This window comes from Mobula hypostoma, chromosome 19 (genome assembly GCF_963921235.1).
Source record: "Mobula hypostoma chromosome 19, sMobHyp1.1, whole genome shotgun sequence".
Lineage (NCBI taxonomy): Eukaryota > Metazoa > Chordata > Chondrichthyes > Myliobatiformes > Myliobatidae > Mobula > Mobula hypostoma.
Genome location: NC_086115.1, coordinates 63,240,200 through 63,348,078, shown reverse-complemented (window position 1 = coordinate 63,348,078; position 107,879 = coordinate 63,240,200). Strand labels below are relative to the sequence as shown.

The window sequence follows — 107,879 nt, the reverse complement described above, 5'->3', positions numbered from 1 at the left end:
GAAACTTAGACGTAAACCTCTGCTGCCTTGCGGTTATACCCACTCATGAGAGAGACTTTGGGAGTAAACTTTGAGGGTAAGTCCCGAGCTGGAGTCCCTAAGGCAGTCCTGCATTGAGTTTAACGCTGGCTGGCAACTCCTGCGATGCCAGTGGTGCCAAACTGCAACGGTCTCTGCAGTTCCTTTGGATTCATCAGCTGCTTGGAGAGGGGGGGCCTGTTACATGGCCAACAGTTTGCTCTTCGTATTGTGCTGCCCTGCTTGTGTATCGACTTTGACTGCTAGGACACAGCAGAGGTCCGTGTAATGGAGGCCTGAACACAGGATTTTTTAAAATAATAACTAGATGATCTCTTTTGGTTTTGTTGAGATTTTGGTTCTGGGATGATTGTGGAAGGTCATTGCCACGTCCTGGAACACTTTAAAGATCTTTTACCACAGAACCCCCAGAAAGCACAGTCTCAGTTCAGATATTGGGCTCTGAATTTCATTTTCCCATGTTTTTTCTCTTTACGTTACAGTAGAACATCTTTAGAGTGACGAATGGAAAATATCTGCATATCTTTTTAAAAAATAATGTTAACCTTACACAGAAATTTGGACTGTGGTGCTTTTGAGTTTTTGCCATCAGAGGTGACTAAGGTGCAAAAGAACTGTTCTCAGAATGCATGGAGTTCAGAAATTGTGCTGTACATGGCATGGTTTAGAGAGCTGAATCTCTGAGAAGTTATTGGCTGTATTCTAGATATATTTTCCTGAATTGTACGTTTTCTCAGAACATCCCAGTGTACATTTCCTGCCCCTCCCTCTTGTCCCAGAGTTAAATTATTGTTGCTCCTCCTCCATACAATGCTTCAGAAGGCAATGCCATCCTCTCCCATTCTATTCTTTTTAACCACAGCAGCTCTGTCAAGGATCAAGGATCAACTTCATACATCACTGTAGGGGTGGAGAAAGAAAGTTGGTTTATAGAAAAATGAACTTGGGAGTTCATGGTTTAAAAAAAGGCTGAATAAAGTGTCGGATGAAGCTGAAATAGAACAGTTTACATATCTTACACATATTAGTTCTACAAGGTGGTGTAGTGGTTAGCACACTTTACAGCTCAGTTGATGGGTAGAATTCACGCCGCTGCCTGTAAGGAGTTTGTATGTTCTCCCATGACAGCATGGGTTTTCTCCAGGCGATCTGGTTTCCTCCCACAGTCCAAAGTCGTACCGGTTGGTGGGTTAATTGGGCTTTGTAAATAGGGATTAAATCAGGGAATTGCTGGGCAGAGCAGCTCGAAAGGCCGGAAGGGCCTATGCTGTGCGAATCTCAATAAATAACTAAATAAGTACTTAAATGAGGCAGAAACATAGTTTAGTAAAATACAGATGATCCCCGACATTACAGGAGAGTAGAATTGGGTTTGTAGAAAATATCGCTATTTTCCCTAAAGAGAAGTTGTGTTGTCTGTGTCAAGAAATGAGAGTTGAGAAGAAGAAAGATAATGTTTCTTTACTTTTTTTCTAAAATAAATTCCATGAGAGCAAACTTTATTCTGCATCTCAATTTTTTTGGCAGTGATCTATGATTTGTAGAGGAATCTTTCTCCGTAACCCAAACAGTTATGATACGAAGAGTTGGGGGGTGGGGTGATCACCTGTAATACTAATGTACTCATGCACCTCTTTCTCTAATATCTGTTTACAGGAACCAAGGTGACGTCATCTGTACACGTTTTGAAGCTTATCAAGCAAGCTGGCGAAAAAGTATTGGTGTATTACGAGAGACCTGTAGGTGGACATCAGAATCAACAGTGTAGCTCGATCCAGGAGAACTATAGCCATCTTGAAGACCCAGGCTTTGGTACACAGTTTGGGCAGCATGCATTTGATGACGATAGCATTTTAGACAATGTCGATGGTAAAGACATAGATTCTGAATTTGAAGAATTAATGTGTTCTGAAATCAAACCACTGCCCACAATCATAAAGGAGGATTGTGCACCTCAAAGTCCAAAGCGTTCAGTGGCTACCCTTGCCAGCAAGCCACTAGGTACTATATCTCCCATTCTCAATCGCAAATTGAATTTGGGGAATTACCCGAATCCTCTGAAGTCACAGCAAAAAGATACAGTTAAGTTTGCCCAGCCAAAGTGCTTAGATGTCCCTGATGGGACACAGCAGCTGAGCAAGCCACCAGTAGCATCCACATACAAGCCTCCAGTGCCTCCAAGGCCACAGATAAAGCTAACTTCAGCTCCTACTGAAGCCCAGAGCCCGCCTGAACCTGCAGACATAGCTACCGAGAAACCCGACAAGCTGATGGCGTCCACCAACAGCGCAGACAAAAGTGCTGAGAAAAGTGTCAGCAAAAGTATAGATCAGGTGGAAGAAGCATCTATGACCAAGTCCACAGCTAGTAAACAGGATTCCAGGGAGAAGCTCCCAGAAGCCACCTGCGGCGTTCGTGACGGAGCAGAAGGCAACCAAATCTGGGAGTCATCGGAGATACTCTACCGTAAGAGATTTGGGAAGTGGAACAAGGCAACATGCGTATTTGATGTTGAAGGATGCCACCGATACATTAACGTTGCAGTGTGGTGCAAAGAACCTTTTAAAGCAGGTGAACTTATTTGTTTAGGCCACGCGAGCATTAAACTTGAAGAGATAGCCATGGAATGCCTTTGTACGGCATCAATGGAGTTCCAAGCAACCTTCCGGCTCAATGCTCCTGAGCCAAAGGCTGCTGTTAGTAGGACTGCATTACGAAACCTGAGCACTCACAAGGGATTCAATGAGAAACTCTGCTATGGTGACATTACACTAAATTTTACCTACCTAAAAGAGGGTGATACAGAAAGCTCTAGTGTTCAAACGGAAAAGGAAAAGGAAGATAATTCACAGGAGGAAATTCCTGTTGCCAATAAGGAGAAAACTACTCGTCGGTGCATGGACAGTAAGCACAATTTCCAAGACACTCAGTTTCAGAATCCAACCTGGTGTGATTACTGTAAGAAAAAAGTGTGGACCAAAGCTGCTTCTCAGTGCATGAAATGTGCTTACATCTGCCATAAAAAGTGTCAGGATAAATGTCTGGCGGAAGCACTCTTTCCTATTACCACAGAGAGGAGGGTTGATTTGGAAACAAAGTCGTCCTTCAACAGGTCCACTGGGTTAACACGGCATATCATCAATACTAGCTCACGCCTGCTGAACCTGAGACCAGGACCAAGAGCTCGTCTGGCGGATCCTGGGGTTGACTTAGTGGAGCCATCGCCCAAGCAAACTCCGAACACATCAGACAATGAAAGCAGTGACACCGAGACATACAGTGCCAACAGTCCTTCCAAGCAGATAGTCTCTTCCACTGGTGGCAAGTTGTCAGTGAAGAAAGATGGAGGTCTCGACGATAGTGTATTGATTGCAGTAAAGGAGATTGGCCGAGACCTGTACCGAGGATTGCCAGCCGACGAACGATTTCAGAAACTGTACTTGATGTCAGAAAAGCTACAGAATGAAATTGAGCTGGAACTGGAACAGAATTATGCTCTGCAGAAAGAAGAGAAGGATTGCACAGACCCTAAAAAGAAGTGTCATCTGTCTGCTGCCATTGCAAAGTCAGTTGAACGTCTACAAGCTCTTACGCTGCTCACAATCCACTACAAAGCAGGGATGGATGATTTAGAATTCAGCGACTTTGCACCTTCTTCTGAACAGCCAGCAAAAAAGGTCACAAAGCTCACAGATGACATCTTATCCCTAACAGCAGACGAAATTGACATTGACAGTCAGACAGATGTGCAATCACTTACTGAGGAATCAAACGAGCAAACCATTAATGAAGCCGAATCTATTTCATGACTTTAATTCATTTTTCTCATAATTGTGATAAACAAATTTAATTTTTTTTTACTTTTTGCTTCTGTGCTATAATGCAATCATTACTCTATCTTGTGAATTTGACTTTTCATGTGACTATGGTGTCAGTAATCAACAGGCAGATCAGTTTAGGATTTTCCCTGCTTGATGACATACTTTTTCATGAATGAATTCTCGGTGTCATGAACTGTAGCCGAATGCTCAGTTCACTGGGGAAGTGGATATAAAATCTCTTTTAGGACCATGTCAAAAGCTCTCATCCTTTTTATGTTCTCCCTTGTTTGTTATGTAGATGTTCCTTTGCCAAACATGTATCATATAGCTAATTGTGTGGTGTGCTTTCGTATTTATTGAAAGAAAAGCGGAGTTTTTGTTTTATTTCTTTATGAATATTTGTAATTTAAAAAAATAATTGCTCTGAACCTCTGAAGTGCAAAGAAGTGCAAGAACTGCACCGACTCTCTCATCTTTAATGAAACTGTAATGTATAGTACCACGACATGACTAATTAATATTTATGTATGTGTTATATAGTGAAACATCCAGCTTGTTTTCTCTGCAGAAGAGTTGGGGGAGGGGGAGGTTAAATTTTGATAGAATGTGACATAGCTCAATTTACCCAAGTAGTAACTTTTACATAATTAAAAGCTGTTAGTGAAAACTGAGAAAATAATGCTAATTGATTTGAGGGATTTTCATTTTGATTTTGTTTAATAAGTAGATCTCGGTGCTCCCCAGTAAACCCCCACTCCTTCCCAATTCCCTATCCCATCCACCCTGCTCCTACCCCCATCTCAACCACAACCTCAGCAGAATGGAAAGTTAGGTGCCTCGAACTTTAATACTGCCCCCAATAAACATACTACTGAAAATATGTTGGGATTTTTGTAAAGTTATTTAATTGCATCTATATTTGTATCTTTTATACACTTCACCAGAAAACCCTGTATCTACAATTCCAAACGACAGCACCCAGTTAAAGATAACCATTCATTTTTTCAATGTGTAACAAAATATATTTACACCCGAGTTTGAAGAAAAGCAGTTTTTTTTTCCAAATATAACAAGCCAAAAGGAAGGGGATTTTATTTCATATTATTCACATGTTCTATATATTAGCCAACCAAAGAAACTATGAGTGCATGCCATCAGCCATCTCCACGGGTGCAGTATCCATACATTGGTTGGATGTGGCAAGTTTTTATAATACTTATTTAAGTTTTAGAATTTTTAAAATTATGTATTTAGTTTCTTGGTTTCTAAATGCTTTCATAAGTGTCTGAATATTTCTGAGTGCCTCAAATATTCTGAAGCATTCGGTGTATGAAGTTTGGCAATCCCAGCTGAGCAGCTGGGAACGGCTTAGCTAGCTGACAAGTTTAATATCTGGTTTTGAGCGAAGGGCTTTCTGCCTGGCTGCTCACTTGTACCATGGTCAACTCTTTGTCAGGGCAGAGACTTGCCACTAAGGAACTTTCTAGGCAGTTTCTTGAAATGGAGAAATTATCTATTTTGGAGAGGTCTGGAATGAGCCTTGATTGACTTCAAATTGTGGGTTAAATGGAAATCAATGTCCACAACATCTCCAGCCTGGATCTTTTGTTATTAATTCTATCCACCCACCTGCAGAAGGAGTTCATCCGTCATCATCTGATCTGCTGTCATCTCCCTCTGCCATGTGACGAACAACCCAGTACTATTCTTAGTGTGGGTGGATGCCCAAAAGGCATCAATGAAGTTAATGATAACACATGAGAGAGAATACAAGGCTGCAGGGAATTAAGGGAAGAGAGATGGGACTGTTGCAATGTCACTACCAGCAAATAGCATTGATCAGATGGGCCAAATGACCTCCTCCATTGTAAGAATAAGCCAGCTGGTGGTGTAGTGGCAACTGCACCAGTCTTCGAAGCAAGAGGTCGTGGGTTCAAACCTGGTCAGCTCCTTGCACATTTTCCATCCGTGCTGGGTTGAGCATCGAGCTAGCAACTCAGCCTCATAAAAAACAGACAAATAGTAAAGAAATGTCAAGGTTACTGCCCGATGCACCACAAGGTGCAGAAATGAACAACAATTGTAAGAGTAAAAGAGAAGATACTCATTAAGAGGGTAATATTCTGCAGTGAACTATAAAATAAATCCTGCCCTTTCTGTACCAATAACGTGCATCAGTTCCAATCTTAGAAGCCAGCCTGACATATTCCCTAACTTTTGGAAAGAATTGGCAAATTACGCTTAGTCTTGTGAATTAGCTTGAAACCACCTCAGATTTATGAAATAACATCTAGAACAAGCCATCACTCCCTTCCGTCTGACCTGGATTTGAACCTGGTTACTTCATTGAAAAGCCAATGCATTGCACCCACAATATCACTCCCACCGCAAAGGCAGTGATGGTCGGACAGATTTATTAACTGTTGCGTGAATGCTAGCCTTCTGAAATCTCTTCACTCTGCGTTCTGTGACGATGATGAAAAATCTTCTGTGGGACAAATCTTGCATTTATCTTGATAACGAGGTCACATAGTTAGGAGTAGAAATGCATTTGTTCAAAGAAGACCATATTTTAGTAGAATGATGTAATTTCAACAAGGAATGTTGTTGGATAAGTGACGCTGGTGGCTCATTAGGTAGCACTCCGAGCGTGAGATTGCTCAAGATCCAGAGACTTGAGCACAAAATCAAGGCTGAAATATCAGCACGGTATTCAAATTATTTTATTTTATTTAGAGATACAGCACAGACTAGGCCCTTCCTCCCCTTCAAGCTGCACACCTGACAACCCTCACCAACTCCTGATTTAACCCTAACCTAATCACAGGACAATTTACAATAACCAATTAAACTATCTGGCAACACACACAAAATGCTGGTGGAGCGCAGCAGGCCAGGCAGCATCTATAGGAAGAGGTACAGTCGACGTTCCGGGCCGAGACCCTTCGTCAGGACTAACTGAAAGAAGAGCTAGTAAGAGATTTGAAAATGGGAGGGGGAGGGGGAGATCCAAAATGATAGGAGAAGACAGGAGGGGGAGGGATGGAGCCAAGAGCTGGACAGGTGATAGGCAAAGGGGATACGAGAGGATCATGGGATGGGAGGCCCAGGGAGAAAGAAAGGGGGAGGGGAGCACCAGAGGAAGATGTAGAGCAGGCAAGGAGTTATTGTGAGAGGGACAGAGAGGGAAAAACTAACTAATAAATAAATGAATGAATGAATGATGGGGTACGAGGGGGAGGAGGGGCTTCTTACCAGAAGTTGGAGAAGTCAATGTTCATGCCATCAGGTTGGAGGCTACCCAGACGGAATATAAGGTGTTGTTCCTCCAACCTGAGTGTGGCTTCATCTTGACAATAGAGGAGGCCTTGGATAGACATATCAGAATGGGAATGGGATGTGGAATTAAAAAATGTGTGGCTGCTGGGAGACCCTGCTTTCTCTGGTGGACAGAGCGTAGGTGTTCAGCGAAACAGTCTCCCAGTCTGCGTCGGGTCTTTCCAATATATAGAAGGTCACATCGGGAGCACCTGACACAGTATATCACACTAGCAGACTTACAGGTGAAGTGTCGCCTCACCTGGAAGGACTGTCTGGGGCCCTGAATGGTGGTGAGGGAGGAAGTGTAAGGGCAGGTGTAGCACTTGTTCCGCTTACAAGGATAAGTGCTGGGAAGGAGATCGGTGGGAAGAGATGGGAGGGACGAATGGACAAGGGAGTTGCGTAGGGGGCGATCCCTGCGGAAAGCGGGTGGGGAGGGAAAGATGTGCTTAGTAGTGGGATCCTGTTGGAGATGGCGGAAGTTACAGAGAATTATATGTTGGACCCAGAGGCTGGTGGGGTGGTTGGTGAGGATAAGGGGAACCCTATCCCTAGTGGGGTGGTGAGAGCAGATGTTCCCAGCTCTTAGCTTCATCCCTCCCCCTCCCACTTTCAAATTTCTTACTAGCTCTTCTTTCAGTCAGTCCTGATGAAGGGTCTTGGTCCGAAACATTGACGGTACCTCTTCCTGTAGATGCTGCCTGGCCTGCTGTGTTCCACCAGCATTTTGTGTGTGTTGCTTGAATTTCCAGCATCTGTTGATTTCCTCATGTTTGCATTTTTAAATAACCTATCCGGGATGTATTTGTACTGGGAGGGGAAACCAGAGCTCCCAGAGAAAAGGTGATGCATTCTACAGGGAGGACATAGAGACTTCTCAGAGATGACATCAGTATTCAACTCCAGGCTCCGACTCCCCAGGCTATAATAGCATCCTGCTAACGGCTAAGGGGATGAATACTTCATCAGCCTTACAATTTTGATTTTTAATTTTTAGTAAATTGTTGACAGGTTTTGCTTTGATATTATCCCAAATATTCTGTAGATTAGCTCAAAAATTTGTTACAATATATTTTAAATTTAGAAAATGAGACAGTAAAATGTGAAAATAGTTGTGGGGACTGAATACTTTTTCAAGATACTGTATAATCAGATTATACCCATTCCTGTTCTCGTCCACATCCTCCTGTCTCTCAACTCCTAATCTCCTGCCACCTTCCTCTGGGCCCCACTGGTACACTCATTCACTTTACCAAACCTACTTCCTCATCCCTTCGATCCCCTCCCCTTTATGATTTCTCCACCAGCATCCGCACAGCTACTTCCTCTTTTTTATTTGTCGAGATAGAGCGCACAGTAGGCCCTTCCAGCCCTTCAAGCTGTGCCTCCGACGGCCCCTGAATTTAACCCTAGCCTAATCATGGTACAGTTTATAATGACCAACTTACCCACTAGATTGTATGCTTTTGGACTGTGGGGGAAAACTGGGTCACCCGGACGAAACCTGTGCATTCCACAGGGAGAACAAACAAAACCCCTTACAGAGGATGCTAGGATTGAACACCTAACTCTGATGCCCGAGCTGTAATAGCATTGCATCAACTGCTGCACTGTGGCATCTGCACCGGACTTTGAGGGGAAAGGTGACAAGTTCGTCTGGCCAGCTCCTTGTACGTTTTCCAACCATGCTGGGTTAAGCGCTGAGTTTCCAACTCGGCCTCATAAAAAACAGACAAAAATGCTCATGAAACTGCAAGGTTGCTGCCTGATGCGCCACAAAGAACCAAAGGGAACAACAACCATGCCCCATACCTGCCTCTCCACTGTAGCCTGTCCCTCCTTGGTCTCATTTCCCTCAACCTCTCCCTCTCTGTCTTCAGCTGTGGGTTCACTCGCACCACTCACCCTTTCCTCTGCTCCCTCACTCTTCAGTCAACCCCACATCTCATTCCTCCCCATCTGCAGCTTACCCCTCTCCAGCCCTGTACCCTTTCACACCCCTTTCCCTTCCTCCCAGGATACGCTGGGTTTGATCTTCCTTCACTTCTCATGTCCTCTGCTACTTCTATCACCCCTCCCTCATAACCCCCCCATTCCCATTGCACTTCGCTCTCCTATCGTCTGCATTCCTGCTTCATCCCCATCCCAGCTTCCCTCTTCAGCCACTCCAGCTGTGTATTCTCTCCCAGAAACTGCTGAGGTTTCCAGTCAAAGTCCGACATCGGAGTGGCTCAGCTGATCGTTATCAATCCTTGTGTTTCCAAAGGCTTCAAAATCTTGAAGTAGAAAGGAAACATATCATTCCCAAATCTGTCTTTGTGAGACCTACATCTGTTTAAAATATCATACTATAATGTTTTGCTGAAAAGCTGGAGAACAATTTTGGATAAGTACATCAAGCATTCATTAGTTGTCACTTTAAGTATTCATTTCAGAATCTGAGTAACCTGTGTTGCATCCTAATGCATCCTACAGAATGGATTGAATCATACAAAGAGTTCCTGGATGTGTTTAATAACAGTATGTATCAAAAGCAAAGACTTACCAAAGTCTCCCAAACTTTGCAGGTAAAATGGTAACTTAAAATACTTAATTCATTTTGAAATAAGTCTATACTTTCCATTTCACAAACCACCCCCCCTTCCCCCACCAATTAATTGGCTTCTCCCAGGAGATTAAATAATTGTAGTTGAGTGAGAGAAATGCGAATCATAAACATGAGAAAATCTGCACTAGCTGGAAATCCAACAACACACACAAAATGCTGGAGGAACTCAGCAGGTCAGGCAGCATCTATGGAAAAGAATAATAATCAACATTTCTGTACTGAAGAAGGGTCTCAGCCCAAAACATGGACTGTGTATTCATTTCCATGGACACTGCCTGACCTGCTGAGTTCCTCCAGCGTTTTGTGCGTGTTGCATTGAGAACCACGATCAGAATCTGCGTCGTGATGACATAGGACGACCTTGACATGCCTGCTGGCTTTCTTCAGCCTCGCTCAGCACCTGGTCTTTGTGTGAGAAGATGTTGTGAAGTGAGGTTTATTAAACGTTTTGCAAATATATCCCTAACAAATTTCAAGGGCTCACCTAATGCAAAATAACAGCTAAATTAAGAAGACTTTTCCATTTTACTCATGATACCTTTATTATTGATAATTATCCTAGAGGCAGGAATAGACACATCCACAGACATCCACACATATACACAGAGACACGTCTGACTGCACATTAACAAGCCATCTTATTGATCCACAGGAGATGGTCCTCTACATCTTTATATTTATATTTGCCCATCTGTTTGAGCATACATAGCAACTGACTTGTCTGTGGACAGTGATTATATTTGCATGCACAAGATATGTTATCTCTACGACAAAATTTGTGATTTGTTGGTGGAGTATCTGTCATTTATAAATGCCTACTTTTACGTATTCATGAAATGGTGTTGACAGAATTACATCATCCAGTGTAGTTTAAATCATGGAGTCTGAATACATTTGGTGTGAAAGTGCTTGCAGCGTAATTGTCACCTGGAACAGTCTGTGTAGAAAATGACCACAGTAAAGGTGTCTAACGTATCTATTGCATGAAAATATATTAAATTTAATGAAGGCACATACATGTTTGGGTTACAGACAAATGTAGTCCACTATATATACATGTTGTTACGTACCCCATAACTGGGTTGCCAAACCAGCAGAAATGGATCACTCAGTTGGAGTCTGGAGTACTAGAACTAAGAAAGTTTTATTAAAGAAACAAGCAACACAGTAATCGAAAGGATAATAAATGCAACAGTTCAGCGATGATAAACACACATGTGCACAGAATTAAGATAACAGCATCAATCAAGCTCTATCGTTGTCTAGGGGTAAATGACCAAATTTCAAAGTGACTCAAAGTTCAGTCCAGTTTAGTAGTTCAGTTCGCAGTAATCGTTGCCATGGCGATGGACAACGTGGGGGAAGAGAGAGAGGGAACAGGAACAACTGATCATTCAGACACAGCTTCACTCACAGACCGGCGAGATTGCTCACAAGCAACTTTTTGGGCGGGTCCTTGGTGATGTCACCTGAGGTCACCGACTGTGACCCCTCCTCCAGATGCAGTCGATCCTCTGCAGTGAACCCGGCACCCAGGCAAGGGCGGACACACACCGGGTTCCCGCTGATCGTACCTTTCCACCCTGGCCGTTGTCTGGTACTTCCCACCGACTCGTGAGAAGCGTACCGCTTCCAGGGTCTCGTTACCTCGGGTGGCGTGTGTGACTGCCTGAGCGAACCTGTCCCTTTTTATCCCCCTGCTGGGGCATCGCCTGTCCATCACTTCAAACAGTTCAAGGTTCAAAGGGGGGAGCCGCTCCAGACAGCTCTCTCTCCCCCGTCCCTTCATTACACATCTCCAGACGCTGCTCCATTGTTCCTTATCTCTCCTTCCCCTGAGGGCAGGTGGCAGACCACTTGCTGATGTCACTGATGCTAACCCAGGCCAGCAAACATCTTAATTTTATGTGTATTCTCGTCACAATGTTTAGTTTATAGAAAATGTGGTTGCGCTCACTTTCAAATGAATAAACAGTTTTCAACTTTTACGTTTCTCGAAGTACCCTTATCACGTTTTATTATTAAATAGTAAACTTGTTTTTTTAAGTATTGGAGAGGAAACAAAACCCATGGTAACCACTTGGCAGAAAGAATACCTTTTTGTTTAAATTCATTTATCACTTAACTGGTGAACCTTATTTTGAACATTCAAATCAAATCAAAGCAATTTTCAGGCATTATGTCACTGCTAAGTCAATCACCTCATTTTGACACAAAATGCCAAAACTGATTAATAGAACTGCAGTGGCTTTTTAGCATCCAATGTGGGGATCTATGAACATAAATTTGTTTGATTTGAAGCAAATATTTAAACCAATGAACATAGAATTGGGAAAAACTGTGCAGACAAAAGGTTATCTTCATTAATAAATGCAAGATTGTAAAATATAGTGCAATACCTAAAATTGAATGTTTCATAAAATCTATTGGTTCTGAGAGCAAATTGAAATAGATATCATGACTTGATAAGGCTGCTGGTTATCATTTTTACTTAACCACCTTTTTTTTAAATTCCCCAGCTAAAACTCTCTGTTGCATTTCTACATAGTCTAATACAAGAGAAATAGGGTCACAACTTTGGTATGCCTGAATGGTGGAATAATTAAACTATATTAAGACATTAATTTAGAAAGACTGTTCACAAAACATTATAATACACATTAAAGAAATTCAATAAAGAAAATGGCACAGATCCAATCATTCATCACTCCTACACTCTTCATCATTATCATCAATCACTGAGTCTCTCTGAAAGTGGTCTTGAGTTGTGTACATTTTGGTTTTAACTGGGCAATTTTGATTCATCAAAATAGCCTAAAATTTAAAAAGAAAATCAATTATTATTGTCTGCAAAATTTTAGCAAACTGTGGTTTAATGTAAGTTATTTATTTTTGCTTACCATCTTTTCTTCCTTGGCAGGTGGGCTTCGAAGGAAAAAGCAGAGTGGAGCATATAGAATGTCAATGATTCCAATAATTGCCATTAACCATGGAAACCCTATGGTCTTAGCAATGGCGCCGCCACTTGATGGGCCTGTACAAACCGTAAAGAAGAGAGAAAACACCCATCAGTAGAGGCAAATTAATGATCAAGTGATATTCTGGAAACTGACATCAACTTTTAAAGGAAATTCTTGGTCCTGGTCTAAAATTAACTGATAAATAAAATATATTAATTAGCTGAGAACGATATCGGAATCAGGTTTAATGTCACTGGCATACGTCATGAAATTTGTTGGTTTGAGGCAGCAGTACGTTGCAATATATAAAATATACTATAAACTACAATCAGGAATATATATATATATATTTCATTAGCAGGACTAAGCCTGCTTTGCTCCGTGTTACTATTGATGGTGAGGGCATGGATGTGGTGAGGATCTACAAGAACCTGGGGGTGCACCTGGATGACCAATTGAGTGGAAGCTGTGTACAAGAAGGGCCACTATTGCCTCTACTTCCTGAGGAATCTGAGTTCCTTTGGAGGGTGCAGGCCTCTCCTTCACACATTCTACCAGTCTGCTGGGATCAATAAAGTATCCATTTGTCTGTCAATCTATCCATCTCTATACGAGGGGTGATTGGTAGGTTTGTGGCCCAAGGTAGAAGGCGATGAGTTATACAGCTCTCGTTACATGCACGACTTTGAGTGAAAATGCAGAAAGTTTGAAGTTTCTCCTCATCTCCATCCCTGCTGTGGACCACTTCTGGAGGTCCAAGGCACCAACTTCTACAAAGGAGGGATCCGTATGCTCCACGACCACTGGACTAAGTGTGTAAATGTAGGAAAAATAAATGTTTCTAAAATTGACTCCCTCTACCTTTTGCCACGAACTTATCAATCACCCCTCGTATGTATTAAAATCATTCGTTATAGGACGTAAGCAATCAGGTCTTTCCGTGACCATGATTGTTCTTGGCAAATTTTTCTATAGAAGTGGCTTGCCATTGCCTTCTTCTGGGCAGTGTCTTTACAGGATGGGTGACCCCAGCCATTATCAATACTCTTCAGAGATTGTCTACCTGGTGTCAGTGGTCACATAACCAGGACTTGTGATATGCACCGGCTGCCTGTACAACCATCCACCACCTGCTCCCGTGGCTTCACCTGACCCTGATGATTGTGTGTGCGGGAGGGGGCTAAGCAGGTGCCACCCCACCCTGCCACCCAGAATTAAATAAATAGTGCAAAAAGAACAAAGATAGTAGTGCAACACACATCAAAGTTGCTGGTGAACGCAGCAGGCCCAGCAGCATCTCTGGGAAGAGGTACAGTCGACGTTTTGGGCCGAGACCCTTCATCAGGACTAATTGAAAGAAGAGACAGTAACAGATTTGAAAGTGGAAGGGGGAGGGGGAGATCAGAAATGATAGGAGAAGACAGGAGGGGGAGGGATGGAGCCAAGAGCTGGACGGGTGATTGGCAAAAGGGTTTGGAACACCATAAAGACATAGAAAAGTACAGTACAGGAACAGACCATTCAGCCCATCCAGTCACCATTTAACCTGCCTGTTCCCATTGACCTGTACCAGGACCATCGCCCTCCATACTCCTACCATCCGTGTCCCTATCCAAATTTCTCTTAAACACTGAAATCAAGCTTGCATGCACCACTTGCACTGGCAGCTCATTCCACACTCTCACAACCCTCTGAGTGAAGAAGTTTCCCCTCATGTTCCCCTTAAATTTTTCACCTTTCATTTCTTAACCCATGACCCCTGGTTATACCCCTCATAATTTTGTATACTTCTATCAAATCTCCGCTCAATCTTCTCCATTCCAAGGAATAAGTCCTCAACCTATTTAATCTTTCCTTATAACTCAGATCTTCTAGTCCCGGCAAAATCACAACAACAAAATACACAATATAGTGGTCTGTTTATAATAACAAATGATTTCTTGCAAATTTGTATAAATTTAATTCCAGAAAATGCTCACGACTGCAAATTAGCTGACCAATTGTCAAGCAGATATAAACAGTGAGATTTGTACATCACTCAAATAGAAGCACATTTGCTTCTTCGTGTTCACCCACCCTAACATCTATGTAAAATGCAAAACTTTGCCACAAATGTTACGATTGTTATGTGTGCAAATTATTCATTGGTTCAGCTCAACATTGTGGGCTGATGGCCTATTCCTGTGTAAGTACAATGTGAATTTTCAGTTGTAGTAACAAATAAGCGCTATGTACTAATTTTCGTCTATCATTTTCCACTAAATTACAGTGATGACATCGCAGTCAAATAGTTGTTCATCCAATGAGGGACACCGGTATCATGTATCATTTTGTGGGCAAAATTCTTCCTGATGTGATAATAGGAGTAGTGGTCTTCAACCTTTAAATCATTTTTGGGCTTTAGAAGACGACAATAATTCGACCATATCTCCTTACTTAAACAGTTTCCCAGTTTTCAAATATAGCTCCAAAGACCAGCTTGTCAAAAATTCAAGTACAATTTTGTTACTGACTTATAACGTATTGATTTCTCATTTTGCTTAGTCAGGTTACGGAACCAGTCAGGAGGGCTAAATTAGAAGCTGCCAGTCTTTCACCTCTGAAAGCTTTGTTCAAATCTTGCTGGTGTAATTGATATTAAGCAAATTGTTCCTCCTGTCAGCAACAAGCCATCTGCTGGAAGATCTCCGAAGGTCAAACAGCATCTGTAGGATGAAAGGAATCAACAACACTTCCGGACAAAACTCTGCATCAGGACTATTCCTTTCCTCTTACAGATGGAACTGGACATGAAGAATTCCAGCAAATTGTATTGCTCCGGATTCCAGCATCTGCAATCTCTTCTGTCTCCTTTCTCCATCCTTTCAGTTTGCATAAAAGAAAAGCTATGATATTTTCTGATTAAGAACCACAATGGAATCAATGCACATTGTTCCCTCGATATCTTTCAAACTAGTTCTTTTCTCTATAAACATCAAGATGCAGACTGACTTTTGTTGGCAAACAAACTCGGTGGATTACTTTCTGTAGTCACCATAGTTTTTACCTACAATAACTGTGAGTGCCAAGAGACTTCCTGTTAGCTGGAGAAGTCATTTTGTAAAAACCTGGTGGCAAAACCTTGGGATCAAACCTGAGCAGGTTTTGGCCAGAATGGTGAACTGACCTAGTTCCCTTCCTCCCATCAACCTCTCCCATGTTTGCTGCTGTTCAGGATCAGTCCAATTGGCCACCTGGCTTCCAGCAGCCTTGATAATATCAAGCTGGCTTAGCAGCCAACTGGATTAGTTGGAAGAAGGTACAGGAGCCTCAAGACCCACCACATCAGGTTCAGGAACAGTTATTAACCCTCACCCGTCAGGCTCCTGAACCAGAGGGAATAACTTCATCACCTCAACACTGAACTGCTCTCACAACCTACGGACTCACTTTCATTGACTCTTCATCTCATGTTCTCAATGTTTATTATTATTACTGTTTTCTCTCATTTTTATTTTCCCAGTCTGTTGTCCATTGCACAATGGTTATTTGCCAGTCTTGTGTGCGGTTTACTGTGTTTACCGGATTTATTGGGTATACCCACAGGAAAATGAATCTTGGGGTTGTATATGGTGACATATATGTATTTTGGTAATAGATTTATTTGGATGTGGAACATTAAAAAATTCCCATGAACTGCAAACAGTTAACATTTTAAACAACAATAATAACAAAGTGCACTCAGGACAGAGGTCCCCACAGATCCCTTCCTTAATGGAATTGGTCCGTGGCATAAAAAACGTTGGGAACCCCTGACTTAGGATAAGTTCGCCCTGCAGCTAATAAGATCTAAACAACATTGCTTGATGGTATTGAGTTTCAGAAATAGAAAAGGTATCATGTTTCTATAGAAATGGTGTTGTCTCTGCCACACTGACATCTATCGTCTTGATAAGTACAATCATTCATAATGTTCAATTAATATCAGTCCAGCATACGCAAGGTTAAGATCAAAATCCCAAAAGGTCAATTGTTCTAAAATATGCCAATTCTTGGTTCCAATATCAATAACCAAATGCCATTTGGCCGCCTCACTACAGGAAGGATGTGGAAACCATAGAAAGGGTGAGAGGAGATTTACAAGGATGTTGCCTGGATTGGGGAGCATGCCTTATGAGAATAGGCTGAGTGAACTCAGCCTTTTCTCCTTGGAGTGACGGAGGATGAGAGGTGACCTGATAGATGACCTATAAGATGATGAGAGGCATTGATCGTGTGGATAGTCAGAGGCTTTTTCCCAGAGCTGAAATGGCTGCCACAAGAGAGCACAGGTTTAAGATGCTTGGGAGTAGGTACAGAGGAGATGTCAGGGTAAGTTTTTTATGCAGAGAGTGGTGAGTGTGTGGAATGGGCTGCCAGCAACGGTGGTGGAGGCGGATACGATAGGGTCTTTTAAGAGACTTTTGGATAGGTACATGGAGCTTAGGATAATAGAGGGCGATGGGTAACCCTAGTAATTTTTAAGGTAGGGACATGTTCAGCACAACTTTGTGGGCCGAAGGGCCTGTATTGTGCTGTAGGTTTTTTATGTTTCTATGTTTCTATTTGTATCTAGGTTAAAATTCGATATTTTACCAATCATTAAAATAATGGTTGTTAAAATATCTTTTAAGGAAAGTCTGATGTAAGAAAGTACGTTGTGAAGAGGACATAAGAAAGCTATAAAGGGATTCACTGCTGATAATTGAGTGAGCAAAGGTATGGTAAATGAAGCAGGAAGTGTGAAAATCAGAAGCTTTCGGATGTACAGTAGAGAGCATCGTAACAAGCTACGTTGGCAGACAGGGGGGCTCTATAACAGGTAGTCAAAACTGCCCAACACAACACTGGCACCAGCCTACCTGCCATCAAGGCCATATATACAGAAAGGTGCCAGAATTGGGTAGGATCCCACCTACCCTGCTCACGGACTCTTTGTCCCACTCCCAACAAGGAGGAGGCTATGTAACGTCCACACCAGGACCACCAGACTCAAAAACAGTTACTTTCCCAAGCAGTAAGGCTGATCAACACCTCCACCCACCAACCACTCCGTCCACCAGCACTACCTTATCATTCGCTGTGTTCAGTCACTTCTGTGCCCAGCATCACTTTATGGACATACAATCAAGCTATCTTATGTATTAACGTATATTTATCGTGTTTTGTTTTTATTGTGTTGTTTATCTTTCTTTGTGCTGCATCAAATGCAGAGTAACAACTTTTCATTCTCCTTTACACTTCTGTACAGAAAAATGACATTAAACAATCATAAAACTTGAAGAATATGATCTAAAAGATGTGATTCCAGAACTCTGAGCTGCAGCATGATCTAGAGCATGGGGTCACAAAAGGGTCGTGTCCAGTATAGTAACGAATAAAGGGAACAGAATGCTACAGTTCTTTGCTTGGGAAATACAGATTTATTGCTTCTGCTATACAGGACATTTGTGACTCGCAGGTATTGGTCTATTTAAGGAAGGATGGTAATAGTTTATAAGCAATTTAAGGAAGGTTTACTAGATTGGTGTCTGAAAAATCACTGCTTGGAGATAGAACGATGTGGAAAGTCATGTTTTTATGACTATTTTGTAGCATGAAGACTTACATCAATGTCAGAAGCTGTCATTTTTTAGCTATAGCTGGTTCACTTCTGCTCCATTCCTTTCCAGTTCTGATCAAGGGCCTCGGCCTGAAATGTTGACTATTTATAACCCCTCTGTAGATGCTCCTTGACTTTCTGACTTCCTCCAGCATTTTTGTGTATGCTGCTCAAGAGCTGTAGCATCTGCAGAATCACTTGAGTCAGTCATGCTCTGCTATTTATCCTACAAGCCTGATTACACTTTCCTTTCTCGAGGGTTGTAGTCCCGTTTTCAGAGTCTTAAATCACACGAATAAAATCAGCAGCTCACATTGTGCAGACAGTTGGTAATCATGAAAAACATAACTCTTGAAATTTCCTCTGTCATTTTCAATTTCTCTAATAGAGCTCATTTACTGAGAATGAGAGAGTTACGAAAGGCAGTGTTCTGTCACGATTCTCTTATTTCCAGCACTCAAGAAGCAGCAGATACTTTCTCCGTAATTATGACCATTGGCTTCCTGTCAAACAGTCAACCCCATTTGATCCTTCTGGTCTCAACACTGCAGCCAGGATTAATGACCATTTGTCTGTTCTATAATCTGCATTTTTACACATGAATGTTTGTCTGTTTTTGTTTACAATAAACTGCTGTATGATCTTAAATATTATTGAGGGAAGAATTCCTGATGTTCCATTATTAACTGATTGTAGTCTATTAAAGGTCAAAGTTCAAAGTAAATAAATGTGTTATCAAAGTACATATACAACCCTGACAATCATTTTCTTGCAGGCATACTCAGTATAACTATCGTAGAATAATAGTCATAATAGAATCAATGAAAGACCGCACTGACTTGGAAATTCAACCAGAGTGCAAAAGACACAATCTATGCAAATACAAAATGAAAGAAATAATAACAACACATAAATAAGCAATAAATATCGAGAACATGAGAAGAGTCCTTGGAAGTGAGTCCATAGGTTGTGGACAGTGGCAGGCAAGTAAATTTCAGTGAAGTTATCCCCTTTGGTTCAAGAGCCAGATTGTTGAGGGGAGATATCTGTTCCTGAGCCTGGTGGTGTGAGTCTTGAGGCTCCTGTACCATTTTCCTGATGGCAGCAGCGAGAAGAGAGCGTGTCCTATATGGTGGGGCGGGGCGAGGTCCCTGACAGTGGATGCTGCTTTCCTGCGACAACATTTCATGTCAATGTGCTCAGTGGTGGGGGTGGGCGTGGGGGGGGCGGGTTCAGTTACTGATTTGAAGTAGATATTGACTTTTTAAGAGCGTTCTTGCTGTCTTGTTGTAAAATAATGGACCTGCACGTGGAAAAAGGAGAGTCACAATTGTACAGGCCATTTGTCAAACTGTAACCTTATGCTAACTGCATTGTGAAACCTGACAATTTTTTCTCTTAATATACTTCAAAGTTGCTGGTGAATGCAGCAGGCCAGGCAGCATCTCTAGGAAGAGGTACAGTCGACGTTTCAGGCCGAGACCCTTCGTCAGGACTAACTGAAAGAAGAGCTAGTAAGAGATTTGAAAGTGGGAGGGGGGGAGGAGATCCGAAATGATAGGAGAAGACAGGAGGGCGAGGGATGGAGCCAAGAGCTGGACAGGTGATTGGCAAAAGGGATATGAGAGGATCATGGGACAGGAGGCCCAAGGATAAAGAAAGGGGGAGGGGGAAGCCCAGAGGATGGGCAAGGAGTATAGTGAGAAGGACAGAAGGAGAAAAAGAAGAGAGAAAAAAAAGAAATAATAATAAATAAATAACGGTTGGGGTACAAGGGGGAGGTGGGGCATTAACGGAAGTTTGAGAAGTCAATGTTCATGCCATCAGGTTGGAGGCTACCCTGACGGAATATAAGGTGTTGTTCCTCCATCCTGAGTGTGGCTTCATCTTGACAGTAGAGGAGGCCGTGGATAGACATGTCAGAATGGGAATGGGACGTGGAATTAAAATGTGTGGCCACTGGGAGATCCTGCTTTCTCTGGCAGACAGAGTGTAGGTGTTCAGCAAAACGATCTCCCAATCTGTGTTGGGTCTCGCCAATATATAGAAGGCCGCATCAGGAGTACCGGACGCAGTATATCACCCCAGCCGACTCACAGGTGAAGTGTTGCCTCACCTGGAAGGACTGTTGGGGGCCCTGAATGGTGGTAAGGGAGGAAGTGTAAGGGCATGTGTAGCACTTGTTTAAGCAGAACACTGTTGTTCACACTGAGCTCTTCTCATCTCTGCCCTACCTCTGAAATAACACCTTCCATTTTCAAAAGCTACCCCTCACAAGTTCCCAAACAATGGATATTTTGTGTAGAAATCTCTCTACCGTGACTGTTAATTTGGCAGAGTAGTCCTCCAACAGCATTTGGCAGCTTTGACAGAGATTTTTTAATGGCACTGAAGATAAAATTGTGTGAAATGTGAGAGTTTTTTCCTTAGGAAGTATGAATAAGACTTGGAATATGTTATTTTAATGACCAAAGTAAAGTTAGGCGTGTCAATGGGATTACTTTGATAACAATTTGAATTGTTGCTTAGTTCAATTCCAACGTCATCTGTAAAGAGTCGGTACGTTCTCTCTATAGAATACATGGCTTTTCTCCGGGTGCTCCGGTTTCCTCCCATGGTTGAAAGACGTACCGGTTAGTAGGTTAATTGGTCATTGTAAATTGTACCGTGACTAGGCTTGGGCTAAGTCAGGGGTTGCTGGGTAGTGCAGCTCGAAGGGCTGGGAGGGCCTGTTCTGTGCTGTATCTCCAAATAAATAGATAGATAGAAACCCACTCTTCTCAGTTTGACAGAAACCACCTGTATGGCAGTTGTATGTTATCTATAGCATTGTAATGTACAGTTTTATTCTGAGAAGACACTTCATGTCCTAAACAGAGTGCACACTATACTCCTTCAATTATGAACCTGATTTATTTGCAATGTTTTGGAAGTGAGTCATCACTTTAAAAAATTGTTCTAACAAATGTAAGTGTGCTCGATGCTGCACTTTGCAAAATAAAAGCAAAGATGAAAGGCAGAAAATTACACCACTTGCAGGTAAAATGGAGGCCTAGTTCTGTCACCTGCTGATAGTTATGTCTGAGACGTTCACAAGTGGTTTTAAATCTGCCTGGCTGCTGTCACTGCAGTCTCCTGGGGCAAGTAATTTGTGTGATCGAATGTATCTGGACACACTGGTGGAACAGGAGGAAAATGGAGCATTAAGCAACTTCAAGCAATAGCAGGAGCTGAGGTGACTGACAAGGTTGCAGTGTCTTTCCGACCATCAGCCCTGACTTCGCTCCACACTGTTTATGTCCACATCACCACTTATTTACTTATCTGAAGATACAACATGAAACAGGCCATTCCAGCCCTTTGATCCTCACCGCCAGCAACCCCCGACTTAACCCGAACCTAATCATGGGTTAGGTTATATTGACTAATTAACCAACTACCCAGTATGCCTTTGGACTGTGGAAGGAAACTGGAGAACCCGAAGAAAACACGTATTCCATGGGGAGGACGCACAAGCTCCTTACAGAGGATACTGAGATTGAACTCTGACCTTCGATGCCCCAAGCTGTAACAGCGTCGCACTAACCGCTAAGTTCAATTAGTACTCAGAATTAACTCCACTTTCCACCCTTGTTCTTTTCCTTTTCTGCTTGAATGGACTGGAACTTTATTACCATTGCTCAAGACAACGAGATTCTGGTGCTACTCCAGTCGATGCAAAACATATATTTACAATGCACATGGTAGAGCTTAATTTAAAACAAAATTCCCATATTTACACATAACAAATGACTTTGATAATCCATAACACTCAAAGGCTACTGGTAAACCGGAATGCAGTATTATTCAGCTGCACAACAGCCCTCGGGAAAGCTAAAGGCTCAGGCTTATGTTTCCCACTGGAACAAGTAATCGATCAATCCAATCAGCCTCACTGGACATCTTCGTGTTGTTTCTAAAGCTGTGACCCTTTTCTTGAGCATCCATGAGGAGGATACAATGCAATACTCAGGTACTTAACTCAGAGCCAATAATAGACCTAGATTTCTATTTGACTGATATTATAACTTTTTGTTTTGCCAGCTACTCTTTGAACTGACTGAACATTTAGTGTTGAATCTATTATCAACTAGGACATTTAATATCTGAAAATATTGGAGGTTACTTGCTTTCATCAGAAGCCTTTGGTATTCAATTAATGTTGGCCAGAATTTGTAGAGATAGTTCCTTTGATCATTTTGATGTAAATATAAGAAATAGGAGCAGGAGTCGGCCATCTGGCCCATGAAGCCTGCTCCGCCATTCAATAAGATCATGGCTGATCTGGCCATGGACTCATCTCCACCTACCTGCCTTTTCCTCATAACCCTTAATTCCCCCTACTATGCAAAAATCTATCCAACCTTGTCTTAAATATATTTACTGAGGTAGCTTCCACTGCTTCATTGGGCAGAGAATTACACAGGTTACCAGATCCTCTGGGAAAAGCAGTTCCTACTCATCTGAACTAAATCTACACCCCTGAATCCTGAGCTTTGTCCCCTAGTTCTAGTCTCACCACTAGTGGAAACAACATTCCTGGTCGACCTTATCTAAAATTGACAGCAGTTTCAGCACTGATACAGAGAAACCTAATGAGTCCTATCATTGCCATCAATTCCATGATATGTGAACTTTTTATCCACCACAATAAATATGGACGACATGAGACCGCAGATTCCGAGTCCGGACAAGAAGGCTGCCGGAAGAACTCAAGGGGTCAAGCAGCATCTGTGGGGAGGGGAGAAGGAATTGTCGATGGTTCAGGTCAACACTATTAAGCATTTATTTGACCAAGATTAACCAAATCATTAACAATTCACTGAGCTTCAGGTTTTGCTAGCATCCCCTCAAACGCTGCTTATCGTGACACTATTCCAGCTTGGGGCAACAGAGCTTGGAGTTCATTTCTGACATCATCTGTAAGGAGTCAAAACATCCTCCCCATTAAATGCATGGGATTCCTCCGGGTGCTCTGGTTTCCACCCAGAGTTCAAAAATGGACCGGTAGGTAGGTTAATTGGTCATTGTAAATTGTCCCGTGATTAGGCTGGGGTTAAATCGGGGGATTACTGGGAGGTGTGGTTTGAAGGGCAGGAAAGGTCTATTCCACACTTCATCTCAATAAATAAATAAGCGCCCTGCAAAGTGAACTTCATAGGAGAATAAACTTAAGAATGGTTTTTAAACATTGTTAGCAGTTTTATCCCAATGCTTTCTTTAATATGACTAATGCTAATTAAAATTCATGTTTTATACTTTGTGCTCAGCCTTCTGCAAGATTGCTTTCATTTTAAAGGTTGATCAGCTAACTAGTTTCCTCCTTTGACGATACAAAAATTCATCACAGATACAATGAAATCCTAATGAGATGAAATCAATACCCTAAAGATGCTAAATTGTTCTGGGTACGTTATTTGATGCAACTACAAAAACATAAATTTGGGGCCAATGCATATTCACTGACGATGTGAAACATTTGCAAGCTTTCTTCCTAGTGGAGTCTCCAATCCAAGAATCTGAAGATGCTGGAATCTGGAGCAACAAATTATCTTCTGGGCATTCCCATTCCCCACTCCCATTCCAACATGTTGGTCCATAGCCTCCTTTTGTGTCAAGTTGTGGCCACTCTCAGGGTGGAGGAGCAACACCTTGTATTCCATCTGCCTAGCCTCCGACCTGATGGCATGAATATTGATTTCTCCTTCCAGTAATTTTTTTTCTTTACCCCTCTCTCTTCCCTGTTCTTCTATTCCCCACTTCTTACCTCTTCTCCTCACCTGCCTATCACTTCCCCCTGGTGTCCTCCTCCTTCTCTTTCTCCCATGGTCCACTCTCCTCTCCTGTCAGATTCCTTCCTCTCCAGCCCTTGACCTTTCCCACCCACCTGGCTTCACCTATCACCTTCTAGCTTCTCCTCCTTCCCCTCTCTACAGCTTTTTAATCGGGTACCTTCCCCCTATCTTTCCAGTCCTGAAGAAGTGTCTTGGCTCAACACATTGACTCTTTATTGATTTCCAAAGGTGCTTCCTGATCAGCTGATTTTTCCAGCATTTTGTGTGTGTGTGTGTTGCAACACACTCTTGGCAATATCTGTGGGAGGAAAAGAATGTCACCATTTTGGTTTGAAACCCTGCATCAAAACCAAATTATTTCCATTGATGCTGTTTGGCCAGGTTCCTTTTCCACACATTTTAACACATACAATCTTCTGATATGTTGCAGTGTGCTGTAAACGTACCTAATGCAAATCCCATGCAAAATGCAATATCTGCAATTGCATAAACACTTCCGTATACAGAGACATGACGCAGGTCCACTAAGTAACCCATAATTGGCATCATTGAGGAATCCACCATTCCTAAAAAGAATTAAAACATTGATTTAGGGATGACAATTCAGGAAGAGCAAGCTACCCTTTAATACCCAATGTATGATTCAATATTGTTCCTCGTTATGTACCATGTTGTATGACCTATGACCATAATTGTTCTTGGCAAATTTTTCTGCAGAAATGGTTTGCCATTGCCTTCTTCTGGGCAGTGTCCTTACAAGACGGGTGACCCCAGCCATTATCAATACTCTTCAGAGATGGTCTGCCTGGCATCAGTGGTTGCATAACCAGGGCGTGATATGCACCAGCTGCTTGTACAACCATCCACCACCTGCTCCCATGGCTTCACATGACTCTGCTCAGGGGTTAAGTAAGTGCTACACCTTGCCAAAATGTATCTCCACTCGTCAGCCTATTAATTGATAGACAAATTTCTTGGTGTTCACCTGGCGGAGAATCTCTCCTGGTTCCTCAACACCAGCTCCATAGCCAAGAAAGCCCAGCAGCGTCTCTGCTTTCTGCGAAGGCTGAGAAAAGTCCATCCCCCACGCCCCATCCTCACCACATTCTACAGAGGTTGTATTGAGAGCATCCTGAGCTGCTGCATCACTGCCTGGTTCAGGAATTGCACCGTCTCGGATCGCAAGACCCTTCCCCCAAGCGATCAGACTCCTCAGTACTCAGGGCCTAGACTGACATCTACATCATTTATTATCATATTGTAATTTGTCCTCTACTGTGCCTATTCTCTTGTTTATTAATTATTGTACTGTCCTGCACTGTTTTGTGCACTTTATGTAGTCCTGTGTAGGTCTGTAGTCTAGTGTAGTTTTTGTGTTATCTTACATAGTCTAGTGTAGCCTTGTGCTGTCTTACATAGTCTAGTGTAGTTTTGTGTTGTTTCATGTAGCACCAGGGTCCTGGAGGAACGTTGTTTTGTTTTTACTGCGTACTGTACCAGCAGTTATGGTTGAAATGACAATAAACTTGACTTGACTTGACTTATTTAAAAGGGCAGAGGAATTTGAAATATTGCACCATTAACATAGATGTACAAAAACATTAAAAAGCATTTGGAGCTGTATTTAGATGAGAAAGGCATAGAGGGGTATTGGCCTGTGGGCAAATCTGATTAATACCCATAGCATCGTGGTTTGCATGGGTCAGGGGTACAAAGAGGGGTATAGATAGGATAGAACAAATGGGCTTTTTACACTGAGGTTGAGTGAGACTACATCTAGACTTCATGGATTAAGGGTGAAAGGCAAAATATTTAAGGGGGACAGGAGGACGAACTTCTTCACAGAGGGTGGTGAGAATGTGGAATGAGTTGCCAGCACAAGCAGTGGAGGCAGGTTCAATTTCAACATTTAAAGGACGTTTTGATAAGTACATGGATGATAGGCATAGGGAAGGCTATGGTCATGGTGCAGGTCGAGGTGAGTAGGTGATAAATAGTTTGGCACGGACTAGATAGGTCAAATTTTCCTTTTTTTGTGCTGTAGTGTTCTATGACTCAACGATTCTAGGTGGGACAAAAGGGCCCATTTCTGTGCTCAGTGATTCTATGATGGAACCGTTTTTCCTTCTTGAATCGTTATTTGATCATCTGGATATTCCAAGCATTTGCTAATTTAGGTTAGAAGTTACTTTGGTTTACCAAAATCATTTATCTTTGAAAATTGTAAGTGTCACTCCACTCTTCAAGAAGGGACAAAGGCAGAAGAAAGGAAGTTATAGGCTACTTAGTCTCACCCTAGTGGTTGGGAAGATGTTGGAGTCGATTGTTAAAGAAGTGGTTACAGGGTACTTGGTACAGGGTACAGGGTACAAATGACGTGAGACTCACCGGTCTATAGTTCCCAGGATTTTCCCTTGTTCCATTCTTAAATAGGGATACAACATTAGCCACTCACCGGTCCTCAGGACCTTGCCTGTGGCTAGAGAGGACACAAAGAGCCCAGCAGTCACATCTTTTGCCTCCTTCAACAACCTGAGGTAAATCCTATCAAGCCCTGGGGACATATCTACCTTAATATTCATTAGGAGGCCCAACACTTCCTCCTCCTTGACCTTTAAATACCCTAACATATTTATACACTCAGCACCGATCTCCTGGTCCTCCATATCCTTTTCCTTGGTAAATACTGTGGCAAAGTACTCAATAAGTACCCCACTCACAATCTCTGCATCCAAGCAAATGTTCCCCCCTTTATCACATGGTGCCACCCTCAGTTACCCTTTTGTTCTTCACATATGCATAGAATTCCCTGGGATTCAGCTGAATCCTACTAACTAAAGGTGGAGGGGAAGGTAGGTTTAAGGAATTAGAGAGGCTACAGAAGGACTTAGACAGATTAGGAGAATGGGCAAAGAAGTGACAGATGAAATACAGTGTCGGGAAGTGTACGGTCATCCACTTTGATAGAAGAAACAAAAGGGTTGACTATTTTGTAAATGGAGAGAAAATACAAAAAAACTGAGATGCAAAGGAACTTGGGAGTCCTTGCACAGGATTCCCTCAAGGTTAATTTGCAGATTGAGTTGGTGGTGAGAAAGGCAAATGTGATGTTTGGATTCATTTTAAGAGGATTGGAATGTAAAAGCAAAGATGCAATGTGAACCTTCGAACCCTCTCCAGTTCAGTATATCCTTTCTAAGATAAAGGGCTCACAATAAAGGGCCCAAAACTGCTCACAATACTCCAAGTGAGGCCTCACCAGTGCTTTATAAACTTCCAACATTACATCCTTGTCCTCTTAAAATGAATGTTAAGAACATTAGCCACTCTGTCTTCCTCAGCACAGACTCAACTTGAAAATTAATCTTTAGGGACTCCTACACAAGGACTCCAAAGTCCCTTTGCACCTCAGTTTTTTTTGTAAATAGTCAACCCTTTCATTGCTTCTACCAAAGTGCATAGACATTGTATTCCATCTGTCATTTCTTTGCCCATTCTCCTAATCTGTCTAAATTCTTCTGTAGCCTCTCTACATCCTCAAAACTAATTGCCCCTCCACTGATCTTCATATCATCAAACTTTGCAACAAAGATATCAATTCCATCATCCAAATCATGACGTATAACATAAAAAGAACCAGCCCTAACACAGACCCCTGTGGAACACCACTAGTCACCAGCAGCCAACCAGGAAAGGCTCCCTTTATTCCCACTCTTTGCCTCCTGCTGATCAGCCACTGCTTTATCCATGCTAGTATCTTTCCTGAAATACCATGGGCTCATAGTTTGTTAAGCCGCGTCATGTGTGGCACCTTGTCAAAGGCCTTCTAAAAATCCAGGTGCACAATATCAAACAATTCTCCTTTGTCTATCCTGCTTGTTATTTCTTCAAAGAATTCCGACAGATTTGTCAAGCAAGATTTTCCCTTGGGGAAACCATTCTGACTACAGCTTGTTTTATCATGTGCCTCCAAATACGCTGAGACCTCGTCCTTAATAATTGACTCCAACACCTTGCAAATTACTGTGATCAGACTAACTGGCATGTAATTTCCTATCTTCTGCTCCTCTCTCCTCTTCAAGAGTGACTCTTCCAGTACCATTCCAGAATCTAATGATTCTTGAAAGGCAGAGGTTGATAGGATCTTGATTTGTCAGGGCATGAAGGGATATAGAGAGATAGTATGCAAATGAGGCTGAGAGGGAAAGTGAATCAGCCATGGTGAAATGGCAGAGCAGAGTCAGCTGACCAAATGGCCTCATTCTGCCCCTAATTCTTATAGTCTCATGGTCTTCAATGTGGCTAATATTCAAGTGCATAAAATGAATAAGTTAAAATAACAATTAATCTTCTAGAATATTAGTAAATGATTGAAGCTATTTTTAATTGTCCAGACAGTAAAATCTATGTGTTTTAACACAATTCATAATGATCTGAGCACAATTCTCCAAATTTTGTTATTTGACTATTTCACTGACCTAGGGAAGAACTAGACTGGACACTAAATCTGCTGAAACAGGGACAAGGTAAGGCAACGTTTTAAATGGCATTCTCAGCCTGGAGGCTCACGGACCCCGTGCTGAACTTTAGCAGTCCATGAGAACTCCTGAATGAGATGGAGAATCAATGTTTCTTGTTTTCCTGCATAAAAAGTGCTTGTCTTTCTTAATGTTTCATGTCCCTATCACAGTACTATATTCTAAAATGTTAATATGATATTATATGTTAACTATTTTTGTGAATGGGAAAAAAGCTATAACCTAATTTGTGAATTCTGTTTCATAGATAAACCATATTTTCTAGTTCCTTAAATATCACAGGTCAGATATAATGGTAAAGTTTTTATCTCTTTGTTTGATGTGGATTCTGGACAACAACCCAACGTGTACATTTCAGTATATCTGAACCTCAGGATAACATACAAGAATTATTTAATTTATGCTGACTTAATCATAATTGAGGTTGAACTTAACATAGACAATATCCTGTCTCATAAGATAGAGTTTCAAGCATTTCAGTTAAATCCTCAGTTAAGAAAAGAATGTCTTGCAAAGAACCTACTCCTCACCTATGGCAAAACCAACTCCAAAGTTTGGTATAATAAGTCCATAAATATTTTTGGCAAACGGCACCTGTTAATGAAACAGAGGTATTATTTATCTTGAAAACAAAACATTTTCTCTTAGTTCCTAATTTCTTCTGAAACTGCTTCTGTTCAGTTTCAGTAACAATTTCAGAATTGTAAACATCCATTCTTTGATTTATCAATGGAAGATAGGTATGTATTTCTTGCTAGTTTTAGGTCCTTACTGCAATACGAACATTTTAATAACAGTGAGAATCAATTCTGTGTACAACGTCAACAACTATTAATATTTTGCTTTTCCAACTTTTGATGGGAAAACATTGAACACTTAAAATGCTCGGAATAACTTGCCAATTTTAGCAGGTGGCTGACTTTGCTCAGCAATGGGTTAAATGTTTTGAGATTATGGGCAAATAAAGACTGTCAAATGTCAGATTTTTGTTCATTAATGAGGGCAATAGCTATTTTGGAATTGAAAATGTTTATGAATCTCCTAAAAAATAATTGTTGCCCAGACATAATACACGTGGTTATAGAATGGATTCCAGTCAAATTATATTGAAAATATTTTCTTTCCAAGCGAATGCGACAGTGGTTCAGTGGGTAACGCTGTGTTTCATCGCTCCATTGATCCTGGTTTGATCTCAAGCTCTAATCTGTCTATGTGGGTACTGAGTGCTAAATTCTAAAGCGATTGGACAGGCTAGATGCAGGAAGATTGTTCCCGATGTTGGGAAGTCCAGAACGAGGGGTCATAGTTTGAGGATAAAGGGGAAGCCTTTTAGGACCGAGATTAGGAAAAACTTCTTCACACAGAGAGTGGTGAATCTGTGGAATTCTCTGCCACAGGAAACAGTTGAGGCCAGTTCATTGGCTATATTTAAGAGGGAGTTAGATATGGCCCTTGTGGCTAAAGGGATCGGGGGTATGGAGAGAAGGCAGGTACAGGGTTCTGAGTTGAATGATCAGCCATGATCATACTGAATGGCAGTGCAGGCTCGAAGGGCCAAATGGCCTACTCCTGCACCTATTTTCTATGTTTCCATGTTTCTTCCTGTGACTGAAGGCTTTCCTCCCATATCCCAAAGGTTGCTGGGTAACAGGATGGAGCTGATGAGCAGGAGAGAGACTCATTATAAAGAAATCATTGAGAGAATGGTGTAGACAGGGTTGGCCCATTGACTGAAGCAAATAATGGAGGGAATGGTGTAGACGGGGTTAGCCCATTGATTGAGTGAAATATTTGAGGGAATAATTAAGGGAATGGTGTAGACAGGGTTAGCCCATTGATTGAGGGAAATAATCGAGGGAATGGTATATTGAGCCCATCAAGTCTATGGTGGCTGTCAGAGAAAATATCCTCTTTCTCTGTTCCATAAATTATGATAAGTCAGGGTATATGGGTTAAAGAGCCAACACTTATTACTGTTAAAACAAAGAAATTATGCCTTAGCTGCCAAAGTTTTAAATCATAAACCACTTCCACAAATAAATACTTAACATATCTGTAAACGGACTGGAGACAGTTAGCTTAATTTGAAAGCATTAATGTATTTCAGGAAATAAACACGTCACATTTCATTACAGGACATCTAAAATAAATCTTAAATGAGACTACTTAGTCTCAGGTATTTGGTGATCCTGTTACTGTTGCTAAACTTACACAAACAATGCTTATTCCGACGATTATCATTCCCAGCAGAGAACACAGCCACCTGGGGAAGGAATGGGATCTGGTCAGTACAGGATTTACAGACAATGCTCATCACTTCATTTCGAGGAGCTTGCACATCCTTAATATGGCAAGTGGCGGAGAAATGCTTTTGTCTGGTTGCTAAACCTATACATTTACTTTCATCAAATAAGCCCATATGAGTTCATTTCCTCAGCAAGTAGACATCCAGCTTAGTTGAAGATTTGAATCTCTGGATATCTATCAATCTGTTGCTTTCTTAAACTCATCAGACTCCGTTGCATAGATTTTGAGAGCCGTGTTTGATAAGCGGTTCACAGGATAATTTCCTACCTGCCCATTCTGTGCGCAAGGACACCAAAGACGTTAGTTCCAATTATATACGAGACACTTGCTGGAACAAAAGCGACGCCTGCAAATAAAACATAGCTTATCAGTATTAACGTCACTCAAACGTAATGAAATCGCTGACTGCTATTGATAACTGGAAGGGCAATAAAACGCTGCCATATGAATGAACAGTTCTCATTTCCTGTTAGGGGTTGAACTGGAATAACAGCCATTCAAAGATAATATCGGTAGTATTGTGTGAATTTTGAAACTAGTCTTTACTTTTAAACAGTTGCTTTTATTTGGTAATGCCTTCTGGAAGTGTATTGTTTACTGAACACAATTCATACTAATATTTACTAAGTATTTGTTATGGTTAACTAATAAATATCTAAAATTTGGTCATTATATATTGGTATTTTTCTTTTTGTGGGCCAGTAGTATTATCAGCTCGACCATTCCCTTTCTCTTCTACTTTCTGGGAGAAGGTACAGGAGCTTGAAAGCACATGATGTCCAGACTTAAGAAGAGTTTCTTCCCCACTGCAACCTGACTCCAAAGCCACAAGCACAAGCTGACTTCTTGCCCTTTCCTTTCCAGTCCTGATGAAGGGTCTCAGCCCAAAACATCGACTTTTGATTTCTTTCCACGGATGTTGCTTGACCTGCTGAGTTCCCCCATCAGGTTATGTGTGTGACTGCTTCTTTCACATGCCCTCAACCACATGCTGCTATGCTCTCCTCTCAGTTAGTCAGCTATTGTCACTTCAGTATTTTGTGCACTGCAATCATTGTACTTTGTGCCCATTATTGTACTTACTGTTGCAACTGGTGCTGCTTCCTGCAACTACACTCAATGGCCCCTTTATTAGGTACACCAGAACACAGCTCATAAATGTAAATATCTGATCAGCCCATCGTGTGGCTGCAATTCAGTTCATAAAAGCAGGCAGACATGGTTCAGAGGTTCAGTTGTTGTTCAGACCAAATAGCAGAATGGGGAAGAAATGTGACCTAAGTGACTTTGACCGTGGAAAGACTGTTGGTGCCGGACGGGGTGGTTTGAGTATCTCAGAACCTGCTGGTCTCCTGGGATTTTCACACACAACAGTTTTTTGACTTTACAGAGAATGGTGCAAAAAAAAACACCCAGTGAGTGGCAGTTCTGTGGACAAAAATGCCTTGTAAATAAGAGAATTCAGAGGAGAATGGCCAGACTGGTTCAAGCTGAGAGTAAGGCAACAGTAACTCAAATAACCACACGTTACAACAGTAGTGTGCAGAAGAGCATTTCTGAATGCACAACACATTGAACCTATATTTTATTAGAAGTTTGAGGAGATTTGGCTTGTCAACTAAAACACTTGAAAACTTCTGCATCGTGGAGAGCATTCAGGGCCCCAAACAGTCCTTCCAGGTGAGGCGACACTTCACCTGTGCGTCTGTTGGGATCATCTGCTGTATCCGGTGCTCCCAGTGGGGCCTCCTGTATATTAGTGAGACCCAACGTAGATTGGGAGACTGTTTCGCTGAGCACCTACGCTCCGTCGGCCAGAAGAAGGGAGACCTCCCAGAGACCACCCATTTTAATTTTACTTCCCATTCCCATTCCAATATGTCCATCCATGGCCTCCTCCACAGTAGTGATGAGGTCACATTCAAGTTGGAGAAACCACACCTTATATTCTGTCTGAGTAGCCTCCAACCTGACGGCATGAACATCGATTTCTCGAACTTCTAGTGATGACTCCCACCCGCCCTTGTGTCTTCTCCTAGCAGGTTCTGCCTACTCCACCCTTCATCTCTTTCACCAGTCAACTTCCCAGCTCTCTACTTCATCCCTCTCTCTCCCGGTTTCACCTACCACCTTGTGTTTCTGTCTGCCCTCCCCTACCCTTTAAACCTACCCCTCATCTTTTTTTCTTCAGTCCTGCCGAAGGGTCTCAGCTCGAAACGTTGACTGTACTTTTTTCCATAGATGCTGCCTGACCTGCTGAGTTCCTCCAGCATTTTGTGTGTGTCGCTTGGAGATCATTCTGACTGGCTGCATCTGTATGACCATCTGGTATGGGGGTGGGTCTACAGCACAAGATTGAAGTTGGTTCCAGAACTTGTAAAATTAGTAGGCTCCATCATGGTACTAGCCTCCACAGTATCCAAAACATATTCAAGGAGAGGTGCCGCAGTAATTCCTTCATTAAGGATTCCCACCACCAAGGACATGCCCTCTTCTCATTATTACCATTGGGAAGGAGGTACAGAAGCCTGAAGGCATGCACTCTATAATTCAGGAACAGCTTCTTCCCCTCTGTCATCCGATTTCTAAATGGACATTCAACCTACGAACACTACCTCACTATTTTCTACTTCTGTTTTTATTGCACTACTGATTTTAACTTAATTTAATACACACATATATACTTAATGTAATTCATTTTTTTCTCTATTTATCGTGTACTTCATTGTACTGCTGCTGTAAAGTTAACAAATTTCTCAGCATTTGTTGATGATACTAAACCTGATTCTTGGATGGGCTGCAGAACCAGAGAGCATTCCTGTACCTAATAAAGTGGCCAGTGAGTGTATCAAACAATAAACTAATCTAATCACTTGAAAGGTCAGTGTACCTCAGACATAACAAGTATTCAACTCCTTTAGAGGCAACTCATATTCTAATTTAACAGTAAAAAGTGCAACAGGCAAACCGTGTTGTAGATTTGAGTTTGGAACTAATGGAGAATTAGAAAAAGATTGCCCATGATGTTTGATGTGATGGTGCAGAAGGTACATCAAGAAGCCTTTCTCTTCTGGGTAAGTGAGACCAGAACCAACTCCTTCAGTAGATTCATAAGATCTTCGTAGTCAGTCATGGGGAAGCAATCACAATGTCTTCATTTATGATGTCTAGAGGAATTCTTTGATGGTCTTCCCTGATGGTTAAGAAGGATTTCAAACAAGAAGTGGTACAAGTTTATATTTACCCAGTTGCCATTTCGCTGAACACATGGTCTCCATCATCCAGATAGGCAAGGCTGGTTCCAACATGGCAATGCCCATGTTTGCAAAGCATATGGCTCCTTAGTAACAGAAACAAGTGGTTAATAATGCACACCAGTTATTCATTCTCGTACATTGCCAAGAGAAGGTAATAAAATGAATTGAATTCAGAAGGACTCTTGAGAGAAATATATACTTTATCTTAAGTCATTCTAAGAAAGAAGAGACAAAATAAAATCTAGCTATGTGAGTAATCATACAAACTATTTCTATTTTTTTCACATTTTAATATTTAGTATTAAAAGGTTAAACCACATGTAAACAAGTCTGTTCAATTTTCAACAGGTTTAATCAAAAATGGAACACATCAATATTTGCATCACTGTTTGCCAAGATGTAATCTATTATTGCATCAAGCCAGATGATAGACTAACCTTTGAGGCACACGTAAAACCATTCAAAAATTATTACTCTTGTAAGATGTGAGAATATGTTATCATGAAAACGTCTCATCTTAGTCTCACATGAATACCACATCCAATCTACAGAAATATTGGCTGCATTTATATACTACTGTCCTGAGATTCATAGTTATCAAGTGACAAGACTACCTTAAATGTACAGTAGAGTTAATGTCAAGAGTGTGATATTTATACAGCAAGCCTACTGGGCCCATGTTAATTAGATTTTGTATCAAGGCAATATTCATATCTTTACGTCACAAAATACACAGCAATTGAACTTTGGAAAGTGAAGTAATGAGAAACAAATTGCAAGAAATTCAAGCGGATCAGGAAGTAACAATAGAGAGGGAGATAGTGAATCTTTCAGGTCAATGACTGGAGGATTTTCATCATTAAGGACTCTCACCACACCGGACATTCTCTTCCTCATTACTACCATCAGGGAGGAGGCACAGGAGCCTAAAGACCCACACTCAACATTTGAGGAACTGCACCCTCTTCTCTACCATCGGAATTGTGAATGATTCATGAATCTATGACAACTCTTTTACTGTTCCTCTTTCGCACTCTTTATTTACATATTTATTTTACGTACAATAATGTTTCTGCTTTGCACTGAACTTCAGCAACAAAACAAATTTCATGACATACGGTATGCCAGTGAAAATAAACCTGATTCTGATTTTCTGCAGAACTTAGAAATTCCATGATCAACTAGTTTATTTTTTTTAACCAATATGCATTTTATTCATGGAGCAGACCAACAAGCAGCAAATATTATTATAGAACAATGCACAGCAGTTTAAATGGAATAACATTTTATTGGAAAAGAGACATGAAAGACGACAAAAGTGGATCCTTCCTAACTTAGGGAGATATTTTTGGTCTGTAAATTCCAGTGTCCATCCTCTCCAGGTTACTATTGGGATTGAAGTCCTCTGGAACACTGCTGACCATCTCACCCCAGTTAGACCAAGTCTGTCATTCGTAATGTCTGTCACAATACAATAGCAGACTTCCTGTTTTAAGAGTCCACCAGTCAAAAGTTTGAGTGTGTATGGGGTGGACAGGGTTAGGGGTAGCACCTGTGGTGAATGGGCTTATTGTGTCCATTCTGGGGCAGAATGTCCTTTGACCCCCACTGGACACTCTGCTCTCACCTGTGGCTCCAATAGCTGCCACACCCAGTACACCACTTCAACAGGCAGGCTAAACCAGGTGAGGGTAGCCAGTGGCCTCATACCTCAGTGAGATAGGGACGTGTTTGTCCCAGCATGCTAAGTCAACTCTGGCAGACTGGGTGAAATCTGCAGTGGGATCCAACAGCTGGGAAGGCAGTTCTGCAACACCATGTGGAGAGCACAGAGGAAGTCACGGTCATCCACTGCAATTGAGGAAGACCCTTGTTTGTGACACATGTTTGTACCACTAGATCTGGACGTCTGAGGACAAGAGAGTGGAACTGGCCTGGTGAAACTCCTTTTCTTTAGTAGAAAACTCTTCTGCACAGGTTTCCAGTTCTCATCAGATATGATGGACATCCACTTGTCATAAGTTCAAAGATGTCTGCCACAAAATAAATCTGGTTGTTCATCCCCAAATTTGCACTGAATATTTAAGACTTACCACTAACCCTTAACTATCCAGAAAAAACTTCTTGTTCTATTGACCTATGATTAATCTGAGGCATAAAAATAACCCTGACATTCAGGGTCAGAATTTCAATGGGAAACGGGATTTTTGTCCATCCATATTTGGGCTAATGGCAATTTCCCACTGGATGCAGGCCAACCTGAAAGAAAAGGAAGGGGTGGATCCAGAGAGGAACTTCCCCACTTCTTTGCGAGTGTTCCAGTGATGGGAAGAAGGAGGGTTAAAAAGTCATATTATACGTACTGTAGATAAGCCCACCACGTTGTTGCAAGCACCTATCCATTTTAGTCCCATTTACCAACACCTTAGCAATTGAAACGTTCACTCACACACGAGGAAATCTGCAGATGCTGGAATTTCAAGAAACACACATAAAAGTTGCCGGTGAACACAGCAGGCCAGGCAGCATCTCTAGGAAGAGGTACAGTTGACGTTTCGGGCCGAGACCCTTTGTCAGGACTAACTGAAAGAAGAGCTAGTAAGAGATTTGAAAGTGGGAGGGGGAGGAGGAGATCAAAAATGATAGGAGAAGACAGGAGGGGGAGGGATGGAGCCAAGAGCTGGACAGGTGATTGGCAAAAGGGGATACGAGAGGATCATGGGACAGGAGGCCCAGGGAGAACAAAAAGGGAGGTGGGGCAAGGGGTATAGTCAGAGGGACAGAGGGAGAAAAAGGAGAGAGAGAGAAAGAATGTGTGTATATAAATAAATAACGGATGGGGTACAAGGGGGAGGTGGGGCATTAGTGGAAGTTTGAGAAGTCGATGTTCATGCCATCAGGTTGGAGGCTACCCAGACGGAATATAAGGTGTTGTTCCTCCAACCTGGGTGTGACTTCATCTTGACAGTAGAGGAGGCCGTGGATAGACATGTCAGAATGGGAATGGGATGTGGAATTAAAATGTGTGACCACTGGGAGATCCTGCTTTCTCTGGCGGACAGAGCGTAGATGTTCAGTAAAGCGGTCTCCCAGTCTGCGTTGGGTCTCGCCAATATATAGAAGGCCACATCGGGAGCACCGGACGCAGTATATCACCCCAGCCAACTCACAGGTGAGGTGACTACAAGTGCTACACATGCCCTTACACTTCCTCCCTCACCACCATTCAGGGCCCCAGACAGTCCTTCCAGGTGAGGCGACACTTCACTTGTGAGTCGGCTGGGGTGATATACTGTGTCCAGTGCTCCTGATGTGGCCGTCTATGTATTGGCGAGACCCAACGCAGACTGGGAGATCGTTTCGCTGAACACCTACGCTCTATAATTATAATGCTAATTATAACCATGAACATACTAGATTGTTATAAGAGTTTGAGCAGTTCACTAGAGAAGACAGTCAACACGTTTATCTTGTCTGGCCTATATGTAACTCAGACCCAGAGCAAAATGGCTGAATCCCAATATGGCTGTCCCCTGAAATTGCCTGTCAAGTCACCCAATTCAGGTGCAATAAATTCTGGCTTTGCAGTGACATGCCAATTACATGAATATCTAAAAAAAATGGAATTAAAGAAAACAGAGTAAAACTTATTTTGAAATAAAATTGTATATATGATAAGCTGCCAAAGAAAGTATTTGAGGCAAGTATAATAGTATCAGGTAAGAAGCTGTTGAATAGGTACCTGGTGGGACAGGACTTAGAGAGACCCTGGCTGGACACAGGGTATTGGGATTAACAGGATAGTCGCTATTGTTTGCATGGGTCAGTGGGCTGAAGGGCCTGAATTCATGGTGTATTGCTCAATGACTCTAAACCCCTTTCTGTCCAAAGCAACTATAGTTTTCAGCTAACTTTCTAACTTTTCCCCTAAAATACTTTGTTCCACTTGGAGTTGGTTGTTTTTGACCACCTCTGAGGAATAGATTTATTTATTTACAGCTGCCATGTGGAACAGGCCCTTCCAGCCCTTCGAGCTGCACCACCCAGCAACCCCCAATCTAACACGAGCCTAATCACAGGACAACTCACAGTGACCAGTTAACCTACTGACTGGTATGTCTTTGGACTGTGGGAGGAAACTGGAGTACCGGGGGAAACCTGCACATTCCATGGGGAGGACGTACAGACTCTTTACAGATGATGTCGGAGTTGAACTCTGAACTCCCACGCCTTGAGCTGTAATAGCGTTGCACTAACCGCTACACTACCACAGTGCCCAAAAAATTACTTCCAAGGTGCAACATGCAAATTGATGGACTTTGGGATAAGAAAATAACATTCAAGATTTGTGATTCTTTATTGCTGTTCTTCAGTACACGACTGTAAAGGAGACAAAATGATTGTAACTCTGGATCAAAAAACACAATAAATATAAATATAAAATGTATAATATTAGCTTATATACTTATACTGATTTGAAGACACACACTCAATGTATGAACACTACTTCAGCATATTTTTCCCTTTCTGCACTACATATCTAATTAAAATATATTTTATACACTTTTTATTGTAATTTCTAACTTTTTAATCATTTTTCATTGCATTGTACTGTTGCCATAACACAACTATTTTCACGACATATGCCAGCTTAACAGGATTCTGATTGATTCTGAGATTTACTTGTACGTAAATGTACTTGTTCCTGAAATACCTGCAGCAATCAATATGTAAGGGTCACGTAAAAGTGTAATCAATGAGCTCCCCTGCTGACTCTGGAACAGAACAGATGACAAGTTTAAAAAAAATTATGGTTGCATTAAGGAGCAAAATTCTTTACTGTTGATAAAGCGTATGCTCAATTTGAAATAGTTCACGTTCAAGTTCAACTCTCATTCAACCATACATGAATATCAATAAATACGGCCAAACGAGACAGTGTTACTTCAGCCTCCTCCTCTCAAGTTCAAGTTCAATTGCCATTCAACCATACATGAGTACCCATGAATACAACCATGAAAGAGTGTTCCTACAGGGCCAAGGTGCAACATACAGCGTCACCAGTTACACACCGCACGAGGCACGTCTAGCTCGTATAAGACCGCAAGCACAGAAACATGGAAATGCTTACTTCTGGTTGTGGTTTGGAGGGCTGGAGGATGAAGAGCTGCAAGGCTGAAAAAGATGACAAGAATGACACGTCTGCAGCCACCCATTTGAAACAGCTGAATACCCTCCATCACCGTTTCTTCCACTCACCTCCATCCAGCAGTACGAGCGCCGCCAGGAAAAGGAACGGGGCCGTTTTCCCCACAAATTCAAACATCACACTGCCAAAGGGTGGGCCCACTGCAAAGGAGAAAATTGCACTGGATGTTTCAGTGTTAAAATGACAAATGTACATTACAGCTATGACAGCTCGAGACATCGGAGTTCAGAGTTCTGATGTCTTCTGTAAGGAGTTTGTACGTCCTCCCCATGGAATATGTGGGTTTTCTCAGGGTCCTCTGGTTTCCTCCCTGAGTCCAAAGACATACAGGTAGGTTAACTGGTCATTGTAACAGACATACAGGTATGTTAACTGGTCATTGTAACAGACATACAGGTAGGTTAACTCGTCATTGTCCCATGATTAGTCTAGGGTTAAACCAGGGGTCGCTGGTTGGTGCGACTCAAAGTGACTACCCATGCTGTATCTCAATAAATAAATAGATAGGCAGATAGATATTGCTCCTTCATTAGGGAGAAGATACAGAAGCTTTAAAGCATATGCCACCGGGCCAAAGGACTGCTTCTGTCCTCTAGAACAGACCTCTTGCATAATAAAGTTGTCCTCTTGATCTCTCGGTCTACCTCGCCATGGCCCTCGTTCCTTTTTGTCTGCCTGCACTGCCCTTTCTCTGTAACCGTAACACTCTATTCTGCTTTCTGTTATTGCCATTCCTTCTGTACGAACTCAGTGTATTCATGTTCAGGATTATCTCTCTGGATTGTGTACTAAACAATGTATATTCCATCTGCACTTCTTTACCCATTCTCCAAATCTGACTCAGTCCTTCTGCAGCTTCCCTTCTTCCTCAACACTAGCTGCCCCTCCACCAATCTTCATATCTGGTGCAAACTTGGCCACAAAGCCATCATTTCCGTCGTCAAAACCACTGACATACTGTAACATGAAAAGAAGTGGTCCCGCACCAACATTTGAAGAAAACCACAGTCACTGACAGCCAACCAGAATAGGCTCCTTTTGTTCCCACTTTCTGCCTCTGTGCATGCTAGTACCTTTCTTGTAATACCATGGGCTCTTATATTGTGGATCCTTGTCAAAGGCCTTCTGAGATGATGTTAGAATTACCAGCCAGACAAGGTATAGGAGGGACTCAGTAGATTCGAGAGACGGCAGTAATGATTTGCCTTGGCCTCTGGTGGCTTTGCCCCCAGCTCCATAACTCTGTATGAAAAGCAAATGCAGCAATATTACTGTATCTACCTGAGATTAGCTAACATAGTAGAGATCATCTTCTATTCTACTAAAAATGGCTTTTATTACATTCAGAATCATGCATTTCTTCACAGAAGTTCTACTTCAAAGTAACAGAGAGATATAAAAGATATAATTTTTAATGAGGAATATTGTATGAAGAGGAGAAATCAGTGGCTTACCTGGCAATTTATTTATTCATTCATTCATTCACTTACCTACTGTATCTATTTAAATGTTAATTAATTTATTTATTTAGTGATACAGCACAGTAAAAGGCTGTTCCAACCCAACAAGTCAGTGCTGTCCAAGTGACCAATTAACATGCTAACCCGTACACCTTTGGACGATGGGAGGGAACTGGAGCACCCGGAGGAAACCCACGCGGTCACGGAGAACGTACAAACTTCTTACAGACAGCGGCGGGAATTGAACCTGGGTCACTGGCATTGTAAAACGTGATGCTAACTGGTACACTACCGTGTCACCCAACTTGAAAAAACTGAATAGAAAATGACATCTTATGTAATCTTGTGGCAATGAATCTTAAAATTTGGCATTTTGCATCTGCCTCTGTACTGCCTGGGCTGGAAATGAAAATGCTGAAAATGGGTCAAAGTACATCATTTTAAATTTGTAATATTCCTTCCCTTGGAATTCACCACATTTCAGATAGAATGCATTCTGTGTTGGGTGCTTCATTTACTAATAAAATGGAAAATTTGTGAAGTATTTATGAAACTGAAAGGCATAATTAAAATTCATTAAGTATTAATTGTGCTCACAACATGTAATTTTCCCCTTTGCATTTGAGATACTGGATTCACCCACTCTTTTGAGTTAATACATTTTGAAATCAGCATTTCTCCAAAAATTTAAATTGGCTGCAAATCAAATCAAGTTTAATTATCATTCAAACCATATATACAGTGCTTATAAAAAGTATTCACACCTCTTGGAAGTTTTCACGTTTTGTTGTTTTACAGCATTGAATCACAGAGATTTAATTTGGCTTTTTTGACACTGATCAACAGAAAAGGCTCTTTTGTGTCAAAGTGAAAACAAATTTCTACAAATTGGTATAAATGTATTACAATTATTAAACACAAAATAATTGATTGCATAATACTCACCCCCTTTAAGTCAGTATTTAATTGCTGCACCTTTGGCAGCAATTATAGCCTTGAGTCTGTGTAGATAGGTCTCTATCAGCTTTGCACATCTGGACACTGTAATTTTTCCCTATTCTCCTTTACAAAACTGCTCAAGCTCTGTCAGATTGCTTGGGGATCGTGAATGAACAGCCCTTTTCAAGTCAAGCCAGCAATTCTCAATTGGATTGAGGTCGGACTCCGACTTCGTCACTCCAGGACATTGACTTTGTTGGTTTTAAGCCATCTTGTGTTGCTTTGGCTTTATGCTTGGGATCATTGCCTTGCTGGAAAACAATTCTTTCCCAAGTTGCAGTTCTCCTGCAGTCTGCGTCAGGTTTTCCTCCAAGATTTCCCTGTACTTTTCTGCATTCATTTTACCCTCTACCTTCACAAGCCTTCCAGGGCCTGCTGTAATGAAGCATCCCCACAGCATGACACAGCCACCACTATGCTTCATGGTAGGGGTGGTGTGTTTTTGATGATGTGCGGTGTTTGCCTTATGCCAAACTTTGCACTTACTCTGATGGCCAAAAAGCTCAATTTTGGTTTCACCAGACCATAGAACCTTCTTCCAGCTGACTTCAGAGTCTCCCACATGCCTATGGGCAAACTCTAGTCGAGATTTCATGGAAATTTCTTTCAACAGTGGTTTTCTCTTTGCCACTCTCCCACAAAGCTGCGACTGGTGAGGCACTCGGGCAACAGTTGTTGTATGCGCAGTCTCTCCCATCTCATCCACTGAAGCTTTTAACTCCTCCAGAGTTGTCATCGGTCTCTTTGTGGCCTCCCTCACTTGTCCACTTCTTGCACAGTCACTCAGTTTTTGAGGACGGCCTGCACTAGGCAGATTTACAGCTCTGTCATATTCATTCCATTTCTCGATGATTGACTTAACTGTACTCCAAGGGATATTCAGTAACTTGAAAATCTGCTGACTTGTGCTTTTCAAAGTCACAATCTTTTCAGATAGTTGCTTGGAGTGTTCTTTTGTCTTCATGGTGAAGTTTTTGCCAAGATACTGACTCACCAGCAGTTGGACCTTCCAGATACAGATGTGTTTTTACTATAATCAATTGAAACACCTTGACTGCACACAGGTCTCCAAAACCAGATCTCTATTTAGCTAACTATGTGATGTCTAAAACCATTTGACCGGACCAGTGATAATTTGGTGTGTCATATTAAAAGGGGGGGGGTGAATACTTATGCAATCAATTATTTTGTGTTTTAAATTTGTGATGAATTTAGGTTACTTTGTAGAAATCTATTTTCACTTTGACATGAGTCTTTTTCTGTTGATCAGTGTTGCAAAATATTCAAAATAGCAAGCAAACATTCAAAAATAGTGAGTAACATAATTCAAATATCGAACAAAGAAACATATTCACTTGAAAAAGACCATATATTGGCAAAGACCTTGAGTGACAATGTCCAGCAATCAGTTGTTCAATCTCCTTGCAGTGTACAGACGCTCGAACATGGGAGGGCGGCACCTATGGACAAGGCCAGGCCCCAGCCGAGCTCAAGCACGCTGTTGTGCTTCCATGTGTGTCACCTGGTCTGCAGCAGCAGGCAAGCCTGAAGCTTGAGGCCTAGTTCTCACTACAACTGAGGCTACTCAGCTCCCAAGTCGACTGTCCCTCCACCAGACAAGAGTAGCAGCCCTGCAGCATTTATATTATCACTGTCCAACAGTCTCGCAATCGCAAGTGAAATGTTCGAGACATCTTACAAAATTAGTTTGTCCAACACTCCCCAACCAATGGTGATGAGAGTAATTGATAAAAAAGCAGTATAGTGACAAGGGAAGTTACAAAATAGTACCAGTTATAACCAATCAATCTTTGACTTACTTTATTTCTAAATGTTTGTACTCATTGCTGCATATAATATCAGACATCCCACCTCCCCCGGAAGTTCCGGGAGTCTCCCGCATATTAATAGTGGCTCCCTGATGCCCGCAAATTATATACGATGTCCCAGAAATTGATTTTTTTTGAGAGCGAGCTTGAGAGAATGCGCGAGAAAGAGCGAGAGAGCGAGCACAAGAGCAAGAAAGCAAGCGCGAGACAGGAAGTGCAAGTGAGAGAGCGCGAGAGCGAGAGAGAGAGAGAGAGAGAGAGAAAGCAAGAAAGCAAGCACGAGTGAGAGCCACCATGAGAGAGAGAGAGCGCGCGAGAGAGCGAGAGCAAGAAAGCAAGCGCGAGAGTGACCATGAGTGAGAGAGCGCGCGATAGAGAGAGGGCGAGAGCAAGAGCGCGAGAGTTCCAAAAAAGTCAGAGTGGCAGAGTGTTCCAAAAAAAGAAAAAATGAAGCATACGTCACCCCAGACTACACTAAAGTGTACCCCTGCCTAATAGGGGTCAAAAATAATGACAGTGTTGCTCGCTGCACTGTTTGCAACAGTGACTTTTCTGTTGCCCATGGTGGGTTAAATGACTGTAAAAGACAATGTTGAGGTGAGTTTAACAGGTGTCATTCGTTCATCAGCATAGCTAACGTTATTTAAACTAGCTGGCCAGCTGCTAAGGAGCTACTCTATTGCAGACGTCCCACCTCTCCCGCAAGTTCCAGGAGTCTCCCGCAAATTGATGGTGCTACCTCCCTGAAATGAGTTTTTGCCGGGTGGGATGTCTGTAATATAAATAGAAATATATTGAACTTTGATATTTTTTTATTCTTGGCCCATAGTAGAAATATTATTTCAGTCTTTCCGACCATAACAGTGCTGCACTGACATGCCTAATCAGTTTTCGGACACTACAGACCGCAGACTAACATTTCTTTCTTTCCTTACCTGCCTCCTGATTTCGTGAGCCCTGTTTCTAAGATCCGGCATTCAAGACATGCTCTCTTCTTGCTGCTGCCATCAAGAAGAAGGTATAGGAGCCTCAAGGCTCACACCATCAGGTTCAAGAAGTTATTAACCCTCAACTATCAGCGTCCTCAACGAGAGGGGATAATTTCACTCATCTCAACGCAAAACTGGCTCCACCACCTATGGCAGACATGAGGAAATCAGCAGATACTGGAAATTCAAGCAACACACACAAAAATTGCTGGTGAACACAGCAGGCCAGGCAGCATCTATAGGAAGAGGTACAGTCGACGTTTCGGGCCAGGACGGAGATCCTGACGAAGGGTCTCGGCCCGAAAAGCCGGCTGTACCTCTTCTTATAGATGCTGCCTGGCCTGCTGCGTTCACCAGCATTTTGTGTGCGTTGTCCACCACCTACGGACCCACTTTTAAAGGCTGATTTATACTTGTGTGTACTAGCTTACGCCGCAGCCTACGCAAGTGGGCTACGCCGTTGTGAGCATTTATACTTGTGTGTTGGTGTGTCAGCGTCGCTCTGCAATTCACCACCAAAACGCTAGTTGGCGATGGGGTTTCCATGCCACTGTATTGAGTTTCTTCATGTTGAAACTCAACATGAAGAAACTCAAACTTCAAATAATGGCGACTGAAACTGAAGGAGGGTGAATTTTCTGTGCTTGTCCGGCCACTGAGAGACATGGACAAGGAAATGCATTTCAAATATTTTTGGATGTCGGCAGGTAGTTTTGACGATTTGGTTCATCGTCTCCAACCATTTATTTCGCACCAGTGTACGCACAGTATACTGAGAGACCGGCAATCACCATTCGAATTTTAGCTTCAGGAGGAAGTCAACAGGCTGTAGCAGCTAGCTACAAACTGGCGTCAAGCACAGGGTCCTCCATAATTTCAGAGGTCGGTAAAGCTTTATGGAAAGCATTGCAGCCAGAGTTCCTTCCCTGCCCTTCAGTCACCCAATGGGAAGCTATTACAGCGATGCTACCAAGTGGACTACTCACAGTTGTTGCGGTCTGCGTCGCCGTGACGCGTAGTTACATTTTTGGGGAGGTGCGCGTCAGGGTTAGGGTACGTTAGGGTACAGCATAGGGTACGGTGTAGGGTACGTGGCTACGCCGTATCTAAGGCATCGATTTGACGCACAAGTGTAAATTGGCCTTTGGGACTCTTCCACTCATGTTATTAATATCATTTATTATTATCATTTTTTGTTATTTTGTATTGCACGGTTTCTTTTTCACACATTGGTTGTTTAAAAGTCTTTGTGTGTAGTTTTTCACTGACTCCATCGTACTTATTTATATCTACTTTGAATGCCTGCAAGAAAATGAATCTCAGTGTAGTAAATGGTGCTATATACATACATTGATAATCAACTTACTTCGAACTTTGAACTATTTAAAGATTTTTGAATCTGCCTGGGCAAATTAATTGCGCAGCCACATTCTAAGTCCTGCAAAAGTCCAAAGTTCAAAGTAAATTTATTATCAAAGCATGCATAGGTCACCATATACAACCCTGAGATTTTCTTGCTGGCATAAACAATAAATCCAAGAAACACAATAGAATCAAGAAAGACCACACCCAACAGGACAGACAAACTGTGCAAATACAAAAAGAAAGAAAAAATTAATGATAATAATAATAAATAAGCATTAAATATCCAGAACATGAGATGAAGAGTCTTTGAAAGGGAGTCGATAGGTTGTGGTAGTTCAGTAAAGTAACAGCAAGTAAAGTTGAGTGAAGTTATCCCCTTTGGTTCAAGTGCCTGATGGCTGAGGGGTAATAACTGTTCCTGAACCTGGTGGGGTGGGTCCTGAGGGTCCTGCACTTTTTTCCTGATGGGCGCAACGATAAGAGAGCAGATTTCAAAACTGGCATTAAGTTGCTGCAATTCTCACTAAACTTTTTCAACAATGTACTCAAAAAAGCATTGGGATATATGTTATTTCAGTTTAACTACATGAGTTTTGCTCTTACTAATAATTTTCTGATCTGAGACGATGAAGCCCACTAACAATAAAATTCTTCAAGCCATAAAAAGCAGCTGCCAAAACCATAAAGTTCAACCATTTCAATCTTGTGCTAGACTCAGTCAGAGCAATTCTGTGTGCATTGTCATCATTCAGTCATCTTGAAATATAAATGGTGAAATTCAAAAGCATGAAAAAATCCAAAGCAACACACACAAAATGCTGGAGGAGCTCAGCGGCTCAATTTGAATTGAATAATTTTGAGCCAAGATCCTTCAGCAGAATTATCCTTCTTCAGGCCTGAAGGGTCTTGACCTGAAATGTCGACTATTTATTCAGTTCCATAGATACTGCCAGACCTGCAGAGTTAGAAACATAGAAACATAGAAAATAGGTGCAGGAGTAGGCCATTCGGCCCTTCGAGCCTGCACCGCCATTTATTATGATCATGGCTGATCATCCAACTCAGAACCCAGCCTTCCCTCCATACCCCCTGACCCCTGTAGCCACAAGGGCCATATCTAACTTCCTTTTAAACATAGCTAATGAACTGGCCTCAACAGTTTGCTGTGGCAGAGAATTCCACAGATTCACCACTCTCTGTGTGAAGAAGTTTTTCCTAACCTCGGTCCTAAAAGGCTTCCCCTCTATCCTCAAACTGTGACCCCTCGTTCTAGACCTCCCCAACATCGGGAACAATCTTCCCGCATCTAGCCTGTCCAATCCCTTTAGGATCTTATACGTTTCAATCAGATCCCCCCTCAATCTTCTAAATTCCAACGAGTACAAGCCCAGTTCATCCAGTCTTTCTTCATATGAAAGACCTGCCATCCCAGGAATCAATCTGGTGAACCTTCTTTGTACTCCCTCTATGGCAAAGATGTCTTTCCTCAGATTAGGGGACCAAAACTGCACACAATACTCCAGGTGTGGTCTCACCAAGGCCTTGTACAACTGCAGTAGTACCTCCCTGCTCCTGTACTCGAATCCTCTCGCTATAAATGCCAGCATACCGTTCGCCTTTTTCACCGCCTACTGTACCTGCATGCCCACTTTCAATGACTGGTGTATAATGACACCCAGGTCTCGTTGCACCTCCCCTTTTCCTAATCGGCCACCATTCAGATAATAATCTGTTTTCCTATTTTTGCCACCAAAGTGGATAACTTCACATTTATCCACATTAAATTGCATCTGCCATGAGTTTGCCCACTCACCCAACCTATCCAAGTCACCCTGCATCCTCTTAGCATCCTCCTCACTGCTAACACTGCCACCCAGCTTTGTGTCATCTGCAAACTTGGAGATGCTGCATTTAATTCCCTCATCCAAGTCATTAATATATATTGTAAACAACTGGGGTCCCAGCACTGAGCCTTGCGGTACCCCACTAGTCACCGCCTGCCATTCTGAAAAGGTCCCGTTTATTCCCACTCTTTGCTTCCTGTCTGCTAACCAATTCTCCACCCACACCAATACCTTACCCCCAATACCGTGTGCTTTAAGTTTGCACACTAATCTCCTGTGTGGGACCTTGTCAAAAGCCTTTTGAAAATCCAAATATACCACATCCACTGGTTCTCCCCTATCCACTCTACTAGTTACATCCTCAAAAAATTCTATGAGATTCGTCAGACATGATTTTCCTTTCACAAATCCATGCTGACTTTGTCCGATCATTTCACCGCTTTCCAAATGTGCTGTTATCACATCCTTGATAACTGACTCCAGCAGTTTCCCCACCACCGACGTTAGGCTAACCGGCCTATAATTCCCCGGTTTCTCTCTCCCTCCTTTTTTAAAAAGTGGGGTTACATTAGCCACCCTCCAATCCTCAGGAACTAGTCCAGAATCTAACGAGTTTTGAAAAATTATCACTAATGCATCCACTATTTCTTGGGCCACTTCCTTAAGCACTCTGGGATGCAGACCATCTGGCCCTGGGGATTTATCTGCCTTCAATCCCTTCAATTTACCTAACACCACTTCCCTACTAACATGTATTTCGCTCAGTTCCTCCATCTCACTGGACCCTCTGTCCCTTACTATTTCTGGAAGATTATTTATGTCCTCCTTAGTGAAGACAGAACCAAAGTAATTATTCAATTGGTCTGCCATGTCCTTGCTCCCCATAATCAATTCACCTGTTTCTGTTTGCAGGGGACCTACATTTGTCTTTATCAGTCTTTTCCTTTTTACATATCTATAAAAGCTTTTACAGTCCGTTTTTATGTTCTCTGCCAGTTTTCTCTCATAATCTTTTTTCCCCTTCCTAATTAAGCCCTTTGTCCTCCTCTGCTGAACTCTGAATTTCTCCCAGTCCTCAGGTGAGCCACTTTCTCTGGCTAATTTGTATGCTACTTCTTTGGAATTGATACTATCCCTAATTTCTCTTGTCAGCCACAGGTGCACTACCTTCCTTGATTTATTCTTTTGCCAAACTGGGATGAACAATTGTTGTAGTTCATCCATGCAACCTTTAAATGCCTGCCATTGCATATCCACCGTCAATCCTTGAAGTGTCATTTGCCAGTCTATCTTAGCTAATTCACGTCTCATACCTTCAAAGTTACCCCTCTTTAAGTTCAGAACCTTTGTTTCTGAATTAACTACGTCACTCTCCATGTTAATGAAGAATTCCACCATATTATGGTCACTTTTACCCAAGGGGCCTCTCACAACAAGATCGCTAATTAACCCTTCCTCATTGCTCAAAACCCAGTCCAGAATAGCCTGCTCTCTAGTCGGTTCCTCGACATGTTGGTTCAAAAAACCATCCCGCATACATTCCAAGAAATCCTCTTCCTCAGCACCTTTACCAATTTGGTTCACCCAGTCTACATGTAGATTGAAGTCACCCATTATAACTGCTGTTCCTTTATTGCACACATTTCTAATTTCCTGTTTAATACCATCTCCGACCTCACTACTACTGTTAGGTGGCCTGTACACAACTCCCACCAGCGTCTTCTGCCCCTTAGTGTTACGCAGCTCTACCCATATCGATTCCACATCTTCCCGGCTTATGTCCTTCCTTTCTATTGCGTTAATCTCTTTTTTAACCAGCAACGCCACCCCACCTCCCCTTCCTTCATGTCTATCCCTCCTGAATATTGAATATCCCTGAACGTTGAGCTCCCATCCCTGGTCACCCTGGAGCCATGTCTCTGTGATCCCAACTATATCATAATCATTAATAACAATCTGCACTTTCAATTCATCCACCTTATTACGAATGCTCCTTGCATTGACACATAAAGCCTTCAGGCGCTCTTTTACAACTCTCTTAGCCCTTTTTAATGCTTGCCCTGGATTTGTCGGCCTGCCACTTTTACTTTTCCCCTTTGTACTTTTTGCTTCTACGCTCACTTTACACCCCTCTGTCTCTCTGCACTGGTTCCCATCCCTCTGTTGTGAACTAACCTCCTCACACCTAGCCGCTTTAATTTGATTCCCACCCCCCAACAGTTCCTCCAGCATTTTGTGTATGTTGTTTTGGTAAAGTTTATGCTTTTTTAAAAAAAATTAAGAAACATGATTGACAAGAAGAATTTTTTCAAGTTGATAAAGTAATAGCTTAGTGAAACCAGATTGAATTTCCCAAACTCGGAGGAAGATGGAGCCCAGGAGAAAGAAGGAAATGTCACAATTCCTAAATCCTGAAAAGGACAAACAAGATAAAGGAAATGATAATCATGATGTCACCCTTGCGATGCTATCCGGATGTGTGAACAATCAAGACATTCACCACCACCTTCTAAAAAGGAATTTAAGCTGGGCAAAGATTGCTGGCTTCCCACAATACAATAAATCAGATGGTTTAAATAGGGCAGAATACGCATAATAAAAAAAATCACAAATGCTCCAAAGTAAACTCAGAATTCATCCTAATACAAAAAAACTGTAGGTTTAATTCTGTTTCTTTCTCCACAGATTCTGACTGACCTGTGGAGTATTTCTACCATTTTCTGCTAACACTCTGAATTACTAAAGATAATTTGTCCCGGTTTTCATTATCGATTAGTGATCAACATAGGTATTTCAACATAAAATCACCATAATTTTTAGAATGCTTTCTAGAATTGCTTTCATGGTGAAAAGGGAATTCTGTAATCGAGCCATCAACCTATGTTATGCTTACCCAGGTGCCATTGACTGCGAATGGAACTCTTATTTATTTATTTACTGTATTTTGCGATGTAGCACAGACTCTTCCCACCCACCGAGCTACACCACCCCAGCAACCCCACAACACCAATTAACTACAAATCACGGGAAAATTCACAATGACCAGTTAACCTACCTAATATTTCTTTGGAGTGTGGAAGGTAACCGGGGAACCTGGAGAGAACCCACACATTCCATGGGGAAGACATACAGAGATGCCTTACAGAATGCCGCTGGAACTGAGCTCCGAACTCCAGGATGTCCCACCACCCCCACCAAGCTATTATAGTCACGCTACCGCGGCGCCCTTTAATTCTGAAAACAAGTGAGCACTTTATAAAGGGTACTGACCCAAAACCCCCATAGCCAGGCCTCCTAATGCAATGCCCATTGCATTACCCCTCTCTTCATCATTAGTGTAAACGCTGGCCAGCATTCCCATACCTATAAGAAAAAAGGAAGTTTCACATCATGCTGAACTTGAATGTGTAAACAGACATAAACTACAATAGGACTTTGAGGGATATAAAATATGTCCTTATTTTAGCAGTACAAGTTTACTCAATATTAAAATACTTCAGTTTTAGAACAAAAATGCAACTTCAAGAGGAAAACAATGTTACTTCCTTACCCTGCCAAGCACTGCACATGTCAATAGAAAATTATTTGTGCTGGATTGCACCATTTAATGTTCAATTACAGGTAGTTTCCAGGTGAAGATCACTGAGAAAACATCACTTTTGCTTGCCTTCATGTTATTTTACTGGCACTCTTGCAATTGGCCTTACCTGCCACGGAGGAGCATGAAGAGCCTATCCCCTGCAGGGACCGGGCTAAGAACAGCAGCATGTAGCTCTTTGAGAAGGCAAACACTGTGGACAAAAAAGGAGGTTAGGATGTTATCAAATTATGTGAATATCACATTCCAAAGATGCACAGGCCCAGTTCAATAAGTTGTGAACATGTTATATTAGCACTGGATGTGTAGCAACACCTGCACAGCGCAATCCTCACTGATTTGATGTGACACGAAACAAACCATTTTACTGTATGCTTCGATATTTCAATGTACACATGACAAATAAAGCTAATGTTAATCGTGAGATCTTAATCATCAATCGTGGGATTGAGTTTAGGAGCTGAGAGGTAATGTTGCAGCTATATAGGACCCTGGTCAGACCCCACTTGGAGTATTGTGCTCGATTCTGGTTGCCTCACTACAGGAAGGATGTGGAAACCATAGAAAGGGTGCAGAGGAGACTTACAAGGATGTTGCCTGGATTGGGGAGCATGCCTTATGAGAATAGGTTGAGTGATCTTGGCCTTTTTTCCTTGGAGTGTCAGAGGATGAGAGGTGATCTGATAGAGTTATATAAGATGATGAGAGGTATTGATTGTGTGGATAGTCAGAGGCTTTTTCCCAGGGCTGAAATGGCTAGCACGAGAGGGCATAGCTTTAAGGTGCTTGGAAGCTGATACAGAGAAGTCCGGGGTAAGTTTTTTATTCAGAGAGTGCTGAGTGTGTGGAATGGGCTGCCAGCGACGGTGGTGGAGACGGATACGATAGGGTCTTTTAAGAGACTCCTGAATAGGTACATGGAGCTTAGAAAAATAGAGGACTCAGGGTAACCCCAGGTAATTTCTAAAGTAAGGACATGTTCGGCACAGCATTCTGGGCCGAAGGGCCTGTATTGTGTTGTAGGTTTTCTATGTTTCTATGTTTCAAGTATTTTCATAAACTAGATGCAAATCAATTGAGCTATTTTAGAAGGGTTCCATCAAGTTTCAGGTGTCATCAAGTTCAATTACCATTCACGATACATGAATATAGCCAAATGGAAAAGTGTTCCTCTGGGGCCAAGGTGCACAGCACAGTACCAACAGCACACTGCGCATAGCAGAAATAGCACATAAGGTTACAATTTCAGAAAAACATAGTCCCAAACAGAAAAATATATATATATATAGACCATGGCTCTAAGTTGTCCTGGTCCAGTTTATTCTTTCGCCAGATAAAGAGTGGAGGGCAGCACAGAGTGAAGACCGGCAGCAGCACTGAGCAACAACCCCCCCATCCCTACAACAAAATGTAAAACGGACAATTATCCTAAACATGTTAACCATTATACAGTAGTTAAGAAAACTTCAGATACTTACTAACGGTTGAAATAAACATGATGATAAACCCTGCAAACATAGGGAGCTGATATCCTATCCTGCAAATAGAATAAGGTAGTCACTTTAAACAATTCTTCAACAGCACACAGGATGATTTCCAAAATGACACAGAGAAGTAGGAGTCACAGCTGTCCGTTTTATGTGACTTGATGTTACGTGTTCATGCTGAACAGTGTAGCTTGTTTGTGTTACTGACCCTATTGCAAAATACTCTGCTGGTATTTTAGTCGTAAGATTCAGGTATCGTATGCTAGTGGAAAATCTAATATGTAAATTGTGATTTAGGATCAGTGGTTTAGGAAGGGTCACTAAGTTATTTTTCAAATGCATGTCACACTTTCCCATAGAAAATCAGTTTTTGATACACACATCTAGACCTACATGCACACTGAGGGAAATACATTCCCTCAACCATGTGTACTAAGTGACATATTTTTGTGCTATTGAACATTTTTCTTTTTAATAATACTGCACATATATATTTGTTATGATCATATTACTGTACTGCCCCAGTTATATTTGCACACACTGTATGTCACGTGTTTATTCTCTACTGATGTCACACTCCTCTTGATAATTACTGTATACTACACATACACTCCTCCACCATCATACTTATAGTTCTTTCTGTCACAGGTGCAATATTCTTTATTCTTGATATTTACTCACTACTGAAGTCACTCAATGTAAGCATGAACATTGTCTCACTTCCCTCCATTCACTCAGTGCCCTGCATTGAGCACGGACACCCATGCACACATGCCATCTGACCTATCACTTCCATACATACTGGTAGATACACTTATTCACACAACAACGAAATCCACACAGGTTAACATTAAATAATGAATATCCAAAAACAAAAATACAAATGGTGGAAATCTGAAATGAAAACAGAAAATGGTGCAGACTGACGGCAGCTCAGGCAGCATCTGTGAAAGAAAATGTAATTGCTGCTTGAGCTATGAAACTCTTCAGAATCAGCATCTGGATCAGGTTTAATATCGCTGGCATATGTCATGAAGTTTTTATTTATTTATCTATTTATTTATTGAGATGCAACTCAGAACAGGCCCTTCCGACCCTTCGAGCCACGGTGCCCAGCAACCCCCGATTTAACCCTAGCCTAATTACGGGACGGTTTACAGTGGCCAGTTAACTTACCAACTAGTAGGCCTCTGGACTGTGGGAGGAAACCGGAGCATCCGAAGGAAACCCATGCAGTCACGTGGAGGACGTAGAAACTCCTTACAAGCAATGGCGCGACATTTGTTGTTGGAGTACCAGAGCTCAGAGTTTAATCCCAGCATCCTCTGTAAGGCATCTACGCCCTCCCTGTGAACGTGTGGGTTTTCTCCGGGTGCTCTGGTTTCCTCCCACGGGCCAAAGACGTACCGGTTAGAAGGTTAAGTGTTCATTATAAATTGTCCCGTGATGAGGCTTGGGTTAAACCATGGGTTGTTGTGGGTTGCTGGGCAGTGCGCTCATTGGACCCGAACGGCCTGCTCCACAGGGTATCTCTAAATAAATAAATGAATGGATTGTTTAGAAGGGAAATTACCAGTGCTGTAGTGTTGAATGGCATTTTAAAACTCCTACATGCTTCTATCTAAACTAATCAATGACAAAAATTCTTACAATTTATTTATTTATTTCAAGACATAGTGTGAAACAGGCCCTTCTAGCCCAATGACCCTCACCACCCGGAAACCCACCTACTTATCCCTCGCCTAATCACGGGACAGTTTACAATGACTAATTAACCTTCTAATTGGTACATCTCTGGACCATGGAAGGAAACAGGAGCTCCCAGAGGAAACCTACACACGCTCACAGGAAGGATGAACAATTCTCCTACAGACAGTGCTGGAACTGAATCACGAACTTTAATACCACCGTTCCGTTAGGAGTCTCTGCACGACCTCCTCAGAGAATGCGTGAGTATTCTCCAGGTGCTCTGGTTTCCTCCCACGGTTCAAAGACATACTGGGCAGGTTAATTGGTCATTGTACGTTGTCCCGTGGTTAGGTTAGGGTTAATTGGAGTTGTAGGGTTGCTGGGGCAGCGTGGTTCGAAGGGAAGGCCTGTTCTGTGCTGTATCACTAAATGAAATAATAAAGTCTCTTGGCCTATTGGCTCACCTATTTGTCAATGGTCCAATGAAGGGATTGGTTACAAGCTGCACGGTGGCCTTGGAAGCAAACAATAAGCCAACTTCAACATTCTCATTCAGCAGGTCTTGGTTATTTTTCAAACAGCTTGTGTTGGCAGGCAGTTGAGTTGTTGTATTGATGACTGCAGGCTGCGTTGTGTTGAGTCCAGTCTCTCCATCGCTTCCCATTTCCACCGTCAAGTTGTCATAATAGGAAAATATTTTTTGAAATCTTGTTGCTGAAATAGCTTCAGGGCTTTGTGTTGGACTTTTTGTTGGTGGCTGATGTTGAAGATTGTACAAGTAACTGGGAATGATAGGCACTGCAAGACACACAAAATTCAATTCTCAACATAATTTCTCTGGTACTGAAATTCAGTCAGGAACACAAAATCCAGATACACAACCGTGCTCCTGAGATCTTCCATTCCATTTCCATTTGGTATTATCTTTACCACCCTAAGAAAAGGCAATGAGTCTGCAGCTATTTCCACTGGGAACCACGGCAACAGTTACAGACACAGATAGTTAACGGCTAACCTTCCAATACTTATGTTGGTCCTTTCAGCAGAGGATATTTACACAAATAAGCCCATCCTCTGGGCTTCCCCCCCTCCCCTTTACTTTCTCCCTGGGCCTCCTGTCCCATGATCCTGTCGTATCCCTTTTGCCAATCACCGTCCAGCTCTTGGCTCCATCCCCCCGCTTCCTGTCTTCTCCTATCACTTTGGATCTCCCCCTCCCCCTCCCACTTTCAAATCTCTTACTCACTCTTCCTTCAGTTAGTCCTGACGAAGGGTCTCGGCCTGAAACGTCGACTGTACCTCCTCCTAGAGATGCTGCCTGGCCTGCTGCGTTCACCAGCAACTTTGATGTGTGTTGCTTGATTCTGATTCTATTAGTTCTCCTGGCATTTTATCTTTACTAGTATTAATTACTTCAGGCCCTGCATTCTCACTTGGCCTTTCGTTACTCAATATTTCCTGTATACTTCTGTGACTTTTATAATGAAAATACAGCTTGTTTAATGCCAAGGCCTTTTCCTTAGTTTTCATTTGAAGACCTCTGTTCCAACCTTTGAAATTAATATTTACTTTCACTAATTTTGTTTTAAACATACATAGAAGCACTTGCACTAATTTTCATTCTTCATATTTTTTTCATTTTCTCTTAAGACTGTTCAGCCCTTTGGGTCCCTGACAGATCAATCCCCATTCCCCTATTTCTCTCACATGTCCCCACCCTGACTTTATCTGCATTCGCTGTCCAATTAATCCATTAATCAGTCCATCTTTAGTATTTACGAGCCAACTAGACCATTCAGTGGAAACACTTGACAGTAAATTCAAAGTTCAAAGTTCAAAATACATTTATTGTTAAAGTATGTAGTCATTAAATAACCTTGAGATTTGTCTCCTTACAGGCAGTCACAAAACAATGAGACCCAGTAGAACCCATTAAAACAAAAGTCACGAAGCCAGGCATCACTGCAACAGGTGCAGGCCACAGGCTCAGTTCAGCACAGAACTGAGTAAGTGTCGCAGAGCAGCACCAGAAGCCAGGCTCAGACCTAGGTTGCCAGAGTTATGAAGCAATTTCTTATTCATTTATTGCATATTTTCTATTTTCTCCAAATTACCAAAGTATTATATCAGTATTTTATAAGACCATAAGACTACCACTCCATCATGGCTGATTTATTTTCCCTCTCAAATCCATTCTCCTACCTTCTCCCTGTAACCTTTGACACTCTGACTAATCAAGAATCTATCAATACCTGCTTTAAATATACCCACTGAAATGGGTTCCAAAGCCTCTTGGCTGTCATTTGTTATCAGCTTCTGGTTTCTAAAACTCTCCGAGTTCCCCAAGCATACTATTACCCTACAACAGCCTGTGTTTAATGATATTGAAGTAAAAGGCTAAACTTCATTAGTTAGTTAGTTAGCAACATAAGTATGTACTATGTGCTCCTTGTATATACTGAGGAATAAAAATATGAAGAATTATTAAATAAATTCAAATAATTACTATAGAATCAGATTATTCACCATCAATACATTTAATCTAATTTCCCCAATTTAACCAACAGCCCCTTTTCCCTTATCTACGTATCTGGGAGTATTTATAAGAATCTAATTTTGTGTAAGACCAAAGCACTGTAAAATTAACATAAACATTTCACTGCAACAACTTGTTAATTTGGTGAACTTATCTGGAGAAGATGCACACAACGTTCCCACAGTTGACATCTTCTGGATAGACAACAAAACTATTTATTTCACTTCTTATGTCTTTTTCACCTGTTTCTCACTGGAATGTGTTTCTGGAACTGTTGCAGCCTGTGGGTTTTGCAGTTTGGAGCTCAATCGGGTGATCCAGCATTTTGCTGTCTCCGAGAGGATTCTGGGAGGCAGTGAGCGCGAGCCTGAAGTCAAGGAGACTACAGAGGCTGCGAGGCAATGTTCCACTCTATTTAGCTAATTAAGGCTTCCATTGTTTGCTGATTAAAGCAACAAGGGAGATTGAAATATCAAGACAAATGCGGAAGGTGGGTGGCGACTCACCTTCTGATCACTGGCAGGTTCGCTCTGATGCCGGAGAGGGGAGCCTGTGTAACCTGCCGCTGTGGCTGAAGGATGTCACCAAGGTTTTACCATGTTTATGAACATGGATATCGATCTAGGCTATTTTCAGTCTCTTTTTTACAGTCTTATAGTTTTTATATTGTGTTTTTCACCCATTCTTTCTCGTTTTTTGTGAGGGGAGGAGGAATTGGAGGCCAATGTTCTTGTCACGTTTTTATTCTTTTTTTTGTGTGGAGGGAGGAGTATTTGGGGTCTGATGTTCTTGTTGTGATCTGTGTAGGGGAGAGGGGTTTGGAAGTTGATGATCGTGTTGTCATTCTATTTTTTTCCTTGGTTTCCTGGCTGTCTGGAGAAGAAGAATCTCAGAGTCGTATAGTTTGATAATGAATGAACTTTTGAAATCCTTGAAATCATTTGTTAATAATATAGATAAGCTTTGGGCAGTGGAGTGGAGGTACGTCTCTGCCAAGGGAGGTGTAAGGCGCTTCTTCCCTCCTCTAGCCTGCAGCTCACCCTTGGGCAAGGCGTAGCACCTGTTTAGCCCCCAGTCAGTGTCACATCAAGCTGTGGGGGCAGGTGCTGAATGGTCGTATGAGCAGCTGGTGCATATCACAAGTCAGGTTTTGTGGCCACTGACACCAAGCAGACAATAACTGAAGAGTATTGTTCATGGCTAGGGCCACCCATCTCAAAATCATAAGAACATAAAATACAGGAGCAGAATTAGGCTATTTGGCCCATTGAGTCTGCTCTGCCATTTCATCATGGCTGATCCATTTTCCCTGTCAGTCCTAGTCTCCTGCCTTCTCCCTGTATCCCTTCATGCCCTGACTAATCAAGAAACCATCAACCCCTGCCTTAAATACCTTAAATATCTCCATTGAATTGGCTTCTACAGCCACCTGTGGCAACAACTTCCACAGATTTTATCACCCTTTGAACAAAGAAATTTCTTCTCATCTCCATTCTAAAATGACACCCCTCTACCCCTGTATTCTGAAGCTGTATCCTCTGGTCTTAGATGCATCACCCCCGCCCCCCGTCGGAAACATGCTCTCTACATCCACTCCGTTGAGGTTTCAATGTGATCCACCCTCATTCTTCTGAATTCCAGTAAGTATAAACCCAGAGTCATCAATCAGTAACTCTTTCATTCCTGGAATCCTTCTTGTGAACCTCCTCTGAATGCTCTCCATTGTCACCTTTCTAAGATCAGGGGCCCAAACCTGCTCACAATACTCCAAATGAGGCCTCGCCAGTGCTTTATAAAGCCTCAACACTGCCAAGAAGAAGGCGATGGCAAACGACTTCTGTAGAAAAATTTGCCAAGACAATCATGGTCATGGAAAGTCCATGATCGTCCACATCAAATGACATGGCACATAATGATGTTGATGATGAAAATTAATAAACATTAACTATTTCTCTCCAAGAATTACCTGAAACAGTTTCTATGAGCTTTTCTTTTTTACTTATCAAAAATAAGATAACTACAAGTCAGAGAGAAAGTGACCTCCCATTTCAATTCACAGACTACCATGGAGTACAGCAACAGAGCACTGACATGTTGAACTAAAGGTTTAAGGGACTCAGCCAGGGCTAGTCACTTTCAATCAAATACAACGCCAATCAGTTCAATGATTTATATATATTAATAATAACATTTTAATAATGTCTATAAATATATTCCAAAACTTTAAATTACATTTTAATAGCTCACAAACTGATTTTAAGAATCTCAGGCCTATTTAACTGTTTAAATGTTAACGCTCATCAGAAACATTTAAAAATTGCTCTCAAGCCTTTGATGATATGAATTACCGAAAGCTTATCGGGGAGTTTAATGGTGGAGTCTCAGGAAATGCTGTCTGACGCTACCTTCAAATAACTCTCAGATCAACCCTGTTCACCTTGATTGGATTGGAGTGGATAGGTGGGTTGTTCAGGAATGGGTTGAGCTGGCAGATCAAATTCAGCATGATCCCACCCACTGTCCTTGTGCTCTCATTTATTTTCAGGTTATGCATCACTTGTCTTCTACATACTTCAATTAATTTCTTTAAACCTCAAATGCTCTGAATTATTCAACTGATACCTTATGCTCTACCGAGCACAACTCTACAATGACTTACCCGAGGGATTCCCACCTTGGGGTCTACGAACCCTTTTCTTCATGATGTTGGTCCATGGTATAAAACGAGGTTGGGAACCCCTGACTTAGATCAAACCCATTTATCAACATACAGTATACTTTATGCATGTTATTTCATTAGTTTCTTATTACAAGTGTTTCTAATTTAATTATAACTTTTATCATTTTCCTTGATTGAACATTAATTGATGATTAAACAAAAGTTTAGCTTTACTTATCACATGTACATCAAAGTGTAATGTGTCATTTACATCAATAACCGACAGTCCGAGGACGTGCCGGGGGCAGCCAGCAAGGATCACTGCACTACCGGTGTCAATATAGTGTCTTGTATACGGTTCATACGGATCCATACGTTACAACAGTAGTTCACTGTTCATACAGATCCATACGTTACAACAGTAGTTCACTGTTCATACAGATCCATGCGTTACAACAGTAGTTCACTGTTCATACAGATCCATACATTACAACAGTAGTTCACTGTTCATACAGATCTATACATTACAACAGCAGTTCATGGTAGCACAAGTTAACCCAAAATAAAGTGTTATAGATCAGATGCAAATCACAGGGTAGGTACGCCAGTGTCTTTACTTTCTCAGAAAGCTGAGGGTCAGCATGTCACAGAATAACAAATACCTACAGATTTACAGTAGAAAGCATCATGACTTGTGCGTCATGGTCTAGTATGGCAATTCATGTGAACACACCTCACTATTTTCCCCCTCTTTTTACACTACTTGTTTAATTTAATTTTTATAAATATATACGTCTTATTATAATGAATAGTTTTGTTAGTATGTATTGCACAGTACTGCTGCTGCAAAACAACACATTTCATGACTGGAGAAGTACCAGAGGACTGGAGGATAGCCAATGTTGCTTCCTTGTTTAACAAAGGCTCTAAACATGAACCAGGAAATTATAGGTGAGTGAGTCTTGTGGGAAAGTTATTGGAAGGTATTCTAAGGGACCGGATATACAAGTGTTTGGATAGACATGGACTGATTAAGGATAGTCAGCACGTCTTCATGTGCAGTAGGTTATGTGTAACTAATCTTATAGAGTTTTTCGAGGAAGTTACCAGGAAAGTGGATGAAGGCAAAGCAGTGGATCTTGTCTACACTGAATTTGACAAGATACTTGACAAGGTCCCACATGGGAGGTTGGACAAGAAGGTTCAGTCACTTGGCATTCAGAATGAGGTAGTAAATTGGATTGGACATTGGCTTTGTGGGAGAACCCAGAGAGAGGTAGTAGAAGGTTGCCTCTCTGACCAATGGTGTGCCGCAGGGAGCAATGCTGGATCCTTTGGTGTTTGTCATCTATATCAATGATCTGGATGGTAACGTAGTTAACTAGATTAGCAGATTTGCGGATGACACCAAGATTGGGGACGTAGTGGACAGCGAGGAAGGTTATCATGGCTTGCAGAGGGATCTGCATCGGCTGGAAAAATGGGCTACAAAATGGCAGATGGAGTTTAATGCAGACAAGTGCGAGGTTTTGCACATCGGTAGGACCAGCCTGGGTGGGTCTTACACAGTGAACGGTAGGACACTGAGGAGTGTGGTAGAACAAAGGGTCGTAAAGAAAGCTTTTAGCATATTGGCCTTCATAAATTAATGTACTGAGTACATGAGATGGGATGTTATGTTAAATTTGTATAAGGTATTGGTGAAGTCTAATTTGGAGTATTGTGTGAAGTTTTGCTCAAGAAAGATGTAAATAAGTTTGAAAGAGTACAGAGAAAATTTACAAGAATGTTGCTGGGTCTGGAGGATCAGAGTTATAAGGAAAGATTGAATAGGTTAGGACTGTATTCCTTAGAATGTAGAAGATTGAGGGAGATTTGATAGAGGTATACAAAATTATGAGGGGTATAGAGATGGTAAACGCAATCAGGTTTTGTCCACTGAGGTTGGGTGGGACTACAATCAGAGGCCATGGGTTAAGGATCAAAGGTGAAAAATTTAAGGGGAACATGAGCGGAAACTTCTTCGCTCAGAGGGTTATGAGAGTGTGGAATAAACTGTCAGCACAAGTGGTGCATGCAAGCTCGACTTCAACCTTTAAGAGAAGTTTGGTACATGGATAGTAGGGGTATGGAGGGCTATGTTCTCAGTGCAGGTCGATAGGAGTAGACAGTTTAATTGGTTTCAGCATTAACAAGATGGGCCAAAGGGTCTGATTCTCTGCTGTAAACTCTATATGCCAGTGACGTTAAACCTGATTCTGATGTGCAGGAATATGAGAAACTGAAGAGGGAGTAGTGGACTCAACCCAGTATATCCCCCTCCCCACCACTGGTTGCATCTACAAGAAGCACTGTCACAAGAAGGCTAGATCCACCCACAAAAGATCGCCAACATCCAGGACATGTCACCTTCTCGCAGCTGCCTTTGGGCGGGAGGTACTGAAACCTGAAGCCCCACACCACCAGGTTTAAGGACAACTACTTCTCTTCAACCATTGAGATCTTAAACCAACCTGTATGATCCCAATCCCCCACAATATGACCACTTTCCACTACAATGGACTGTTTCATTCCAGTTGTGTCCTTTATTGTATTTTTCTCGTGTATAATGCTTTATATCTTGCTGTCGCTAGTATTACAAGTTCAAGTTGAAGTTTTATCATCATCTGACTACATATATTCAACCAAGTGAAGTGAATCATGGTGCATCCACAATATAGATATACCACACACAACACATCTTACTAAATATTACTACAAATAAGTAAACAAAATATAATTCAAAGTGCATGTAGCGCATAGCACAGATAATCAGTGAACAGTAAACAGCTCGCTGTCCTAGTGACGAGATCTCACCCATTCTGACCGTCCTAGTCCTGTTGTTCCTGTACCGCTTTCCTTAGTAAAAATTTCATTGCCCTTGTGTACACAAGTACTTACGCATATAACAATAAACTCAGCTTTCTAATTTGCTCCTACAGATCACCAGAACAACTCATCTTTTTATTGTTCTTGTCTCTGCTTCTTCTGTGCCTCTGGAATGGTAATATGCAATTTGCTGATCATTGTATTTATCTGGAGATGCAGAATGGAACAGGCCCTTCCAGCCCACTGAGCCACATCACCCAGCAACCCCGATTTAACCCCAGCCTAATCACAGGACAATTTAAAATGAGCAGTTAACCTACTGACCGGTACAACTTTGGACTGTGGAAACTGGAGCAGCTACAGGAAACCCACGTGGACACCTGGAGAACGCACAAAGATTCTACAGACAGTGGCAGAATTGAACTCTGAACTCCGGGCCTTGATGTTTATTAAAACTCTGATTTCGTGAGGAATAGACAATGATATCAAACTGAAATGAAATTTACAAACAAACGTCTGCCCAACTCTGGCAAATTCTATTACATTACCGTTCTTGTTCAGTCCACAATATTTATTTTTACATTCTTCTGTTTAGTTTTAAGCTGATAATGTGCATTTCATGCTCTATTTTTAATGCCTTCAAAGCTTAACAATAACATTACTTGACATTATTCAAATCAAGATAATTTAAAAGAATTAAGTATTCAAATCAATATGAAAACTACAGATCAGATTTTTATCATTTTAAACAACACAAAATACATAACCAGCCTCCCAGATCACAGATGGCAATGAAGAGGTTTACAGGAGTTAGAAAGTTTTGTAGGTTGAGTGGTGTCACAACAACAATGTCACAAGACATAGCGGCAGAATTAGGCCATTCAGCCCATCGAGTCTGGTCTGTCATTCCATCATGGCTGATTTATTATCCCTCTCATCCCCATTCTACTGTCTTCTTGTAACCTTTGACACCCTGACTAATCAAGAATCCATTAACCTCCACTTCAAATATACCCAATGATTTGATCTGAGCAGCCGTTCGTGGCAATAAGTTCCACAGGTTCATCAGTCTCTGGCTAAAGACATTTTTCCATATCTCTGTTCTAAATGGATGTCCCTCTATTCTGAGATTCTGTCCTCTGGTTATAAACTCCCCCACTATAGGAAATGTCCTCTCCACATCCATGCTATCCAGAGTTTTCAATAAAGACCAAGGAATTGATTGTGGACTTCAGGAAGGGGAAGTCAGGAGAACACTCTTCGGTCCCCATTGAGGGATGAGGAGTGGAAAAGATGGAGCAGCCTTAAGTTCCTGGGTGTCACCATCTCAGAAGATCTGCCCTGGGCCCAACACGTTCATGTAATCATATTTAATATCCACTTCACTATCACATTTCCGAATGGCCCATGAACGCATAAACACTATCCTATTATTCCTTTTTTTTGCCCTGTTTGGTATTTTCTTGTCCTTAACTGTACTGCTGCTGCAAAACAAAATAAATTCAAGATCTCACATTAGTGATAATGAACCAGATTCTGATTCAGATGTATCAGATTCACATGCACCTCCTCCAACCCTATTTACTACATTTGGCGTGGCCTACCATCATGCTGGCAAAACCAAGCACAGGCAAGAAGACCGTTGTGCAGTGTACCCACTCTCCATCTACAATGATGATCTCAAGAGCACAAATGAAGGCCATTTCAATTGCCCTTCCCATTCCCACACTGACCTGTCTGTTCTCTGCCTCCTTCACTGGCACATGAGGCCCAACACATGACAGAGGAACAGATAGACTGCAACTCAATGGCATAAACGTTGTGTACTCCAAGTTCAGGTTCAAAGTTCAAAATTCAAAATACATTTATTATCGAAGTATATATGCTGTAGATAACCTTGAATTTCACTTTCTTGCAGGTAGACACAAAACAAAGAAATATAATAGAAGCCATTAAAAAGAAGCCACACAACAAAGACTCACAGAGGACACCACGATTGAACTCTGACGTCTCAAGCTGTAATAGCATCATGCTAACTGCTACGCTAGTGTGATGCCCCAACTTATCCCAGTCTGAGCACAGAACAGGCCCTTCCCACCCTTCAAGCTGTGTCACCCAGCAACCTACCATTTTAACTCTAGCCTAATCACGGAACAATTTACAACCACCAACGAACCCACTGAAAACCAGAGCACTTGGAGGAAACCCACACGCACATGGGAAAGGCATACAAACTCTCTTACAGAGGATACTGGAACTGAACACTGAACTCTGATCCCCAAGCTGTAATAGTGTCACACTAGCTGTTGGGCTCCCGTGGAGCCTGTAATATTTAATGTAGTATTCATTGGGAGGATATTTCTGCAGCATGTAAGTGAGGTACAGGTTCTTCAAGAAGCTCAAAGTTCAAAGTAAAGTTATTTATCAGACTGCATACACATCACCACATACAACCGAGATTTTTTTCTTGCAGGCATACTCAGCAAATCTATAGAACAGTAACTGTAAACAGGATAACAAAAGAGAAAATGCATAGAAGACAATAAACTGTTGAAATGAAACTATAAATAAATAGCAATAAATAACAAGAGCATGAAATAACAAGATAAAGATTTCCTAAATTTGGTTGTGAGAACACTTCAATACATGAGTGCAGTTATCCTCTTTTGTTCAAGAGCCTGATGGTTGAAGGGTAGTAACTGTTCCTGAATCTGATGGTGTGGATCCTGAGACACCTGTACCTTCTGCCTGATGGCAACAGCAAAAAAAGAGCATGGCCTGGGTGGTGAGGGCCTTTGATAATTGATGCTGCTTTTCTATGACAGCATTTCATGTAGATGTGCTCAATGGTTGGGAGGCCTTTACCCGTTACATGGATGACATGATAAACATCCAAGTCATTAATAAACACATTGGGCAACTAATGCCACCCCACAAATATTAAGATACAGTTAATCACGGATGGTAATTCAATACTTTTTCTTCGTATTCTATTACTTTGTCCACTTAATCATTTAACTGGAATAAATAATTTATGCCAAGTTCCAGGCCCTTCAAATTTAACTCAAGGATCCCTTTAAGGACCAGGTCTAATGTCTTCTAGAAGTCCACATATAAAGTTCAAAGTAAATTTATAATCAAAAAGTACATACATGTCATCTTAGATCATCCTGAGATCTATTTTCTTGTGGGCATTCTCAGTAAATTCATAATAGAATAATAACCATAATAGAAACTATGAAAGACTGCACCAACTGGGCATTCAAAAGACAACAGGCTATGCAAATACTAAAAGAAAGAAATAATAATAGATAAATAAGCAATAAATATTGAGAACATGAGATGACAGGAGATGAGATAGCAGGAAAGATTCTAGCATGGATAAAGCAGCAGCTGATTGTCAGGAGACAATGAATGGGAATAAAGGCAGCATTTTCTGGCAGGCTGCAGGTTGCCCATGACTAGTGGAGTTCCACAGTGGTCCATGTAGGGACAACTTACTTTTTATGTTATATACCAATGACTTGATGATGTAATTAATGGCTATGTTGCAAAGTTTGCAGATAATACGAAGATAGGTGGAGGGGCAGATAGTTTTGAGGAATTAGAGAGGCTACAGAATAGTCATAGTCATAGTCATAGTCATACTTTATTGATCCCGGGGGAAATTGGTTTTCATTACAGTTGCACCATAAATTATAAATAGTAATAGAACCATAAATAGTTAAATAGTAATATGTAAATTATGACAGGAAATTATGAAATAAGTCCAGGACCAGCCTATCGGCTCAGGGTGCTCCAAGGGAGGAGTTGTAAAGTTTGATGGCCACAGGCAGGAATGACTTCCTATGACGCTCTGTGCTGCATCTCGGTGGAATGAGTCTCTGGCTGAATGTACTCCTGTGCCCAACCAGTCCATTATGTAGTGGATGGGAGATGGCATGCAACTGAGACAGCACCCTCTTTTCAGACACCACCGTCAGAGAGTCCAGTTCCATCCCCACAACATCACTGGCCTTATGAATGAGTTTGTTGATTCTGTTAGTGTCTGCTACTCTCAGCCTGCTGCCCCAGCACACAACAGCAAACATGATAGCACTGGCCACCACAGACTTGTAGAACATCTTCAGCATCGTCCCACAGATGTTAAAGGACCTCAGTCTCCTCAGGAAATAGAGACGGCTCTGACCCTTCTAGTAGACAGCCTCAGTGTTCTTTGACCAGTCCAGCTTATTGTCAATTCGTATCCCCAGGTATTTGTAATCCTCCACCATGTCCACACTGACCCCCGGATGGAAACAGGGGTCACCAGTACCTTAGCTCTCCTCAGGTCTACCACCAGCTCCTTAGTCTTTTTCACATTAAGCTGCAGATAATTCTGCTCACACCATGTGACAAAGTTTCCTACCATAGCCCTGTACTCAGCCTCATCTCCCTTGCTGATGCATCCAACTATGGCAGAGTCATCCGAAAACTTCTGAAGATGACAAAACTGTGCAGTAGTTGAAGTCCGAGGTGTAAATGGTGAAGAGAAAGGGAGACAAGACAGTCCCCTGTGGAGCCCCAGTGCTGCTGATCACTCTGTCGGACACACAGTATTGCAAGCACACGTACTGTGGTCTGCCAGTCAGGTAATCATTAATCCGTGACACCAGGAAAGCATCCACCTGCATTGCTGTCAGCTTCTCCCCCAGCAGAGCAGGGCGGATGGTGTTGAACACACTGGAGAAGTCAAAAAACATGACCCTCACAGTGCTCGCTGGCTTGTCCAGGACTTAAGCAGATTAGGAGAATGGGCAAAAAATGGCAGAATACAGAGTCAGGAAGTGTATGGTCATGCACTTTGGTAGGAGAAATAAAAGGGCTAACCATTTTCTAAATGGAGAAAATATTTAAAAATCTGAGGCACAAAGGGACTGGGGAATCCTTGTACACGTAAATGTGTAGGTTGAGTCTATGATCAGGAAGGCAAATGCAATGTTGGCATTCATCTCAAGAGGACGAGAATATAAAAGCAAAGATGTAATGTTGAGACTTTATAAAGCACCAGTGAGGCCTCACTTGGAGTATTGTAAATGGGTTTGGGCTCCTTATCTTAGAAAGGATGTGCTGAAACTATGAAGGAAGGAAGTTCACAAAAAATGATTGCATGATTGAACGGCTTGTCATATGAAATTATTTAAACGCAAACAACAGCAATTCTGCAGATGCTGAAAATTCAAGCAACACACATCAAAGTTGCTGGTGAATGCAGCAGGCCAAGCAGCATCTGTAGCCTCTTCCTACAGATGCTGCTTGGCCTGCTGCATTCACCAGCAACTTTGATGTGTGTTATATGAAATTATTTGATGGCTCTGGGCCTGTATTCACCTGAATTCATAAGAACGAGGACTGAACTCATTGAAACCTATAGAATGGTGAAAGGTCTTGATAGAGTGGATGTGGAGAGGATGATTCCAATGCTGGGAGAGTCTAGGACTACAGGACATAGCCTCAGAATAGAGGGGTTTCCTTTCAGAATGGAGATGAGGAATTTCTTTAGCCAGAGAGTGGTGAATCTGTGGAATTCTTTGCCACAGGCAGCTGTGGAGGCCAAGTCACACTGTCTTCTTCAACTACCTCAGAAGAGAGAGGAGACAAACCACCTCTTTTGAACTTTAAATGTTAGAAACTTCAAAGTTTTGGCACAGAATAGAAGAGCCAAATGGCTTGTTTTCTGTGCTGTAGTGTTCTATGGTTCTATGGTTTTGTTAGTGTCACCCATGGCAAAGAGAGATCCAACCAAGATCTCAATGGTGGAGCTGGCAGAAGGTGATGACACCACAACAGCAGTGAGGGGGGAGGAAGGCTGCAGGAGATGATGACACCTCTGAATGGCAGTGAGGGGTCCCCACTCACCTCACAGTCCATGCCACCGGAGCCTGACTCCAATCTGACAAGGACCATGTGCTGGCCGCCCATGCCTCAGTCTCCCCACGTTAAACAAGGTTACGCACAGGCATTCTCCATGAAGGGAATCCACTCCAACATCTCACACCAGCCTCTGCAGCCACCCCAGGACCCACCAATAGACAATCCCTTTGGAGAACATCACACTCAATGTGAATGTTTGCACTACGATGACTGGTATATATTGATGATGATTTGCACGAGGTTGTAATTTATGTTGTCTACAATCAGCAACAATTCCTATTTCTCATTCAACCCCCAAGTACATTTCAACTCTCAGAGCAAATCCTGTTTCTAAGGGTCTGTTTCCTCACATGTCCTCACCTCCATCCAATCCTTACCACCCGCCTAGACTGGTAGCCATTACAGCAGGCAGTGACACTACCAGCCAACTCAAGTTTAGGATGTAGGAATAAAACCCAGAACCTCGGGAGACCCTCACAGTCATAGGTAAAAGGTGAAAACTTCACGCACACAGTACCCAAGGTCAGTAATAAACAATCTGCTGGAAGAACTTAGCAGGTCAAGTATCTGCAGAAGGAACTTAGCAGAATGAGGTGATGCTTCCAGTATCTACAGTGTAGGTATTTATTGATTGAGATACAGTATGGAACAGTCTCCTCCAGCCCTTCAAGCTGCACCACCTAGCAATTCCCCAATTTAATCCTAGCCTAATCACTGGACAATTTACAATGACAGATTAACCTACTAACCAGTATGTCTTTGGACTGTGCGATGAAACTGGAGCACCCAGTGAAAACACTGGATTTCACAGGAGGATATACAAACTCCTTGCAGAGGACGCCAGGATTAAACACCAAACCCTGATGCCCTGATCTGTAAAAGCGCCATGCTAACCACTACGCTACCATGTTTCTTGTACCTAAGGCCAGCATTGAAGTTGGGTCCCCTGAGGCAGCCACACCAACCAATGCACTCTTGTTACAGTTCCCACCGGAACTCCCAAATTACTTCATCTGGAGCAGCACACTAAAAATGCTGGAGGAGCTCAGCAGATCAGGTAGCATCTGTGGAAATGAACAAATAGTCAAGGCTTTGGGCCAAGACCCTTCACCAGGACAGGAAAGGAAGGGGGAGGATGCCAAAGTAAAAAAGTGGGGGGAGGGGAGCAGGATAGCTGGAAGGTGAAGCTCGGTCGGTGGGAAAAATAAAGGGCTGGAGAGGAAGGAATTGGATTGGGGAGGAAAGTGAACCCCAGGAGAAAGGGAATGAGGAGGGGACCCAGGGGAAGTGATAGGCTGGTGAGAAGGGATAAGAGGCCAGAGCTGGGAACAGAAGGGGAAAAACTTTTACCAGAATGAGAAATTGATATTCATGCCATCAGTTGCGATGCCACCCAGACAGAATATAAGGCGTTGCTCCTCAACCCTGAATTCATCGTGGTAAGAGAGGAGACCATGTACCAACATGTCGTAATGGGAATGGGAATCAGAATTAAAGTGACTTCCTCTTCCAGGATTTTGCGTATTTTGCCTTGGATTTCCAGCATCTGCAGAATTTCTTGAGTTTATCACTTCCATCCAGTGTCTGTAATCAATAAATCATGTCTGCACTTTGTAATTGCAGAAATGTTCAAATTCAGTAATTAATTGCCAATTTGTCTACTTGCTCCAATGCATATAAATCAACAAATTGGAATTATAACAGTTTTAACAATCCTTGTGTAACAGTTCATACTCATATAGTTACAAATCCTGAAGTCTCTAATATAACAAGTTACAATTGATAGTGTTTATAATCTGCAAACTGGGTTCTTAAGATACACCTCTACAAAGGAGATGTATTTCCCTCCGCTAGCCTGCAGGTCACCACTGGGCAAGTTGTAGCACCTGCTTAGCCCCCCTTCCCAATCACGGTCACATGAAGCCATGAGCGCAGGTGGTGCATGGTCGTATGTGCAGCTGGTGCATACCCACTACTGATGGCAGACAATCTCTGAAGAGTATTGATAACGCCTGGGGTCACCCATCTTGTAAAGACACTGCCCAGAAGGCGGCAATGGTAAACCACTTCTGTAGAAAAATTTGCCAAGAACAATCATGGTCATATACAAATGCCGCCCATGTTGAATGACACAGCACAAAATGATTATAATGATGAGCTTCTGTTTAGATCTCTAACAAGCAACAGTTAGAGAAAGAATGCTGAATGCAGAACCAGTTGGAAGTTGCGTACATATGAACAATGTTATAGGGTTATGGGTTATCCTGATTCAGCAGCCAATTTCTGTACCTACAGGAATCCAAAATACAGTTTACACTATATATCAGAATCAGTATCAAGTATATTGTCACTGACATTATTTGTACAATTTGCTGCTTGTGGTAACAGTAGAGTCCAGGAATCACAAATTACTACAGGTTACAGTAACAAATTAATAGCGCAAAGAAGAAAAAGTGAGGTAGTATTCAGAGGTTCACACACCGTTCAGAAATCTGATGGCAGGGGGGCAGAAGCTGTTCCTATTAAACTTGAGTGTGGGTCTTAAGCCTGTGCACCTCTTCCCTGACGATAGCAATGAGAAGAGGGCATGCCTGAAAGCAGAGGGCCCTTACTGATGGATGCCAGTTTCTTGATGCACTGTCTTTTGAAGATGTCCTCAATGGTGGGGAGGGTTGTGCTGTGATGAAGTTATATATGATCAGAAAAAAGTGATAACTGCTAAAGCATGTATTTCTCTGGAACTTAAAATTCACTTATCATTCACCGTCAGCAGTATTACACTTCCTATTGCATTGATAACAATGGACAACACAATTTTTTTTGAAAGAATTGCTTCCTCAGAATTTTTTTTGTTTATGATAGACCGCTTGAAGCTGAACAGAAATACAATTCCATACCACTTGCATCACATAGGAATTTGGAGAAACAAGAAATTAACTTGGATTGAATATAATGTGTTTGATTGCACAATGGTGCTGATAGCTTGCAATAGTTCAACTAACTAAAAATGTTTTGTTGATGATTTTCAGTTGTACTCAGTGTCTGAGGCTTCTCACTTAAGTGTCCAACAATAACCAGCCAGCATTGATGGATTCCAGTTACCCTGACACTGTTTCTCTATCACGAGGAAATCTGCAGATGCTGGAATTTCAAGCAACACACACAAAAAATGCTGGTGAACGCAGCAGGCCAGGCAGCATCTGTAGGAAGAGGTGCAGTCGACGTTTTGGGCTGAGATCCTTCGTCAGGACTAACTGAAAGAAGAGCTAGTAAGAGATTTGAGATCCCTCCCCCTCCTGTCTTCCCCTCCAATCAACTTTCCAGCTCTTAGCTTCATCCCTCCCCTCCTGTCTTCTCCTATCATTTTGGATCTCCCCCTCCCCCTCCCACTTTCAAATCTCTTACTAGCTCTTCTTTCAGTTAGTCCTGATGAAGGCTCTCGGTCTGAAACGTCAACTGTATCTCTTCCTATAGATGCTGTCTGGCCTGCTGCGTTCACCAGCAACTTTGATGTGTGTTGCACTGTTTCTCTATGACTGCAATGTCCTAGTGAAACTTTTCACCGTGCTCATCACTGACAGTGCCAGGATTTGCAGGGAAGAAGTCTAAATGAGAATGCAGATAATTAATCTTTAGTGCTGTGGTCCTCAACCACTGTGCTGTGGACTGGTACTGGGCCGCGAGGGAATTATATGATTTGGCAATATGAAACGATATGAGTCAGCTGCACCTTTCCTCATTTCCTGTTGAACTTGAAATAACCTACCAAATCATACAAAATAACACATAAAACCTAAAATAACACTAACAAATAGTAAGAGCAGGAATGATATGATAAATACACAACCTATATAAAGTAGAAATAATGTATGTACAGTGTAGTTTCACTTAACAGAATCGGGAAGACTAAGCCAAAGCCGATTTGTAGAAAAAAAATCGGCACGTACACACATGCGCACGTCATGTGTGCGCACATTATGCGTGCGCACACAGGTGCCCGCGCAAGGCTTCATGGTCATGGCAGTCTTTGCTGGGGTAAACACAAGTGTACCATATTTGACAAAGTTCATGTAATGTTGTAATCTGCATTTTAGTCACTCCAATGCCAATAACTAGCAAAAATCAACAGGTCCTGTACTGTCTATAACTGGCTAGACTTTGGTTCATCTGATGTCTACAATCTGCAATATGATACGTTCCCTGTGGTGTATAATTGCCAATAAAGTCAAGTTCAAGTTCAGTGTCAAATTTATTGTCCTCTTACTGTACCTATAAACAACCAAATGAAACAATGTTCCTGTGGACCACAATGCACCCACACATAAATCACACACAGCACATAAACCAAAATACTATTCTATAAATAAGTCAATAAAATAGAATTCAAAATTCATGTAGTAAAGTGCAGCATTGGTTAATAGAGAGTTACGATGAGCAACAAGTGACAGTTCATTTCTTCATCTTATAACCAGCAACATGTTCCATTTCCAACCGGGTCAGTAATTGTGACAAATTGCTACAGTTCTGTGCAAAAGTCTTCAGCATATACAGTATATATAGATAGGGTGCTTAAGACTTTTGCATAGTATTGTAGATTGGTTAAAATAAGAAGATGGTTGGGAAACAGAAATAACAGTACCTAGCTTTGTATTCGCTCAAAAGTATTAAGTGTTTTTTGTCACTGGAAATACATAGTATACTGTACTGTGTGAAAGTCTGAGGCACCCTCTCTATATATACTGTATGAGCTGAGCAGTACTGTGTGTTTCACATAGCCAGTAACGTTTCACTTTTTTCTGTGTATACTTATCAATGAATTACATTTCTTTTGGTTATCAAAAAATTTGGTTCATAGTGTCATAGGAGGGTGTCTATAATCATCAACAGGATACAGTTTTTGCAGGATGTCCAACTGCTAACAATCAATTCCACTATTTCATGGCATCTAAAGTTACCAAAAGTTCATAATTTGTGTGGTGACTGGTTTCTCTAAGTATTGTGAAAGAAACATTATTAACTGTGTTTCTCTTGCCCGAATGCTACAGTACTTAGCTTTAAATCCTCGTTCTAAGGTCCTCAGTATTTCACAAATGTTAGTTCATTAAAGATTTCATAAATGGCAAAAGGTGTCAATAAGTAACAGTTAAATTTGCTGATTACTGACACATAGATCTGGTGTTGTTTATAATTGGCAGTAAGTTACTGCTGCCTCCTTTTCTGTAATTGGCAAGGTAGCAGAGTCCACACACTGACTGATCAGTGTCAGGATGGAGTTTATATACTGTACTGGTATAATTTCCAACATTGTTGCAGTCTCCTAAATTGGCAACAAGTAAGCTTTTGTAAGCATCTAAAATTAGCAACAAGTTACAACTCCTACAATAAGCAAAATGTTACCAGTCCTGTATTGTTTATTATCAGAACTAATACCTGGTGTCTACAATTAACAAGTTACAGCTGCTACACTGTTTTCAGTTGCAAGCATCCGTATTTGGTATGTTCACACTTCACACGCTGCGTGCCACGGAAGTGGTGAGCACAGCTCGGGGCACTGCAGTTCAGAATTCAATTGCACGCCGTCTAAGGATATGTCCTTATGTCCTCCCCATGGAATGTGTGAGTTTTCTCTGGGTGCTCTGGTTTCCTCCCATATTCCAAAGATATATCTCTTTGTAGGTTAATTGGTCATTGTAAATTGTCCTGTGATTAGGCCAGGGTTAAGTTGGGGGCTGTGAGGCGACATGGCTTGAAGTGCCAGACAGCCTGTTGCACACTGTATCTCTAAATAAAACAAAACTATAGATATCAGAGAGGAATTAGGTCATTTGGCCCATCGAGTCTGCTCTGTCATTTCATCATGGCTGATCCATTTCTCTTCTCCCAGTCTCCTGCTTTCCATCCCCACCTCTATATCAGTTCATGCACTGACCTATCAAGAATCTGTCAACTTCTTCCTTAAATATACATAAAGACTTGGCCTCCACAGCTGCCTGTGGCAACAAATTTCATAGATTCACTACACTCTGGCTACAGAAATTTCTCTTCATTTCCATTCTAAAAGGACACTCCTCTATTCTGAGGCTGTGTCCTTTGGTATTAGACTCTCCCACCATAGGAAACATCCTCTCCACATCCACTCTATCACGAACTTTCACCATTCCATAGGTTTCAGTTAGAACTCCCCTCATTCTTCGGAATTCCAGTGAATCTTGGAATCATTTTTGTGAACTTCCCATGAACTCTTTCCAGTTCCAGCACATCCTTTCTAAGATAAGGGGCCCAAAACTGCTCACAATACTCCAAGTGAGGTCTCACCAAAGCTTTATAAGGTCTCAACAATACATCCTAGTCCTCTTGAAATTGATCCGGCTAGTGGCGTAGTGGCATCAGTGTCAGACTTCGGGATGAAAGGTCCCGGGTTCGAATCCTCACCACAGAATCAACCTGCAAATTGACCTTTAGGGAATCCTGCATGAGGACTCCCAAGTCCCTTCACACCTCCATTTTTTGTATTTTCTCTCCATTTAGAAAATAGTCAAACCTTTCATTTCGTCTACCAAAGTGCATGACCATATACTTCCCAACACTGTATTCCATCTGCCATTTCTTTGCCCATTTTCCTAATCTGTCTAAGTCCTTCTGTAGCCTCTCTACTTCCTCAAAACTACCTGTCCCTCCATCTATCTTCATATCATCTGCAAAATTTGCAACAAAGCCATCAATTCCATCATCCAAATCATTAACATATAATGTAAAAAGAATTGCTCTCAACACAGACTCCTGTGGAACACCACTAGTCACCGGCAGCCAACCAGAAAAGGCTCCCTTTATTCCCACTCTTTGCCCCCTGCCAATCAGCCACTGCTTTATCCATGCTAGGATCTCTCCTGTAATAACATAGGCTCATAGCTTGTTAAGCAGCATCATGTATGGCACCCTGTTAAAGGCCTTCTGAAAATCCAAGTACACAATATCTAACAATTCTCAATTGTCTTTACTACTTATTATTTCTTCAAAGAATTCCAACATGTTTGCTGGGCAAGATTTTCCCTTCAGGAAACTGTACTGACTATGGCCTATTTTATCATGTGCCTCCAAGTACCCGAAACACCTTGTTAACGATTGACTCTGACATCTTCCCAACCACTGAGTTCAAACTAACTGGCCTATAGTTTCCTTTCTTCTACCTCTCTCTCTTCTTGAAGAATGCAGTGACATTTGTAATTTTCCAGTCTTCTGGAACCATTTCAGAATCCAGTAATTCTCGAAAAATAAAATAAAATAAATAATCGGTGGGCAGTTACTGTTCTCTAATTGGCAGAGATTACAACGTCTCTGTAAACCAATCAGAACAGCCCCTATGCTGTACATCACTGATCCTTTCTGCTTCCTACAATGTCTTTGTAATAAATGGAGTCTCCAATAAGCAGCAGTTTTTAACACTAGTGCTTATGATTGGCGCAGTTGCTAAATTTTCAGTTATTGCCACAAAATCATTCATATTTTACCCAAAATCAGATATATCTTTCAATCCCAGCAAAGATATGGTTGCACCAGCATCAAAACTGGCAACACGTTACAATTCCTGAGTGTGTACTGTATACATGCTAACAAATTACACCGGCACGTGGAGTGCACAGTGTGTCCAGGGAGGGGTAGCACCTCTGGTGAGGGGGCTTGTCGTGAGCATTCTGCAGCGACTCACTCACCTTCCATCCTCACCGGACACCTGTGGCTCCAAGTGGCTGTTTGCACGTGACAGCAGCCATCCCCCAGTAAACCACTTAGACAGGCCAGGGTAGCCGGCCAGTGAGACATGTGCAAAGTCAGCCCCAGCAGACTGGGCGGATGAGATCGACAGTCACATCCAATGGCCGGGAAGGGAGAAGCAGAAGCCACTGTAACCAAGGAAGACCCGAGTTGTGATGATTGTTCATACACTGAAACCAGGCTTCTGGGGTCGAGACAGTGGAACTGTCCCATTGCATTGGCTTTTCCACTAAAACTCTCCTACAGACATTTCCCATCATCATTGAATATGATGGAAAACCACCACATTTCAGCAACACACACACGATTCTAGAGGAATGCAGCAGTTCGGCATCATCAGTGCAGGGAAGTAAACAGTCAATGCCTCAGCCTGAAACAGCAACTCTTTATCCCCTCCACAGGTGCTACCCGACCTTTTGGTTCCTCCAGCATTTTGTGTGTGTCACCTGGATTTCCAGCATCTGCAGAATCCCCTGTGTTTCTGAATTACATTTCACATAGTGTAAATGAAACTAAGTATTACAGCACCAAGATACAGTCCTACAACCTGCATGTACAGTCACCTTCTGCCACATGTTATCATTCCTACAGAAACTATTTATTTATTGAGATAGAGCACAGAATAGGCAGTTCTGGCCCACCCTGCCCGATTTAACCCTAGCCTAATCATCGGCAATTTACAATGACTGATTAACCTACTGACCGGTATGTCTCTGGGCTGAGGGAGAAAAGCGGACTATCTGCGGAGAACCCACACGTTCTGCGGGAGGATGTACAGATTCTCCACAGATGGTGTCAGAATTGAATTCTGAACACCAACATCCCGAGCTGTAATAGCAAGCACCAGAAACCAAAAAGAAAATGCTAGAAATACTCACAGGACAGACTGCATCTGTGGAGAAAGTTAGCATTCTGATGGAAGGTGATTAATCAGAAATGCTAATTCTAATTTTCCCACTGATAATGTCTGATCATCTGAGAATTTCTCGCATTCATAATTGGAACAAATCGTACCATGACATCCATAATCCATTAAGTTACTGTTGATAATTACTAAATATGTTGCCATAACATCTCTCTTTGGCGAAATGTTACTGCCCCAACAGCATCACGGTAGCAGATCAGTTGGCACAACACTTTTCAGTGTAAAGGAGAACAAAATAATTGTTTCTCTGGATCCGATGCAGCACAAAACGAACTACGAAAGATAAAGAATACAATAATAATAAAAAACACAATAAATATAAGGTAGCTTATATAAATAGATTGATTGTATGTCTATAAAGCTTCACTAGGCTGTACGTAGGTGACTGATGGGAAATAATAAAGTAGTGGTGGAGTTGTTGATCAGCCTTATTGCTTGGGGAAGGTAACTGTTTTTCAGCCTGGTGGTCCTGGCATGGATGCTAGGTAGCCTCCTCCCTGATGGAAGTGGACAAGGAGTCCACAAGCAGGGTAGGTGGAATCATTCATGATGTTGCCAGCCCTTTTCCAACACCTTTCTGTATATATGGTCTTGATGGCAGGTAGGCTGCTGCTGGAGATGTGTTGGGCAGTTTTGACTACGTGTTGTAGAAACTGCCTGTCCACTAAAGTGCCAGGCAGCGATGCAGCTCTTCAGGATGCTCTCTACTGTGCATCTGTAGAATGACGTGAGTATGTATGTGCAAGGTCCAGTTCTCTTCAGCGTCTCCAAAAGGAGAAGCATTGATCAGCACACTTGACTGTGTAGGATGTGTTCTGGGAGAAATAGAGGCTCTGAGAAGTTGGAGCTCATTTAGTGTATGTAATTGGCACGATGGCAGATCATAGAGTGCAAAATCACCAGCACTTTATGCATTACCCATGATCAATGGCAAGTTGCAATTCCTACTTCGTCAGTGATCATGCATCAGCACGTTTCCAGTTTCTACAGTCAGTAGTGCAGTATGGCTCATGCACCCCCTTTGATAATCAACAAGGGTGTAGAAGCGTGTCTTTACAATGACAAATATGCTATGTTCCTACATTCTTAATGTTCAGCAAAAAAATACAGTTACCATTGTATCCATCATCTGCAGATGCCTCTATTGTGTCTACTAAAGGCAACAGTTAGTTGTTAAAATGCTAAAGCTGTCACTGTAAAATGTTAGAAAATACCCTCTGTACAGGTCATTTCTCTGGCATTTCTGAGTTTAAAATATGTGACTGCAAATTCCAAACCATAACCAACTAGTTAGTTGTTGCTGAATCTAAACAGTAACAGGTTAGCATTCATACACTGTTCATAATCAGTAGCAGGTTCCATATCAAATAAATCGACGTTCAAAATAAATGGTATTACCAAAGTCCAATATGTTACCACATACAACCCTGAGATTAATTTTCCTGCGTGCATACTCAGCAAATCTATAGAATAGTAACTATAACAGGATCAATGAAAGATCAGCCAGAGTGCAGAAGACAACAAACTGTGCAAATGCAAATATAAGTGCAACCCCCCTTGGCCAGCCTCAGGGTCGCTCAACTTGCTGTCGTCTAGGGAAACAGCCCTCGGCCCTGCCAAACTGGGTAATTAAGTTCGTGTGGATGCTGTGTGATGTACCCCACCCTGCCAAATAACAGACAATACACCAGATACGATTAAATGAATTACAGTTTATTGGTATTCTGGGAACTATTAAATTAATAGCGATCAAATATAAAAGGAAAATAAAAGGTGCCACACTTATCAAAGTTCAATCTCTTCATGCACAGACAGTTGGAGCTCTAGTAACGATTCTCTCTTCACCATTCAATCCCCTCTGACCACCTCGACCAGCCGCCTGGGATCAACCACGGTTGTCAACCAGCCGCTCCACACGAGTCTGTCTCCGTCTCCTCTCCTCGCTGAAGACCCTGAACCTTGGACGCCTGCTCGGGGTCCAACCATATTAACTAGATCACAGAACCTTGTCCATCCTCTCACTGTCCATTGTGCCTTCTGCTAAAAACCCATGCATCACAATAACTTACAGACACACTAGAAAGAATAACATCTATCCCAATTAATTCGTTCGCTCTCTTATCAATAACATAATCCAAACAAGATGCTAGCGGGAGAACTTTCTCAGCAGTTAACGTAACAAAGAAGCCATTTTAATTATAACATAAACAAAGCAGCCATTTTAATTAGCCTATGCAGTAACATCAAAGAAGAAATCCCTTACAAAATAAATAGCAACAAATACTGAGAATATGAGATAATGAGATAAAGAGTGCTTAAAGTGAAATCATTGGTTGTGGAAACATTTCAATGATGGGCAAGTGAGTGGAGACAATAGACAATAGACAATAGGTGCAGGAGTAGGCCATTCGGCCCTTCGAGCCAGTACCGCCATTCACTGTGATCATGGCTGATCATCCGCTATCAGTATCCAGTTCCTGCCCTATCCCCATAACCTTTGATTCCGCTATCTTTAAGAGCTCTATCCATCTCTTTTTTGAAAGCATCCAGAGACTTGGCCTCCACAGCCTTCTGGGGCAGAGCATTCCATATATCCACCACTCTCTGGGTGAAAAAGTTTTTCCTCAACTCCGTTCTAAATGGCCTACCCCTAATTCTTAAACTGTGGCCTCTGGTTCTGGACTCACCCATCAGCGGAAACGTGCTTCCTGCCTGCAGCGTGTCCTATCCCTTAATAATCTTATATGTTTCAATAAGATCCCCTCTCAGCCTTCTAAATTCCAGAGTATACAAGCCCAGTCGCTCCAATCTTTCGACATATGACAGTCCCGCCATCCCGGGAATTAACCTTGTGAACGTACGCTGCACTCCTTCAATAGCAAGAATGTCCTTCCTCAAATTTGGAGACCGAAACTGCACACAGTACTCCAGGTGTGGTCTCACCAGGGCCCTGTACAGCTGCAGAAGGACCTCTTTGCTCTTATACTCAATTCCCCTTGTTATGAAGGCCAGCATGCCATTAGCTTTCTTCACTGCCTGCTGTACTTGCATGCTTGCTTTCAGTGACTGATGTACAAGAACACCTAGATCTCATTGTGCTTCCCCTTTTCCTAACTTGACTCCATTTAGATAATAATCTGCCTTCCTGTTCTTACCACCAAAGTGGATAAGCTCACATTTATCCACATTAAACTGCATCTGCCCACTCACCCAGCCTGTCCAAGTCACCCTGCATTCTCATAACGTCCTCCTCACACTTCACACTGCCACCCAGCTTTGTGTCACCGGCAAATTTGCTAATGTTACTCTTAATTCCCTCATCTAAATCATTAATAAGTATTGTAAACAGCTGCAGTCCCAGCACTGAACCCTGCGGTACCCCACTGGTCACCACCTGCCATTCTGAAAGGGACCCGTTAATCACTACACTTTGTTTTCTGTCAGCCAGCCAATTTTCAGTCCATGTCAGTACTCTGCCCCCAATACCATGTGCACTAATTTTGCCCACTAATCTCCTATGTGGGACTTTATCAAAGGCTTTCTGAAAGTCCGAGTACACTACATCCATGGGCTCTCCCTTGTCCATTTTCATAGTTACATCCTCAAAAAATTCCAGAAGATTAGTCAAGCATGATTTCCCCTGCGTAAATCCATGCTGACTCGGATCAATCCTGTTACTACTATCCAGATGTGTCGTAATTTCATCTTTTATAACTGACTCCAGCATCTTTTCCACCACCGGCGTCAGGCTAACCGGTCTATAATTCCCTGCTTTCTCTCTTCCTCCCTTCTTGAAGAGAGGGACAACATTAGCCACCCTCCAATCCACAGGAACTGATCCTGAATCTATAGAACATTGGAAAATGATTACCAGTGCGTCCACAATTTCTAAAACCACCTCCTTAAGTACCCTGGGATGCAGACCATCAGGTCCCGAGGACTTATCAGCCTTTAGACCCAACAGCCTATCCAACACCATTTTCTGCCTAATATAAATTTCCTTCAATTCATCCATTACCCTAGGTCCTTTGGCCACTATTACATCTGGGAGATTGTTTGTGTCTTCACTAGTGAAGACAGATCCAAAGTACCTGTTCAACTCACACTGCCATTTCCTTGTTCCCCATAGTAAATTCACCCATTTCTGTCTTCAAGGGCCCAATTTTGGTCTTAACTATTTTTTTCCTTTTCACATACCTAAAGAAGCTTTTACTATCCTCCTTTATATTCTTGGCTAGTTTACCTTCGTACCTCATTTTTTCTCTGCTTATTGCCTTTTTAGTTACCTTCTGTTGTTCTTTAAAAGTTTCCCAATCCTCCGGCTTCCCACTCGTCTTTGCTATGTTATACTTCTTCTCTTTTATTTTTATACTGTCTATTGCTTCCCTTGTCAGCCACGGCCTCCCCTTACTCCCCTTAAGATCTTTCTTCCTCTTTGGAATGAACTGATCCTGCACCTTCCGCATTATTCTCAGAAACACTTGCCATTGCTGTTCCACTGTCATCCCTGCTGGGGTATTGTTCCATTGAACTTTGGCCAGCTCCTCCCTCATAGCACCATAGTTCCCTTTGTTCAACTGTAATACTGACACTTCCGAGTTTCCCTTCTCCCTCTCAAATTGTAGATTAAAACTTACCATATTATGGTCACTACCTCCTAATGGCTCCTTTACCTCGAGGTTCCTGATCAAATCCGGTTCATTGCACAACACTAAATCTAGAATTGCGTTCTCTCTGGTAGGCTCCAGTACAAGCTGTTCTAAGAATCCATCTTGGAGGGACTCCACAAACTCCCTTTCTTGGGGTCCAGTACCAACCTGATTCCTCCAGTCTACCTGCATGTTGAAGTCCCCCATAACAACTGTAGCATTACCTTTACACATGCCAATTTTAACTCTTGATTCAACTTACACCCTACATCCAGACTACTGTTTGGGGGCCTGTAGATAACTCCCATTAGGGTCTTTCTACCCTTAGAATTTCTCAGTTCTATCCATACTGACTCTACGTCTCCTGATTCTATGTCCCCCCTCGCAAGGGACTGAATATCATTCCTCACCAACAGAGCCACCCCACCCCCTCTGCCCATCAGTCTGTCCTTTCGATAGGACGTATACCTTGAATATTCATTTCCCAGGCCCTGTCCACTTGAAGCCATGTCTCTGTTATTCCCACAACATCATACTTACCAATTTCCAACTGAGCCTCAAGCTCATCCACTTTATTTCTTATACTCCGTGCATTCATATACAATACTTTTAATTCATTATCCCCCTCACCTCCCATATCAATTCCTGTTTCACTTGGCCATTCTGTACTATCCCTTCTTGAGCTTTCTGCTCTGTTGATTCTGAGTGAAGTTATCTCCTTTCGTTCAAGTGTCTGATGGTTGAGGGGTAGCAACTGTTCTTAAACCTGGTGGTGTGAGTCCTGAGGTTCTTGTACCTTCTACCCGATGGCAGCCCTGAGGAGACGCATGTCCTGGGTCTTTACTCAAATTGTCTGCACACAGTCAATGGCTGGTTGTCATAGTTGCATCCATAATACAACGTAAATTAATTCTACCTACCATACAGGCAATTTGAGTATAGACCCCATATGATATGTAGAACTAATTTGCTTATATTACGGATATGGCCATCTCAGCAACTAGAGCATAAAGTGACTTTTATCTGTAACATGTAACATTTCACACTATGTCTCAATTTGGCAAGCAGTTTCAGGGACTGTGCCATGTACAATTTTCAAAACAAATAGTTCCCACACTGATCCTACTCAGCGATATATCAGTGCTAAATTTGCCAAAAAGTTGGTGTTGCTAAATACTGTATTAATGGTAACAAAATTACATAAGATAACTATCCACAACAATAGTTCTGACAGTCTGCAATTTCCAAAAGATTACATTGTCCCTAATTTTAGAACATGTAGCACCAATGAGAGTTCACACAAAGTTGGTAATCTACAAAACATTACACTTCCCACTGTGTTGATAATCAGCACATTGCCTTGGTTCATATTTTATCTGTGATCAATAACAAGATAATTTCTAAAGTTTGATCATAAGCAATAAGTTACAGCTCATGTGGTACCCAGAATTATAATTAAATTTATTCTTCCTACTATACTTATAATTTCCATTTCCTGGTGCAGAAAATTTGTAAACCATTCTATAACTGGGATTCGGATCATATTCCCTATAGTGTCAATAATTGAAAAAATATTTTTTGTATGTTGTTTATAATTCACAATGTTTACATTTGGGATGTAGTCCATAATTGTAATTCCTCCAACACACTGCACCATTTGTCATCACTACCTACAATTCATATAGAGTTTACAATCAGCAATGTGATACAGTTTCTATTACTGCAACAACTATTACCACAACTACTACAATTCAATACTAAACCTGTAATGGATGCCGAGTCATTTGACACTTCTAAATGACAACTCAAAACCAATTTATTTAACCTCGCTTTTAATTGACATCTTTTTCTTTTTTATAAAATGAGAAAGTCTGCAGATGCTGGAGATCCAAAGCAAACACACATAAAATACTGGAGGAACTCAGCAGGTCAGGCTGGATCCTTGGAAATGAATAAAAAGTCAATGCTTTGGCTATAATCCTTCGTCAGGACTGGAAATGAAGGGGGGAAGAATCCACTGAATCTAATTAGCCAATCATGTGGTATTAACCCTTCCTTTCTAGTCATGAACAAGGGCGTCAACCTGAAATGTCGCCTGTTTATTCATTTCCATGGATACTGCCTGACCTGCTGAGTTTCTCTGGCATTATGGGTGTTTTGCTTTCGTCTTTTATTTTCATGTTTATTTTTTTGAAATTTATTTACACATTTGTACTTTTATCCTTTTGTAAACCATATTGAACTGCAACATCTGTATGAAAAATTCTTTATAAATAAAATTATTATCAATATTAATATTATTATATCTTTTCCTGTCAGTCACCTTATGTATACACACTCCTGTACCTAGCCTCAATTTACATACAGTACACACAATCAGTGTATGTATACCAGCTAATCTTATGTAATTATATTTATTCTGTTTTTTATTGTGTCCTTTATGCTTAATGTATTTTTTATGCTGCATCAGATCCAGAATAAAAATCATTTAATTCTCCTTTACACCCGTGTACTGACAGATGACAATAAATAATCTTCAATCTTGAATTTTGAGCAGGTTTCAGTTAATCAGGAGCAGGTAACAATTAATGAAGTGTATAGATTCAGTGCAACACTCACAACATGCTGGAGGAACTCAGCAGGTTGGGCAGCATCTGTGGAAATGATTCAGTCAATGTTTCGGGCCGGAACCCTTCGTCAGGACTGAAGAGGGAAGGGGCAGAGGCCCTATAAAGAAGGTGGGGTGAGGGTGGGAAGGAGAAGGCTGGTAGGTTCCAGGTGAAAAACCAGTCAGGGGAAAGATCAAGGGGTGGGGGAGGGGAAGCAGGGAGGGGATAGGCAGGAAAGATGAAGAAAGAATAGGGGAAAGCCCAATGGATAGCAGAAGGAAGCGGAATAAAAAGGGAGGTAGTAGGCAGCTGGGGGAGGGGGCAGAGTGAAACTGGGATGGGGGAAGGGAGGGGTAGGGAATTACCGGAAGTTGGAGAATTCTATGTTCATACCAAGGGGCTGGAGACTACCTAGACGGTATATGAGGTGTTGCTCCTCCAACCTGAGTTTAACCTCATCATGGCAGTAGAGGAGGCCATGTATGGACATATCCGAATGGGAATGTGAAGCAGAGTTGAAGTAGGTGGCTACTGGGAGATCCTGTCTGTTGTGGTGGATGGAGCAGAGGTGCTCGATGAAGCAGTCCCCCAATCTGTGGAGGCCGCACAGGGAGCACCGGATGCAATAGACGACCCCAACAGACTCACAAGTGAAGTGTTGCCTCACCTGGAAGGACTGTTAGGGATCCTGACTCCCGGTGCAGCCTCCTCTACATCGGTGAAGCCCGACGCAGATTGGGGGACCGCTTTGTCGAGCACCTCCGCTCCGTCTGCCATAACAGACAGGATCTCCCGGTTGCCACCCACTTCAACTCTGTTTCACATTCCCATTCGGATATGTCCATACATGGCCTCCTCTACTGCCATGATGAGGCTAAACTCAGGTTGGAGGAGCAACACCTCATATACCGTCTAGGTAGTCTCCAGCCACTTGGTATGAACATCGAATTCTCCAACTTCCGGTAATTCCCCCCCCCCCCGCTTCCCCTATCCCAGTTTCACTCTGTCCCCTTCCCCAGCTGCCTATCACCACCCTCATGGTTCTGCCTCCTTTTACTACCCATTGTGTTTTCCCCTATTCCTTCTTCACCTTTCCGGCCTATCCCCTCCCTGCTTCCCCTCCCCCACCCCTTTATCTTTCCCCTTACTGGTTTTTCACCTGGAACCTACCAGCCTTCTCCTTCCCACCCTCCCCCCACCTTCTTTATAGGGCCTCTGCCCCTTCCCTCTTCAGTCCTGATGAAGGGTTCCGGCCCGAAACGTTGACTGATTGTTTCCACAGATGCCGCCCAACCTGCTGAGTTCCTCCAGTGTGTTGTGAGTGTTACTTTGACCCCAGCATCTGCAGAGTATTTTGTGTTTAGATTCAGTGATTTATTGCAGATCCTGGAGTGGCTATTTTACACTAGTGGCCACTTTATCAGGTACACCTGTACACCTGTTCGGTAATGGAAATATCTAATCAGCTAATCACGTTGCAGTAACTCAATGCATAAAAGCATGCAGACATGTTTCAGCAGATTCAGTTATTGTTCAGACAAAGCATCAGAATGGGGAAGTAATGTGATGTACATGAATTTGACTTTTAGTGCCAGATGGGGTTGTTTGACTATCTCAGGAACCGTTGACCTTCTGGGATTTTGACACACAATGGTCCCTAGAGCTTACAGAGAATGGTGCAAGAAACAAAAAACACCCAGCGTTTGGCAGTTCTGTGAGCTAAAACACCTTGTTAATGAGAGGGATCAGAGGAGAATGGCCAGACTGGCTCAGGCTGACAATAACTCAACGAACCATGTGCAGAAGACCATCACTGAACACAGAACTCATCAAATCTTGAAGTAGATGGGCTACACTCACTGGCCACTTTATTAGGTACAGGAGAGACAGGAGTACCACAGTAGTATAGAGGTTAGCTCAATGCCATTGCAGTTCAGGGCATTCCAAAGTTCAGAGTTCACTTCTAGCCCTATTCTGTAAGAAGTCTCTGTACGTCCTCCTAGTAGAATGTGTGGGTTCTCCCAAGGTGCTCTGGTTTCCTCCCACAGTCCAAAGATGTACCAGGAAGGTTAATTGGTCATTGTAAATTGTCCTGCCATTGGGTTAGGCTTAATCAGGGTTGTGGGGTCACTGGGGCAACATTGCTCTAAGGGCCAAAAGGGTATACTCTGCACACATCACTAAATAAATAAACGTCCACTGAGTGTATACCAGCGAGTTTCAGTTCACACTGTTAAAGAGCTGCAACTGTCTGTCATGTTTCCAATCTGCAATTTATAACGTTCATCCAGTCAATTGGCCAAGGTTTCCATTCCCACAGTGTTGGTAAGTGGCAAACATTCACTTCCTAGAATCAGCAAATATTTCAGTTCATAAAGTGTCTATAATTAGCAAAAATAAACAGTGGCTATGCTATGTAGAATTGGCAATAGTAGAGCATTTAATGTCAATAATCTGGAACAAGATACATTTTCTTGAGTGTTTCTAATGGAATAATGTTGCAGTGGCTGTAGTTTCCATAATTGGCATTGAATCATCAAGTTCTCTGGTGACACAACAGTGGGTGGCCTCGTCAACAACAATGATGAGATGGCGTACAGAGAGGAGCAGAGCGGCTGGTAGAATGGTGGGAGCACAACAACTGAGTATCAACATGGACAAGACCAAGGAGATGATTGTGGACTATAGGAAGGTACAGGCTGATCACTCCTCATTGCACATACACAGCTCATCCATGCAGGAAGTTAGGAGCTCTCAGTTTCTGGGAGTGCACATAACAAGCTATCTTAACTGCTCCCTCTTTGGACAGAAAATCACAACAACCTTTCTGCTCCCTGAGTAGCTTGAGGTGAGTGAAGCTATCTCCTCCCCTGACCCCCACCCCCCACCCCTGAATCCAAGCCAGTTTTACAGGAGCAACATCAACAGTGTCCTGACTAGCTGTGTCACTGTCTGGTATGGGAATTATAAGGCTTCTAACCACTATCTCGAATTACTAGATAAGATTTAAACCCTACAGTCTCTATCCTCTGCACTCAGCAGTGTTAACATTCACTTGGTATCATTAACATGCATCACATTCATGCAGAGCTATGATCAGAAATATCACTGGCTTTTCTCTCCTTGGCAACAGATAGCACAGATAAAAAATTACCATTATATATATACATTTATATATAAATTGAAGGCAACAAAAAAAAATTACTCAATTTGCTGATGACACAAGGATGGACAAGACTTGATTAAAGTGGCTAAGATTCCAAAACGCCTTAGACTTAGATAAGTGTTTCTTCATGTGGATAAATCAAACTTTACCATTTTTATAACTATAGATGGGGTTTTGGTGGGTCGCCCATACAGGACAGGATTAGAGTCAGGTTTAAAATCATTGGCATATGTCATGAAATTTGTTGCTTTGCGGCAGCAGTTATATATATATATATAATAGTTAAATAAAGTAAGTAGTGCAAAAATAAAAATTTTTAAAAAGTGTAGTGAGGTAGCGTTCACGGGTTCAATGTCCATTCAGAAATTGGATACCAGAGGGAAAGAAGCTGTTCCCAAATCGTTGAGTGTGTGCCTTCAGGCTCCCATACCTCCTCCCTGATGGTAGCAATGAGAATAAGGCATGACCTGGGTGATCACGAACCTTAATGATAGACTTTTTGAGGCATTTCTCCTTGAGGCACGGGCCAGTGATGGAGCTGACTGAGTTTACAACTTTCTGTGGCTTATAATTTCGGTCCTGTGCAGTAACCCCTCCACCGTCCCCACTCCCCCTCCCATATCAGACAATGATGCAACCAGTTAGAACGCTCTCCACGGTACATTTGTAGAAATTTGTGAGTGACTTTGATGACATTCCAAATCTCCTCAAACTCAAACGAAATACAGCTGCTGTTGTGCCTTCTTCGTAACTGCATTGATATGTTCATCCCGGGACAGACCTTCAGAAATGCTGGCACACAGAAGAGGCAAACCTTGCCTTTCAAAGGGTTGAGTGTATTTGCAACTTCTTCTTAAAAGGGTAGTGGAAGCAGTCTTTGGATAATATTAAGATAGGACAGTTCTGCACAGGATCAAGCCTGTCAGCCTACTGTCAATCACAGAGCCAGTCTAACTAATCCTATCTGCCTATGTGTAGTCTGCATCCTTTTGCTCCTTGCCTGGCACAGGAAGAGTCGACATACCTCTGATACATTGTTATTGTATCTTCTACCAGTCTCAAGAAGATAACTTGCCTCACATCTCCTTTTAACTTACAAAGATATAAAGGTAAATGTACATTGAAACATCAATTGCATCAATGACCAACACAGTCTGAGGATGAGCTGGGGGCAGCCTGTAAGTGTTGCAGTGTTTCCAGCGCTAAACCACCTTAACCCTTACCTTCTGTATTTGACATTTCCATCCCGGCAAAATAGGACATATTATCTTATCATTATGTGCCGTGTCATATAACGTCGGCGATCATGGTCTTTATGACCATGATTGTTATAGTCATAGAAACATAGAGAAATACAGAACAGAAATAGGCCCTTTGGCCCATTTAGTCCATGCTGAAACCATTTAAGTTGCCTACTCCCATCGACCTGCATGGAGACCATAACCCTCTATATCCCTACTATCCATGTACCTATCCAAACTTCTCTTAAACGTTGAAATCGAGCTCACATGCATCACTTGTGCTGGCAGTTCATTCCACAATCTCATGACCCTCTGAGTGAAAAAGTTTCCTTTCTTGTTCCTCTTAAACATTACTGTTCCTATTCCATCTGTAATCACCATTTTTATTTCTTGTTCTTGATTATTGACATTGTCACCGATTACAAGCTGTTGCTTATTATAGAGATGACAAGTCACATTATTTATTGGTATCAGAGGAAATATAACTGTACTCAGGTGGCACAGTAGTACAACGCTTTACGATACCGATGACCAGGTTCAGTTACTGTCTTTACCTGTAAGGAGTTTGTGCGTTCTCCCCGTGACAGCGTGGGTTTCCTCGGGGTGTTCCAGTTTCCTCACCCAGTCCAAAGACAGACCGGTTAGTACATTAATTGGTCATTGTAAATTGTCCCGTTATTAGGCTGGGGTTAAATCGGGGATTGCTGGGTGGCAAGGCACAAAGGACTGGAAGGGCCAATTCCATGCTGTGTCTCAAATGTCAATGTAAGAACTATATATTGAGGCAATGACTGATACTATAAAAAATGCAATTTGCTGCTGATTATAAAACTGATTACAATTACCAAAGAATACATTTTTCAGTGCCAAGATACAGAGCTTACAATGTCTACATTCAACAACAAGTTACAGCTACTGCACAGCTGGTTATTGCAAAGCCTCGCAATTCTTATGAAAGTTATAATCAACATCAAATTCCCTTCCCTACAATATTTCCAATTAGCTGCAAATAATAGCTTGCAGTGTCTAACAAGTTACAGTTTACAGTAGCAACTAACCATGTTTTTGACCATCAGCAAGTTGCTGTTCTATGACAACAATGTTACAGTTCTGGGGTTTGGAATGCTGACACTATTTCCAATGCTATTTGTAATTGTCATCCTATTTTCTACAAACAAGATAAAGTACATCTCCCACAGTATCTATGCTGGATAACAGTGTTCAGCTCCTTCAGCATTTATAATTAGGGACCTGCTACCAGCAAGTTATAAACACAAGAGATTCTGAAAATGCAGGGTAATACACATAAAATGCTGGAGAAATTCAGCAAGTCGGGCAGCATTTATAGAGGGGCTGAGATGCTGAGACTCCTCACTAGGGAAGGGTCCTATACCTCTTCATTTAACCTCTCCCAGCTTCTTACTTCATAGCTCCTCTCCACCTTTCCTCTCAGCTGGTCTCACCTGCCACCTGCCATCTTGTTCGTTCTCCTCTGCCCCGCCCCCCCACTCCACTTTCTTATCCTGGCTTCTGACCCCACTTTCTTTTCCAATCTGATGATAAATCTTGTCCCTAAATGTCAACTGTTGATTCCCCCTTAGACATGCTGTCTGACTTGCTGAGTACCCCCAGCAATATGTCTGTGTTGCACCTGTAAATTACATTTCTTATTTAATTGGCAATAACAACCATATTGTACCATGGGTAAATTATTCCTACAGATCTGTGACAAATAATTGCTCCTCCAATGTATTTAATCTGATATGACAAAATAATCTTCAACAGTTTCTGCAGAATCTGTTAAACTACTGTCCCACAAAAAAAATACTGCATCAATAATGTATTACAAGTTACAGTTCCAATTGTGCTTACAATCAGTGGTAAGTTGTATACTCAGTATCTATAACAACTACAAGGTACTGTTCATGTAAATAACAATCTATAATCTAATGAAAAATGCCCTCTTTGTCTAGTATGAAATTTTGTGATACGTTATTTGCCCAATGGTGTCTGCAATCATAAGTTACAGTTACTAGAACTATAAAAAGACATATTGGTTAGTAGGTTAATTGGACGCTGTAATTTGTTCCGTGATTAGGTTCGAGTTAAATCGTGGATAAATTGTGGCTCCATTTATAATTCACAAGTTGTAAATCCTACAATATCTATCATCAGATATTGTTAATGATTCACATGATTGTTTATTACATTTGTATTTACCGAGAGTTTTTACTAAATTTTACTAAGTCCAGTGCTTGCAACCAGTTCCAGATTGCTAGATATGAAAGCCCAAAAGCACATTCCACCAAGCTGAAGGACTGTTTCTATCCCACTGGTATCAGACTCTTGTACCATGAGATGGACTCTTAGCCTCACAATCTGCCCGGTAATGATGATTTTGCACTTCCTCATTTGTCTGCAGTGCGCTTTCCCTATAGCGTTTACCTTTATTCTGCATTGTTCTACCTCAATGCAGTGTAACAATGATCTCTTTGAACAGTGTGTAAAGCAAGCTATTCTCTGTATCTCCCTAACGGTGACAAATAAGCCAGTACCAGTTTACAATGTATGATGTGCCTACGATTAGCAACATAGTATAGTCATAACAAACAACAATCTGCAACATGTTTCGGTTTCTATAATTAGCTTTCCTGCAGTCATCACAATATCCATAATCATTTGATAGAATGGTAGGAGGTCTTAATTTCTATGGTGCAAATATAATTAGCAGCCACAGTCTCTCTCTGTACGTCTGTAATGGACAACCAGTTAGTCCAACAGTATTCATGAGCATCTAGAAATTCAGTACCTTGAGTTAGCAGAATCGGAAACAAGTCATTTCTTTGTGTTTATTAATATTATCTGCGGCAACGTTAGGTCTCCTTTAATGCCCAGAATCTCTTCCTAGCTAAGTCCTCTCGTCTTGCAGTCTTGCAACCATTCATACCTTGTCTCAGGTTGAGGAGTTAGACTCTTCAGTGTCTATGACCAGAAACACCTTTACTCCCTATAACATCTATGTTCAGTGACAGGTTTATTCTTTCAATAATTTATAATCAAAGTCACATTTCATTATATCTCAATAACCACCCTAACAGTCTATTTGTAATGTACAGCAGTTTATTCCTCTTACAATATCTACATTGATTACAAAACAAGATGTTGCGTTAAATCACTATCTGTACTATGTCCGTATTTAACAATAAATTGCGCTTCCTACATTGTTCACAATCTCAAACAGGAAATGGCCCCTACAGTTTCCACACTATGAAAAAAATTATAATTACTGTATCCTGAAGACTGGTGATATCTAAAGGGAGGGAAAAGAGAATGCAGAGTCGAATGAGAATGGGAACTTGAAGAGACGGGGATTGGTCCTCTTAGAGCAAAGCAGATCAGAAAGAAATGTAGAGGTGTTCAAAATTACATGGGGCGTTGGGAAAAGAGATCGAATTTAACATCCCACATAATTCTGAAAACATCTGTCGGTTTCGCTTGTTCCACTCCGTTCCCCGAGGAAACACGGTTTCTCCAAATCCTCTCCTAATTCTTGGAGGAATTCCACTAAACAGCCTCTTTCCTCTCTGAAATTACTATCTTCTCATCGTCTGAAGTAACTGGCAAAATAACTAAAGGAAATAGTATTTTTCCCTCTTCATTGCGAAAATTGTTATAATCCAGAATGTATTTTCTGAGCGATTGCTAAAATCTCTAATAATATTCAAAGTACTGAAATAAAGTTAACTTGTAGAGTGAAGAGGAAGGTAAAGACTGCGGTGCTATTTGGACCTATTTCAAAGAGAGACGAATTGCAGCTAATTATCAGCGGCTGCATTCCGATTCTACACATTGTCTGTAATCCGAAAACCAGTGTCCATGTTTAAACAGTCCGGCGCACGCCAGTCTCTCCACTGTTTGTAAACTACATAGGGCCCATTATACAGTACACAGAAAATTATAGCATTTTGCTTTATAGAATTCGAATTACAGTTTCCGCGATTCTAACCGATTCAAATCAGACTAAATTTAAAAATTTGATCCGAATCAAATCAAAATCCAGTCTCCTCCAATGAAAAACACAAAAGAGAAAATCCTCAAACTTGTTCTCTGTACATTATCGAGCAAGTGACTTCGTTGAGATCTGTGCTAACTCAGTACTTCCTGAAACTGTCCGTGACACTGCTATCAGTATGGGTGCGGGAAACTCCCAAAAATGACAAGTTCCTTTAAATACTGAAATCTAACGATTCATATATCCGAAAAAGTACCGCCTGCAACAATACACAGACCAATTTGTTCCGGAAGATTAGTGGTCTCTGAATTGGACAGAAACCCCTCAGGATTTACATGTTAAGATTGTGAGTAGTGTTTTCATGGCGCTCAGCTACAGAACTATTGTGAAGTTACGGCGATCCAAACGCTCCGAAATTGAAAACCCTGTTAATTCCCTTCATAAGATCACGATACAAAGTGCAACCATCAATTTTAATTGATGCCTTAGACTAAAGATAATTTTACCCTAAATGGTCACTAAAGAGGGCGAACGTATCTAGTCTGTAACTACGAATAGATGTACTGGTGTTATCGTTAAGTAAGTAGCAAAATCAATCTAAAACATCAAGTCATTTCTCCATCCGCCTTTCAAGGGAAGAATGTTCAGCTCAACATCCTGCTTCGGCGGAACAGAACGCCGAGCAGAGCTGGCCCCATTCTTTTTAAACTGTAGAGGGGTGGGCGTTCATGTGGCCTCAGAAAAGCTCAGAAGCTGCTGTACTTGAGAGAAGACTGTACAGTCTGCCGCTTGATCAGCCGGGCGCCGAGTCCCGAGTCCCGTCACTTACCCACCACGGTCAGCAGCATGTTGTCCAGCAGCAGCGCGATGAAGACTACGCACAGGATGAGTTTCCGAGACTGCCGACCGTCCCTCAGCCAACGCAAGAAACTAAACTCACTCAGACTCTCTAGCGCACCCATCACTCCCGATGTTCACGGCAACCTGCGGGGGCAAAGAACAAAATACTGCTCACTAGTAGTTACGAATAATGTTAAAATGTCAGGTTACACTTGGATATAACATTCATATCCATTAGAAGAAATAGCTTTCTTTGCGAAATTACTGTTTGCAATAGAAACCGAATAGTGTACCCTCTTTGACAGAGTGTTGTGCTGCGCTATCTAGTCCGATGCTAGCTACTTTGATTAGCAATGTACGAAGCTGGGCTTTGTGTGAAAGTCACTCCAGTCTCGGCTGGCTCGGGCAGTGGAGGTCCATGCAGCCAGGAGCCAGCGGGTGTTAGTCTCCCCAGTGCCGCGGTTGACGTGACAAGTGAGAGGCTCGATAAAACGCACAAGGGTGTGATTATCTCCAGCCCACTGGCCAATCGGCTGCCTCCCGACTTTCAAGCCGCATACTCCTTCTAAGAAATCATAGTTCTCACATTCGATTTCATTTTGGTATACCTGCTTCTTCGGCAAACCCTGCGCGGAAGCTGAAGGATAAGGTGTTTTGGAACAACGTGTACATTTCACGCAACCTGGATGTGCTAAATTCAGGAATCCAATATTTTTGTAGTGAGATCGCTGACAAGAGTTATTGGCGAAACAAAGACGTGAAGATGTAAATTGATAAATAACGAAAAATGGTGGAAACGCCGAGCAGGCAGATCGCATCTGCGGAAAGAGAAGCAGAGTTAAGGTTTTGTATTTATGAATTTAATTAGAGTCATAGAAAAGTACAGCACAGAAACAGAACCTTTGGCCCATCTAGTCAATGCCAATACAATTTAACCTTCCTTCTGTCTCCATAGTTGCTGCCTGATCCGTTGTGTGCTTCCAGCCCTGCCGAAGGGTTTCGGCCCTAAACGTGGACTGTACCTTTTTCCATAGATGCTGCCTGACCTGCTGAGTTCCTCTAGCGTTTCGTGTGTGTTGCTCAGATTTCCAGCATCTGCAGATTTTCTCGTTTATCTTTGAATTGAATTGAATTGACTTTAAACTTACATCCTTCATATGCACGAGGAGTAAAAATCTTTACATTACGTCTCTGTCTAAATGTGCAATGTGCAATTATAGTAATTTATAATAAATATTATGTATTATGTACAAAAGGATAGTCAATATAACATAAAAATGCAATTGTATCAACATGAATTAAGCAGTCTGATAGCCTGGTGGAGGCTGTCCCAGAGCCTGTTGGTCCTGGCTTTTATGCTGTGGTACCATTTCCCTGGAACAGTTTGTGGCTGGGGTGAATCGGGTCCCCAATGATCCTTTGGGCCTTTTTACACACTTGTCTTTGTAAGTGTCCTGAATCATGGGAATTTCACAACTACAGATGTGCTGGGCTGTCCACACCACTCTCTGCAGAGTCCCGTGATTGAAGGAAGTACAGTTCCCATACCAGGCAGTGATGCAGCCAGTCAGGGTGCTCTCAATTGTGCCCTTGTAGAAAATTCTTAGAATATGGGGGGCCATACCAGAATCTTCAACCATCTAAGGTGAAAGAGGTGCTGTTGTGCCTGTTCATCACACAACCACATGAACTCCTTGGTGATGTTTATGCCGAGGAACTTAAAGCTGTCTTGTGAGTACTTCTATCATGTCTTGATTTCAGATCTCCATTTTAAAACTTTCCATTAACTCTATACCTGGCTCATCCCACTGACTTCCTATGTAACATGTAGAGAGAAACATATTCTCACTATATCAGCTGTCTCCTGCACTTATGACCTGAGGTTTGAGGCTGTGATTCAAGATTCAAGATTATTTAATGTCATTTTCTGTACACAAGTGTAAAGGAGAATGAAGTAATTGTAACTCCAGATCAGATGCAACACAAAAATGAAAGATAAACAACACAATAATAATTTCTAAAGCACACACAATAAATATAAATATATATGATAGTTTATATTTATAAATTGATTGTATGCCCATAAAGTGATCTTAGACGATACATAAGGTAACGGATGGAAGTAATAAAATGATAGTGCAGTTAGTGGATGGAGGTGTTGATCAGCCTTACTGCTTGAGGAAAGTAACTGTTTTTGAGTCTGGGAGATTAAATTAACTGCAGAACTAAAAATAGATGCAGTTTATGTTTTTTTTATGTTTCACCGTATTGACCTGAACAATAATATGGGATTTTCTAGGTAGATAAAATTATAAAGTTCAAACATCAAAGTGCATTTATTATCAAAATATGTGTACATTATACAACCTTGAGATTCATCTCCTTACAGGCAGCCACAAAACAAAGAAACCCAATAATTCAATAGTTCAATGCTTCCATTTAATATCAGAGAATGCAAACAATACACAACCTGAATTTCTTATTCTCCGCAGACATCCCCAAAACAGAAGAAACCCCCCAAAGAATGAATTACAGAACAAATGTAAGAAACCTAAAGCCCACTTCCCTCTCCCATGCACAAGCAGCAGTAAGTAGTATCACCCCTCCCTCTCCCCCACTTATTCTAGCACAAAGCATCAGCATTCCCACCACCCACCATGCCAGCAACAGCAAAGCCCCCAAAGAGAGACCATGGTCTACAGTCCATCACAAACTAACTGTTCACTCCAACATTTCGACATCCCTCGGGCTCTGTTTCTCATGACGGACATCGCTCCTTCCACAGTGAGAAAGGAGACAACAGTTGCTGTTTCGATGTTACAGTCAGTCAGAAGCATTGCTTGTTATTTTGAATTCCCTGACTCAAGAATTGTCAGCAAACTTTCCCTCAAAATAGAACCCATCAAACACCCAATGTGCAGAGAGGGAGAGAGAGGGAGAGAGGGAGAGAGGGAGAGAGGGAGAGAGGGAGAGAGGGAGAGAGGGAGAGAGGGAGAGAGAGAGAGAGAGAGAGAGAGAGAGAGAGAGAGAGAGAGAGAGAGAGAGAGAACGAGAACAAATTGTACCAAGAATAAGAGCAGGGACACAGCATTCAGACCTGAAGTTCACAAAGCCAGGCCTCACTGCAGCTGACACAAGTCCACATCAAGTGAACCCAATCTTGTGTAACATAACTGAACCCAACCCTCTGCTAAAGTAAATAATAAAAATGAAAGAACCGTTTCCGTTCACTAACGACCACAATTCAGGGAGCAAAAGACCATTGAATATAATTTGTGCCCTTTTTTGACCAATGGAAGAGCCAGACTTTAATTCTATTAGTATTTTGGCAAAGTACCTTTGTGTCTTTCAGTTTGGATCAAAAGGGTTTTGCAGTCATCCATCTCCTCAAAACTAACATTTCCAAGTGGTCTTTCTTGAAAGGTTTGTACAGTAACTTTCAGTTAGGTAACCGAATAAAAATGATACAGGATTAAAATCTCATGGTGATGATCAGACATGCGATCCATTTTATTGCTCCACAGATGTTGGCTGACCGACCGAGCATTTTCAGTTTTACCTTTTGCCTTCCACATCCCCAGTACCTGCAATACAAAATACAAAAGTAAATTTGGACGAAGCTGAAGAGATATTTCTAGGTAGGTATTTGTGGTTCTAAATAGAAATCCACATTGTTGACATTTCCCAGCATTTAAAGATCAATCATCTCTTGGATCCAGTGCGGGATAGACATTTACATAGAATCTAATTACATCTGGAACTCATACTAATAAGGAGAGGGAGGTGAACCAGAGCCAATTTGAGATTTCAAACTGGAACTGGATAGGCTTTGAGAGAAAAAAAACCTGGGAAATTACGGGGAAAGTGGACTGACAGACTTTCCCCATGATAGGCTGACATTAGGTGGTTCAATAACCACCTTCAATCACAGTAATTCAATGATTCTATAAATATTATGAAGACCTTATTTTTGGCCTCATTCACAATCTTAATTCATCAGTCACTATTGCCATTCTTTTCCTTGGAAACTGATAAACTGGACTAGACTGTACTGAATTTTTACTGCTGGGTTTGATTGTGAATTGGTTCACTAAGGCTGCCGATTTCTGTGACTATTACATCACCCATCTCCACCACTGTCTTGAGCCACCTGCTGCTGACTAACTCATCCAACTCTGAGCTACCTTTAGTCTAGACTATTCAAACACACTTCTGTCTGACTTTCCTTGATCTGCTCTCTCTATATACGTTACATCAACACTGGCACACCTCAGCCCACTGCCCTCCTCTCTCTACATCCATGATTGTGTGGCTGCGAGGAATCACTAGCGAACTCAAGTGCAAGGATCACAGAGATCAGCAATTCAAACAAAACTAACGATTTATTACAGAAAATTAAGGAGAAAAATTAACAAGAGCAAAAGTCAACAGAGTCTTGGTGAACTGAAAGCACTTCTGATTCACAGAACAACTTGGTCTGATTTTCACTCGACAAGGAACCACAATGTACCAATGAAGAGGGGTTGGTATGCTAACTCTGGCTCATATTAGCCATTTCTGCCCTGGGTAAAAGTCTCTGGTTGTCCACTCAGCCTATGCTTCTTAGTAAGCTTGCTAATGACTGACGGCATTTTTTAGTGTAATGAAGTTGGACCACAATTTTTAATCCATGCACTGAAAACTAATGGAATCATGTTACTGTGGTCTCCTGTCATTTATATTTTGTACTTGTGTAACTAAAATCTGATGTTGGATATGCATAGTGATAGGAAGTTACGTTCTATTTTAATTTTGTTTAGTGATACAGTACGGAATAGGCTCATTTGGCCTTTTGAGGCTAGCCGCACAACCCCCAGCAATCACGACTAACCTTACCCTAACCATGGGACAATTCACAATGACCAATTAATCTACCTGGTACATCTTCGGACTGTGAGAGGAATCTGGAGCACCTAGGAAAAGCCCATGCATTCCACGGGAGGATGTACAGGAACTCCTAACAGAAAGGCACCGGGATGGAAGTGCGAATTCCGGAATGTCACACTAGCTGCTGTGGCACCCGCTATGTGTTAGCAACATTGGCAATATATGTGAATGAGGACCTTCAAAAAGGTTGGGAACCCCTGCACCAGATCATATTAAATGACAACCATTTGTTTAGGATGCTGGTGAATATTGGTAGCTCAGGTTGAGGTGTTTGATGACGGTTTTACCTTCATATATATCACAGTCTCACACTACATGCATCAAGCTGGTCTGACCAGTGTACCTTCATTGGTCCCTTAACATGAGAAACCAGTCATCTTGGTAATGAGGGCATAGGGGAAGAAATCATCAGCTATGTACATTGACTCCAAGGGGTATAATTTTAAGATGATTGGAGAAAAGTATATGGGGGGATATCAGGGGTAAGTTTTTACACAGAGAGTGGTGGGTATATGGAACATGCTGCTGGGGGTGGTAGTACTGGATCGACCGATGCAAAGACAATCGTACCACAAATACACTATATTTCCCATATTTAGCTATACCTTGAGCTGCTTCTGCAAGATCAGATAGTTCTTATTTGAGCCTTTGCCTATCTTTAGAGAACAATGACTAATACGTCACCAGTTGCCGGGTAAAGCTTCTCTTTGACTGCCCAAAACAGTAAGCCAAGGTGCCATCATTCCCCCCTTTCATCATGCCATGATGACCAATCAAATGGGGGTCGTGCAGAGCGCCATCAGTCTTTCCGTGGAAAGTCGACAACCAGCATTTAGGCTGGTCATTATCACACAGCAAGCAATAATTATAACAATGAGGATAATCAGCCCATGCAGCAAATAAGATCCCCATGATCCTCCCTGCAACCACCCTAACCAGCCATCCCCCTTCCCCGAACCCTGCCTGAAATCATCCAATTGTTTCTTAACAGACTGAATGGCATGGGTCACGCTGTATGATCCATCAGTGACATGGGTGATACATTTGTCTCCGACTATAGCGCATACCCCTCCCCGTTGGGCCAACTGATAATCCACAGCATATCTGGTCTGCTGTGCGTAGAGTCGCAACCACCAGTTTTCTGTTAACAGCCTGTAGACCTTCCATCGTACTGTTTCCCAATGCCGCCAGCCCACAAGTGAGGCAGTTGCAGTTCTTTGCAGCTATGGTTCCTGCCGAGCCCCCTAGAGAGAGAGTGCTCAGAAACCCATAGCCCAGAGTAACGGGGCTCCTCCAGTCAGCACAGAATTCCTTACTCATGGCTTGAGCTGTCAGTCGCCATTGAACGTGGGCAGCCTGGGGGCAGGGAACAGGAACTGGTCCGATTGTTCCTACTGCAAGGAGCTTAGGCAGAGTGGTGGCAGCTGTAGTATAGGTGCCGCTGAACAATAACACATATCCTGTCTTGGCCCGGTAGCAGGTATTTTTGTAACTCACTATTTTATCATACCACAAGTGCCCCTGTGGATACAGGGAGGAATATTCAAAAGTCCCTGAACCTGCCGACACATGAGCCCCATTGCAATATCCACACACATACTGAGTTCCCTCAGAGAGGGGCACGCATAGTTCGTGGATACATTCACAAGGGAATATTCCCTGGTCTATTCTACATCGACGGTCCAGAGATTGTTTCTTCAGGCAAGGTATCTCCCTGAGAACCCTGGCAAAGACGCATCCCTCTCCCTTCCCTGCAGAACGGAAGGGGTAATCCCCAATGCCCTCGCCAGTAGTCTCACCACCCACTCTCTCGAGGCACTTTCCCACAGCGCCCCCCCCCCCCGTTAGGCTTTCCTCTTATCCTCTTACATTCTGCCCTGATCTATCCTTCACTATTAAGTCATGTTCCGCCCAATTTAGCCCTGATGGGTTAGCAACAAACAATGCTTCTACAGATTGTACCAAAGGATAACATGCAGTATGGTCACCATGCAGGCACACGAGTCTTACAAAATAAATTGTCCTGCAGGCTTAATACCGCGGAGGTAGTTATGATAGTGAAAAGTCCAGTAATAGTCTTTCGTCCACCTGCGGAGCCCATCGTTTGCAATCACTCAGGTGGATCCAGCGGCTGTGCCCTTGAACCTTAACGGCCGTTGGGGTTTGCAGGAGTATCTGGAATGGCCCTTTCCACCGGGGTCCGAGCTTGGAGCACTCCCAATCCCTGATCAGCACTGAGTCTCCAATTTTCAACTCCAGCCACTCCGTTCCCTGACCTCCAGCCTCCTTTAGGGTATTCTGTAGCTGCAAGTGAAGAAACTTTAGAGAGGATGTTAGTTGGCGAAAGTACTTCTACAATTCGTCCCCCATAACATTTAGATCAATTTGGGTGGGAGGCTGCATGTCAGCGTCCCACGGGGTCCTTCCAGGTTGCCCTTAAACAATTTCAGCTGCAGATCCCCCTATAGTGGAGTGCGGGGTAATTCTCATATGGTATAAAGCCAGCGGAAGGACCATCAGCCGACTCAGTCCGGTTTCGGATGTTAACTCAGACTGCTTGTTTTTCAGGGTGCCGTTGGCCCGTTCCATTATTCCTGCAGCCTTCGGGTGGGAAGCTCAATGAAACTGCTGTTCGATGCGCAGCATCTCACACAGCTCTTTAGATTATGAGGATACGCAGTCCTCTTTTATTGTCATTTAGTAATGCATCCATTAAGAAATGATACAGTATTTCCTCCGGTGTGATATCACAGAAACACGGGACAGACCGAGACTGAAAAACTAACAAAAACCACATAATTATAACATATAGTTACAACAGTGCAACAATACCATAACTTGATGAAGAACAGGCCATGGCACAGTAAAAAGTTCAGTCTCTCGAACGTCCCACATCTCACGCAGACGGGAGAAGGAAGAAAACTCTCTCTGCCATGCCCAACCACAGTCCAACTCTGAGTCATCCGAAAACTTCGAGCCTCCGATCAGCCCTCTGACACCGAGTACCGAGCACCATCTCTATCCGAACTATTCGACCTCAGCCTCAGTCGCCAGCAGCAGGCAAAGCTGGGGATTTTGGGGCCTTCCCTCCGGAGATTCTCGATTGCCCAGTAACAGCGGCAGCAAACCCACGTTTCAGAAATTTTTCCAGATGTTCCTCTGTGCTTTCACGCCTGTCTCCATCAAATCAGAATTGTCCATGGCCCCTATTTAACAGAAACAATATCATTTTCACCGGAGAGCTGCCCATGCACGTCACGCTGCCATCTTCTCCTGCCCATTATTTATATTTCCTACAAAGTGAGGGCCATTATCTGAACTTATTTGTCTGGGCACTCCGAATCTAGGTATCTCTCTGTAAGCAACAACCTTACCACCGTAGAAGCTTTATTACTGGTGGCCGGAAAGGCTTCAATCCATTTACTGAACACATCTGCAATCACTAAACAATGCTTATAACAGTGCACGCGCTGTAGTTCGATAAAATCAAGCTGAGTACATTCAAAAGGGCCACTTGGCAAGGGGGTTTTCCCTGGGGCACACTTTACTCCCTTTCCCGCGTTTCTCTTTTGGCAAACCAAACAGGCTTGTATTTTTGCCACAGCAGCTTCCTCCAGCCTGGGGTGCCACCATGTGCGAGCAAAATATTACTCATTCCCCCCTTGCCAAGGAGGGTGTCCGTATGCAAGCAATTGAGCAACATAGGCAGCAATGCATTAGGGATACAAACTTGGCCAGCTGGAGTATGCCAGAGGCCTGTGGACACCGAATGGTCACATCCGTGTGTCTTCCAAAGTTGTTTTTTTCTGAATCAGGGGCGTCCCCCTGGAGTTTTTGAACTTTAGCCCTGTCTGGAGTGCCCGGTGCTCGTGATGTTTTAGTCAGGGTGAAGGCCAATCATTCTGCAGTTAAGACTATAGTGGTCGCCGCTTGGCAGCCAAATTGGCTCTGCTATTTCTTTTAGTCAATGCAGATTCATCTTTTAGATGAGCCGAACATTTAATAATTGCTAATTTTTTGGGGAGGAGTATGGCCTGAAGGAGGTTCCTTACACACATGGCATTCTGGATGGGGGTCCCGTAGGAGGTGAGGAAATGGTTCCGTAGCAGACAGTCATGAGGGGGCTCAGTCAACTCAACAGGTGCCATCTCTAAAAATGTAGCAGGGTTGATGGTATCACAGTATGCAAAGGTGAGGAGTGGGTTGTTAAGTAATGCTATTTCATAATGGTTTAGTCCGGCCTGAGTCAGATGTTGGGATTGGTTGGTGGTCAGCAGGGCTACAATAGTGTGGGACGAATACACTGTAACTGGCTGTTGGAGAGTGATGTTGGAAGCAGCTGTAACCAGGGAGTAAATGGCCGGGAGCATCTGCGAGCAGGGGGGTAATCCCTGCGCTACGGGGTCTAACAGTGGAATAATAGGCAACAGGCCTGCGTCTGTCCCCATGAGTCTGAGTGAGCACTGCAGTGGTGCAGACATCTAAAACATTCACAAAAACTGGACGGTCGTAGAGTGGGTGGCCGAGAGCAGGCGCTCTCTCGAGAGATTTCTTCAATTCCTCAGAGCCTTCTCTCTGTTGCTCAGTTAGCTCTAGGAGCCCCTTAAGCATACTGGAAGCCAGAGGAATCAAATGTTTTGTATACGGAGCAATGTTGGGAATCCACTGTCTGCAGAAGTTTACCAGCCCAAGGAAAGCACGCCTGGCTTTCGGGGTAGATGGCGGGGGGGCGGGGTCGCAAGGATCGGGGTCACCCTTTCTGGGGTGAGCTGCCTTTTGGTTGCACTCAAAAGGGTTGCCAGAAATCTCACTTGCCATTGGGCTCTCTTTACTTTTTTGGGCAGGATGACGTATCCCCACGAATGCAGAGCATTCAGAAGCGTATTGGTGTCCTGCACGTTTGAGGGTTCTGACGGGCTTGCCATGAGGAGGTCATCTACGTACAGTATTACCGTAGAGCCCCCGGGAAATGTAAATCTCTCAGCTGCCTATGTAATATCTGCGAGAAAATTGGGGGGGGGAGTGCACAGGTCCTTGGGGTAACCTAGTCCAAGTGTACTGCTGGTCTTGAAGGGTAAATGCAAAAGGGTACTGTGACTCAGGAGCAAGGGGTATTGCAAAAAACGCTTCTGCAGATCTACTATAGTAAAAACCTGGGAGTCCGGTGAAATGTTGCTTAAAATCGTAGTGGGATTAGAGACCACCAGATGCATAGGCTGCACAATTTCATGCTTTACTCTGGTTGGCTTGGAATCCCTGCTGTGACTCCAGAAATGCTCAACTGCCCTTTTCATGGCCTGCTTGTTCCTATCGGGCCAGTCCGTATCCGTTCTAATAGCCTTCAATACATCCTCGGGGAGGCACTGCGATATCATCGAAATAAACTGCGGCGAAGCATTGTCAGCATTATAAACAGCATCTCCAGTGTAGGTTGCATAAAGGGAGCAGAAGCATTCCCAAAAATCACAGCCGTCCTCTCCCGCCTTTGGGCCGCATTCAAGGACCTTAGCGATGTTTACGGGGCGCCGCAAAGCCTTCTTTAGAGCTTTCATTATTTTGTCAACCTGGTTTGCGGGCAGGGTTGCGATGGAAAAGGACTCCCAATTGGCATGATCCCCTATAGCTTCTTCCCATTTCTCCTGTTCACTGGTCGTAACATCCATGCAGCACAAGCTAAAAAGATCCTGGGGAGTTGCCTGAAACATTTGGGTTGTACCAACCATATAATCGATAAATCCTTCGGGATCATTTTTCCTGTTCGGGGCCTGATTCATGATCATACACGTTTCTTGGGGTTTCCAAGGAGTATAAACCTGCATAGTAGCCGCCTGGTTCGGCTGTCCTACCCTAAGGTTGGGAACGGCCCTGTTGGGAAATTGCCCCTGGATCCCTCTCCCTCTGGGTCTCGGGTCTTCGGAATCATCATTTTCAATACCAGTCATAATCAGTATCCGTCTCAGGGTCTATCAGGGGGCCATCTCCCAACAAAAGGTTTCGTTGCCTCCTAGCCTGGCGCCTATTACGCCCTCTTCGCTGAAGTTGTCCCCTGGTTCAGGAGCCACTGGGCTTGAGAGGTTATATAGGAAGGCGTAACTAGACGGGGGCACCGGAGGTTGGGCGGCGGTAACGTTATAGCGGGGTGACAGAGCCGTGGGCTGGGGTCGAACACGGGCAACGGGGATATGCCATACCACCTCCTCCTCAGTCTCATTATCATTAAAGAGCATGGGCAGTCCAGTCAGGTCAAGAGACACCTCAGTTTTACTTTTGCCGGCTTCATCATCATTCTTTCGTCTATCCTTCGCCCACCTATCTCTTTTTTCCCCTATTCTGTTCTTCCTTATTCTTATCGCGATCCTCACGCAATCCTTTTAATATCTCCCACGGTTTCGAATTTCCTTCATTGTCACATACACTAATCCCTCTGCGAAGTGCGTTATGCTCTCAACTACTTTGCTTAGATCTGTTATTTAATTCTTCGGCCGTTTTTATCCAATTGGACCTTCCATTTTTGTCCAGTATTACACTTCCAAATTGCTTCTTCTGCCTTTAGACATTTATCTAAATCCCAGGACCCACCCAGAAGCCAAATTTCACTCCCCACCTTCTTATTTAGGCATGCCGATGACTTACGGTAATCATTCTCTCTCTCTGGGTCATCTTTACAAAGTTTAAACAATGGCGTGTTATTTACAGAATTATCTAATGTTTGCCCCATGCTCGGACCCTTCCCCTTTTCTCCAGAACATTCTAGCCCCTACACTATACTTCCCATATTTAGCTATACCTTGAGCTGCTTCAGCAAGATCAGATAGTTCCTTATTTGAGCCTTTGCCTGTCTTTAGAGAACAATGACTAATACGACACCGGTTGTCGGGTAAAGCTTCTCTTTGACTGTCCAAAACAGTAAGCTAAGGCGCCCACAAGGTGATTGATCATTAATTAATCATTGTTCTTAGTCTATACCCTTATTTACCTACCCCTTCACACCATCAGAGGCAGCTACATTAGGGACATATAAGAGATGCTTAGATATGTAGGTGCATGGATGATAGAAAAATGGAGGGTTATATGGGAGGGAAGGGTTAGATTGATGTAAGAGTAGGTTAAAAGGCCAGCTTTTGTGGAATAAAGCAAGAATTTTAACTTTGACTTTTAGGCAATAAACTCTGTGATTTTGTTCATTCATGCAAGGAATGTAGATGTTGCTGACAAGACTGCCATTTTAGTGTCAGATGCCGCGCCCCAGCGGCCTCAATGACTACAGACCGGTGGCATTGACCTCCCACATCATGAAGACCCTGGAGAGACTTGTTCTGGAGCTGCTCCGGCCTATGGTCAGGCCACACTTAGATCCTCTCCAGTTCGCCTACCAGCCCGGACTAGGAGTTGAAGGTGCCATCGTCTACCTGCTGAACCGTGTCTACGCCCACCTGGACAAGCCAGCGAGCACTGTGAGGGTCATGTTTTTTGACTTCTCCAGTGCATTCAACACCATCTGCTCTGCTCTGCTGGGGGAGAAGCTGACAGCGATGCAGGTGGATGCTTTCCTGGTATCATGGATTCTTGATTACCTGACTGGCAGACCACAGTACGTGTGCTTGCAACACTGTGTGTCCGACAGAGTGATCAGCAGCACTGGGGCTCCACAGGGGACTGTCTTGTCTCCCTTTCTCTTCACCATTTACACCTCGGACTTCAACTACTGCACAGTTTTGTCATCTTCAGAAGTTTTCGGATGACTTTGCCATAGTTGGATGCATCAGCAAGGGAGATGAGGCTGAGTACAGGGCTACGGTAGGAAACTTTGTCACATGGTGTGAGCAGAATTATCTGCAGCTTAATGTGAAAAAGACTAAGGAGCTGGTGGTAGACCTGAGGAGAACTAAGGTACCGGTGACCCCTGTTTTCATCCAGGGGGTCAGTGTGGACATGGTGGAGGATTACAAATACCTGGGGATACGAATTGACAATAAACTGGACTGGACAAAGAACACTGAGGCTGTCTACAAGAAGGGTCAGAGCCGCCTCTATTTCCTGAGGAGACTGAGGTCCTTTAACATCTGCCGGACGATGCTGAGGATGTTCTACGAGTCTGTGGTGGCCGGTACTATCATGTTTGCTGTTGTGTGCTGGGGCAGCAGGCTGAGGGTAGCAGACACCAACAGAATCAACAAACTCATTCGTAAGGCCAATGATGTTGTGGGGATGGAACTGGACTCTCTCACGGTGGTGTCCGAAAAGAGGATGCTGTCTAAGTTGCACGCCATCTTGGTCAATGTCTCCCATCCACTACATAATGGACTGGGTGGGCACAGGAGTACATTCAGCCAGAGACTCATTCCACTGAGATGCAACGCAGAGCGTCACTGGAAGTCATTCCTGCCTGTGGCCATCAAACTTTACAACTCCTCCCTTGGAGGGTCAGACACCCTGAGCCAATAGGCTGGTCCTGGACTTATTTCATAATTACTGGCATAATTTACATATTACTATTTAACTATTTATGGTTCTATTACTATTTATTATTTATGGTGCAACTGTAACGAAAACCAATTTCCCCCGGGATCAATAAAGTATGACTGCTACTACTATATCCAGAACTGGTTGTCTCGTTAGACCAGGGGTTCCCAACCGAGGATCCATGGACCATAAAACAGATTGGGAACTCTGCACGAGATCATATTAAATAACAACCAATTGTTTAGGATGGTGGTGAACATTGGTAGCTTGGGTTGAGGTGTTTGATGATGCCCTGTTCACCTAGCTTGACAATTAGCTTGCCGACGTTTCATCACCAGTCAAGGAGACATCGTCAGTGTGTTTCTCTCTGTGAGTGCTTGCCTTCATATAGCTCCCTGCTCACTAAGCTTGCAAATGCACCACCACATCGGACAACTATTTGTATCACATGTGGGCAAGATCAGGTGTGGACTGCAGATTTCTCTCTCCAGAAGATAAAGGGGTAACTAAGATTTTCCCTTCAAGATT

At 42.4% G+C, this 107,879-nt stretch overlaps 2 protein-coding genes across 2 annotated transcripts in view; one reads left to right on the top strand and one right to left on the bottom strand.

Annotated features, from left to right (window-relative positions):
* The window catches only part of pdzd8 (PDZ domain containing 8), a 258,403-nt gene extending 253,679 nt beyond the window's left edge, over nucleotides 1-4,724 (top strand). Inside the window, exon 5 of the mRNA XM_063072050.1 lies at nucleotides 1,696-4,724. Within this exon, the coding sequence (XP_062928120.1) occupies nucleotides 1,696-3,848 (2,153 nt within the window). The 3' untranslated portion in view covers nucleotides 3,849-4,724. The remainder of the gene's footprint in view (nucleotides 1-1,695) is intronic.
* Nucleotides 4,725-10,323: 5,599 nt separating this feature from the next.
* slc18a2 (solute carrier family 18 member 2) lies at nucleotides 10,324-94,415 on the bottom strand. The gene is made up of 16 exons (XM_063072051.1): nucleotides 94,256-94,415; nucleotides 93,952-94,106; nucleotides 55,239-55,572; nucleotides 53,077-53,135; nucleotides 51,708-51,791; nucleotides 51,271-51,363; nucleotides 39,565-39,654; nucleotides 39,437-39,480; nucleotides 39,020-39,080; nucleotides 34,293-34,388; nucleotides 31,316-31,394; nucleotides 30,953-31,004; nucleotides 29,272-29,335; nucleotides 24,650-24,769; nucleotides 12,690-12,823; nucleotides 10,324-12,603 (listed from the first exon to the last, which is right to left on the bottom strand). The coding sequence occupies exons 2-16, from the start codon at nucleotides 94,082-94,084 to the stop codon at nucleotides 12,487-12,489; spliced, it is 1,560 nt and encodes a 519-aa protein (XP_062928121.1). The 5' UTR covers nucleotides 94,085-94,106; nucleotides 94,256-94,415; the 3' UTR covers nucleotides 10,324-12,486.
* Nucleotides 94,416-107,879: the final 13,464 nt, after the last annotated feature.

Bases quoted from the DNA above. Each gene is read 5' to 3' on its own strand.
- slc18a2 (XM_063072051.1), bottom strand. From the start codon at position 94,084: ATGGGTGCGCTAGAGAGTCTGAGTGAGTTTAGTTTCTTGCGTTGGCTG. The intron at 39,081-39,436 runs GTAAGCATTTCC...GTTCTGTTCCAG, and splicing joins CCTCCAAACCACAACCAGAA to AGTCAGCAGGGGAGCTCATT. The intron at 34,389-39,019 runs GTATTTCAGGAA...TCTGTTACTAAG, and splicing joins TTACATATTGATTGCTGCAG to GAGCCATATGCTTTGCAAAC.